The following is a 144,179-nucleotide window of genomic DNA, read 5'->3' as shown; positions in this document are numbered from 1 at the left end:
GCCCCCGGACAGACTTCTGTCACAAGCCTGGCAGCCGAAGTGTCACTTGAAAATCGCTGGGAGGAACAGACCTTTGCCACAGGCCAGACTCTGGACCTCTGCCACAGGCCTAGCGATTAAGGGTGCAATAATTGGATTGAGCGAATCCTCCCAGTAAAGTTTAGTCAGGGTCACCAGTTGACACCTGCAACATACCTGTCAGTATCGTGGTGACCAGATCCCCGGTGGTTCGTTCAGGCCTCCTGGATAACCTCTCTCTGGGTTCTCCCTGAGCCGATTCCCCACCGCACAGCTCTCAGCTTAGGATCCTCTTAGCAATGGGTGGGAGCCAACCAGTTGCTGGGGTCCTTCTTATCATCAGGATGAAACTCTGCATGATGCGCAACTCCGGTCAGGTAGGCCATGGTGGCGGGGTCCATGTGCACCCTGAAGGTGGATGCCGCACCTGGAACTGGGACCCCGCGAAACGGACCCGAATCAATGGCGTCTGCCCCAGATATACCCTTCCACAGCATGCCCAGCGAGGGAAAAACTCCTCTCATTGGCTGCTGAGTAAAAGTGACTCTGCCAGAACCCCTCTAGCGCCAACTGCCTCCCAGAGGTGGAAACGCACCCCTGAGACGCAGACTGACCTACAAGACAGTTCTGAAAGGACAGCAGCCCTGCAATTTAACAAACTGTGAATGGGAGCAAATAACTCTCCCATTCCCCACTAACTTTAGCGTAGTGCCCATACTGAAAGTAAGGGGGCGCTGCCTATATATATATATATATATAGCCCTATGATTTGGTTGAAGTTTAATTTTACATTTTGTTTATTTATGGTTCATGTAGGGGCAGCGCTAAACGTTATTCTTTTTACACTCAACTAAGGCTCGTCATTTCTTGAACATAATGCAGGACAAGTTCATGACTCAACTGGTGGAAACCCAGATTAGAAACAATGCTCGGCTGAACCTTCTCATTTGAAATAACACAGAGCTGACTGCAGATGTGGAAGTAAGGGGTAATTTAGGAAACATTGATAACAGAGTAAATATGTTTGCCATAGAATATAGGAAAGTGTCACCTACCTGCTGGAAATCGAGCTGTAGAGGGGGCTTCTCTTGCACCTCTTATCAACACCCCTGGTAGTGATGACGAGAGGTGTAAGTACACAGAGTGGCACGAGGGCTGGTATAACAGGCAGCGCCAGCTGAGGTTTGCAGGGAACAGATGACTGTGAATCACCAGGCAGGAACCAGGGACTGGAACACAGTGAAGCTTGATCAGTAGGCAGGAGCATAGCTGGGACACAAGCCAAGAGGTCACCAACAGCTGAGCAGCGAAGGTACAGGAACACAAGACAAGAGAAGAGTCAGAGTACAAGCCGGGGTCACAATAGGCAGGCGGGAATCCAGAGATTAGTCAAGGGCAAGCCAGGTCAAGCATGGATAGGCAGATATGGCAGGTCAAGGCACAGGTAAACAGGAACTAGCTGAAGACCACTCAGCAATCTGTTCTTTCCAGGGTTCAGCTTTTTATAGGCCATTTGGTGACAGTGCAAGCACGTGTGTGCGTGCTAACGTGCATTCGCATATGCTCAATCCTTTTTGGGCACACACTAATACGTTTGCGAATGCGTGCTAATGCCCGTTCTGTATTGAGCCTTTGCTCATAAGTATTAGTATGAACATGTAGTGTTCTGGTTCCACACAATGAAGTTGTCTGAGAAGTGGTTCATTCTTGAACTGCCTAAGGGGTTCTATACTAAAGTGGTAAGGATGTGGTATTTCCTTACACAGGTGGTGGTGTCAGCGGGGAGTGTTGTTAAATTCAAAAAACTTTTAGATGTGTTTCTAAAAAGAAACACAATATATAGGGATATGGAAAGTGGTAGTAACATAAACACAAACATACACACAGCCAGATAACTGGGTGCTCAGAATCTGAGAATAGGGAAAAAGATCAAAGCTTTGTCAGCAACTCAATCAAAGCATGCGGAGGAGGTACACCATATGCCCTGGCTGTATAGCATGGCCACTTTCAAATTGAAAAAACAGACATGTCCTTTTAAATGGTATGGCCCAGCCACTGCTTTGTCCTGCAGGACTTGCTTGCCTTCTGATACCTCTGTCTTTCCCTAATGGTATCTATAGTGGGAATAAATATATGCTTTGGTGCACAATTCTACTCCAGCACCTGCCTTGGAAAGAATGCTGCTGAAGATGGCAGGGTGAGTGTACGAAAATTCCGACACTGATGCCTTAAGTGAATTTTCATAATTATTTATTGGAATATGTTACTATTTTACTTGTTGAGCCTCTGCCACAGATCAAAGCTCCCTACCTATTCTACCTCATTCAATCAGAGAATGCTTTGCTGTCATTGCAAAACTTCAAAGCATTTTCTGAATAGTACCCATGCACAGGAGTTGGTGAGAAGCAACCAAACCCTACTGTGCTCCATTAGAGAGTACTGTTTCTCAAGCGCCTATACCCGGGTTAAGAGGTACTTATCTCTTAGCGCTTAAACGTCTGATCTGGGTCCCAACAGGTTGGCAAGCAGGGAAAGTTTAGATACAGACAGACAGCCTGTCATTGTAACTTGTCTGTTAGGCAGGACCCTTTATATATATATATATATATATATATATATATATATATATATACACACACACACATTTGTTTCCCAACTATATACCCTATTTGTTGCTGTTTTATTAATTTTGTGAGGGGTTGATTCATTTTCCATTTCTCTGGATGCTGCATATACGGTACATGCAGTCTATTGTTATGCTGAAAATCTCTCTTTTTCAGCCTGGGTGTATCAGAGAATGTGGTGCTCAGGGCCGAACTTACCATTGGGCTTGACTGGGCTCAAGCCCATGTGCCCCGCCCAATAGGGGGCCCCCTTTAGGGGGGTTATTATTAAAGGGCCCAGAGGTCTCCAGGGCCCCCGGACGGCAACCCCCCTTTATTTATTTATTTTTTATTAAAAAAATGTTTATATATATATATATATATATATATATATATATATATTTATTATTATTATTATTATTAAAGGGCCCAGAGGTCTCTAGGGCCCCTGGATGGCAACCCCCCTTTTTTTTTTATATATATATATATATATATATATATATATATATATATATATATATATATATATATATATATATATTTTTTTTATTTAAGCGGAGTTACAACCACAATTAGCATTTTTTAAATGTATGTCCTTTCATCATGCATTTTTATAATATAAATCCGGTCACTTACTATTTTACAATCCGCATAGATATTCAAAAAAGATAGTTTATAAAACTATGTCTACACCGTTGTCATTTTGCTTGTGGGCATTGTGAAGCCTACAAGCATTTACTTCCTGGAAGTCTTGGATGGGGAGTGATAATTGGACAGCGCACTGCATCCTGGGAAATGATGACACACATTTCCCAGGAGGGAGATGATGTCAGAATCCTAGGTGATTTCAAAGGCAGATTTCGTGGGACCGCATAACAACAGGCATTTCCAGATGTGTAAAAACATTTTTTTTTTTTTACTTTTTTTAGGTCTAATGAGCACAATAATGAAAAAAAAAATTTGGGATGGAAACTCCGCTTTAAAGGGCTCAGAGGTCCCCAGGGCCCCATGTGGCAACCCCCCCCCCCCCCCCCTTTTTATTTATTTTTATAAATGTTTATTTTTTTATTTTTGTTTATATTTTTTTATTTTTGTTTATATTTTTTTATTTTTTATTAGAAGGCCCAAAGGGGCCCAGAGGCCCCAGGGCCCCAGATGGCAACCTGCCTTTTTTTATGTATTTTTTATAAATGTTTATTTATTTTTTATTTATTTTTTATTAAAGGGCCCAGGGGTTTCTTTTTTCTTTTTATTAAAGGGCCCAGAGGTTTCTTTTTTCTTTTTATTAAAGGGCCCAGAGGTACCCAGGGCCCCGGATGGCTACCCCCTTTTTTTATATACACAGTACAGACCAAAAGTTTGGACACACGTTCTCATTCAAAGAGATTTCTTTATTTTCATGACTATGAAAATTGTAGATTCACACCGAAGGCATCACAACTATGAATTAACACATGTGGAATTATACATAACAAAAAAGTGTGAAACAACTGAAAATATATTTCATATTCTAGGTTCTTCAAAGTAGCCACCTTTTGCTTTGATTACTGCTTGGCACACTCTTGGCATTCTCTTGATGAGCTTCAAGAGGTAGTCACCTGGCGCAGCACCCCATCACTCTCCTTCTTGGTCAAATAGCCCTTACACAGCCTGGAGGTGTGTTTGGGGTCATTGTCCTGTTGAAAAATAAATGATGGTCCAACTAAACGCAAACCGGATGGAATAGCATGCCGCTGCAAGATGCTGTGGTAGCCATGCTGGTTCAGTATGCCTTCAATTTTGAATAAATCCCCAACAGTGTCACCAGCAAAGCACCCCCACACCATCACACCTCCTCCTCCATGCTTCACGGTGGGAACCAGGCATGTAGAGTCCATCCGTGTACCTTTTCTGCGTCGCACAAAGACACGGGGGTTGGAACCAAAGATCTCAAGTTTGGACTCATCAGACCAAAGCACAGATTTCCACTGGTCTAATGTCCATTCCTTGTGTTCTTTAGCCCAAACAAGTCTCTTCTGCTTGTTGCCTTTCTTTAGCAGTGGTTTCCTAGCAGATATTCTACCATGAAGGTCTGATTCACACAGTCTCCTCTTAACAGTTCTAGAGATGTGTCTTCTGCAAAAGGTGGCTACTTTGAAGAACCTAGAATATGAAATATATTTTCAGTTGTTTCACACTTTTTTGTTATGTATATGTATAATTCCACATGTGTTAATTCATAGTTTTGATGCCTTCAGTGTGAATCTACAATTTTCATAGTCATGAAAATAAAGAAAACTCTTTGAATGAGAAGGTGTGTCCAAACTTTTGGTCTGTACTGTATATATATTTTTCTTTATTTTTATTTTTTTTGTAACCCCCCCCCGCTTCTCAATTTCAGGCGGCAGCACCCCCCCCCCCCAGGTTCTCTGCTCCAGGGGGCCCATGCCTTAAGCTGTGTAAGGGGTAGAGTTGTCACCTTTTCTTCAAGCCAAACCCGAACACGTTAGCGGCACAGGGCACATTTTTTTCGTAGTATACACAATAGGATTATAAAAGATCTGGGGCACCTATGGGTGCCTCAAGGAGAGTGGTAATGCAGCGCGCTGCGGCAAACAGTGGGTGTGGCCAAACTGCTCTTGCTGATATCATGGCTCCCCCTCAGTGATGCCAAACCTGCCCCCAGACAGCGGCTCGCATCTCCCGAATGGCAACAGATTTTTGTGTGACTACCTCAGTTACTTGAGGAGCCACAGCCCAGTCTAAATAATGTGTCCGGGTTTCAGGCAGACTGAAACCCGGACAAAAGATCCCAAACCCGAACTGTCCGGGTGATTCCTGGACAGGTAGCAACCCTAGTAAGGGGCCCCAAAATTCCTGATGGCAGCCCTGCGCATACCTCCCAACACGCACGGATTCTGCGGGACTTTCCCTGCACAGACAGCTTCTTCCCGCAGTCCCGCAAAAGGGTTAATTTTCCCACACTGCAAGAGGAGGTAGCACGGAAGCAGGAGGAACCGGAGCGGTGTGTGGAGGACTGTGGCTGCTGAAGGGAAGAAAGCCGACAGTCGGGCTAATGACAGTCTGTGGCCCCGACTGTCGGCACAGGTAAGAGGCACTCCCCCCCCCCCCGCTCAACAACTGCAAAACCCCCCCAGGAGGAACCGGAGCGATGTGTGGATGTCTGCTTAAGGGAAGAGAGCCGACACATTACGTGCACAGGTGAGAGGCACCCCCCCGCTCAACAACTTTAATGCACCCCCCCGCTCAACAACTTCAATTGGCCCCCCCCCGCTCAACAACTATGATCCAATTCTCGGCTCAAGGGGGCCCCTTCAACACTCAAGCCCAGGGGCCCCACCACCCTAAGTCCTGCCCTGGTGGTGCTGCTTACAAAGTCATGGACTTTGGGAACAGGGGACCCATCCTTTGAGGCCAAGAGATACACTCAGCTTATGTCTACTGGTGGCCTGCTGGAAGAGTGAACTGAGCAGGAAAATGTTTCTCTGGAAGAGCATTTTAAAAATAAATCTTCTGTGCTGTGAAAGGTAAAGCTAGGTAGAAGCTGCTGCTGCTGGATACTGCACGTTATCACTGCTCACAAGTTAAGGCACCTCTGGCTGCTGTCAAAGGGTCAAGGACATAAATTGTCTAGACAGAGAAAAAGACTTCTCTTTCAGATTCATCTAAATCATGACTTATATTAAAGAGTCATTGGATTGATCTGACTACTAATAAAGGGCCAACAACATCTACTATCAGCCAGGGGCTACAATAAATTGGGATTTGGAAATTGACATTCACCCCACAACTTGTGAGATCTGCTGGTATGTTTTGTGGATATCCTACATCCATAAGCCTCTCTCTCAAAGTGTTTTCCAGCAATACAATTATAAACAGACAAGGATGCAACCCTGGGAGCTAAAGAACTGAGTAAAGGAGGGTTATAACTCCTTTTATATATTTTTTTCAATCTGTGACACTTTGGGAATATTTCCCTTCATAATCTGTACCATAGCCACAACAGAAAGTGAGAGAAAATACTACCAAAGTGAGAGATATCACTGGTCACTGGAACTGGTGTCCCCATTGGAAGATTTTCCATTCACTCCTGTTCTGGCGACCACCCAAACTTGTGATTTTCTTTCACTTTCAGTGATATCGGTCACTAAAGATTTAAAATGTCAAGGATAGTGTCTTATCTTATCTCCCTGATAGTCTCTCCTTTCTGTCAACAGTGATATGAACTTTAGCTGTAAAGCTTCTGTCAGCCTGCCCATCTAGCTGAGCCAAGCATACTTATTAATGTGGAAAGTATGCCCTTTTATTACAGAACATTAATTGTTATCAAACTGGGTAAAGTTACGCTTTAATCCCCTTACATAAAGGGTATGCAATATTTTTTACTTGTTCATCTTCTGTTCTATAATGATTGCATACAAATAGGTAGGCACTATGCACATTTTCCTATGGAGAGCTCATATAAACTGCACTGAAAAGCAGGAGGTTGTTGAGTGGAAAAGTGATGCTCGCAAGTTCTAAATGATAATAAACAACCTGGCTCCCTAATATACTGTTTGACTAATCTTTATAACTAAACTACCACTGTGCTAAGTCTCAAGACACATTACACTTTACTGTGATCTACTGTGATGTTTCCTACTTTACAGATGCCACAATAGTCACTATCCCTGCATTTATTGTCTATCCTCAGCAGCTCAGCTTCTTTCACCAATATGCTCTTTATAACAATTAGATATATAGCTAGATTCAAGTAGACCGCCGCATCTTTAAGGCGGCGTAGCGTATCGTATTTACGCTACGCCGCCTTAAGTTAGATAGGCAAGTACTGTATTCACAAAGTACTTGCCTCCTAACTTACGGCGGCGTAGCGTAAATGTGGCCGGCGTAAGCGTGCCTAATTCAAATTAGGCTGAGGGGGCGTGTTTTATGTTAATGGGGAGTGACCTGACGTGATTGACGTTTTTTACGAACGGCGCATGCGCCGTCCGTGTACATATCCCAGTGTGCATTGCGGCAAAGTACGCCACAAGGAGGTATTGGTTTCGACGTGGACGTAAATTACGTCCAGCCCTATTCACGGACGACTTACGCAAACGACGTAAAATTTTCAAATTTCGACGCGGGAACGACGGCCATACTTAACATTACTAGTCCAGCTATTTGATGGAATAACTTTACGCCTGAAAATGCCTTACGTAAACGGCGTATCTTTACTGCGACGGGCGCACGTACATTCGTGAATAGGCTTATCTAGTGATTTACATATTCTACGCCGACCTCAATGGAAGCGCCACCTAGCGGCCAGCCTAAATATTGCACCCTAAGATACGACAGCGCAGGCTGTTGTATCTTAGCTAGGTTTAAGTGTATCTCAGTTTGAGAATACACTTAAACTTAGGACGGCGCAGATTCCAAGTTAGGTCGGCGTATCAACTGATACGCCGGCCTAACTCTTTCTGAATCTAGCTAATATTCTATAAATATCTAGGAAAATGAATTTTAATCAGATTAGCTGTTTTTTTGACCTAGCTATATTTGAACTAGTTCTAAAAAATATTCATTACTAAAGTATGGGTAGAAGATGTGTTTTTTTTTCCTCATTGTATTTCACAGCATTTTCATATATTCTAATTGAGCTCATTTTATCAAATGTATATTACATTTTAATAGAATGTAGCATGCTAAAAAAAAAAAAAGAAAGGCAAACACCTTCACAAGATAAATCTAAGTTTCAGAAAATTGGATGTAGTGGCCTGCATAAGATATGTTTCTCTGGAACGGCTATCTGTTTTATTACATAAATATACAAATTCATTTTGCCATAATGATGAATAGAAAAGAAGCAATGCTAAATGTCATTTGCACACAAATTCCGAAAAAGGTTTGTTAGGTTATAGGCCAATCTGTTGATAGCTTCCAATTGTAGCATAAGATATGTTTTACACTACTGACCCCTAGTGTTGACATTTCATAACACACATGTAATGTAATGCTTAAAAACTGTCATGTAAAGCTAATGCTTTAAGCACACCTGTAATGCTTTAAACTATCATGGGGCTGGCATTGTTGACCTTTTTCTTAAAAATGCCAGTTTCCTGGCTGCTATGCTGACTTATTAGCTTCAATAATTTTTACGCATTAAGGTCAAGGAAATCCATGAAAAGTTGGAAATTCTATTTAGCATGCATGCCCTTTGTCAGCGACTCAATGCATTGAAGCAAGAGGATCAGTATGACATCCACGCTGCTTAATTTTGTAGGAGTGGTCGGTTATGTCAGCAATTATGTTAATCTTATAATCAGTTTCCATTTAGAGCTTTATAACGTCTGTTTTGTTGACACCCAGTCAGCTTTACACATTATAAGGGGTCAAATAAATCTCTTGTAGATATGTATATACCTCTGTTCTATAGAAATCAATGTAGGTCTTACAACAACAAAGATAAATTCCCAGCTCAACTCACCAGTCATACTCCAACAATCCTAATTGTCCCATCTAGCAGTTCACATAAAAAAAAAAGAGGTTTAGTTTGCACACATTTGCAAATATATGGATGAACTGCAGAGACCACGGCACAGCACTCCAGTATTATCTGCAGTCCTAACTCTATAATTGAGATCATCCATAGTAGGAACCCATACACTATATTACTAAAAGTATTGGGACACCTGCCTTTACACGCACATGAACTTTATTGGCATCCCAGTCTTAGTCCGTAGGGTTCAATATTGAGTTGGCCCACCCTTTACAGCTATAACAGCTTCAACTCTTCTGGGAAGGCTGTTCACAAGGTTTAGGAGTGTGTCTATGGGAATGTTTGACCATTCTTCCAGAAGTGCATTTGTGAGGTCAGTCACTGATGTGCAAGGTCCATAAAGACATGGATGAGTGAGTTTGGGGTGGAGGAACTTGACTGGCCAGCACAGAGTCCTGACCTCAACCCGACAGAACACCGTTGGGATGAATTAGAGCGGTGACTGCGGGCCAGGCTGTCACGTCACCTGTGGCCAGGTGACAATTGCACCCCGTAGGGGTCAGGGATGCACCTCAGGGTAGTGAACCCTATAGCCGACTGCTGCTATCCGAGAAGAAGCGTGAACCCAAGATCGCCCAGGGCGCGGAGTCTAAGACCCAGCTTTGTGTTCACCAGAGCCTCTAGTGGTGAGGATGGCCTTCGCCGTAGCTGGGCCCAGGTTGCGACCCCTGGGATCCCCGTGGACTCGCTCCACAGGGAGAGAGGGGAAGCAGCAAGCAAGACAAACGAAAGTGATGGGTAAGCCGAGGTCAAGGCAACAGGCGGACAGGGTAACCGGGAGACAGGCAAAGGTCAAGGGCACAGGCAAACGGGAGAAGTCAGGGACTAGCCAAAAACAGTACACAGAGAGATAAACGTAGCACACTGCAGACAGGAACTTAAGCAAAGCAACACTGTTGAACAGCACTGCAGGCCTGTAGTGCAACAGTTAATATAGACTTCCTGGGATGGCCTGGTTGAGGCCATACAGGAAGGAGAGGAGATAAGAAGGTAACCAGAACAGAGTCAGGCCTCTTAATGGACAGATGGACAGAGGTAAGCTGCCAGACTATTGCATATCCATGACACAGGCCTTCTTGTTCAGCATCAGTGCCTGACCTCACAAATGCACTTCTGGAAGAATGGTCAAACATTCCCATAGACACACTCCTAAACCTTGTGGACAGTCTTCCCAGAAGAGTTGAAGCTATTATAGTTGCAAAGGTTGGGCCAACTCAATATTGAACCCTACGGACTAATACTGGGTCGCCATTAAAGTTCATGTGCGTGTAAAGGCAGGTGTCCTCATACTTTGCCCACCCTTCGATTTGGGGTTTACTGTTTAAAACAGTTTTCTTTTTGCTAGAAAATGACTTTGAACCTCCAAACATTTTATATATATATATATATATATATATATATATATATATATATATATATATATATATATATAAAAACAAAAACAAATATAAGGAAGAGAGGAATTCTCCTCCAAATATAGGGATTTTTTAGGTGACGTGCTGTTCGTGATATTTAAGGTAAGCACACAAAACACAGTGGTTTTAGAAAAGTATCAAAAAGATTTAATTATCATATAAAATATATCCATATAAAACAAATTAATTTGTTTTATATGGATATATTTTTATATGATAATTAAATCTTTTTGATACTTTTCTAAAACCACTGTGTTTTGTGTGCTTACCTTAAATATCACGAACAGCACATCACCTAAAAAATCCCTATATTTGGAGGAGAATTCCTCTCTTCCTTATATTTGTTTTTGTTTTTATGTATCTTATGATGGGATTGTGAGTAATTGCTGTTCGACCTAGGAAACCATTCACCTACCCCCTTCTTTTTCTATACATATATATATATATATATATATATATATATATATATATATATATATATATAAAAAAAATTCTAACACCTTAGAGAATAAAATAGAAGTCGTTGCAATACTTTCTGTCACACCGTATTTGCGCAGCGGCCTTACAAGCGCACTTTTTTGGAAAAAATACACATTTTTGAATGAAAAAATAAGACAACGGTAAAGTTAGCCCAATTTTTTTTTTCGATTGTGAAAGATAATGTTAGGCCGAGTAAATTGATATCCAACATGTCACGCTTCAAAATTGCGCCCGCTCTCGGAATGGCGACAAACTTCTATCCTTAAAAATCTCCATAGGCGATGTTTAAAAAATTCTATAGGTTGCATCTCATGTTTTGAGTTACAGACAAGGTCTATGGCTAGAATTATTGCTCTCGCTCTAACGATCGCGGCAATACCTCACATGTGTGGTTTGAATACCGTTTAAATATGCGGGCGCTACTCACGTATGTGTTTGCTTCTGTGTACGAGCTCGTTGGGACGGGGCGCATTACATTACATTCTTTTTTTTAAAGTGTCACTTTTATTCCTATTACAAGGAATGTAAACATCCCTTGTAATAGAAAAAGCATGACAGGACCTCCTAAATATGAGATCTGGGGTCAAAAATACCTCAGATCTCATATTTACACTAAAATGCAGTAAAAAAATTAAATAAAATAAGTCATAAAAAAAAGTGCTATGGGCGGAAGTGACATTTTGGCGTCGCTTCCGCCCTGCAATGGTATGGAGTTGGGTGGGGGCCATTTTTCCCTCACTCTGCTCCATACCACAGAGGAGAGTGGACCCGATCATATCAGCCACTGCCGGCAGCTCCGGTAAGCGGCAGAGGGCACCGGAATGCGGCGGTAGAGACCACTTTTATCTGAAAGCAGACCGCTCGCTCTTGAAGAGGATACTGGGGTTATGGTAGCTAGCTGCTGCGCCATAACAACGATATTCCTCTTCAAACAGCCAACGTATAACGGCGGCGGGAGGTCGACAAGTGGTTGTTATTTACATATACAATATATTTATAATATAATGTATATATCTCCACTTTATACATCCAAAGTGGATCAGAGAGTCTTCATTCTAAATCTGAGTGTAGAAGATATGGTGAAGGGGGGAACACAAGAAAAGGAGACCCTGTCTTATTCATTTTACCATGACATACCAATATTTATTTCTTAGTCAATATGCCATGCATCTGAATTATTGATGTATTCATATCTAGTATTACATTGTCTTGATGGTGCTAAATATGTTTTTACTGTTTTTTGCTCATTTGAATTGTGATGAAAACCGCAGTTTTTCCGGTACCTCTGGAAAAGTAAAAAAAAAAAATCTTATGTCTCATTAATTCATTCAAAACAAACAATCTTTTCGGAAGGTTTCCTTTTCAATTTGACTGCTAGGCCTCGTACACACGACCGAGGAACTCGTCGTAAATGAAATGTTTTCCTCGACAAGTTCCTTGTCAGGCTTAAAGTAAATAAAATTATTCAAGCCAGAAAACTAAAACTATGCAAGCCAGCACTAAAGGTAAATTCAAGAAAAACACCTCAATAGAACATAATACAGATGGTAGTGCAGCGCAAATAATTAATAATAAAATAAACTAAACAATAAATCATAGAATAATAATGTCCAAAAGTGCTCATGTGCAAAAATCCAGCAATGAAGAAATGTGCAAAATCCAAAGGGTGATGTCCAAAGGATAGACAGAACCTCCACCAGACAATAGGAATGGCCTCTCACCTCAATGCTTCGACCTACAATAGGTCACAAAGCATAGTAGATATAAAACTTCCTGTTCTCAGACACACAGCAGCAGCCAGGCTTAATAAGGCAACCAGGAATAGCAAACATCGAGTAGTAAAATCAGCACACTCAAGCAGATGTCAGGGCAATCCAGGCATGTAAAAAAGAGGAGAAGATCTAGTGCTCTCTGAAGCCAATGGCGTATTTAATACATAAAACGAAGGTAAAAAACTCACATTTAGGCGCACTCTCCAGTGAGTGCAACATACAGGCATATAGATAAACAGCAGAGTGTCTGACAGCTCAGACCACTCGAAGGTCGACGATCGCGGGTGACGTCACGTAGCCCCTCCCCCTCGTACGTCATTACGTCCCAATGGGCGGGACTTCTTCAGCGCGGGTAGAGAATCTTGACAAGCTTTCTTTGCATACACACTGTCAAGACAAAATCTCGTTGTTCTCAAACGCGGTGACGTACAACTCGTACAACGGCACTATAAAGGGGAAGTTCGATTCCACTGGCGCCACCCTTGGGGCTGCTTTTGCTAATCGCATGTTACTGCGTGTTAGTAAAAGTTTGGTGTGAGATGATTCGCGCTTTTCAGTCTGTTACAGCGTGACGAATGTGCTATCTCCATTACAAACCCTACTTTTACCGAAGGTGCGCTCCCGTCTCATACTTTATTCTGAGCATGCGCAGGTTTTTAAGCATACACATAAACGTGTTTCTCGTTGTAAACCAGCCCGACAAGAAACACGGTGAGGAAATTGAGACTTTTTTTTTCTCGTCGAGTTCCATGACAGTTTTCTCGACGAAAAACATACACACAACCGTTTCCTCTTCAAAAAAGCTCTGCCACCAAGTTTCTTGATGGATTCTGTTGAGGAAAACGGTCGTGTGTACGAGGCCTAAGGCCCCTTTCACGTGTTCGGACAAAACTGACAGGCGGACCTGAATGGCTGCTCCATGTAAGCCTATGGAGCTTCGGATGTCAGCGGTGACATGTCCGCTGACATCCCACCCGATCCGATCCGCCAAAATCAGACGTATGGCGATACGTCGCCACCCGTCCAATGGCCGATCGGATTGGGTGAGATCTGATGAAAACGGACATGCTGTCCGATTTCATCAGATCTCTCCATAGGAGACAGTGATGCTGCACAAGCCCCTCCCGCTCAGTGAGCAGAGAGGGACTTGTCATCCGCCGGCTCAGCGGAGATCTGTGGAGAGATCTCCCGCTGAGTTGGTGGATTCCGTAGCGATGGAGTCCGCCTCGTGTAAATGAGGGCTAAAAGAAATTGACCAAAAGTAATCAAAATAAATCCACTCTTACTCATGGTTCAGTTTGTCGTAGATCTAATTATGATTGGAATTTAAGTCTATTATGCATTGGTATAAATAGAAGACTTTAAGGGGTTGTAAAGGATTTTTTTTTTTTTAATAACAAACATGTCATACTTACCTCCACTGTGCAGCTCGTTTTGCACAGTGGCCCCAATCCTCGTCTTCTGGGGTCCCGCATACTCCTGTTCTGGGAAGCGTTCTCCCAAGGAGTTTATCTTGCAGGCACACTCCCGTGATACAGTTGCCGACTATAGCCGCCAAGTGTATGACGCGGCCCCGCCCCCTGGCGCGCCGCATCATTGATTAGATTGACAGCAGCGGAAGCCAATGGTTATGCTACTATCAATCTCCAATGAAGAACCAAGAACAGCCCAGAAGACAGGGGCGAGTAGCCAGCGCGTTCACAACGCAGGACTTTCGAGGGCCCAGGTAAGTAAACGGGGGGACTGGGGGGCTTGTAAGCATTGGATGTTTTTTCACCTTTATGCATAGGATGCATTAAAGAGGTTGTAAAGGTTTGTTTTTTATTTTCTAAATAGGTTCCTTTAAGCTAGTGCATTGTTGGTTCACTTACCTTTTCCTTCCATTTCTCTTCTAAATGTTTTTTTCTTTGTCTGAATTTCTCACTTCCTGTTTCTCCTCAGTAAGCTTGACCCCATCATCTGAGCCGTTCTGGCTGGGGGTTAGTCAGCCAGAACAGCTTACTGAGGAGGAACAGGAAGTGAGAAATTCAGAAAACGAAAACAAAGAAAGAAAAACACTTAGAAGGGAAATCGAAGGAAAAGGTAAGTGAACCAACAATGCACTAGCTTAACCACTTCCATACAGGGCACTTATACACCTTCCCGCCCAGACCAATTTTTAGCTTTCAGCATTGTTGCACTTTGAATGACAATTGCGCGGTCATGCTACACTGTACCCAAACTAAATTTTTACCATTTTGTTCCCACAAATAGAGCTTTCTTTTGGTGGTATTTGATCACCTCTGGGATTTTTATTTTCTGCAAAAATAAAATAAAAAATTACTGAAAATTTAGAAAAAAATTAGTATTTTTTTGTTTCAGTTAAAAAAAAATTGTAAATAAGTAAGTTTTCTCCTTCACGGATGGGCACTGATGGTACTGCACTGACGGGCACTGATAAGGCAGCACTGATGGGCACCGATGAGATGGCACTGATGTGGTGGCATTGATGGGCACTAATATGCAGCACTGATAGGCGGCACGGATGGGCACTGACAGGCAGCACGGATGGGCACAGATAGGCGACACGGATAGGTGGCATGGATGGGCACCGTTTGGTGGCATGGATGGGCACGGATAGGCGTCATGGATGGGCACGGATAGGCGGCATGGATGGGCACGGATAGGCGTCATGGATGGGCACTGATAGGTGGCATGGATGGTCACTGATAGGTGGCACGGATAGGCATAGATGGGCACTGATAGGTGGCACTAACGTACTAATGGATGCCAATCAGTGCCAAACAATAATGCCTGCCAATCAGTGATGCCCATTGTGGGCACTGATTGGCATCTATTGTGGGCACTGATTGGCATACATTATTTGTGATTGTCTAGGGTGGCATCCCTGGTGGTGGCATCCCTGGTGGTCTAGTGGCATCCCTGGTAGTCTAGTGGCATCCCTGGTGGTCCAGTGTGGGCATCCTCGGGGGGGCTGTGCTGATAATCGATCAGCACAAACCCCCCCTGTCAGAGGAGCAGCCGATCGGCTCTCCTCTACTCGCGTCTGACAGGCGATTACCGGCTTTTCCTGTTTACATCGTGATTGAACACGGCTGATCACGTGGTAAAGAGTCTCCGTCGGAGACTCTTTACCTAGATCGGTGTTGCGGGGTGTCAGACTGACACCCTGCAACAACGATCGCAGATGCGTCTTTTTGCATAAGGCAGGCGGCAAGTGGTTAAAGGAACCTATTTAGAAAATAAAAAAACAAACCTTTACAACCCCTTTAACCACTTCCTTACTGGGCACATATACCCCTTCCTGAGCAGGCGAAATTTTAGCTTGTGGCACTGCGTCACTTTAACTGACAATTGCGCGGTCGTGCGATGTGGCTCCCAAACAAAATTGACGTCCTTTTTTTCCCACAAATAGAGCTTTCTTTTGGTGGTATTTGATCGCCTCTGCGGTTTTTATTTTTTGCGCTATAAACAAAAATAGAGCGACAATTTTGAAAAAAAAAACAATATTTTTTACTTGTTGCTGTAATAAATAGCCCAATTTTTTTTAAAAAACATTTTTTTTCTCAGTCTAGGCGATACGTATTCTTCTACATATTTTTGGTAAAAAAAAAAAAATCGCAAGAAGCGTCTGGTTTGCACAAAAGTTATTGCGCTTACAAAATAGGGGACAGAATTATTATTATTTTTTTATTATTTTTTTTACTACTAATGGCGGCGATCAGCATTTTTTTCGTGACTGCGACATTATGGCGGAGACATCGGACACTTTTGACACATTTTTGGCACCATTAACATTTATACAGCGATCAGTGCTATAAATATGCACTAATTACTGTATAAATGTGACTGGCATTGAAGGGGTTAACACTAGGGGGTGAGGAAGGGGTTAAATGTGTACCTGTATTGTGTTCTAACTGTGGGGGAAGGGGGGTGACTGGGGGAGGTGACCGATCTATGTCCCTATGTACAAGGGACACAGATCGGTCTCCTCTCTCCCCTGACAGGACATGGATCTCTGTGTTTACACACAGAGCTCCACGTCTTGTCCCTGTAGCCGCCGATCCCGAGTGCCTGGCGGGCATCACGGCCAACAGGCACTCGCATCGGCATCTCAGCAATGCGGCTAGCACGCGCGGGCCGCCGCCGGACGCGCGCCCGCGCCGCTGACTGCGCGCGCAGGCCGTATAAACACGGCCAGTCAGAGAAGTAGAACCACCCTGTGGCCGTATAAAGTCGTACGACCGATGGGTAGTGTTTAAGGTGAAAAAATGCAAAGCTTTACAACCCCTTTTAGCATCCCTCCTCTTTCCTACATTTTGTTTGCTGTGGTTTGTCTAACTTGGCCTTGTGCTAAGCATCTTAAGCAGTCATTTTCTTCTGTCTGTGACGTGACTTAATGCCCACCTTGATGTGTTGTGGTCAAGGTGATGGGTAGAGTTAAAGTACATTCACACAGGGGCAACACGACTTGAGTATGAATCATCAGGCAACTTACAAAGCAACTTCAAGTCGCCTCCAGGACAGGAGGCTTTCCAGTGGCCAATCAAACAACAATCAGCTCTGTGGGAGGGAGGGGGAGGGGTTTGCCTGAGAAATGTATGTTATCTTCCTGTATTGTTGGTTCAGTTAAGACAGTGATCAGACTTCTGAGGCAACTTCCATTGAAATCAATGGGTACAAGTTGCCTAGAAGTCAGATTGAAGTAGTACAGGAACCTTTTCTGAAGTCAGAGCGACTTCAGTAGTGTACATTAAGACGGCTCCATTCACTTCCATTGATTTTCTCGACCGCGCGACTTGGGGCAACTTATGGCGACTTGAAGTCGGATCCCAGGTCGCCCCAGTGTGAACCGGCTCTAAGGGTTCTTGGGAGAGATGTGGTCTGGTTCTAAGAACAGCTGGTTCTATTTGTATCTACTGAAACCCAAGAACATCTTTAGCTAATGTTCATGCAAACATATATGTGCTGTATATTTAGTAAACTATAGAGAATGTAAAAATATCTGTACCAAAGAATTTGAATGCAATGCTTAGCATGGACTGAAAACATTGCTCTCGATTGGCACTTTATTTATATTGCTTATTTGGTCTAGATTTATTTGAAACAATTCAAACTTGAGGAAAATTGTAGACTAACTGAACACAGCTGCTTCATAGCATCTCTACAGCGGGTGTTAAGTAGTTAAATGCAGCTGTTCACAGGAAATTAGACTTTACTGCACACCTCTTGTAATGGATTAGTTCAAACGATTCTCATTAAAACTATTCCCAAGGCTGAATGTTGTGTAGGAACAGGTGCCTAATGCCTGTGTACCCCATGCAACGGAACACAAAACTGCACTAAAAGGCCTTGAGATTATGGTAATCTTATCTAAGCATAATATACAACCATCATATACATCGTTACCAAGTAGTAGACAAGATTTTAGTTACTTTAGAGGACTAGTCAAATCAAAACTAAAAGTTATATTATGTGCAAAACATAATTGTTCATAAATGTAGGTCAAAGCATCCACACCTAAATAAAAATAAAAAAAACATTTATTTTCTATGTTTATATTGAGATTTTTTTTTTGGTAGCATTAACAGCAACTTATTTTTATTTAAACAAAAAACAAGCAAAAAATTACTTAAAGCGGGAGTTCACCCATAAAATTTGTTTTACCCTTAGATTGATGCTCATTTTGTCTAGGGGAATCGGCTAGTTGTTTTAAAATCGAAGCTGTACTTACCGTTTTAGAGAACGATCTTCTCCGCCGCTTCTGGGTATGGGCTGCGGGACTGGGCGTTCCTATTTTGATTGACAGTCTTCCGACAGGCTTCCGACGGTCGCATCCATCGCGTCACGAGTAGCCGAAAGAAGCCGAACGTCGGTGCGGCTCTATACTGCGCCTGCGCACCAACGTTCGGCTACTTTCGGAAAATCGTGACGCGATGGATGCGACCGTCGGAAGCCTGTCGGAAGCCTGTCAATCAAAATAGGATTGCCCAGTCCCGCAGCCCATCCCTGGAAGCGGCGGAGAAGATCGCTCTCTACAACGGTAAGTACAGCTTCGATTTTAAAACAACTAGCCGATTCCCCTAGACAAAATGAGCAGGAATCTAAGGTTAAAAAATGTTATTTCCGGGTGAACCTCCACTTTAATCTTAAAACAAAAAAAGTTAATAACATTTTTCTTTAAGAATATATAAATCAACTCTTTTTGTAGGGCTATAGCCTAACCCTATATTGCACTTTGTGTTACATACAGTATTTTCTACTTTTAAAGGTGGATTGTCGACCCAAATTACTCTCATAAAATAAGGAGACCTATATAGCCATCCTAAATTTTCTGCTATATCATTGGAGGTCTGCAGGTACTACTGGGGTCATTACAATACTTTAGACTCTTCCTTTAATCTGTCAAGATGAAGGTATCTGGCTTATACAACTTCAAGGTCTTTAATCAGTTCTGTCCTGATCTATTATTACAGCATTAGAATAGCCCAGCACAATGGTGTAGTGGTTAGCACTTTCACCTAGCAGCAAAAGGGTCACTGGTTAGAATCCTGACCACGACACCATCTGCTTGGAGTTTGCATGTTCTCCCTGTGTCTGCGTGGGTTTCCTCCCACACTCCAAAGACATGCTGGTAGGTTAATTGGATCCTGGCCAAATTGGCACAGGATATATGTGTGTCCCAAGCGTGTCAAGATCCTACGGGGTAAATGACCGCACCAGCCAGGAAGACACTGGCTGCAAAAAGCGATTCAGTTCGCATGTGTATCGCTATACAAGTCATTCATTCAAAAATGCCCCATGTCAATTCCTGCTATTTTTCAAGGACTAGAGTTTCCAAACAATGTTCTTTAACCACCCCCCAAAACAAGGAAAGCATTGCAGCTTGTTTAAACTTGGGTGATGTATATCTTAAGTTGTTCTCCATGCAGCCAACCATGCTGTGAATTCATGAGGCCACCCCTTTAAGACCAAAGGATCCTGGGGGGACCCTTTGAGAATTCTGAGAGGTCAATGAGAAGCATTCACATCGCCAGGAGGCAACCTGAGCACTGTAGGAAGGACTGTGCCACTCTACAAAACCAGAAAAAAAAATACAACCTGGCCTGGCCTGAGACTTATTTACAAAATGTTATAACCGAAACCAAAAAGAAAACTTTTGTTTTTTCAAAATTTTCTTTCTCTATTTATTTGTTTAGCAAAAAATAAAAACCGCAGAGGTGATCAAATACCACCAAAAGAAAGCTCTATTTGTGGTAGCATGACCGCGCAATTGTCATTTAAACAGCGACAGCACTGGAAGCTGAAAATTGGCTTGGGCAGGAAGGTGTTTAAGTGCCCTGTATAGAAGCACTAAGGTGAGTTGTAGTGGATTAGGCCCCAAACCTCTAGAGGTTAATCTCCAAAACTCTACTTTAATGCATATCCAAACCCAATAACAAAATGTATTATGCTGAAGCTTACTAGTCTTTAGATGTGGTTACTGCATTTATTTTATCTCATCATGTTTTTTATGTTTTACGTTCACCTGGTGACCCTGCCAAGAACAGAGTTCCTGTCTTAGGGTGATAATGTTTGTGACGGTATCGGTATGATATCCCCGTCAACGTTCCCTTCTTCCCATAACGAAAATCACCCCAATATTCCACGAGGAGGGATATCCCTGGAATCGCCCAGAAAGCCACACATGCCAAGCTTACTGCTAGAACAAGACACTTTAATGACACAAAAACTCAGCTTATATGTGGTTACAGCCTGTTAGGAACGCCCCCCTCACACAGTGGGGTTTCCCATACAGATTATAGGAGACAAGTCGGAGCCGACCATGCAGACACATTTCTTTAGATAAAGACATCACTGGAGTTAATTACTACACTGAAGCAATCAGAATAATTAACATACTACTTCTCTAATCATTTAGCCTGATGATACAATACACATCTTTTAAGGGTAAACACAGATCTTCTTTACACAACACAATAGATCAATTAACCTTTAGAATAGTGAGGGGACATTAGCACGTCAATAACCTGTCAGAGGAATGAATCACACATTAAATTCCTTTCTACATCTACCCATGGCTAGCAGGGAGCAGTACACTGAGACATATAGGCAAATGTATCACAATGGCCCCCCTTTTGCTCCCTGCTCCGGCAAACCCGGTTGGACCTTTCCTGGTCCAGTAGGGTTGACGGGTTTAGAGCTTTTAGTCCGAGGTTAACTCCGTTTGGCATGACTGACCTCCCTTGGCAACTGCTTCAGACTCAGGTATGTCACCGGGTCGTCAGATCACACGCCGGTCAGTCCCCAAGTCTTTGTGCGATCTGCAAAGTCACCAGAAGTCAGTGTGAAGACAGCGAATGGGTCTGTGCGCCGCCATCTAGGTGTCCCGCTATGGGAGGGGGCAGGTTATGGCTCTGAAGTGACAATCACAGGAGATTCATAAAAAGAAAAAGTTATATTTGTTGAAATGCTGTAGCACTGGTGCTCAGAGTCCGGGGGGGAGAGGGGAATCAGAGCCCCATAAGATCAGCCACCCCCTGCTCCCTCCGCAGCCGCCGGTTCTCCTCTTGGAGCTTCTCCAGCTCCATCTCCAGTTCATGGAGCCTGGGGGGGTCAGCCTGCTGTGACCTCAGGTGGTTGTTCTCCTCCTCCATGCGGCTTATCCACTCCTCCAGCTCTATGTACTCACGGATCAGATCCTGCTTGCTCATGTCCTGCAGGCTTTCCACGTGGTCCTTCATCATCAGGAACTGGGTGGTGGTGTAAGGGGCCACCGGTGGGCCCTTGGCGAACATCTCGGCCCGCATCTGGGGCGCCCGCTGCGATTCCATCTCCTCCAGTCGCTTCTTCTCCTCCCAGGTCCGCTGGTTATATGACTTCCAGGACCTCTTCTTCTTGGAGGGTAGCTGGCGGTGCCTCTTTCTGCCCAGCTCCCTCCAAGGCCCCTCCGGCTCATGGCTGTCGCCCATGACCAGCTGACAATGGTGTTCCCTGTTGTCCGTAATAACAGATTGTACCATGAGGGCTTCGTAAGGGGTGCCCAATTGTTCTTCCTGACCCAGCTCCTGGGGATCCCAAGCCGAGTCTACACAATGGGCTGCTGCTGGTGAGCGGTACCCAGGTTGAGACCAATTTGACCTGGTGTTGTCATTCATGGGGCAATTCTGCTTGAAGTGACCCAACTGTTTGCACCGGAAGCAGCGTTGTTCGTTGTCCTCCTGGCGTGGGTAGCGAGGGCTATATGTCATCGGTCTGTTAGGCGGTTGGTATCTAGCGGCTGGTGGGTGTGAGGGCGCCGTTGGTTGTGGGGGTTGTACCCGTGGTGTGACCTGGTTTGTCTTGCGAGTATCCGCATATTCATCTGCCAACTTCGCGGCCTCTGGTAGAGTCATGGGCCTGCGATCTCTCACCCAATCCTTGACGTCCGTCTGGATGTGATTGTAAAATTGCTCCAGGAGCATTAGTTGCAAAATGTCCTCTGCGGTGGTGGCCTGGCTGCTGTTAACCCAGTTAGAGGCCGACAGGGACAACTGGCATGCCCATTCTGCGTAAGAGTCTTTCGTGGTTTTGCGTGAGTCCCTGAACTTCTGTCGGTGGGACTCTGGAGTTACCGCATAACGAGCCAGGAGCACTTCTTTAACCCTGGCGTAGCTATGGATATCCTGATCTGGCACGGTCCGGAAAGCATCAGAAGCTTTGCCTGACAGTTTGCCTGACAATATTGCAACCCACTCTCTTCTAGCTATTCGGTGCAGGTTACATTGTCGCTCAAAATCCGCCAGGTAGTTATCAATTTCACAGTCCTTTTCATCAAAAGCTTTAAAAGCGCTAAACGGAATCTTCCTTGCGTCTGCTGTGCTGTACTCACTGTTCGGAGAAGGTGCGGCTGCTTGTTGGACTGCTGCCAGTTTTAACTGTAGCTCTGCGTCCCTTATTTCTTTAGCCTCCTGTAGCTCTGCGTCTCTTATTTGTTTGTCTCTTATTTGTTTAGCCTCCTGTAGCTCCATCACTCTCAGCACCACATCCGGTGTTGGGTTCGGGCCGAACCACGCTAGCTTCTCTCTCATTAGCTTGTTGGTTGGTGATTCCTCCTCCTGAATCACTGGTGTCTCCATCTCTTGTACTGCTGGCGTTGCTGCAATCCCGTCCTCCTGGTCTAGCTCCATTAATTCTGCTATGATGACCCGCTTGGTTTTGTTGCTAGCAATCCTTCCACGAACTTCCAGTAGTTCTTCCAGTGTCTGCTTGGAATCCAGGTGTAAAGGGGAATAGAAGGGAAGATCCCGCTGCTACCAACCAATTGTGACGGTATCGGTATGATATCCCCGTCAACGTTCCCTTCTTCCCATAACGAAAATCACCCCAATATTCCACGAGGAGGGATATCCCTGGAATCGCCCAGAAAGCCACACATGCCAAGCTTACTGCTAGAACAAGACACTTTAATGACACAAAAACTCAGCTTATATGTGGTTACAGCCTGTTAGGAACGCCCCCCTCACACAGTGGGGTTTCCCATACAGATTATAGGAGACAAGTCGGAGCCGACCATGCAGACACATTTCTTTAGATAAAGACATCACTGGAGTTAATTACTACACTGAAGCAATCAGAATAATTAACATACTACCAGGGGCGTAACTAGAAATCACAGGGCCCCATAGCAAAATGTTGTATGGGGCCCCCCCTCCAAAAAAAAAAAATGAACTAATGCCATTGAACAACACATTACTACACTCACGTGGCACAGTACCCAAGCAACAGCTTATATTAATTTTGAACAGCAAAACAAAAATTTAAATAACCATATAATAAATAAAATGCAAAATTCAAAGTATTGTGTGCACTACTTTTACTCTTTTATACTCACGATTTGTAAAGGGCAAACTGCGGCGGTTTAAGAGGAAGATTAACAAGATGACAACCTTGTAAGGGAAGGAATAAATTAGGTCTTACATTCTAATCTATGCACTTTAACTTGGCATTAAAATCTTCATTTTTGAGTTTACACCTACTTGATTTAGACCTTGATGCTTAACGTGCATATTTTCAACATGTCTTTAAAAATAACCAAAGGAAAAGAAGCCATGGTTTCAACATCCAACAGCCAAAAACAAGCCAAATGTAAGGCAACAGAACATTAGAAAAAGTTAACCTGAAAAAGAGTGAATCTTGATCTAAAATATGTAGATAAGATGATAAATTAACAATATCTTACTACATTTCTTTTATTTCATTTTATCCATTTCTCTCCAAAGCTGTTTTCCAGCCAAACAGGCAGAAGCCAAAAACCTGCCATCCTCTGATTTAATTGACTAGAAAGGTGTAATTTGTCATCAGACAGGAAGATTTAGATGGGTAAATGGGCAAGGTCTACACACACTGTACAAAAGAGTGTATGCAGAAAAGTAATTTTGACTGGATAAAAAAAAAAAATGATTCACATAGGATGAAATTCTGCCCGATTTGCAATGCTCAAACAGGGCACATGGGCAGCTGTGGACAGGTATGTAAAAAGAAATGTATTGGTTAACCAGCCAATTCAACGACTGAGGCTAGTTAAACCAGTAAAGTGGAACTCTAGCCAACACAACAAAGTAAATAGCTGACACACATATAAGCATTCAGACAAAATATTTGCCAAATACTTATAATTCAGTTCAGCCAGTTTTCTGTTTCACACTTTAAAGCCATCTTAGAAAGTCAGTCAGGTTTGCACCATTGTACCTTTCCCCCTTCTATGTCTGCTCATTCAAACATAAGCTGCCAATTCTAACATGTATTTATTCAAATATTTGCCTAAAGTTCCACTTTATGGTTTCGCCAAACTGTAACCAAAGTGTTCTATTTATAGCATATTTCCTATGCTCAGCTCCATCTAGTAGTCAAAATACAATATTACATTGCAGTGGCAAAGAAGAAATGTTTTGAAATTTTCAGAGGGTGAATGGCTCTGCGAATACGTTATAAATAGACCCCATGGTTTAACCAAAATAAGAAAGGCTATGGCAACAAAACCAAGCATGAACTTTTAAAACTCTTCCAACTTGCATACTCACAAAACACCACATCTTAGAAAACACGTCTGCGTGCCTTCAATTCTGCAAAAGTGTCCACAATGCTGTTTAGGTCCAGCCGTTTTGCTCTAGCATTTTCAATGCTTAGGATAGCAAGCCCAGAAAGCCTTTGCTCAGACATAGTGCTTCTGAGATAACTCTTTATTAGTTTTAGTTTTGAGAAGGATCTTTCTGCTGAGGCCACAGTCACAGGTAGTGTTAGGAATAAAAGCAACGCTATGCACACATCTGGCAGATTTGAAGAAAGAGCACTATTCTCAACTAAGAGCAAATGTGCAAGATCCTTCACAGAGGACAATTTCTGAATGTCCTCTTTAAGTGCTGATCTAAAACTTAGAAGCTGACCAGGGAAAGTTGATGAGAGGTCTTTTTCATACTTCTGTTGCAGATTTGATGCAGCTTTAAACAAATCATCATCCAATGCTGATGCTAGAACTGCAGGTTGAATTATTTCAAACCGTTGAACAACCTTATTAAGTCCCTGGAACCTGTTTGACAACTGGCTTACTATTATGTCTAAACACCCATAGAAAATGTTGATTTTGAAACGTTCTTCAAGGTCCTCTAACCTCTCATCAACACACAATTCATCAAAATGCTTTCTGACAGTGCGAATTCGTTTTGCTTCAAATCTGGGTGTAATATTCCATTTTTGTGCAAGCAATACTGCATTATTTCTGGCTTCCCCAAAATTGCTTCTGAAATTAGATAGCTCATCCACGGCTTTCTTAATGAAATGAGTAGCTTTGGACAAGTCCATGCTCTCTGACTGGAGGAGTTTAGACAGAGAATTTATGCTTGTGAATATTTTAGTTTGAAGTACTATTAGAAAAATAAATTGGAAGGACTCTAATTTTTTTTTCAGCCCCATTGCCTCTTCTCTTTCATTTTTTTTGGTAGCTACAAGGCTTATTTTTGATAGCGCTTTAAGTACATCTACATAACGAAAACGCAAGGCAAGCAGTGACTCATAGCGAGATGACCAGCGTGTGGGACACAATTTCTTCAGTGTAACAGAGGATTCACTGGTAAATGAAGACAGGATCTCCCACCGCTTTCCACTGTCCCCAAAAAATGTGTATAAATGTTGAACCACACCCATGAAGTTTGAGACCTCTGTAATCTCTGCCACGGCATCTTGGAGGACCAAATTAAGATTGTGTGCTGCACAGTGAACATAAAGTGCATTTTCCTCTCTCTGCAAAATTCGAGTCTGCACACCAGAATAGATTCCACTCATTGTGGCAGCACCATCATAGCCCTGACCACGGCACTTATCCAGCGAAATTCCTTTATCATCGATAAATGCAAGTATTTCTTTTTCTATACCTGCAGCACTTTGGTCATGAATAGTGTTAAATCCAAGAAATGCCTCATGTATGTTAATTTGTTTTACTCTCGTATTTGGATCTCTTTCAATAGAAACATATCGGAGCACCTGGCTCATTTGATCACATTTAGAGATATCCTGAGTAGTATCTATAATCAATGAGTAAAACTGTGCGTTTTGCACTTCAGATAAAATGTCATTCAGAACTTGCTTTGACAAAATGTCTATTACTTCATTTTGAATTTTTGGACTAAGGTATTTGATTTTGCCCTGTGGTAACTGTAGCAATTGCTTTAATATGGGATCATATTCAGCCAGCAGCTCAATAATTGCCAGGAAATTTCCACTGTTGACTTCTCCTATTTTTTCTCTGTGGCCACGGAAGGCCATGTTATTCATAGCCATAGTCAAGGTGACATTCACTATTCTATTTAAAACATCTCTCCAAAAGTTTTTTTCTTTTCTCAATTGTTGTTTGTTTTCCTCATCAATTGTTCCCTTTTTACGCCACTGATCATATATTAGGCAAGAATCTATATGAGTTTGAGATGTTTCATGAACTTGTATTTTTGTTGACAAGCCTTTCCATTTTTGTATCCCCTTTGCCCATGCTGGTTCAGAGCCTAGTTTTTTACGGTCACCAAATAACCAGCATGGTTCACAGTATGCAACATTTAATTTAGGAGAATAACAGAGCCAGGTAATTGGTAGTTTAAGCCCTGTTTTTGTTGTTTTTTCATAATATCTTACTGAAAAACACCTCTGTTCCTCATCATTGTCTCTAGGAAAGGGCCCTGTAGGTCTGCAAGGACCATTTGTGATAATAAATCTTTTCATATGTGCATCCGTAATTGTAATTGGGAAGTTTGCCCTGTCTGTGGCATATTTTGTAGATGCAATGTCAGTTGACTGGTAGTGACATAGCTGTGCTAAGTGAACATCAGCTGATGCAAATGGCTCACTTTCAGGACAATCTTTTTCAATGTTTTCCTCAGTAACACCACCTAACTCCTGGCTTGTACTTTTTTCATTCAGGGGAAACGGGCAAAGTGGCAATGGCTCCTGTTCTGGCATGTCAGTAATTGTGGGGCCAAGGCTTTCTGGGCTTGCCTCATCAACTTTTTCTGCATTATGGTCTGCTGTAGAGCTCTGACCAACATTGGGCACATTAAAAAAATTTGTGATTTTTGGAAGTTTCTCAGTTTTGCTGGTGTCTTCCCTTTTCTTTTTATGCTTGTGAGCGCCACTTTGATGATGGTAACTGGACATTATGGTTGAAACTGAAAAATACAGTACGGGGAAAGACCGTTACTTCTCAATTACATAGTTAACAAAAAAAAAAAAAACACTGGCAAAATCTACAGGTTATATTCCGAACATTATAGTTTAAAGCGGTTGTAAACCGCATAAACTTTTTTTTTTTTTTAAACCTGCAAGGCAAAAGGCATAATCAGCTAGTATGTACCGCATACTAGCTGATTATGAAATACTTACCCCGGAACGAGGTGAAGAACACTTTCCTGGTCCATGCCGAGCGAGATGTCATCTTGCTCCGGCGTGTCTTCCGGGTATCTCCGCTCCAGCGCTGTGATTGGCTGGAGCGGCGATGACGTCACTCCCGCGCGTGACGTCAGTGGGCAGTGTTTTGTTTTTAAAATGAATCTGATTGGTTCTGAGGAGTTTTAGACACACAGCTTGGACCACAGTGAAAAGCTGCCATGAGATTTTTCATAAGGAGCCAGACAAGCAGGAAGTGTGGAGATCACAGCAGAATTACAGCAACTTCAAAGCAAAAACCAACAATGAGGACATGAAACCAGTACTGCAGTAAGGTAAAGGAAGCTATTTAGCTAAAAAATTCCTTTAGTGATCCTTTAACTTACTTAGAGTGAGAAAAGAAAAAGAACTATATAACGGTATGTACAGCGAAAAAAAAAAAAAAAAACAGCATACTGTAGCTGACGAAAGTATGCTGCATGTAATGGTATATACCGTATTTATCGCCCTATAGTGCGCACTAACACCCTAGAGAATAAAATGTCAGTCATTGCAATACTTTTTGTCACACCGTATTTTCGCAGCGGTCTTACAAGCGCACTGTTTTGGAAAAAAAATTTACTTTTTTAAATTAAAAAATAAGACAACAATAAATTTGGCCCAATTTTTTTACATATTGTGAAAGATAATGTTACGCCGAGTAAAATGATACCCAACATGTCACGCTTAAAAATTGCGCCCGCTTGTGGCATGGCTTTTACCCTTAAAAATCTCGATAGGCAACGTTTAAAAAATTCTACAGGTTGCATTTTTTGAGTTACAGAGTAGGTCTAGGGCGAGAATTATTGCTCTCGCTCTAACGATCGCGGCGATACCTCACTTGTGTGGTTTGAACACCATTTTCATACGCGGACGCTACTCGCGTATGCGTTCGGTTCTGTGCGCGAGCTCATCGGGACAGGGTGCTTTAAAAAAAAAAAAAAATTTTGTTTTCATATTTATTTTACAATTTTTAACACTGAAATAAAAAATAAAAATTGATCACTTTTATTCCTATTACAAGGAATGTAAACCCTTGTAATAGAAAAAAGCATGACAGGTCCTCTTAAATATGAGATCTGGGGTCAAAAAGACCTCACATCTCATATTTGGGCTTAAATGCAAAAAAATTTTTTTTTCAAATGACAAAAATAAATAAATGTTTCTTTAAGACACTGGGCGGGACTGACGTTTTGACTTCACTTCCGTCCAGCAGAGCTATGGGGATGGGTGAAGGACATTTTTCCCTCAGTGTCATCCCCAGTCAGCAGCCGAGCGGACCCGATTGCCTCCGCCGCTACCGACGGCTCCGGTAAGCGGCGGAGGGTGCGGGAGAGCGGCGGGAGGCCCTCTCCCGCCACCGATATTGGTTGACAGGACCGCCCACTGAAGAGATGGATATCTCGGTTGTGGCAGCAGCTGCTGCCGTTACCGAGATAACCATCTTTAAAGTGCCGACATATAACGACGGTGGGCGGTCGGAAACTAGTTAAGAACATGTTATGGCATAATGGCAAGTGGGTCGGGTGATACAACATACATACACATGATGATTGATATACATGATACCGATTATCTTCTACATCAGACCCAGTAACTGCCACCAATGCCCAGATCATTAAATTAATGAAGCATATGCAGCTAATTGAAATTCAATGAGCAAAGAAGCTTTGCAAAGTTTGGTCACCTACTAGTAAGCCTGGGTAGGTCACACTTTGCAAAGCTTCTTTGCTCTTTGAATTTAAATTAGCTGCTGCATATGCTTCATTCATTAATTTAATGAGCTGGGCATTGGTGGCAGTTACTGGGTGGTAGTATATAAGGCAATTAGCTCTCTCAGTTGTGAGCGACACTGACATTTGTACTGTGTACACGTAGGTACTGGTACCTGGTCCTGGCTGGCCGCCTCAGTCACGAGTCACCTGCTGCTGCAGTATGTGTATGCTGCTGCCGCCTGCCTGCAGTGCTGCCTGGCTTTGGGGTTCCCCGTTCCCGGATGGTTTAATAAAGTCTCCTCTGACCTGGCACCGGGCGGCTGTCCTCCGACCGGCTCCAGAAACTTCACCCCACGTCACTCACCGACCCGCTGGGGGAAGACGAAAAGGATGAAGGCGCACAGAGGAGGGTAGGGGGAGCAAGCTGTTCTGGCCGAGTGGCCGGTCACACTTTTCATCAAGCATGGGGGGTGCCTGTCACACTTGGCTCCTCCATCATTACCATCATTACAAAATCATCATCCCCCTCATCATCAGCCCCCCCACAATCATCATTACAAAATCATCAGCCCCACCATCACCATCATTACAAAATCATCATCCCCCTCATCATCAGCCCCCCCACAATCATCATTACAAAATCATCAGCCCCACCATCACCATCATTACAAAATCATCATCCCCCTCATCATCAGCCCCCCCACAATCATCATTACAAAATCATCAGCCCCACCATCACCATCATTAATTACATCACCATCAGCCCCCCTCCCCCACCTTCATCATCATCATCATTAATTACATCACCATACGCCCCCCCACCTTCATCATCACAAAATCATCATCCCCACCGTCATTAATTACATCACCATCAGCCCCCCCCCACCATCATTAATTACATCACCATCAGCCCCCCCCCACCATCATTAATTACATCACCATCAGCCCCCCCCCACCATCATTAATTACATCACCATCAGCCCCCCCCCACCATCATTAATTACATCACCATCAGCCCCCCCCCCACCATCATTAATTACATCACCATCAGCCCCCCCCCCCCATCATTAATTACATCACCATCAGCCCCCCCCCCACCATCATTAATTACATCACCATCAGCCCCCCCCCCCACCATCATTAATTACATCACCATCAGCCCCCCCCCCCACCATCATTAATTACATCACCATCAGCCCCCCCCCACCATCATTAATTACATCACCATCAGCCCCCCCCCACCATCATTAATTACATCACCATCAGCCCCCCCCCACCATCATCATCATTAATTACATCACCATCAGCCCCCCCCCCCCCCATCATCATCATCATTAATTACATCACCATCAGCCCCCCCCCACCATCATTAATTACATCACCATCAGCCCCCCCCCCCCCTCATCATCATTAATTACATCACCATCAGCCCCCCCCCCCACCATCATCATCATCATTAATTACATCACCATCAGCCCCCCCCCCCACCATCATCATTAATTACATCACCATCAGCCCCCCCCCCACCATCATCATCATTAATTACATCACCATCAGCCCCCCCCCCCCACCATCATCATCATTAATTACATCACCATCAGCCCCCCCCACCATCATCATCATTAATTACATCACCATCAGCCCCCCCCCCACCATCATCATCATCAATTACATCACCATCAGCCCCCCCCCCCCCACCATTACAAAATCCTCATCCCCCTCACCGTCATCAGCCCCCCCCCCACCATCATCATCATTAATTACATCACCATCAGCCCCCCCCCCCCCACCATCATCAATTACATCACCATCAGCCCCCCCCCCCCCCCACCATTACAAAATCCTCATCCCCCTCACCGTCATCAGCCCCCCCCCACCATCATCATTAAAAAAAATAGCAGGTCCCCTCACCATTGCAAGCCAGACACCCCCCCCCCCCCCAATCATTAAAAAAATAGCAGGTTCCTCTGCACCATCGCAAGCCAGACACCCCCCCCCAATCATTAAAGCGGTGGTTCCCCCTAAAACACATTTCTAACAATAGATTCGTAAGACCCGTTACACTGCGGGTAGGCTGGCTTTTTTTTTTTTTTTTTCGTACATACCGAGATCTCGGCGTCTCGTCCCTTGGCGGTGGGCGTTCCTATTTGATTGACGTTCCTCGGACGGGCGCATACGTGACGTCACGACTTTCCGACAGAAGCCGAACGTCATTGCGCAGGTGCCGTATAGAGTCGGCTCTATACGGCACCTGCGCAGCGACGTTCGGCTTCTTTCGGAAAGTCGTGACGTCACGTACGCGCCCGTCCGAGGAACGTCAATCAACTAGGAACGCCCACTGACAAGGGACGAAACGCCGAGATCTCGGTATGTACTTAAAAAAAAAAAAAAAAGCCAGCCTACCCGCAGTGTAACGGGTCTTACGAATCTATTGTTAGAAATGTGTTTTAGGGGGAACCACCGCTTTAAAAAAATAGCAGGTCCCCTCACCATTGCAAGCCAGACACCCCCCCCCCCCAATCATTAAAAAAATAGCAGGTTCCTCTGCACCATCGCAAGCCAGACACCCCCCCCAATCATTAAAAAAATAGCAACTTCCTCTGCACCATCGCAAGCCAGACACCCCCCCCCCCCCCAATCATTAAAAAAATAGCAACTTCCTCTGCACCATCGCAAGCCAGACACCCCCCCCCCCCAATCATTAAAAAAATAGCAACTTCCTCTGCACCATCGCAAGCCAGACACCCCCCCCCCCCCAATCATTAAAAAAATAGCAACTTCCTCTGCACCATCGCAAGCCAGACACCCCCCCCCCCCCCCAATCATTAAAAAAATAGCAACTTCCTCTGCACCATCGCAAGCCAGACACCCCCCCCCCCCCAATCATTAAAAAAATAGCAACTTCCTCTGCACCATCGCAAGCCAGACACCCCCCCCCCCAATCATTAAAAAAATAGCAACTTCCTCTGCACCATCGCAAGCCAGACACCCCCCCCCCCCCCCCCAATCATTAAAAAAATAGCAACTTCCTCTGCACCATCGCAAGCCAGACACCCCCCCCCCCCCAATCATTAAAAAAATAGCAACTTCCTCTGCACCATCGCAAGCCAGACACCCCCCCCCCCCCAATCATTAAAAAAATAGCAACTTCCTCTGCACCATCGCAAGCCAGACACCCCCCCCCCCCCCAATCATTAAAAAAATAGCAACTTCCTCTGCACCATCGCAAGCCAGACACCCCCCCCCCCCAATCATTAAAAAAATAGCAACTTCCTCTGCACCATCGCAAGCCAGACACCCCCCCCCCCCAATCATTAAAAAAATAGCAACTTCCTCTGCACCATCGCAAGCCAGACACCCCCCCCCCCCCCCCAATCATTAAAAAAATAGCAACTTCCTCTGCACCATCGCAAGCCAGACACCCCCCCCCCCAATCATTAAAAAAATAGCAACTTCCTCTGCACCATCGCAAGCCAGACACCCCCCCCCCCCCCCCAATCATTAAAAAAATAGCAACTTCCTCTGCACCATCGCAAGCCAGACACCCCCCCCCCCCCAATCATTAAAAAAATAGCAACTTCCTCTGCACCATCGCAAGCCAGACACCCCCCCCCCCCCCCAATCATTAAAAAAATAGCAACTTCCTCTGCACCATCGCAAGCCAGACACCCCCCCCCCCCCCATCCATCATAAAAACATCAGGTCCCCCCTCATTCAGCCTGTGCTGTGACTCACGCTTACGGCGGTCATCAGTCACGATGCTCCCCCACTGGGTTCTGGCGCGCTGATACATGTCCCGCCCTCCTCCTCTAGACCAGCTAGTGTGACAGACAGCGCACTGGCTCTATCACACGAGCTTGTCTTCTCTAGGAGGAGGAGGGCGGGACATGTATCACAGCGCGGCGGCGGCGCGCTCTTTTTTAAATCCCCCGCGGCCCGAAGCCGCAGCAAAGTTACAAAAGAGCCGCATGCAGGCTCCGGAGCCGCGGGTTGCCGATACCCGCACTAGACACTCGGCGGCGGCGAAAAAAAAAAAAAAAAAAAAAAACGCTCGCTCATTGCCTTGCCCTGCTCACCGGGCCCCACTCGGCTGCGGGCCCCATAGCGCCCGCGTGGGTCGCTATGGCGGTAGTTCCGCCACTGCATACTACTTCTCTAATCATTTAGCCTGATGATACAATACACATCTTTTAAGGGTAAACACAGATCTTCTTTACACAACACAATAGATCAATTAACCTTTAGAATAGTGAGGGGACATTAGCACGTCAATAACCTGTCAGAGGAATGAATCACACATTAAATTCCTTTCTACATCTACCCATGGCTAGCAGGGAGCAGTACACTGAGACATATAGGCAAATGTATCACAATGTTCACTCACTGTACTGTACTGAATTTATAGAGGGGTAATATTTTCACCCTAGAACAGGAGTTTAGAACTTCTCCCCTTACCTCCATAACATGGAGGGAAGGTGACAACTGAGAACATTTCTTTTTTTTTTTAATAACGTTTTTAATTATTCTGTAGAAAAATAAAACAGCAGAACATTGGTACAAATATGGCAAGCAGACATTGGCAGAAATAAAATAAGAGCGTTGTCTAGCAAGCAAATGTTAGAACCCCGAGGGGGGGGGGTCCTTCCGTGAACTACGGCATCACATATACTAAGAGTAGTAGTAACAGTAGGACATGTAGCTTACAGTACCTTGAGACTGATGCCTCATTTAACTTTCCATAAAACACTTTAAACATACTCGGAAAAGTGGGAGGGGAACAGAGTGGGAAAGGGGGAAAGGAGAAGAGAACAGAAGGAGAAGGGAAAGGGGAAGACCAGGGAGACAAAATGAGCAATAAGGTAAGGAAGAGAAGTACCTCTTAGTTTCGACCACCGGATCAAGGCGGGTCCTCCCGAGAGCGCCACCGCTTCCAGACACTGTCGTGGTCGTCTAGCCTGTCTCGCAGTCTGGCCGTCATTTTTTCCATTATCTCAACGTCCTTAACCCTGGCATAAAGGGCTTCCTGTGATGGGGGCGCAGTCCTCTTCCAGTGGAGGACTATTAAGCACCTTGCCGCTGTGAGAACATGTCTAAGAGGTTTTTTATAGGGTTTAGCTAGCTTCGGCTGGGATAGACCTAGGAGGAAGAACTTTGGGGTCCAGGGTATGGGTGTCTCGAAGAGTCGGGTCAATAATTGTTGCGTTGAGGTCCAGAGCGGGACTATCAAGGGGCATGTCCAATAAATGTGGAAGAGCGTGCATCTGGCTCGCTGGCACTGCCAGCAGCGATCAGAGGTGGAGGGATAGACTTTATGGAGTACGGTACCAAAAGAAGTCAGAGTCAGGTACCAAAAGAAGAGAATCTTGTAGGAATTTTCCTTATAGAGGGTACACATGGAGCTCTTAGCCGCCTGACTCCAGACCGCCCTCCACTCCTCCTCCGGGATCTCCTCTCCCAGCTCCTTCTCCCAATGGAGCATATAGGGATGTTTACCCTGGACCTGCATGGAGTGCCCGTTCAGGATCTGGTATATGTCAAAGATCAGTCCTCTACGTGAGCGGCCCTCTAGTATAATGCGTTCAAATGGGGAAGGGGCGGAGAATTGCAGCCACGGGGCTATAGCTTGGGCATAATGGCGAATCTGCAGGTAGCTGTAAAACACTTGTCTAGGGAGGTCATGTTGGGATTGGAGCTTAGAGAACGGGAGCAGCGTACGGGACCTGGGGTCCACCAGGTGTCCAAAGTGGAACAGGCTCCGCGAGGCCCAGGGCCACGACATCTGGTGGGTAAGACTGGCCGGCACTTCGGGGTTGCACAGGAACGAGGTCATCAGGGAGTGTTCTGATTTAAGGTCGTGTTCACGGGAGAGTTTTAGCCATAGTCGTCGAAGCTGGGACATAGACCCCAACAGTCGACCAGGCTCTAGCTTCATATTTGCGTTCCAGGAGACTGTTGGGGTGTATGGGTGCTAACCAGATTTTCTCTATCTCCGTCCACCTGTTGTATAACCTCTGTGGGAACCAGGAAACTATCGCTCGCAATTGAGCAGCCTGGTAATATCTAACCAGGTCAGGGAACTACAGGCCCCCATCTGTGCGGGCCGCGGTCATGACCGAGCGCGAGACCCTGTCTCCCGTAGATCCATACATAGCGCATTAGGTTGGCCTGGAGTTTACGTAGGTGAGTGTAGGGAATGGGGATCGGCAGGGTCTGGAAAAGATATAAGAGTTTAGGTAGGATGACCATTTTAACGGATGCGATGCGCCCCTAGAGAGAGATTTGGTGGGTCTTCCATTTCTGTAGTAGTTCCCTAATGGATTTGTACAGAGGGGGGAAATTGGATTGGTATAGGGAGATAAAGGACAGGGTGATGTTCACCCCCAGATATTTCAGGCTCTGACGCTCCCAGGTGTATGGGAACTCCGACCGCAAATGGAGCAGTTCGGTGAGAACATTTCTAACTGATAACAATCGGCACATGCTTTCATCCATAGAGCAGACAGGACATGAATTTTATCAGATCACAAGATGTCTGCCAAGATCAACAGGTATGTTTGCACCAGGGGCGGACTGACCATAGGGCACTTCGGGCACGGACCGAGGGCCTGTGACCAGTAGGGGGCCCCATGTCAGCTTCCCCTTCGATCTACCCGTCAATCACAACTAGCTGACGGGTAGATCGGGTCTCGAATCACTGCTTCCTAAGACTGCAGTGTAAACAGACCTCTTGTGATGCGCTCCTCTGGCCGGCCCCTCCTCCCCTTCCGTCCACCCCAGGTGCTTGTATTTGTCATCACCTCGGACGGACGAGAAGAGAAGGGGGGCCGGCGGGGAGGAACGCATCACAAGAGGTATGTTTACAGCCGCTTCCCGCACTCTTCTGCATCTAGAGGAAAGCTTGTATGCTGTCCTGTGTCCCTGTACATGTGCCTAGCATCCTGAACTCTGCCCCATACCCTGCACTCTCTCTGCCCCATACCCTGCACTCACTCTGCCCCATACCCTGCACTCTCTCTGCCCCATACCCTGCAATCTCTCTGCCCCATACCCTGCAATCTCTCTGCCCCATACCCTGCACTCTCTCTGCCCCATACCCTGCACTCTCTCTGCCCCATACCCTGCACTCTCTCTGCCCCATACCCTGCACTCTCTCTGCCCCATACCCTGCACTCACTCTGCCCCATACCCTGCACTCACTCTGCCCCATACCCTGCACTCTCTCTGCCACATACCCTGCACTCTCTCTCTGCCCCATACCCTGCTCTCTCTCTCTGCCCCATACCCTGCTCTCTCTCTCTGCCCCATACCCTGCTCTCTCTCTCTGCCCCATACCCTTCACTCTCTCTCTGCCCCATACCCTGCTCTCTCTCTCTGCCCCATACCTTGCTCTCTCTGCCCCATACCCTGCTCTCTCTCTCTCTCTGCCCCATACCCTGCTCTCTCTCTCTCTGCCCCATACCCTGCTCTCTGTCTGTCCCATGCCCTGCTATCCGCCCATACCCTGTTTTCTGCCTTATGCCCTGATATATGCCAATACTTTGCTCTCTGCCACATGCCCTGATATATGCCCCATGCTCTGATGTCTGCCCATGCCCTGCTCCCACATGCCCTGCTCTTTGCCTAATATTCTGTGTGCCCCCATGCCCTGCTCTGTGCCCCCTTGCCCTGATGTGTGCCCCATGCCCCGATGTGTGCCCCCATGCTCTGCTGCCTGCCCCCATGCCCTTCTATGTGTCCCCATGATGTGCCCCATGACCTACTGTGTGCCCCATGATGTGCTCTACGGTGTGCACCATGATGTGTCCTACTGTGTGCCCAATGCCCTACTATATGTCCCACTGTGTGCCCAATTCCCTCCTTTTGGCCCTGTGATGTGTCCTGAGCCCCCATGCCCTGCTGTCTGCTCTGTGCCCCCATGCCCTTAAGTCTGCCCCATGCCCTGCTCTTTGCACCATGCCCTGCTCTTTGCCCCCATGCCCTGCTGTCGACCCCATGCCCTGCTCTGTGACCCCATGCCCTGATCTCTGCCCCATGCCCTGATGTCTGCCCCATGCCCTTCTCTGTGCCCCCCATGTCATGATGTCTGCCCCACATCCTGCTCTGTGCCCCATGCCCAGCTATCTGCCCCCATGGCCCTAGGCCCTGCTCCATGCCCCTAGGCCCCGCTGTGTGCCCCCATGATGTGTGTGGGTGTAGCTTGAGTGTGGGCAGGGATACAGGGGGCCCCATGATCTCCTGTTGCCCGGGGGCCCCAGGAGTTGTCAGTCCGCCCCTGTTTGCACTTATCAAAGAAATATTGCAAAATGCTCTCATTGGTATATAAGTAAAATGAACAAAGTTCATTGATGGAAGTCTATATACATTTTAACACAATGCAGAGAAAAACACATGCAAATGCAAAACTATCAGTAATTTTACAAGAAATTTATTATGATATACAGTATCAGCATAATAAAAAAATGCACATTTTATCAAAAAGGGATTTATCTATCAATGTTTCCACCCAAGATTAACACAACTTTCACCCAAGATATATACATTTCTATAAATGACCAGATAAATATGTGAATCTTGGGTGAAAACACTAACAAAATTGCCCCTAAAAAACAGTCACTGAGCTCCAGGCTAGTGACTGTGCTGAGGGGTGTATTGTGGGAGAATAATAGCAGTCTGTTGCAGGCAGGAAGAAGCATTTCCTATGTCTCCTCTCCCCCAGTCACCACTCAACTTTATAGCTGGCCATTAGGTGAAAGACATCATCAAGGAATTGATTTACATGAGACAACATGTGTAAACCCAGCCAATGTAAAGTGCTCTATGAATGGAAGTTCCACCTCCACCTTTCATAGATAGTTTTTCATTGTGGGAAGTGATAGTACAGCTTTTATCAGTGGAGCAGGGGATAGGAAATGGACAGGTACAACTGGCACTTTGACGAATGCCTGTGACAGCTTTAGTGACTTGTATTAACTGTATACCCTGCAGCTGTAGAAGATCCCAGCTGGGGGTATCAGGGGGTGACAGAGGAATGAACAGAGCAGTCACCAGCACAAGGGACACTTTTTACTCAAAATATGTACTGGGGGCAGATTACAAAAAAAAAAAAAAAAAAAATCACCTTAAAAGATAAGTACACCTTTGGGAACATATTACACGTTCCACCCATTTTTAGGGTGGGACATGTAACATGTTCCCACTCCTGCAGCCACTCCCTGATCCCCCGGTGACAGCGGGCTGGGGATCTTCTCCCTGCACCCACTGTCACTATTTGAAAAGAGCGTGGTCGTTCGGGGCTTTGCTCACTACAAGTACCGAAAGCCTTTGCGGGTGACGGCTTGTAGTTCTCAATGAACTACCAGGGTGCTGTTAAGTGCTTCAGGTAGTTAATTATTTCTTCCTATCATTGTCTAACTGCCTGAGGTACAAGCAGACACCTTATACTGACAGGAGCCCTGCATTGCATCTGCTGATCACGGGTGTGACGCTTCCCAGGCTGCAAAAAAACTTGCATTTATTCTTTTTTTAAAAGGTGAACTTATCCTTTAAGCTTTAACATTACCAAATCAGATAAGTTTAGGAACCCTGGAAATAGTGTTACGTATGCCATGTCATTAATATAGTACAAATAATCAACTTTGTACATTTATCTATAATTAGAATTAGAATAATAATGATTTTGTTCACTGCACGTTTTACACTTTTAACACAGCTATGCTATTAAATGGTTGCTGATGCAAATAAATTTCATTGTATTTCTCTAGACATTTATTCCTTAAGATATTGGTAATTTACAAACAAGTAGGAATGGGAAATCATCAGGCTGTTCCATTTGTGAGAACGATTCTTTTGCAGGGTGAATAGTCCATAAAGCAGGTATATAGTAAGCTAAAGGAAACAAAAAGAATAACAGAAATTTTAATAGAACTCCTAAATTACTTTTTAAACACTTATCTTCTACTTATATGACTTTAGTGGGCTGATTACATTATCATTTTTTTGAAAAATTGTTGCTCTATTTTTTGTTTATAGCACAAAAACAAAAAACCGCAGAGGTGATCAAATACCACCAAAAGAAAGCTCTATTTGTGGGAAGAAAAGGACACCAATTTTGTTTGGGAGCCATGTCGCACGACCGCACAATTGTCAGTTAAAGCGACGCAGTGCCGAATCACAAAAAGTGCTCTGGTCATTGACCAGCAATATGGTCCGGGGGTTAAGTGGTTAAAACGTACATTTGATCGGATTTCAGGTTGTATTCCTCTCTACAACAGCACTTGACAGGCTGGAGCAGCACCTGGAGCACATGAGGTGTCCTGCATGCACAAGTGCTTCTGTCAAGGATTATGCTGCCAGAAGGAGCCAAAGGGATGAGCACATTATTCAGCAGCTCCTTCACTGTCAAATTACGGGCTGGCCTCTATTGTGGGCACATGGTGCCATACATTGTCTATGCATAAGAGATTTGACATAACAAGTCTCTTAAGAGTCGTTTAAAGCTCCCCTGTACACAGAAACACTGTGATATGATGTCACTGCAGCCATTGTGATAATGACATAACTAAACAAATGCCACAAATATCATCATTAGAGATGGAGCCCATGAGATCAAATATATATTATTCCTCATTTGTTTAGTAGGCATTTCAATTCATGGTGCATCAATATATTCTTAAACATTAACCTACCTATGCTTTCATGTTGTTTAGTGGAATCTCTGAATCTTCAGGATGTTTGTTGTAGTTCAAAGAATAACTCATTTTCTAAAAAAAAAAAAAAATGGAATTTAAATAGAACACATTTTAATAGTTTTTAATAGATCTTTATGACCTATTTGGTTTGGCAAACTGCATTACGATTAAAGGAGTTGTAAAGACAGAAGGTTTTTTATCTTAATGCATTCTATGCATTAAGATTCAAAACCTTCAGTATGCAGCAGCCTCCCCAGCACCCCTAATATTTACCTGAGCCCCATCTCTATCCAGTGATGTCCACGAGTCCCTTGGCCTCTCCCTTCTGATTGGCTGAGACACAGCAACAGCACCATTGGCTCCCGCAGCTGTCAATAACAGTCAGTTAGCCAATTGGGATAGAGAGGAGGTGGGGTTGAACAGTAGCTCTGTGTCTGAATGAACACACAGAGCTGCAGCTCGGCTTGGGTGCCCCCATAGTAAGCTGCTTGCTGTGGGGGCACTCGATAGAAGGGAATGGCCAAGAGGAGTGAAGATGGACCTGAGAAGAGGAGGCTCCAGGCTGCCCTGTGCAAAACCACTGCACATAGGAGGTAAGTATAACATGTTTGTTATTTTTTTTTATTATTTGACTTTACAATCACTTTTAATATTGTGGATTCAGAAAGTTGATTTCCCTTTCTTGCATTTGAAGGTACAATTATTCAAGCAGTAGGACACCTGAGTTATAGTTGGTTGGGTATAAGAACCAGCATTCACTGTGCAGATTTAACACAAATGTACAATGTACTTAAAAAAAGTAAAAAAAAACAGTATATCTTCAGATTTTTGTTTTGAACTATGTGAAGGACGGAATATCTATGTCTTCTGGAGCCATGTATTTCCAATAGGGCCCAAATATATAAGAAGAGAGGACACACAGAGGGCCCCTTAGTGTGGAAGTCATAAGCCGTATAAGCCGGTTGAAGTAAACAGTAAAAATGCTAGATGGAGGGATTGTGCCTTTTTATAAAAATCAACCTCACCTTACTTCTAATGTGGCCCCAGGTCCTCCAATTGTTTTGCAGATAATCATCAGTTTACTCAAAACTCACACATGTCTGCAACTATAAAACACAGCTTGTATTCCATTGGACAAAAAATATGACGGGATACCGAATTGATCAATAGTTAGGTGCAGGGGGTGAACGTGGTACAGAGTCCTGAGCTCAACCATTATGCGATAGTCAGTACTTGCATAATAGAGCACCCCAGGCTTGAGAGATCCTACAGAACACTGAAGATAATTCAAAGATATGAGGAGGTGCACCTGGAGGTGCTGCCATATGGGCTCTATAGAGCTGGGGCTACATTAGAAGGTAAGGTGAAAACAAAGGTTTGCATGATACCTCTTACTTCTCTGTTATGTTAGTCAAAGAAGACACAAAGGGGGTTGATTTACTAAAAATCTGGTGCAGCTTTGCATAGAAACCAATCAGCTTCCATTTTTTTTTTGTCAAAGCTTAACTGAACAAGCTGAAATTAGAAGCTGATTGGCTACCATGCACAGCTGCACCAGATTTTGCACTCTCCACTTTTGGTAAATCACCCCCCTCCCCCCCCAAAAAAAGTTCAACTATAATGACCCCCCTTTTTATATTTAATATTTACTTAGATGGGGAAGGGTTAGACCTTCTGTTATGCCACGTACACACGATCGGAAATTCCCACAAAAAAAACGTGGGTTTTTTTCAAGGAATTTGGGCTCAAACTTGTGTTGCATACACACGGTCACACAAAATTCTGACCGTTAAAGAACGCAGTGACGTACAACACTATGACGAGCTGAGAAAAATGAAGTTTAATGATTAGGAGCATCTGTCAAATTGATTCAGAGCATGCGTATTTTTATTGCACGTCGGAATTGCATACAGATGATCGGAATTTCCGACAAGAACCTTTCTTGTCTGAAAATTTGACTAGCTCTCAAAGTTTGCCGTCGGACAGAAAAAGTCCGATGGGGCTTACACATGGTCAGAATTTACGACCAAAAGCTCACCTTGAACTTTTCTTGTCTGAAATTCCTATCGTGTGTATGTGGCATTAAACTTTTATTGCTGTCTGTGTCCCCATTGGGGAACTTCACTTCTCTATTTGTATTGGTGACCTCTGGCACCAAGAAACAATGTAAGGGGAAATAAAACATTTAGAGTTGCGCACAGGTCAAAAGGTAAGAGGAAATCTTCCAATGGTTACACTGGTTCCATGGACAGCTGTCTAATGCAAGGTATACACGTCGCTTATTTTTGTTCAATTGCGGGCTGAACAAAAATACCCAAACAGATTCCCCCATCCATGCTACACAGTGCAAATTGAGATTCTCCCGCTGTGGCTATTGTTTTTGACGGCTGCAACCTGTCAGAATACCAGAGTGTCATGGACCTTGCAGTGCTGGAATGTTTCTACTTGAAATCCTAATTCATGTATTTCAGAAGATGGGACATTACTGACAGTTCATTGCAGGAGATACTGTACACATTACAAGTGGTTTAGTTGTCCTGACTAGGTCAATTGACAATGACCCTTCAATGCTTAGCTCAGGCTATTGAAATGCTAAGTGGAACCGGCTTGTGAAATACCTTTTATTGTGTTCTGCAGGTTACAAGCGGTTGTCAGAGACGGGACGTCTCTAGGACATAATTACCTCCACTAAATGACTTAGAATGTGTGTTTGAAGATGTATGTGTTTACGCTAAAATACTTTGTATTGTTCTAAAGGTCAGAAGTCTCCTGTCAGGAGTATTGAATTAGCATGTTATTATCTAAAGAAATGTAACCTCTCAGAGGTAGTAATTAAGTTCTGCTAAATAGACCGGGCTATTGTGTACATTGATTACCCCCTGGGGCTTCTGTCTCAATACACATAATAGTCTTTCTATCCAAGCTATTGGACCAATCCCTGTTGACTATTTCAAGTCCTCATTTGCATGATTAAGGAGGACCTGAGTGAGGACTGCATATACTTTACAATTGACCAATAGGAAAGCGGTTGTTGGGAGTGGGATGTTCCAAATTCTGTATAAAAGTGTGCTGTGTACTTGAAAATAAAGAGTCCTGCTTGAACATACATACAGCCTGCCTGGTATGTGTTCTTAATGGGTCTGCAGGGCCGGCGCAACCACCAGGCGGACCAAGCGGCCGCTTGGGGCGGGCAGGTCCGCAGCCTGGGATGGGGCGGAAAAATTACTTTTTCTTTTTTTAATACTTTATGATCCGGAGTTGCCGCCGCCCTCCGGCGCCCCGCTCCGGTGTGCTAATGCGCCGCAGCGCCTGTCAGCTGCTGACTGGATGTGGCCCGGGCCGGGCGCATCCAGTCCCGACTCCCATCCTTACGTTACTGCCTGGTGAGGTGATGGATGACGCCGGTTCCTGGCCTGTACGGCACGGCACTTCAGTGACGACGTCCTCCTCCGCGCAGGAGGACGTCTGACGTCACTGAAGGGGCGGCCCTTCGCTGCTGGCGCCACAGAGGCTGCAGCAGTAGTACAGAAGAGTGACACAGTACCCAGTCCCGCGCCGGAAGATTGGAGAAAATCGCACAGGAGGTGAGGGTGGGGAAGAAGAATTGATGGATGATGGAAGAAGGAGCAAGGGGGGTTAATGGAGACTGGGTCGGGTGGATAATTAATAAAGCAGGAGGGCTTAATGGAACTGGAAGAAGGAGTGGGGCCCCCACTCCTTCTTACAGTTCCATTATGCCCTCCTGCTTTATTAATTATCCACCCGACCCAGTCTCCATTAACCCCCCTTGCTCCTTCTTCCATCATCCATCATCCATCCCCCCTGGGCCCTGCTCTGCTTCTGCCATTCCTCCCCCCCACAGTGGGGGGGAGGAATGGCGGAAGCAGAGCAGGGCCCAGGGGGGATGGATGATGGAAGAAGGAGCAGGGGGGGTTAATGGAGACTGGGTTGAGACTGGCTGCACCCCCCTCTGCTGTCCACCTGGCTGCACCCCCCTCTGCTGTACACCTGGCTGCACCCCCCTCTGCTGTCCACCTGGCTGCACCCCCCTCTGCTGTCCACCTGGCTGCACCCCCCTCTTCTGTCCACCTGGCTGCACCCCCCTCTGCTGTCCACCTGGCTGCACCCCCCTCTGCTGTCCACCTGGCTGCACCCCCCTCTGCTGTCCACCTGGCTGCACCCCCCTCTGCTGTCCACCTGGCTGCACCCCCTCTCCTGTCCACCTGGCTGCACCCCCCTCTGCTGTCCACCTGGCTGCACCCCCCTCTTCTGTCCACCTGGCTGCACCCCCCTCTCCTGTCCACCTGACTCCATCCCTTCACCTGGCTGCACTTCCCCTCTCCTGTCCACCTGGCTGCACCCCCCTCTCCTGTCCACCTGGCTGCACCCCCCTCTCCTGTCCACCTGGCTGCACCCCCCTCTTCTGTCCACCTGGCTGCACCCCCTCTTCTGTCCACCTGGCTGCACCCCCCTCTTCTGTCCACCTGGCTGCACCCCCCTCTTCTGTCCACCTGGCTGCACCCCCCTCTTCTGTCCACCTGACTCCATCCCTTCACCTGGCTGCACTTCCCCTCTCCTGTCCACCTGGCTGCACCCCCCTCTCCTGTCCACCTGGCTGCACCCCCCTCTGCTGTCCACCTGGCTGCACCCCCCTCTCCTGTCCACCTGGCTGCACCCCCCTCTTCTGTCCACCTGGCTGCACCCCCCTCTTCTGTCCACCTGGCTGCACCCCCCTCTTCTGTCCACCTGGCTGCACCCCCCTCTCCTGTCCACCTGACTCCATCCCTTCACCTGGCTGCACTTCCCCTCTCCTGTCCACCTGGCTGCACCCCCCTCTCCTGTCCACCTGGCTGCACCCCCTCTCCTGTCCACCTGGCTGCACCCCCCTCTTCTGTCCACCTGGCTGCACCCCCCTCTTCTGTCCACCTGGCTGCACCCCCCTCTTCTGTCCACCTGGCTGCACCCCCCTCTTCTGTCCACCTGACTCCATCCCTTCACCTGGCTGCACTTCCCCTCTCCTGTCCACCTGGCTGCACCCCCCTCTGCTGTCCACCTGGCTGCTCTCCCCTCTCCTGTCCACCTGGCTGCTCTCCCCTCTCCTGTCCACCTGGCTGCTCTCCCCTCTCCTGTCCACCTGGCTATATCCTCCCTCCACCTGGCTGCACCCCCCTCCTGTCCACCTGGCTCCATCCCTCCAACTGGCTGCACCCCCTCCTGTCCACCTGGCTATATCCTCCCTCCGCCTGGCTGCACCCCCTCTCTTGTCCGCCTGGCCATATCCTCCTTTCACCTGGTTGCACCCTCCACCTGGCTGTACCTCCCCTCTCCTCTCCACCTGGCTGTACCTCCCCTCTCCTCTCCACCTGGCTGTACCTCACCTCTCCTCTCCACCTGGCTGCACCTCCCCTCTCCACCTGGCTGCATCCTCCTCCTGTCCACCTGGCTCCATCCCTCCACCTACCTGCACCCCCCACCTGTCCACCTGGCTTTATCCCTCCACCTACCTGCACACCCCTCCTGTCCACCTGGCTCTATCCCTCCATGTGGCTGCACCCCACCTCCTGTCCACCTGGCTGCACCCCCCTCTTCTGTCCACCTGGCTCCATCCCTCCACCTGCCTGCACCCCCTCCTGTCCACCTGGCTCCATTCCTTCACCTGCCTGCACCCCCCTTCTGTCCACCTGGCTCCATCCCTCCACCTGCCTGCACCCCCCTCCTGTCCACCTGGCTTTATCCCTTCACCTGGCTGAACCCCCTCTCCACCTGGACCAGTTCTGGTGCTAAAATTATTGAGTTTGTTTAGATTTTTTTTTTCGGGGGGGGGGGGGGGGGCAAGTAGCTGGTCTCGCCTAGGGCGCAAAATAGTCTAGCACCGGCCCTGTGGGTCTGAACGGCATATAGCTGTAGTTTGCATCCCGGAACCTTGGATGACTGGACCATCAGATGTTGCAATCGGCAATCTGATCCAATAGAAGCAGAGGAGTGTCGGGAGAGCAGAACCGGGCGAGCAAGGGTCTCGTCACACAGAGCAATTGCTGCATCTGATTGGATGCAACCACTCTTTGGACAACAATTTTTTAATTGAAGGATGTCTGGCAAGGAGATTTCCCCAACCTTTTTGTTGTGTTTTTGGGACAGAAAGTGAAAGGAAATTTCCCTGATAGTACGCAGCAAAAAAATAAACTAGCAAGGGTTTAATAGTTCCATACTCTATCCTAAATAAAGAAAAAAAGGTTTGGCAATACATACACCTAAATGTAGTGATGTAGATATGCATTAACAGCCAGTGTTAAGTGTGGCAAGACACGTGAGAAAAACAAGCACTTTCTTTGAATCATGTGTAAATAAAGCCCTAGATCTGAATTCAATTAAGTTGTTGCATAATGCTCAGGGGAAACCAATACTTCAACTTACGGTAACTTAGAAGCTGTGAGAAGTGAGCAAAAGCACAACGTACATCATAAATATATACTTTTATTTTTTTGCCAAGCTTCTGCTATGTGAAAGTTTGGGTAGTTTGATGGTCATGAAGCATCAAGACTGCAGAAACGGCTACTTGAAGTGACAGTTTTAGCTGGTTTGGTCACCATACATAGATACCCGTTTTGGGGGTTGCTAATACTGAAACTATTCTAGCCACGTGTATATGACAGGCTGTGATCATTATTTTAGGATATTAAATACTTACTCTTTTATTTATTATATGGTATGCTAAACAGCTGATGATGATAATAAAGAACAAACCCACCAGACAGCCAATGAGAGCACCTTGAGGAAAAAATAAAGGTATTTAGTAAAAGTATCACTGACATAAATGGAAAACATTTGCTAAGAACAGTTTCTATTTATTGTACAATCATCTGCTTGTCTTCTACGACTAACATATTCCCCAATCCCTAGCAAAAATAATTGAATTTGACTTCCCGAACTGCAGTACCACAGTTGAAATCTGAAATGTTAAAGAAGAACAATATTTAGGCAAAAGGCCTATAGGCTATATCTACGGTATATCTATAGTGTTTAGATATATATATCTATACAGTATATATATATATATATATATATATATATATATATATATATATACAGTGAGGAAAATAAGTATTTGAACACCCTGCTATTTTGCAAGTTCTCCCACTTGGAAATCATGGAGGGGTCTGAAATTGTCATCGTAGGTGCATGTCCACTGTGAGAGACATAATCAAAAAAAAAAATTCCAGAAATCACAATTTATGATTTTTTAACTATTTATTTGTTTGATACAGCGGCAAATAAGTATTTGAACACCTGTCTATCAGCTAGAATTCTGACCCTCAAAGACCTGTTAGTCTGCCTTTAAAATGTCCACCTACACTCCATTTATTATCCTAAATTAGATGCACCTGTTTGAGGTCATTAGCTGCATAAAGACACCTGTCCACCCCATACAATCAGTAAGAATCCAACTACTAACATGGCCAAGACCAAAGAGCTGTCCAAAGACACTAGAGACAAAATTGTACACCTCCACAAGGCTGGAAAGGGCTACGGGGAGATTGCCAAGCAGCTTGGTGAAAAAAGGTCCACTGTTGGAGCAATCATTAGAAAATGGAAGAAGCTAAACATGACTGTCAATCTCCCTCGGACTGGGGCTCCATGCAAAATCTCACCTCGTGGGGTCTCAATGATCCTAAGAAAGGTGAGAAATCAGCCCAGGACTACACGAGAGGAGCTGGTCAATGACCTGAAAAGAGCTGGGACCACCGTTTCCAAGGTTACTGTTGGTAATACACTAAGACGTCATGGTTTGAAATCATGCATGGCACGGAAGGTTCCCCTGCTTAAACCAGCACATGTCAAGGCCCGTCTTAAGTTTGCCAATGACCATTTGGATGATCCAGAGGAGTCATGGGAGAAAGTCATGTGGTCAGATGAGACCAAAATAGAACTTTTCGGTCATAATTCCACTAACCGTGTTTGGAGGAAGAAGAATGATGAGTACCATCCCAAGAACACCATCCCTACTGTGAAGCATGGGGGTGGTAGCATCATGCTTTGGGGGTGTTTTTCTGCACATGGGACAGGGCGACTGCACTGTATTAAGGAGAGGATGACCGGGGCCATGTATTGCGAGATTTTGGGCAACAACCTCCTTCCCTCAGTTAGAGCTTTGAAGATGGGTCGAGGCTGGGTCTTCCAACATGACAATGACCCGAAGCACACAGCCAGGATAACCAAGGAGTGGCTCTGTAAGAAGCATATCAAGGTTCTGGCGTGGCCTAGCCAGTCTCCAGACCTAAACCCAATAGAGAATCTTTGGAGGGAGCTCAAACTCCGTGTTTCTTAGCGACAGCCCAGAAACCTGACTGATCTAGAGAAGATCTGTGTGGAGGAGTGGGCCAAAATCCCTCCTCCAGTGTGTGCAAACCTGGTGAAAAACTACAAGAAACGTTTGACCTCTGTAATTGCAAACAAAGGCTACTGTACCAAATATTAATATTGTTTTTCTCAGGTGTTCAAATACTTATTTGCAGCTGTATCATACAAATAAATAGTTAAAAAAAATCATACATTGGGATTTCTGGATTTTTTTTTTTGATTATGTCTCTCACAGTGGACATGCACCTACGATAACAATTTCAGACCCCTCCATGATTTCCAAGTGGGAGAACTTTCAAAATAGCAGGGTGTTCAAATACTTATTTTCCTCACTGTATATGTATATATATTTGTGCTGTCAAACGATTAAAATTTTTAATCGCGATTAATCGCATTAATGTCATAGTTAACTCACGATTAATCTAATTTATGACGAATTTCCCCACAAATATCACACAATTCTGCAAGTGATTATAATTTATGATCGCTGTTTTCTAGCTGATCTAAAACCATTTTTTACATAAAGGGACACTTTTGGACAATCTACAGTTTTCAGGCAGAAAGAATAGTTTTTATTTTATAAAAGTACATGTAGGACACTGGGCAGACCACTAGGGACAAGGGGGGTGTGTATTTTTTACATACAGTACTGTAATCTATAAGATTACAGTATACTGTGTGTATTGTGTTTGTTTACTTTTTTGAATTTGGCGCCGTTCTCCGCTCCCGTGCGTCGTAACGTCGCAGGGAACGGAGATCGGCGGCACACAGACACTGTGAATCGAGCGAGGAGGACCCGCCGAGCGAGGAGGACCCGCCAAGCAAGGAGGACCCGCTCGATCACACAGCGGGGTGGCATCGCCGATCACACAGCGGGGTGGCATCGCTGGATCCAGGGACAAGGTGAGTAACTTGCCTGTGAATCCAGCGAGAAGGTAAGCCGTGCCGCGCCGCTGCACACTCTGCACGTCCACCCCGAGCCCCCCCGCGTTAATCGCGCGACAAAAATATTGACGGCGTTAACATGGGTTTGCGTTAACGCCGTTAATATCGCGTTTAACGCACAGCCCTAATATATATATATATATATATATATATATATATATATATATACACAGTCATGGCCGAAATTGTTGGCACCCCTTTGTGTCTATTGGAACAAAACAAAAAAGGGAGGAAAAAAAGCAAATTTGACATAATGTCACACAAAACTCAAAAAATAGGCTGGTCAAAATTCTTGGCACCCTTAACTTAATATTTGGTTGCACACCCTTTGGAAAAAATAACTGAAATCAGTCGCTTCCTATAACCATCAATAGGCTTCTTACACCTCTCACCCGGAATTTTGGACCACTCTTCTTTTGCAAACTGCTCCAGGTCTCTTTTATTGGAACAGAAATTTTAAGATCTCTCCACAGGTGTTCAATGAGAATTCGATCTGGACTCATTGCTGGCCACTTTAGAACTCTCCAGCGCTTTGTTGCCATCCATTTCTGGGTGCTTTTTGACGTATGTTTGGGGTCATTGTCCTGCTGGAAGACCCAAGATCTCAGACGCAAAACCCAGCTTTCTGACACTGGGCTCTACATTGCGACCCAAAATCCTTTGGTAATCCTCAGATTTCATGATGCCTTGCACACATTCAAGGCACCCAGTGCCAGAGGCAGCAAAACAACCCCAAACTATCATTGAATCTCCACCATATTTCACTGTAGGTACTGTTTTTTTTTGTAGGCCTCATTCCGTTTTCAGTAAACAGTAGAATGATGTGCTTTTCCAAAAAGCTCTATCTTGGTCTCATCTGTCCACAAGACGTTTTCCCAGAAGGAGTTTGGCTTACTTAAGTACATTTTCGCAAACTGTAGTCTTGCTTTTTTAGGTCTGTGTCCTCCTTGGTTTCCTATACAAGAACAAGTCTCCTGCGCTCTGATATTTTTAGGAAGTACTATGAAGTAGTGCAGTTCAATTAAAAGTTATCATCTAGAGTCTTGCAGCCCTCCTCAGAATCGTGGGAATTCATGAAACTATAAAAGAGAAGAAAAAGAGCGGAGGGCGCACCGACCTCGTGTGATACTGATAAAATGTATTTATTCCAATAGTAAAATCAATGGGTATACTCACAAAATTGGAGTTAAAATCAGGCTTTAAAAATGAGTACAGCTTGACACTGACCTATCAGCACAGGTCTGTCTGTCCACATGTGTGGGCGTGTGTGTATGTGCATGTGTGTGTGTATATATATTCCCACAATCACCACGGCGAGGGAGCACTGCAGACCACGTTAGCTCTGAGGAAAGGGGTACGCCCCCGAAACGCGTCAGCTATTACATCGACTGATTGGTTCAAACGATTATTCGTGTTCCACTGACGATGCTGGACATCTGCTGTACTCATTTTTAAAGCCTGATTTTAACTCCAATTTTGTGAGTATAACCATTGATTTTACTATTGGAATAAATACATTTTATCAGTATCACACGAGGTCGGTGCGCCCTCCGCTCTTTTTCTTCTCTTTTACTCCTTGGTTTCCTGCCATATCGTTTCATTTCATTTGAATGTTGACGGATAGATTGCGCTGACACTGATGCTCCCTAAACCTGCAGGACAGCTTAAATTTCTTTGAAACTTGTTTGGAGATGCTTATCCACCATCCGGACTATCCTGCGTTGCAACCTTTCATCAATTTTTCTCTTCCGTCCATGCCCGGAGAGATTTGCTACAGTGCCATGGGTTACAAACTTCTTGATAATGTTGCGCACTGCTGACAAAGGCAAATCTAGATCTCTGGAGATGGACTTGTAACCTTGAGATTGTTGATATTTTTTCCACAATTTTGGTTCTCAAGTCCTCAGACAGTTCTCTTCTCCTCTTTCTGTTGTCCATGCTTAGTAGTGATGGACGAACATCCGACGGGAGGGTTCGCGAACGCTAACCGCGAACGATCGCAAATGTCCGCGAACCGCAAGTTCGCGGCGAGGCCCCATTGACTTTAATGGCAGGCGAATATTAAAAACCTTCAGGTCATATTTGCAGCCACAAAATACTTACACAAATAGTCCCAAGACATGGACACTGACCTACCAGAAGTATTAAGTGAAAAACCGTATACATAAGTGCCGGCCATTACAAGCCCTAAAAATTAGCCGACAGGCGTTCACCTGACAGCAAACAACCTTGTATTCTGTGGCTTGTGGTACATTAGGCATTCACCGGATACAGAAGTAATTGTCGGCCATTACAGGCCACAAAAATTAGCGCACGGCCACAGGCGTTCACCGGACAGCAAACAACTTGTGGCTGGTGGTACATTAGGCATTCAACGGATAAAATTAAGAGAAACTTATTTAGCGCTGGAAAATAGATCATGAAAAAATAAAATATGTAAAATATGCTAGCCAGCACTAAGGATAAATTCAAATAAAAATTCCCAAAATAGCATAAATGGTGAAACAGTGCAGCGCAAACAAACAATAAAGTACAATAACACACAAGTCCATAAGTGATCATGGAAAGTAAATACATTTTTTTAAATATTAATAATCAAGAGTCCATCAGTGATCGTGTGAAAAAGAAATCCAGGTGAATTTCATAAAACGGTGCAGATTCCGATCAAGTGACCAAAGAAAGATCCTCCACCAAGAAAAAACAGATGGCCTCTCACCTCAATCATTCGACCCTTAGTGCCCATTCACACCTGAGCGTTTTGTCGCCTGAAGCGCGACGCCCCAAAACGCTAGAGGGGAAAAAATACATTATTCTCTATGGAGATGGTTCACATCTCCACTACAAAACGCCTGACGCCAAACGCCTGAAGCCCAAACAAGTTCTGGACCCTTTTTTGTCGCTCAAATTGAGCGTATTTGGGCGTTTTACATTGGTGACCCTAGACCTGTACAAAATCGCGGTAAAAAACACAACGTTTTGTCGCGGCAAATCGCGGTAAAAAACGCTGTGTTTTGTCTGGGCAAATTGCGGTAAAAAACGCTGCAAAAAGCTACGCTCAGGTGTGAATACAGTCTCAAGGAGTCACATAGCGTGGTATACAATCAAGAATCCTGAATCTGGCAATCAGCAGATCAATAGACTCCTCCCCCTCCTCCACGAGGAGTTACGTGCTGACGTCACCCGCGATCACCGCTTCTATCGTATGCTGCACACGCTTGTTAGCGTTACTTGCCTGTGTACCTGCACTTGGTTCTGAGTGCCACACCATGTGAGTGTTTTTTATTGCTTTTTAATAAACACCCCTTTGTTGCTACTGAGAGCATTAGATCTCTCTTTTTTTCTTATATGTCCACATTTGCTGATATCTTTCTGAGCCTGTGATTGACATCCAGAGCTGTTTATTGATCTGTTGATTGCCAGATTCAGGATTCTTGATTGTATACCACGCTATGTGACTCCTTGAGGGTCGAATGATTGAGGTGAGAGGCCATCTGTTTTTTCTTGGTGGAGGATCTTTCTTTGGTCACTTGATTGGAATCTGCACCGTTTTATGAAATTCATCTGGATTTCTTTTTCACACAATCACTGATGGACTCTTGATCATTAATATTTAAAAAATGTTATTTACTTTCCATGATCACTTATGGACTTGTGACATTATTATTCTTACTGTTAGGCCTAGTACACACGAGAGGATTATCCGCTGGAAACGGTCATCCGGACCGTTCCCGCGGATAAATCCTCTGGCGGATTTTGATCTGATGGTTGTACTAACCATCAGATCGAAATCCGCACGGAATCCATCCGCGGTGACGTGTCGCGCCGTCGCCGCGATGATGATGCGGCGACGTGCGCGACGCTGGAAGGTAAAGACTTCCAACGCATGCGTCAAATCATTACGACGCATGCGAGGGAGGGGATCGGACAGATTGATCCGGTGAGTCTGTACAGACCACCGGATCAATCCGCTGGACAGGATTCCAGCGGATAGATTTCTTAGCATGCTAAGAAATTTTTATCCGCTGGAAATCCATCGGCCCGAAAAATATCTGCGGATAAATATCCGCTGGGCCATACACACCACAGGATCTATCCGCTGGAACTGAGCCTATCGTGTGTACGGGGCCTTATTGTACTTTATTGTTTGTTTGCGCTGCACTGTTTCACCATTTATTCAACGGATACAGAAGTAAGTGTCGGCCATTACAGGCCCCAAAAATTAGCCCACGGCCACAGGCATTCACCGGAGAGCAAACAACTTTGTATTCTGTGGCTGGTGGTACATTAGGCATTTAACGGATACAGAAGTAAGTGTCGGCCATTACAGGCCCCAAAAATGTGCCCACGGCCACAGGTGTTCACCGGACAGCAAACAACTTTTTATTCTCCAGCTGGTGGTACATTAGGCATTCACTGGATACAGAATAAAGTGTCGGCCACAGGCGTTCACCAGAATTTAAATGAAACATGGTCTACTGGTCACATGTGTTGAATTCCTCCGAGATCCATGCTTCAATCATTTTTATAAATGTGAGGTAGTCAATACTGTTGTGAGCTAGGCGAGTGCGCTTATCGGTCACGACCCCCCCTGCTGCGCTGAACGTTGGACAGGACACTGGATGAGGGGCAAGCCAACAGTTCCATTGCAAATTGTGCAAGCTCTTCTCAGTGCGTCCACATCAGCCGTTAACCCGATGTAGTCGGACACCTGTCGGTCTAGGCGTTCCCTGATGCTGGATCCGGAGGACAGCTGTCGATAGGTCGGCTGAAAGAATGATCTCATATCATTAGTGACTAAGACATCTTCAAACTGCCCTCTTCTTGCAGGTGCTGTTGGATTGGAACCCGAAACTATTTCTCTGAGAGTGGAAATTCCTCTGCCAGCGGACGCAAAAGCAGAATGCAGCATTTCTCGAAGCAAGGCCTAGAAGTGCTGCATTCTGATAGCCCTCTGTGATGGTGGTAACATTTCCACTATGTTTTGTACTGGGGGTCTAAGTACGTTGCCACCCAGTACTGGTCCTTGCCTTTTATGCTTTTTATATGGGGGTCCCAATTAAAACACTGGAGCATGAAGGCCCCCATTTGCACAAAACTGGAAGCGCTGTACTGTACTGGCCTGGCTCCTGCTCATCATCCAGGATAATGTCATCCTTGTTCTCCTCCCCCATCCACAAACAACACCAGGGATCTCAGAAAGGTTTAAAGCATGCTCTTCTTGCTCCTCCTCCTCCACCCCGGCACCATCCTCCTCTGACTCCTCTTCAGACTCCCGTTGTTGACTTTTCTCAGGTGAAATAGCCCCCCCCCTGGGAATTCATCCAGCATTGCGACTTCCTCATCTTCCTGCTCCTGCTCCTTGACGGCTTGATCAATGACACGACGCAATGCACGCTCCAGAAAGAAGGCGTAAGGTATGATGTCACTAATGGCGCCCTGGCTGCGACTGACCAGTTTGGTGATCTCATCAAATGGCCGCAGAAGTCTGCATGAGTCGCGCATGAGCAGCCACTGGCACAGTGAAAAAAAAACAAGCTCCCCAGAACCTGTCCTGCTGCAGAGTTCGTACAGGTAGTCCTTAACTGCACGTTTCTGCTGGAGCAGCCTATCAAGCATATACAATGTTGAGTTCCATCTCATCGGGCAGTCACAAATAAGATGTCTGGCGGGCAGGTTGTGTCGCCGCTGAATGTCAGCAAGCTGAGCGATGGCCGTGTAAGATCTTCTGAAATGGGCCGAGATTTCTGGGGTGCCAACAATTTCGGCCATGACTGTATATATATATATATATATATATATATATATATATATATATATATATATATAAATATATATATATAAACATACATACACAGTATCTACAGTAACTGCTAGCAACAAAAGAGTGTACACCCCTAAGTAAAAATGTCCAAATTGGGCCCAATATGTCAATATTTTGTGTGGCCACCATTATTTTCCAGCACTGCCTTAACCCTCTTGCAAATGGCGTTCACCAGAGCTTCACAGGTTGCCAATGGAGTCCTCTTCCACTCCTCCTTGACGACATCACGGAGCTGTTGGATGTTAGAGCTCACCTTCCGTTTGAGGATGCTCCATAGATGCTCAATATGGCTTAGGTCTGGAGACATGCTTGGCCAGTCCATCACCTTTACCCTCAGCTTCTTTAGCAAGGCAGTGATTGTCTTGGAGGTGTGTTGGGGTTGTTATCATGTTGGAATACTGCCCAGTGGCCCAGTCTCCGAAGGGAAGGGATCATGCTCTGCTTCAGTATGTCACAGTACATGTTGGCATTCATGGTTCCCTCAATGAATTGTAGCTCCCCAGTGCCGGTAGACCCAGACCATGACACTCCCACCACCATGCTTGACTGTAGGCAAGACACACTTGTCGTTGTACTCCTCACCTGGTTGCAGCCACACACGCTTGACACCATCTGAACCAAATAAGTTTATCTTGGTCTCATCAGACCACAGGACATGGTTCCAGTAATCCATGTCCTTAATCCTTGTGCAATCCTTTAGAAGAGGCTTCCTTCTGGGACAACAGCCATGCAGACCAATTTGATGCAGTGTGCGGCATATGGTCTAAGCACTGACAGGCTGACCCCCCATCACTTAAAACTCTGCAGCAATGCTGGCAGCACTCATTCATCATTTCCCAAAGACAACCTCTGGATATGATGCTGAGCACGTGGACTCAACTTCTTTGTTCCACCATGGCGAGGCCTGTTCTGAATGCAACCTGTCCTGTTAAACCACTGTATAGTCTTGGCCACCGTGTCGCAGCTCAGTTTCAGGGTATTGGCAATCTTGCTATAGCCTAGGCCATCTTTATGTAGAGCAAAGATTCTTTTTTTCAGATCCTAAGAGAGTTCTTTGCCATGAGGTGCCATGTTGAACTTCCAGTGACAAGTTTGAGAGCAATAAAACCAAATTTAACACACCTGCTCCCCATTTACACCTGAGACCTTGTAACACTAATGAGTCACATAACACGGGGAGGGGAAAGGGCTAATTGGGCCCAGTTTGGACATTTTCACTTAGGGGAGTACTCACTTTTGTTGTCAGCGGTTTAGACATTAATGGTTGTGTGTGGAGTTATTTTGAGGTGCAAAGTGTAATTTCTTCAGTGCTGTCACATGAAAAGATCTAATTAAAGCGGAGGTTCACCCTTAATAGAGAATGTATCTGATTAAGACCGCCACACTAAGTACATTTACAATCTGCTATTAATTTATTTTTTAACGATTACAGTACCTTTATTCTGCTTGGAATACCAGGCTCTTCCGGGTATCCCTCCCGCGGGAGTGGGCGTGTCATTAACTTCGTAAGCGCCCCAGTGTTTTCTGGGACTCGATCGCAAAGTCTCCTGGGAGCACAGCGTCATGCTTCCCAGGAGATGAGTCATTAGGCACATTCAGTCAACACTCGCTGTCAACACTGCCCATCCCGGAAGTATTTGCTTGTGGGCTTCACAGTGCCCACAATCAAGATGGATCACTACAGGACAGATTTTTATAAATACTTCTTTACGGCCGAATCTCGATGCTTAGGGCTAGAAAAATAAGACACATGAGTACAATGCTAATTGTATTAAGAGCGGTAGACGCAACAAAAAAAAAAGTTTTCCCGCGGAACCCCCGCTTTAAAAAATTTACAAAAATGTGGGGGTGTACCCAAATTTGTGAGATACTGTAGATTATATATATATTATTTATATATATATATATATATATATATATATATATATATATATATATATATATATATATATATATATATATATATATATATATATATATATAATGTATATAAACATATATAAATATATATATATATATCCCTGGGACCAGCTTACAATGCTTTATTCCACGCTGTGTCTTTGTGTGGTAGTGGCTATCTTGGTAGATGATCAAGGCTTAGCTTTCTCATGTAAAAGCCGTCCTGATGGGTGGATCTAATAAACTGATAAATGGTAAAATGCTAACTTTGTAAAACTGCACATGGATGGATCTAAATTTAGCAGGTTCAGCAGGGACTTTCTAGAGACAATCATGTATCATCGCTTAAAGCAGCCAACCAGCAAGGGAATGGGTGACTTGGCATTAGGTATTGGCTACTCTCGTGGTGAAGGGGTGTTATGCTTGTCCCCTTCACTAGCAGCCGACTCCCTGTCTTTTGGAACCAGACCTGTGGCACAGAGTACCTAGGGAATCTAGCCTGGGAGTCACGGGGGAGATGTAGAGGGGCCCCTGAGAGGCAGAGAGAGAGCAACCAAATGCCAAGGCAATAAGATGAGGTTGTCCCATCTAGGGAGACCTCAATTAGCAGTCCAAAAACAACTGATCACTGACTCGCTATATAAATTAATGGGGTTCCTCTTATGCTAAAGACACAATCCTAATAACACCAGGGAGGCCAAAGAAAGACAGCCCACCAAAGCAGCTTCACCAGAGGACCAACAGCAGTGTAAGCAGTAGAAATACTTTATTGAGATCACTTCTCAAAAAACGACATTTAGCCAAAAGGCATAAAAACAGTCACTGTTAAAATCAAGGATTGACAATGTTGTCACCTTAAAACCACTTGAGCCCGGGCCACCATTATATACAATCACACTGAGATTCGTGCATATTCAGTATAAGGTTAGTGCTATGCAGAAATGTTAGAACAGTCAATCCAGGACATAGCCAACCACAAGGTATGCCTGGAATCAACCTAAATGTGCATAGTGGTATTATCACCAGATTTCACACTGGTGCGAATCAAGCTATCTGGAAATGAGTAAATCAAGCATGGGAATCCGAACCTAATCTACATTGGTGCCTTACCAATAGAGGAAGGTTCAAATCAGCAATATTGGGCATTATCGTTCAAAGCCTCCTAGGTAGGCACACTAATATGCTTGTATCATGTCCAAATTTAATAATAGTCCCTGGCTGCAGTTGACACTTGAGGTGTAGCCACCTAATTGGTATGCCACAAAATTGCAGTAAGGTAAATATACATCAGTCTTGGTGTCCGATAGATGAACCGTATCCATTTGACAGAAGTCTATATAGTTGCAGCAATTAGTCATAGATTCTGGCAATAAAGTGGTTAGTGGAACCAGTCACCATATCAGCCAGCCCTTTCAGTTAATCCATATGGAGACACAGCGTCGGCAGAGAGGATAGTAACAGGAGATTAGAAAGTGGCTTATGCAGTTCCAAAAGCGCAAAGCCTAACTAACCGCCAATGCATAAGTTCAGCAGCCAACAATCCATCCAACCTGACTAACCGGCTCTCTAGAATAACATATAGAAGTCCTAAGGATTTGCTCAGAGGCTCTCACCACTCCAATGCTGTATGTTCTGTCACATTTGACTGTTCTCACTTTGATCGAGATCTTGCTGTCTCTCTTAGTGCTGCCAGCAGCTAGCAATTTCAGTCATCACATGCTTTGGCTTGGACAAGGTAGACCTGCCATGCAGTATGTGGTAGATGGGGAGGCATTCAATGCTCTTCCTGTATGGACAGAGCCTGCAGCTCATTGACACTGCGAATGTCAATGCGTTTCACCCACATGAGCTTTGTATGCCTTTTGGCTAAATGTTGTTTTTTGATAAGTGATCTCAATAAAGTATTTCTACTGGTTACACTGCTATTGGCCCTCTGGTGAAGCTGCTTATGTGAGTTTTCTTTATTTGGCCTCCCTGGTGTTATTAGGATTGCCTCATGATTTTGCATGCTGTTAAAGGATGCCATGACTAAAGTAAGGTTGAGAAACGCTGGCCCAATATGTTGTACATTGGATTTTCATGGCAGCCACTTAGAGATGCAGGGAACTAGCATCCCCTGTTCACTCCTGCACTACTCATTCATGACTTCTGGTACAGAAGTGCGCCATGTGAATAGGGAGTGCTGGTTCCTTGCATCTAAGCCACATCACACAACATGACCAAAGTAAGTTAAAGTAGAATGAGAGAGTAAGGCTTACCTGCAGTTTCTGAATGTTCTAAACAGAATAGAATGAAAAACAAAACAGCGTAAGAAAGAATTTTTAAAGGTGTTGGGTATACAGTTATATATGGTTACCAGCCTTATGTTTACAATATATTTCTATGGAGCATACCATTTTGTTGTGCCTGCCAGTGTATACTACATATGCATGTACCCTAAAAGCAGAGTCTGTTAATGGCATGAAGATCCACAAACTGTCTTGATTCTGATGGAGTTGGAAAGATCTGACTACGATGGAATAAGGCAGGCTTGACATTATGTGCAAAGCAGTTATTGTGATTTTGCATTTGCAGAAGCCCTTGCTGCCCCTTGCTGAAATTCATGCAAATGTTTCACTATTTCCTACTGAATGTGACAAGGGGTATACTTTTTGTTGCAGCCATGGCATGTGTACAACCCCCTCTAGCTGTTGTATTAAGTTTAGGGGGACAGTAAAACTGCAGCTCACTGGCCTTTTTTTTATGCCTCTGGTCGCAAGTGTAAATGAGCCCTTGCAGTATGAACCAAGTATTTCACATACGTCCTAGAGGAGTTGTCGTGCCTTTTGTAGCTGTTGTTGAGTTGTTGGTGAAGAGTTCATCTGAAGTAGTTTCTGAAATGCCTATAAAAAATTCAAATAAAAAAAATATCAAAAACTTGTATTTCATAATTTAACATTAGCTTGGATGCATGACGATTCACTAATAAGTACAGCGTGCTAAAAACGCCATTGCAATCATCGCTGATAGTAAAGCATTCTATACGCTATACGTTTCGGGTCTGTGTATCACTGGCACTTTTTTTGCCAGTGACATACTGTATTTTTAAGGGGTTTAACACCTGATTCATATTTTTTTTCTATATAAAAAAAGCTTATTTTGGAAGGGAATCTAAAAAAGTGTATGAGTACACAGTACATACAGCGCTCCATTGGGAAGTACAGAATAACTTAGTTCTTTAAAACCTTTTTCTATGAAGCATCAACAAGGTAAAGGGAGAGATGGGACGCATGGATGGATGAATGAGAAGATGGATGGCTGAGCAGGAGGAAAGATGGACTGAAGCTAGAACAAGCAGGAATAACCATGCAGCTCCCGCAAATTATTATCATCCCCAAAGGACTGTTTAATAGACCCTAAAAGAACTGTACACGTGGCTCAACCCGGACTTCTTTTCCCAAGGTCAGATCCTCAAAGAATGATTTTTGGAAAAAGGTTTTGACCCCCACCTTAGTTGAACAATCCTTCAAAACATATGCCATCACTCATACTAGGGCAGTTAAAATAGAGACCACCTCTGGGTCTGATATTATATTCATAGTTCCTCTCCTGTTTTAAATGGAGAAGGTCATTGATAGACATTGGGAGATGCTTTTGAAGGCCCCAAGTTGGGGGCCGGTCCTTCCAAACAGACCCAAATTTGTGTACCAAAGGATTCCTAATGTCAAAATCAGAATTGTCCTCAGCAAACTACCACCCAGTAATAAGCCCTATTCCCATCCTATAGCTTCTTTGTTCAACATAATAGGGATGTTTAAATGTAGGAAATGTAAACTGTATAAATTTGTTGACTATTGCAAAACGAGTTTAACCAACAACAAGGGTAAAACTTTTTCCATCAGCTCCTTTTTCATCTGTTCTACTAACTTTGTCATATACTACCTCTCATGTCCCTGCAGTCTCCTTTACATAGGCAGGACAATTTGCACAGTCCAGGCACATTTCAGCAAACACCGGAGACTCATTGAGGAAGGTAGTACTGATCATAGTGTTCTCTGTCAGTTTAAATACACTCATAATTGCTCCACCAATGGCCTTCAGGTCTGGGTTTTGGAGCAAATTCCCCCTTGCGACTTTCATACCCTCTGCCGCGGAGAAACCTTTTGGATCTATCATCTTAATACTCTGTCGCCAGGAGGTCTAAATGAGGACAATGTAAAAAGGAAAATATGTGCACTACCCAAAAACAAAAATAAATGTGTCAAAAAAGAACCCTGAATGGGAGTGAAGCAGCTACACAGGAATATGACAAAATTCAGACAAGTGTGGATGAGGCCATACAAGTGTCATCAGAGACCATACACCCGATGGAAGCCAGACCAGTAGCAGACCTGGGAGCAGTATTATTATTATTATTGTTGTACCATAAACCATCTGGCCATTTCTTGATAATGATTCTATTATTACTCTTTTAGCGCCAGTATAGTTGCGTATCTATTGGCTCCATTTCCCCATCTGCCTGAAGCCCTATACTCATATATGGAAATCATTCATGTGGGATCACAGTTATTAAAATAGCAGGTACTTTGACTTTGACATCTAATATATTGAGCTTCTCTACGTTAGATTATGTCAATTTATACAATATCATATAAATTATTATATTGAATCTTTGTAGATTCTGACCCCACATGCTCTATGAGCTCTAGCAAGGTCCAACAGCCCCACAGCAACCTGATGGGTCTTGCTTCCACCGGGTGTATGGCCTCTGATGACTGATCAGCGCTGTTTGGTGCTCACGCAGTGATATATGCAGTCTCTTCAAAGTCCCACAGACTAGGTGAGCACAATGTATGAAATCGATTACTAACAATGTAATGACTTAAAAATGATGTTATATAAAATACTTGAATGTAGATCTATACTAATGACATGTATTTTGTTTTATGTATGATCAGATGCAAAGATAGATGGATGCGGCGCCCTGACGACGCTTAATTGCGAAACATGTTGGTGTCCAGCATCAGTACTTTGTAACCAGCATTCAATAAGGGTCTAAAATTATTTTATGATTATGTCCTTTTATTTCTATTTAATACATTTTGTATTTTTCATAAACCTTTGTGTTATATATGCTCACCTACCAATAAACACACTATCTCCATAAGGTCCTAATTATTCTGAGTAGGCACATTTAGTTTGCCCCTTCTTTATTTTAACACTTTAAGGACTGGAATACCGTGTCTATTCTGGAAACTGTCCAACTACATCCTTTCAAATAGACTGTATATACCTAATAAGGTGTAACCATGTAGTGTGAACCAAAAAATGTAGTGGCAATAATTGCCCAACAACAAAATGTGAAATACAAATGATTGAAGTGAACAATATAAACAAAAATGTGAAATAGTGCCCAATGAAAATCAAATAAAGGTGAAATACATATGCGCTTACCGCAACCGTTGGACCCAAATGTCGTACGACAGTGGATCGATCGAGCTTGGGATGTCCCAAGTCCAAAAGAAAATGGAGTCTACCTCATAGGCAATCAGATGTCATCGACCCAAGAAGGGGAAGGAAGACCAGATCACCAGATTCATCGGCAATCGGTGGCAGATGAACATCTGATCTTCCTTCCCCTTATTGGGTCGATGACATCCGGTGACATCTTTGTGGGACATCCCAAGCTCGATTGATCCACTGTCGTACGACATTTGGGTCCAACGGTTGCGGTATATGTATTTCACCTTTATTTGAAGATTTTCAATGGGAAGTTCCTTCGCATCTCATGACATCTTCATTGTTTCTTTTTTTTTCCATGGACACTATTTCACATTTTTTTTTATATTGTTCACTTCAATTATTTATATTTCACATTTTGTTGTTGGGCAATTATTGCCACTACATTTTTTGTGTCACACTACATGGTTACACCTTATTAGGTATATACAGTGTATTACCATTGGGCTCATACGTATCGCTACATAATCATCCACACTGGTCTAAATGAGGAACTTAAGGCGCATATTTTGTAGTTGCCACCTTTTTCCCTCTTTGGCCTTACATAAAAAAAATATATATTTATATTCTATTTTTTATTAATCTTTGATAATCATTTTAGTGTCTGGCATTCTAAAATTTCTGTATAATATTATGCACTTATATATATACTTTATACATATGCAGGGACTGGGGAGAAGCGAAGGGCCACTGAAAGGTGATTCTATGCTGACAATGTCACTTTAGGAATGTATGCCAAATTTCTCCTCTACTTCCTTAATACTCCTAATTTGACATTTTCTGAAAGAAATATTCATTTATATTAAAAACACATTTTAAGACTATTATATCGTAAATTGTAATACAAATACTCAATGACATATCAGCTCGACGCAGGGATATGCAATTAGCGGACCTCCAGCTGTTGCAAAACTACAAGTCCCATCATGCCTCTGACTCTGGGTGTCATGCTTATGGCTGTCAGAGTCTTGCTATGCCTCATGGGAATTGTAGTTCTGCAACAGCTGGAGGTCCGCTAATTGCATATCCCCGAGCTAGAGGAACAATAGCAGTTTTGCAGTTTATTGCTACTGTGATTTATATTTGTAGATTGTGCACTTACCACTGTCAGGTGCTTTGGTATCTGCAGGCGAGGTGGAAAATACAGGCTGTGTTATTGTTTCACCTGTTGAATGTTATGATGAGATATAAAAATATGTAATTGTCTGTGTTCCCACTTCTCAGCTTTTAGGGCTCATTCAGATGGGCGTTTTGTCCTGTCCTATGTGCAAAGCCGCTGACAGATTCATGCATGTCCACCCCAAAGCTGCCAGTAGGCAGCCCATAGAAGTGGATGCACATGCAGCGGCATTTCAAAGTTTGACATGTGGGTAAGAGTGGGTGCAGGCCAGGATATGCGTTCAGATCCATGCACCTTGCACCTACTCCTGTCTGATTTCAATCTAGCGCTATAGAGCTGCTAGAATTTAACTAGTTCTTTCCCAAAACAATGAATGAGCCCTATGCTGAATTCCAAACAGAAATAAAAGGCACACATTAATGTAGCTCTAAATCCTATAATACATAATTAAAAGTGTGTCAACACTAAATCAATTATCAGTATGTTTGGCATCAATCCAAATCTGTTGAAAAAATGTCTTATCTGTAGATCCTGCCAGTATTAGCACTTCCTGATTCAGGCTGACAGTACTAGGCCACTGCCTCACTATCAGCAGCAGCGTTATCAGTCAGCAGTGTGTGCTCCTTCAGTAGGCTGCTGGGCCAATTATGAGATCTGTACATACCTCCTACAGACCTTATAGCTTGCCCAATGGCCAACAGAAGCAGCACATATGGCAGGCTGTCAATGATGCCACTAGTTAGCAGCAGCTTAGTGTTGCAGGCCTGCAACAAATAATTATGTTACTGGGATGATCTCCAATTAAGAAACTTTGCAACAGAATCACAAAAAATATACTGCTTAACCACTTCAGCCCCGGAAAGGATTTATCCCCTTCCTGACCAGAGCATTTTTTGCGATACGGCACTATGTCGCTTTAACTGACAATTGCGCGGTCGTGTGACCTTGCACCCAAACAAAATTGACATACTTTTTTTTCCCAAAAACAGAGCTTTCTTTTGATGGTCTTTGATTATCTTTGCGGTTTTTATTTTTTGGTGCTTTAAAAAAAAAAAAATAGCAACAATTTTGAAAACAAAGCAATATTTTTTACATTTCGCTATAATAAATATCCCCAAAAATATATAAAAAAATAATTTCTTCCTCAGTTTAGGCCAATATGTATTCTTCTACATATTTTTGGTAAATAAAAAAAAAAAACGCAATAATCGTATATTGATTGGTTTGCGCTAAAGTTATAGCGTCTACAAAATAGGCGATAGATTTGGGGCATATTTATTATTCATTTTTTTTTATTAGTAATGGCGGTGATCTGCGATTTTTATTGTGACTGCGACATTGCGGTGGACAGATCGGACACTTTTGACATTATTTTGGGACCATTGACACTTATACAGCGACCAGTGCTATAAAAATGCACTGATTACTGTGTAAATGTCACTGGCAGGAAAGGGGGTTAAACACGAGGAGGCGATCAAGGGGTTAAATGTGTTCCCTCAGTGTGTTTTAACTGTAGGGGGGATGGGCTTCCTGGAACACCACAGATATCACTGCTCACGATCACTGGGAGCAGTAGATCCCTGTCATGTTGCTAGGCAGAACTGGGAAATGCCTTGTTTACATCTCCCCGTTCTGCCTCTCCTTCCGTGTCACAATTGCGGGCCTCTGGCGGACATCGAGTCTGCGGGTCCCACGGGCACACTTTCACAGTGCGCGGAGGGTGAGCACATGGACCTGATAGCCCATGATTTAAAGGGAACATACGGGTCCGCCCATTTGCGCAGCCATGCTATTATGCCAACATATATCGTCATGGCATCCCATGAAAAAGGAAATGTAGTGGGGAGGGCTCTATAGCTCTAAGTGTTAACTTTTTTATCCAAGGTGTTATCTCATCCCAAAATTTCTTGATCTTGGGACAGTGCCACCATAGATGTAAAAATGACCCCTTCTGGTTGCATCCCCTCCAGCAGTTAATATCTGCGGACGGGTACATCTGCACCAGGCGAGTCGGAGTCCGGTACCATCTAGTGAGAAATTTATATGACATCTCTTGTATCAATCTATCCACTTGTTCTGTCGTAAAATTATGGCCCAGTTCCTTTTCCCACTCACGAATGTAATAGGGAGTTGTGTGACCGTGAGCACTCAGCACCAACTTATACATTCGTCGGCTCTGATAAATTAACACACCACTCCTCAAAAGTGTTCAGGGGATTTGCGGGTCTAATCTGATGTTTCCATTTATTAAACAAATCCCTCAACTGACCATATTTCCATTCCGTCATTACCCCCCCCCCCATATTCTTTACTAAAACCCCCAATGGAAGAAGTTTCCCTTGTGGTGCCACTCCTGCACAGTTTCCTTTCCCCTCCCTACCCCAACGCCCTAAACTACCTCTTTCCTCCCCCTGGGGAAACCAGGGAAAACCCTCCATGGGTGTCAAGGGTGATATCGGGGGGGGGGGGGGCAAATCTTCCTGTCTTATTCATTCTGTCCCATATTGTAAGTGTTGTTTTGGTCAAGGGTGATACATATTCTGACAGTCCCCTATAAGCGGCTGGAATCCTTGGTGCCCCTGCCAAGTGTCTTCCTGCCAACGTTTTCTCCACTGATACCCATCCTTTACTGTCTGAGTCATGGCACCAGTTTATAATACGAACCAGGGCCATGGCTCTGTAGTAAGTCCCTATATCTGGGAAACCTACCCCTCCCTCCCCCTTTGATCTCCTCAACATCTCATATGCCAGTCTGTGGTGTTTATCTCCCCATACAAAAGTCGTGAGGGCACTCCTTATTTGCTTAAAAAAAATCTGTGGCAGAGTTATCGGAATGGCGTGTAGGATGTAAATAAGCCTGAGGATTATGTTCATTTTCAGCGCATTTACCCTCCCAAACCACGTCAGTGCGTGGCCTCTCCATTTCTTCAAATCTTGTATTATCGAGACAACCAGTGGACCATAATTTATATCGTATAACCGTTTTACATCTGGAGTTATATAGGTCCCAAGATACGATAGGGCGTCCGTACTCCATTCAAAGGGGAAAGCTCCCTGTAACTTTCTTCTCAACCTCAGGGATACATGAATTGGCATAACTACAGACTTTTCAATATTTATTTTGAAATTTGATAAAAAAACAAATTTCTCTATCTCCTTCATTAATTCCATCATGGATTCCTGAGGTGAAGAAAGGTAACACAATAAATCATCTGCGTACGCTGATATCTTATGTTCCATGGATCCAATCTCTATCCCCTTGATCTTCCAATTCTCCCGAATTGTACATAGAAAGGGCTCCAGCACCAGAGCAAATAACAGTGGAGACAGGGGGCACCCCTGCCTGGTCCCATTCCATATCTCAAAATAATCTGAGAGTCTTCCATTTACTTTTAGCCTTGCTCTGGGATTTGCATAAAGTGCCAATACCCATCCCATCATCCTTTCTTTCAGGCCCTCAGAACTCCGACCATGAATCCCCAACCCACTCTATCGAAAGCTTTTTCCGCATCCATTGAGATTACTACACTCGGGGCCTGATTCCCAAAAGAGATACGCAGACTTAACTGCTGTTCAGTCTGTGCCTAACTTTGGAAACGATTCTCAAAAGGCTTTTTCCAAAGTTAGGCAGAAAATCTGACATGTGTAAGACACTTACACGGTCAGATCTTAGGATGCAGTACCGCATCCGCCGCTGGGGGCATTTCTCATGGAAATGCAGCTTTGAGTATGCAAATGAGGACTTAAGCAGATTCTCAAGGCATTTCAGCATTGTGATTTCTGCGTAAGTTCCGATTTTGCTTGCGCAAAACTAGGGCTGGTTTTACAATGTGTAAAGTTAGTCACACCTTGTAAAGGCCCATTCAAGCGACGGCATTTGGTATGCATTCCTGAGGGAGAACTCCACGGCAATTTTTAAATTCAAAACCGGCATGGGTTCCCCCCCCAGGAGCATACCAGGCCCTTAGGTCTGGTATGGGTTGTAAGGAGACCCCCCCTACGCCGAAAAATCGACGTAGGGGGTCCCCCTACAATCCATACCAGACCCGTATCCAAAGCACGCTACCCGGCCGGTCAGGAAGGGAGTGGGGACGAGCGAGCGCCCCCCCTCCTGAGCCGTGCCAGGCCGCATGCCCTCAACATGGGGGGGTTGGGTGCTCTGGGGCAGGGGGGCGCACTGCGGGCCCCCCCACCCCAGAGCACCCTGTCCCCATGTTGATGAGGACAGGACCTCTTCCCGACAACCCTTGCCGTTGGTTGTCGGGGTCTGCGGGCAGGGGCTTATCGGAATCTGGGAGTCCCCTCAAATAAGGGGGCCCCCCACCCTAAGTGAATGGATATGGGGTACATCGTACCCCTACCCATTTACCTGGAGGCAAAAAGTAAAAGTTAGTAAACACACAACACAAGGGTTTTTAAAATAATTTATTATTCTGCTCCGGAGGCCCCCCCTGTCTTCTTTATTAGCTCTATTACCAGGGGGGGCTTCTTCTTCCGCTCTCCGGGGGTCTTCTTCCACTCTCCGGGGGTCTTCTTCCACTCTCCGGGGGGGGGTTTCTTCTTCCGCTCTCCGGGGGGGGCTTCTCCGCTCTCCGGGGGGCTTCTTCTATCTTCGCCGCTCTCCGATGTTGACTCGGCGAACCCCGGTTCTTCTGCAGATGTCCGGTGCCTTCTTATTCAGCGCTGGCTGCCTGCTATCTTTGTGTGTTAGCTCAATTAGTAACAGGCAGCCAGCGCGGTCTTCTGTGACGTCAGGTTCTTCTCTTCTGTTCTTCTCCCCTCTTCCGATGTTGACTCGTCGCATCTTGTCACTGCAATGATGGAAGCGCGCCTTGCATCCCATTTATATAGGCATCACCGTCCCATCATGCTCCGGCAGGTACCCACGTGGTGGGTGCCTACCCACGTGCACCCACCACGTGGGTACCTACCGGAGCATGATGGGACGGTGATGCCTATATAAATGGGATGCAAGGCGCGCTTCCATCATTGCAGTGACAAGATGCGACGAGTCAACATCGGAAGAGGGGAGAAGAACAGAAGAGAAGAACCTGACGTCACAGAAGACCGCGCTGGCTGCCTGTTACTAATTGAGCTAACACACAAAGATAGCAGGCAGCCAGCGCTGAAGAAGAAGGCACCGGACATCTGCAGAAGAACCGGGGTTCACCGAGTCAACAGCGGAGAGTGGCGAAGATAGAAGAAGACCCCCGGAGAGCGGAGAAGCCCCCCCCCGGAGAGCGGAAGAAGAAACCCCCCCCGGAGAGTGGAAGAAGACCCCCGGAGAGTGGAAGAAGACCCCCGGAGAGCGGAAGAAGAAGCCCCCCCTGGTAATAGAGCTAATAAAGAAGACAGGGGGGCCTCCGGAGCAGAATAATAAATTATTTTAAAAACCCTTGTGTTGTGTGTTTACTAACTTTTACTTTTTGCCTCCAGGTGAATGGGTAGGGGTACGATGTACCCCATATCCATTCACTTAGGGTGGGGGGCCGGTATCTGGGGGCCCCCTTATTTGAGGGGACTCCCAGATTCCGATAAGCCCCCGCCCGCAGACCCCGACAACCAACGGCAAGGGTTGTCGGGAAGAGGTCCTGTCCTCATCAACATGGGGACAGGGTGCTCTGGGGTGGGGGGGCCCGCAGTGCGCCCCCCTGCCCCAGAGCACCCAACCCCCCCATGTTGAGGGCATGCGGCCTGGCACGGCTCAGGAGGGGGGGGGCGCTCGCTCGTCCCCACTCCCTTTCCTGACCGGCCGGGTAGCGTGCTTTGGATACGGGTCTGGTATGGATTGTAGGGGGACCCCCTACGTCGATTTTTCGTCGTAGGGGGGTCTCCTTACAACCCATACCAGACCTAAGGGCCTGGTATGCTCCTGGGGGGGGGGAACCCATGGCGGTTTTTTCTTTGAAAATTGGCATGGAGTTCTCCCTCTCAGGAATGCATGCTGAGCGACGCTGTCATTTTTTTTTATAATTATTTGTTTTCCCGGCGCGTATATTTTTTTTCACCCGTCGCAACTTTAGTGTCCCGTCGCAATCTTCAAAGCCGCCCGGCGTCAATTACGTTCGCGCGCTGCACGTCGGGAAAATTACGTCACACGCATGCGCAGTACGGCCGGCGCGGGAGCGCGCCTCATTTAAATTTTAAACGCCCCCCGGAGAGGAGGACCGCCTTGCGACGGCGGCACTTAAGTTACACGGCCTGAAATTTCTAGGTAAGTGCTTTGAAGATCGGGCACTTAGGTAGAGATTTTAAGTCAGTGTAACTTAACTGCTGAAAGTTAAGTTAGGCAGCTTTTTTGGGAATCAGGCCCTCGGTTTCTGCTTTGGTCCTTTATGCATCCAGTGCATAACATGGAGGGCACGAATGGTATTATCCCTCGCATCTCGGCCCTTCATGAACCTTGCTTGATCTAAATGTATTAACTTTACTATGTGTGCCTGTAGCCTCAGAGCCAATATTTTGGACAGGAGCTTCACGTCGGAGTTCAAAAAGGAAGATGGGCCTGTAGCTGGAACAACTCTGGGGATCTTTCCCCTCTTTTGGGAGAACTGTCACATATGCCAGCAGAGCCTCTGCCGGCAAAGGTTTAGAATTTGAGACTTCATTGAAGTATCTACCAAGCGGGGCTAACAGGGTTGGGGCAAACTTCCTATAATACATATTTGTGAGACCATCAGGTCCTGGACTTTTGCCCAAGCTTAAGGCCCCTTTTACACGGGCGGATCAGTAATGATCTGCCCCGTGAACCTCCGCTTGCTCAGCGGGGATCACTCCGTTGATCCCCGCTGAGCCGGCGGATGACATGGCGGTCCCCGCACACTGTGCAGGGACCGCCTTGTCTTTTCTCCGCTCTCCCCTATGGGGGAATCAGATGAACACGGACCATCTGTCCGTGTTCACCCGATCCGCCAGACGGATGGAAAAGTAGGTTTTTCCTCCGTCACACTTTGGCGGATCGGATGTCAGCGGGCATGTCACCGCTGACATCCGCGGCTCCATAGAGGAGCACTGAGCGCCTGTTCAGGTCCGCCTAAAAAACTGGCAGGCGGGCCTGAACGGGCTGCCCTTGTAAAAGAGCCCCAACGCTGAAATCACTTTCTCCAGTTCTTCAATAGAGATTTCTTTTTCCAAATCCTCCAGGGCTTCTGGCGGTATACCCTGTAGTCCTGAGGCCACTATATATTCCCGGAACTTATCCTCCTGCCCTCCGTCTGTTGCCCCCCTAGATGCCTGCTCTATATTATACAATGACGAATATAAGCAGTGAAATTCAGCTGCTATTGCTTGGGAGTCTGTTATTTGCTTATTTCCCGCTTTAATATTATGAACATGCCGTTGTTCCTGTTGTTTATTGTCTAGCTAATAATCTCCCACTGTTTCCCTGTTCGTAAAAACGATGGGCAAAGTATCTCTGCTTGTTTTGAATTTTTTGATCCAGTAGTTGTTTTAGGTCTATCTTTAAATTTTCCAATTTCTGCACCTCTTCTAACTTCCGATGGACCTTATGTTTAATTTCCGTTTTATGTATCTCATCCAGTATCGTGACAGGCCGATCTGACAGCTTCAAAGTGGAATTAAACCCACCTATCCTTTACAGACAAGGAAGCTGCTTCTGTTTCATCTGCAACTACCATAGTGCTTCACATGTGATCAGTTATGACTAGAGTTGAGCGGACACCTGGATGTTCGGGTTCGGGTCCGAACCCGAACTTTAAAAAAAAAGTTCGGGTTCGGGAACCCGAACACGAACCCCATTGTAGTCAATGGGACACGGACTTTTAGAAAAAAAAATGTGCAGAGGTCCCCGCAAATTCAATAACCAGACCCTTTAGGTCTGGTATGGATATTCAGGGGAACCCCGCCGTCAAATTAAAACAAAAATGACGTGCGGTTCCCCCTAAATATCCATAACCAGACCCTTCAGGTCTGGTATGGATATTCAGGGGAACCCCGCCGTCAATTTAAAACAAAAATGACGTGCGGTTCCCCCTAAATATCCATAACCAGACCCGTTATCCGAGCACGTTGACCTGGCCGGCCGCATAAAAAAGGGGGGGACAGAGTGCGGCCCCCCCTCTCCTGAACCGCACCAGGCCACATGCCCTCAACATGGGGAGGATGTCCCCATGTTGATGGGGACAAGGGTCTCATCCCCACAACCCTTGCCCGGTGGTTGTGGGGGTATGCGGGTGGGAGGTTTATCAGAATCTGGAAGACCCCTTTAACAAAGGGGACCCCCAGATCCTGACCCCCCCCCCCTGTGTGAAATGGTAATGGGGTACACTGTACCTCTACCATTTCACGAAGGAAGTGTAAAGTCTTGTAAAAAAACACACTGACACCAAAGAATAAAGTCCTTTATTAAAAAAAAAAAACATCCAGCGGTGAGAAATCCACTCGTTCCAGGCTTCCTGCGTTGTTCTGATCCTGCGACGGCTGCGGGTGATCTCCCGCGATGAGAAGATCCTGCATCGGGTGATCTCCGCTCCGGCGATGAGAACATCCATTCATCCAGCGCAGCAGCATCCCGGACCTCCTCTCACCGCTGGGCACAGCCCAGCGAATGAGCAGCTGAAGCTGTGACATTTCTTATATAGAGGAGGCAGAGCCACCCGTCACGTGACCCCGCCCCCTCTTCTGACGTACCCTCTGCTACGTCACTGGGTAAGCCCAAGAAGAGGAAAGACCTTTCCTCTTCTCGGGCTTACCCAGTGACGGCTTGCCCAGTGACATCCAGCGGTGAGAAATCCACTCGTTCCCGGCTTCCTGCGTTGTCCTGATCCTGCGACAGCTGCGGGTGATCTCCCGCGATGAGAAGATCCTGCGTCGGGTGATCTCCGCTCCGGCGATGAGAAGATCCATCCATCCAGCGCAGCAGCATCCCGGACCTCCTCTCACCGCTGGGCACAGCCCAGCGAATGAGCGGCTGAAGCTGTGACATTTCTTATATAGAGGAGGCAGAGCCACCCGTCACGTGACCCCGCCCCCTCTGACGTACCCTCTGCTACGTCACTGGGTAAGCCCAAGAAGAGGAAAGACCTGGGTCTTGAATTTGCGGGGACCTCCGCACATTTTTTTTTCCCCGAACTCCGATCCCGCACCCAAACTTTTTTCAATTATTCGGGTTCGGGTCTGGTTATGGATATTTAGGGGGAACCGCACATCATTTTTGTTTTAAATTGACGGCGGGGTTCCCCTGAATATCCATACCAGACCTAAAGGGTCTGGTTATTAAATTTGCGGGGACCTCCGCACATTTTTTTTTCCCAAACTCCGATCCCGGACCCAAACTTTTTTCAATTATTCGGGTTCGGGTCCGGGTTCGGGAAAAACCCAAAGTCCGTACCGAACCCGAACTTTACAGTTCGGGTTCGCTCAACCCTAGTTATGACCAGAGGCGTAGCTTGAAGCTTGTGGGCCCCAATGCAAAAGTTGACCTAACCCCCCCGCCACATTACCACCCACCACTTTCACTGTGCGTGCAGATACATCCACCGCACGCCAAGATACTCAAAGTGTTTTAGGAGTTTTGAGTTCCCAGAGTTCATCTTTACATCAGAGGACAGGGATTACCACTGGAGAATCAGAGGACAGGGATCACCGCTGGAGAATTAGGGACCCCTGGCAGGTCACTTGGCAGGGCTCCTTTCCCATCCCAGCACTGTATACAGCTCCTTCCCCCCACACTACACAGGGCTGAAATCACATTCCTATACACACAGTCTGTTAGTCTTCACAGGCTGTTTCTGTCTTTTATGTTGCCCTTCTGACCTGTGAATATCTCTGGACAGAGTGGCAGTGTAGTTGCAGTAGGCAGATACACCCCGTGCAGATCATGGCTGACTGCCTCTGTTGTAAAGGAATGTGATTTCAGCCCTGCAGAGGAGGAAAAGTGTAGAGTGATGTAATGGGAAAGGAGCTCAGCAGCCGGGCATTTTATCCAGGGCAGAGGGGGTGGTCAGGGGGCTTTATGGGGGTGCAACTTAGATCTGGGAGGGCAAAGCCATGTGACATAAAATCTGGAGCCTGCAGCCCTTCAGGGACCCCCTGAGGAGGTGTTAAGGGATTTGTTTTAGCAATTTCTGAAGGTTTCTCTGTCAGTGTTGTCAGGTGTTGGGAGAAGGTCACCTCCTGGAGGTGTTTGTCTTTTCCCCAGTTGTCAGGGAAGTGGGGTAAGCGGACATCCCTGGGTGGGGGGGGGGTACAGAGAATTCCAGCTGGTGATTAGGAGACACTAAGCGGTGTCTTACTTCACCAGTGACATCAGTCCCATTGTGGCTATAGGACGGCACTCTCCTCCTCTTGATTTGCTAAGCACGGTTACCATTCCATGTTGCCAGCACACAGCACAGACACTTCCCCATCCTGGGCTGTTCTCACCTTGTGCTCCTCTACATTCAGGAAATGGCTCACAGCTTCACCCCAGCCAATGAGAATGGAGGGATGTGGACTGTGGAAAGTAGAAGCCCAGTACTGGAGCGTGGCTGTGGGGCCCTAGGGAAAATCGGAGCTGGACTTTGTGGAGGATATGATAATATGACAGGGAGGCTGCTGGGGCCCCCTGGAGCTAGGGGCGTGGTTGTGATTGTGACCCCTGCAACCCTTTATGCTACGCCCATGGTTATGAAACAAGCCATTTGTTGGTTTGACAGTTTGGTTGAGGACACAAGCAAATGTGACAGTTAGCAATCCCAGCATTCCAGGAATGTAACTGTTTTTTGAAGCTCTGGGCTTCACCAAAATGGCAGCCTCCAACAAGACGAAACAGGAGCCATGCTTGAGGCAATTTATAGCACACACTTATTTTGGTAGCATAATTATTAATGTGGACTGTATGTTCCATGCTAAAGAACATTATCTTTATCAAGTTGTTATGGGTAAAATTCTGCTTTATGAAAACTGGAGTATGATTGCAAACATAGTGAAAAATCGATTTTGTGTTGAAAAGGGCAACTGAAACCACAAGGTAATGCCACCAGCTTATGCCAACCACAAGAAAATGTTAAAGGATGACTACATAGGTCCAGTCCCAGCCTTCTTTTCTTAGCCTCTTAAAGTCATCTAATCTTGAATATCCCCACCCTAGAGCATAGGTACCTAAATGTGGTCTCCTCTGGCAGACGGACCCGAACGGCCGTAGTGTGAATGAGGCCTAAGTGTGTAAAATCATTCTAAAGGCCCCTTTCACATGTACGCATCCTGTGAGGATCCGTACATGTCTCATCCGCTTGCTCAGCGGGGATCGCTCCGTTGATCCCCGCTGAGCTGGCAGATGACAGTGCGGTCCCTGCACAGTGTGCAGGGACCGTCCTGTCAGATCTCCGCCCTCCACTATGGGGGGATCGGATGAACATGCTCTGCAGACGGACGGAAAAATAGGATTTTCCTCCAGCTGCAGAATCAGACCATAGCGGGGACCGATGAGATCGGGTGTTAGTGGATGTTCATCCGCTGACACCCGCTATCCCATTGGGATACATGTATGTCTGTATTTCATCCAAAAATAGATGGACGTACGTGTGAAAGGGCCCTTACTCCCATTTGTAAGCATATTTTTTGTCCAAATTTTTTTTCATTTCATGTATACATTTATTTTTTAATTAAATGCAATAAATTCAACATTGGAAAGATTATAGAAATTATATAAATAAAGGGGAATAAAAAAGGCAATTTCATATGGGAATAGCATTTTAGTAGTAATTGCATTACTTCAAGTTACTCTTTGGTGTAAAAAGCTATTTCCCCAAAATAAAGAAGCCTGCTGTTGCTAACATTTCCTAGACATAGTACATTCCCTTTTCCTGGTCTAATACTAATTCCTTATACAATGTTACCATATTTACCGTAACCAATCTGGCATTAAAGTAAACTCAAACCTGACAATCTCAGACAAACTTTAACATTTTGATGTAGTTTCAAAATTGATTTGCAGTACTTTTAAAGCAGCAGCTTTCATTAAAATAACAATGCACAATGCACAGGGGTCAAATTAAATGTCAGTCCATTTTAAATTATTAGAAAAGCAGTGATTAGCACTATATTAGTAATTTTAATGACAATTCTAATTGGTGTTTCCTAAAAGAAAAAAGCAGAAAGGAAAGTCAATGTTATTATATAAATGTATAAAATACAAACTTACTATTGTCAGGTGCTTTACTAACTGTGTGAAAGACTGGAAACACAGATCCATTTGTAGCTTCAGATGTTGCTTGGTCTGTGTTAGTAATGTAAGAAATAAGATAATAGTTAAGACAACCAACCCTGCTGGCAGTGTTGTTCATCTTCCTTTAAAAAAGTAATTAGTTACAATTACAAGTTACTTGTCCGAAAAAGTAATTGAGTTAGTGACTCAGTTACTTTATTGGCAAAGTAACTAGTTACTCGGAAAAGTAACTGAGATTTTTTTTTCATATTCTACAATGCAATTACGTTCTATAACATCTTTAATGTCAAAGATGTTTATATTAACTGATTGAAGAATAAAAACACTAAGTGTGTAAAATCATTCTAAAGGCCCCTTTCACATGTACGCATCCTGTGAGGATCCGTACATGTCTCATCCGCTTGCTCAGCGGGGATCGCTCCGTTGATCCCCGCTGAGCTGGCAGATGACAGTGCGGTCCCTGCACAGTGTGCAGGGACCGTCCTGTCAGATCTCCGCCCTCCACTATGGGGGGATCGGATGAACATGCTCTGCAGACGGACGGAAAAATAGGATTTTCCTCCAGCTGCAGAATCAGACCATAGCGGGGACCGATGAGATCGGGTGTTAGTGGATGTTCATCCGCTGACACCCGCTATCCCATTGGGATACATGTATGTCTGTATTTCATCCAAAAATAGATGGACGTACGTGTGAAAGGGCCCTTACTCCCATTTGTAAGCATATTTTTTGTCCAAATTTTTTTTCATTTCATGTATACATTTATTTTTTAATTAAATGCAATAAATTCAACATTGGAAAGATTATAGAAATTATATAAATAAAGGGGAATAAAAAAGGCAATTTCATATGGGAATAGCATTTTAGTAGTAATTGCATTACTTCAAGTTACTCTTTGGTGTAAAAAGCTATTTCCCCAAAATAAAGAAGCCTGCTGTTGCTAACATTTCCTAGACATAGTACATTCCCTTTGCCTGGTCTAATACTAATTCCTTATACAATGTTACCATATTTACCGTAACCAATCTGGCATTAAAGTAAACTCAAACCTGACAATCTCAGACAAACTTTAACATTTTGATGTAGTTTCAAAATTGATTTGCAGTACTTTTAAAGCAGCAGCTTTCATTAAAATAACAATGCACAATGCACAGGGGTCAAATTAAATGTCAGTCCATTTTAAATTATTAGAAAAGCAGTGATTAGCACTATATTAGTAATTTTAATGACAATTCTAATTGGTGTTTCCTAAAAGAAAAAAGCAGAAAGGAAAGTCAATGTTATTATATAAATGTATAAAATACAAACTTACTATTGTCAGGTGCTTTACTAACTGTGTGAAAGACTGGAAACACAGATCCATTTGTAGCTTCAGATGTTGCTTGGTCTGTGTTAGTAATGTAAGAAATAAGATAATAGTTAAGACAACCAACCCTGCTGGCAGTGTTGTTCATCTTCCTTTAAAAAAGTAATTAGTTACAATTACAAGTTACTTGTCCGAAAAAGTAATTGAGTTAGTGACTCAGTTACTTTATTGGCAAAGTAACTAGTTACTCGGAAAAGTAACTGAGATTTTTTTTTCATATTCTACAATGCAATTACGTTCTATAACATCTTTAATGTCAAAGATGTTTATATTAACTGATTGAAGAATAAAAACACTAAGTGTGTAAAATCATTCTAAAGGCCCCTTTCACATGTACGCATCCTGTGAGGATCCGTACATGTCTCATCCGCTTGCTCAGCGGGGATTGCTCCGTTGATCCCCGCTGAGCTGGCAGATGACAGTGCGGTCCCTGCACAGTGTGCAGGGACCGTCCTGTCAGATCTCCGCCCTCCACTATGGGGGGATCGGATGAACATGCTCTGCAGACGGACGGAAAAATAGGATTTTCCTCCAGCTGCAGAATCAGACCATAGCGGGGACCGATGAGATCGGGTGTTAGTGGATGTTCATCCGCTGACACCCGCTATCCCATTGGGATACATGTATGTCTGTATTTCATCCAAAAATAGATGGACGTACGTGTGAAAGGGCCCTTACTCCCATTTGTAAGCATATTTTTTGTCCAAATTTTTTTTCATTTCATGTATACATTTATTTTTTAATTAAATGCAATAAATTCAACATTGGAAAGATTATAGAAATTATATAAATAAAGGGGAATAAAAAAGGCAATTTCATATGGGAATAGCATTTTAGTAGTAATTGCATTACTTCAAGTTACTCTTTGGTGTAAAAAGCTATTTCCCCAAAATAAAGAAGCCTGCTGTTGCTAACATTTCCTAGACATAGTACATTCCCTTTGCCTGGTCTAATACTAATTCCTTATACAATGTTACCATATTTACCGTAACCAATCTGGCATTAAAGTAAACTCAAACCTGACAATCTCAGACAAACTTTAACATTTTGATGTAGTTTCAAAATTGATTTGCAGTACTTTTAAAGCAGCAGCTTTCATTAAAATAACAATGCACAATGCACAGGGGTCAAATTAAATGTCAGTCCATTTTAAATTATTAGAAAAGCAGTGATTAGCACTATATTAGTAATTTTAATGACAATTCTAATTGGTGTTTCCTAAAAGAAAAAAGCAGAAAGGAAAGTCAATGTTATTATATAAATGTATAAAATACAAACTTACTATTGTCAGGTGCTTTACTAACTGTGTGAAAGACTGGAAACACAGATCCATTTGTAGCTTCAGATGTTGCTTGGTCTGTGTTAGTAATGTAAGAAATAAGATAATAGTTAAGACAACCAACCCTGCTGGCAGTGTTGTTCATCTTCCTTTAAAAAAGTAATTAGTTACAATTACAAGTTACTTGTCCGAAAAAGTAATTGAGTTAGTGACTCAGTTACTTTATTGGCAAAGTAACTAGTTACTCGGAAAAGTAACTGAGATTTTTTTTTCATATTCTACAATGCAATTACGTTCTATAACATCTTTAATGTCAAAGATGTTTATATTAACTGATTGAAGAATAAAAACACTAAGTGTGTAAAATCATTCTAAAGGCCCCTTTCACATGTACGCATCCTGTGAGGATCCGTACATGTCTCATCCGCTTGCTCAGCGGGGATCGCTCCGTTGATCCCCGCTGAGCTGGCAGATGACAGTGCGGTCCCTGCACAGTGTGCAGGGACCGTCCTGTCAGATCTCCGCCCTCCACTATGGGGGGATCGGATGAACATGCTCTGCAGACGGACGGAAAAATAGGATTTTCCTCCAGCTGCAGAATCAGACCATAGCGGGGACCGATGAGATCGGGTGTTAGTGGATGTTCATCCGCTGACACCCGCTATCCCATTGGGATACATGTATGTCTGTATTTCATCCAAAAATAGATGGACGTACGTGTGAAAGGGCCCTTACTCCCATTTGTAAGCATATTTTTTGTCCAAATTTTTTTTCATTTCATGTATACATTTATTTTTTAATTAAATGCAATAAATTCAACATTGGAAAGATTATAGAAATTATATAAATAAAGGGGAATAAAAAAGGCAATTTCATATGGGAATAGCATTTTAGTAGTAATTGCATTACTTCAAGTTACTCTTTGGTGTAAAAAGCTATTTCCCCAAAATAAAGAAGCCTGCTGTTGCTAACATTTCCTAGACATAGTACATTCCCTTTTCCTGGTCTAATACTAATTCCTTATACAATGTTACCATATTTACCGTAACCAATCTGGCATTAAAGTAAACTCAAACCTGACAATCTCAGACAAACTTTAACATTTTGATGTAGTTTCAAAATTGATTTGCAGTACTTTTAAAGCAGCAGCTTTCATTAAAATAACAATGCACAATGCACAGGGGTCAAATTAAATGTCAGTCCATTTTAAATTATTAGAAAAGCAGTGATTAGCACTATATTAGTAATTTTAATGACAATTCTAATTGGTGTTTCCTAAAAGAAAAAAGCAGAAAGGAAAGTCAATGTTATTATATAAATGTATAAAATACAAACTTACTATTGTCAGGTGCTTCACTAACTGTGTGAAAGACTGGAAACACAGATCCATTTGTAGCTTCAGATGTTGCTTGGTCTGTGTTAGTAATGTAAGAAATAAGATAATAGTTAAGACAACCAACCCTGCTGGCAGTGTTGTTCATCTTCCTTTAAAAAAGTAATTAGTTACAATTACAAGTTACTTGTCCGAAAAAGTAATTGAGTTAGTGACTCAGTTACTTTATTGGCAAAGTAACTAGTTACTCGGAAAAGTAACTGAGATTTTTTTTTTTCATATTCTACAATGCAATTACGTTCTATAACATCTTTAATGTCAAAGATGTTTATATTAACTGATTGAAGAATAAAAACACTATATACAGTATTTTAAAACATTTCATACTGTGTACAATTATTAATATCATCATCACACTCCACCTGCCCAGCAATACTGTACAATATAGATTCAGTGTGCAGTGTGAGTGACACTGCTGCAGTGCACACTGAATCTATATTGTACAGTATTGCAGGGCAGGTGGAGTGTGATGATAATATTAATATATGTACACAGTATTGCATTTGCTGGGCCTGCCATATACTGTACTGTACTATACTGTATAACTGCACTACAAAATTCCTTTACAAATAATGCATATTTTAAAATGTTATTACTAATAAGTTATTAGTAATAACATTTTAAAATATGCATTATTTGTAAAGGAATTTTGTAGTGCAGTTATACAGTATAGTACAGTACAGTACATGGCAGGCCCAGCAAATGCAATACTGTGTACAACTATTAATATCATCATCATCATCATCATCACACTCCACCTGCCCAGGCAGCAATACTGTACAATATAGATTCAGTGTGCACTGCAGCAGTGTCACTCACACTGCACACTGAATCTATATTGTACAGTATTGCTGCCAGTGCCTGGGCAGGTGAAGTGTGATGAATCATCAGAAAACAGAGAATAGTTGAGTTCCTTACCCTTTGGGAGATTTACCCACATTTCCTATGATATCACCGGAGCAGGAAGTGAGGAATACCTCTACAAGGAGCCCACAGACAGCAAAAAAAGAACTGGTTAAGGAAGAGTAAGAACATGTTTACTGCTGCCTGCCTGTATGCTCAACACAACTAATGCCGCCCCCCGGGAAGGGGGGGGGCGTGCTGCCTAAGATGAAAAACACGTTGGTGCTGTGTAAGCCTTACCGGGACCAGGGGGAGCGAAGATCCAGCAAGAGGAGATGGACGATCCGACCGGAGCTAACAATAGCTCAATGGTATCACGGATGGATCAGCGCTGCACTGTACTCTCGGCGCTCTCACTCACTCACTGACATGTGCTAGTGACCAGCGGCAGCCAACTCAGCAATTACTCTGCTGCCATCTAGTGGCGGGCGGCCTGGACTGCCCCCACCCGCGCCGCACGCTCAAAGTAACGTGGTAACGCCGCCAATGTAATGGCAACGGCGTTCCCGCTGGGGTAAAATCAGGTAGATTACTAGTTACCCCTTGGCGGGCAATCATTACGTAACAGCGTTTATTTAAACGCCATTACTTACAACACTGCCTGCTGGGACCCTAGTGAGGATGTATATATAGTGGATATACAAAAGTCTACACACCCCTGCTAAAATGTCATTTTTTTGGGTGTAAAAAATGAGACAAAGACAAATCATTTCAGAACCTTTCCCACCCTTATTGTGACCTATAAAACTGTACAACTTAGTTGAACAACAAACTGAAATCTTTTAAGTGGAGGGAAGTAAAAAAAAAAAGTGTTCACCCCCTTAATTTAAAGCGTTGTTGAAACACCTTTTGATTTTATTACAGCACTTAGGTCTTTTTGGGTATGAGTCTATCCGCTTTGCCCATCTTGACTTGGCAATATTTTCCCACTCTTTTTCGCAAAAACACTCCAAAGCTGTCATCTCCTGTGCACAGCCCTCTTCAGATTTTCACTCAGATTCAGGTCTGAACTCTGGCTGGGTCATTCCAAAACTATAATCTTCTACTGTTAAAGCCATTTCTTTGTTCGATGTATGCTTTTTGGCTGAAGAAAAACAGCCCCAAAGTATGATGCTGCCACCAACATGCTTCACGTGGGTATTGTGTTCTTTTGATGATGTGCAGTTTTTGGCCCAAACCTATCTTTTGGAATTATGGCCAAAAAGTTCAACCATGGTTTCATCAGACCATAACACATTTTCCCACATGCTTTTGTGAGACTTCAGATGTGTTTTTGCAAAAATTTAGCCAGGCTTGGATGTTTTTCTTCATAAGAAAAGGCTTCCGTCTTGCCACCCTACCCCATAGCCCAGACATATGAAGACTACGGGAGATTGTTGTCACATGTACCACACAGCCAGTACTTGCCAGATATTCTTGCAGCTCCTTTAACCACTGGGCGCTTAAACCCCCTTCCTAACCAGACCAATTTTCAGTGCTCTCACATTTTTAATGAAAATTACTCAGTTATGCAACACTGTACCCATATGAAATTTTGTATTTTTTTCCCACAAATGGAGCTTTCTTTTGGTGGTATTTAATCACCTCTGGGGTTTTTTTTTTTTTTTTTTTTGCGCTATAAAAGAAAAAAGACTTCTGTAAAAAAAAAATGCATTTTTCTTTCTGTTATAACATTTTTCAAATTGTAATTTTTTTTCATACATTTTGGCCAAAATTTATACTGCTTCATATCTTTGGTAAAAAATAACCCAAATTGGTGTATATTATTTGGTCATTGTGAAAGTTATAGAGTCCACAAGCTATGGTGCCAATCTCTGAAAATTTATCACACCTGAAGTACTGACGGCATATCTCATTTCTTGAGACCCTAACATGCCAGGAAAGTAGAAATACCCACCAAATGACCCCTTGTCATTTGTTCCCACAATTCCTTGCAAAATCAAGATTTTTTTCCACAAAATTGTCATATTAGCAGGTTATTTCTCACACACAGCATATGTGTACCACAAATTACACCCCAAAAAATATTCTGCTATTCCTCCCTAGAATGGTGATATCACGTGTGAGACTTTTAAACAGCGTGGCCACATACAGAGGTCCAACATGCAGGGAACACCTTCAGGTGTTCTGGAGCATAAATTAAACATCTAATTTCCTGACTACCTCTTACACTTTTAAAGGCCCTGGAGCACCAGGACAATGGAAACGCCCCAAAAATTACCTCTATTAATCTATGAGGCATAATGAGTCTTTTAAATATGTAATTTTTTTCTAAAACTTTTTGGAAAATGTGGAAAGAAATGAAAACGGATTTTTTTTTTAAACAAAGTTGTCCATTTATACAATATTTCTAACACACAGCATGTACATACAAAAAATTACACCTCAAAACAGATTTTCCTACTCAACCTGAGTATGGCGATACCACATGTGGGAGACTTTTCCACAGCCGGGCCACATACAGAGGACGAGTACAGCTGGGTATGGCTCAGCATGGCTGGGTATGGCTTAGCATGGCTGGGTACGGCTAAGTATGGCTGGATATGGCTGAGCATGGCTGGGTACAGCTGTGTATGGCTGGGGGTGGGTGGGATGGCTGAGCATGGATGGATGGATGAGTATTGCTGAGTATGGAAGGCTGAGCATGGATGGGTGGATAAGTATGACAGAGGGATGGTTGAGCATTGATGGATGAGTATGGATGGATGAGCGTGGATGGCGGGATGGCTGAGCGTGGATGGCGGGATGGCTAAGCGTGGATGGCAGGGTGGCTAATGGTGGATGGCAAGATGGCTGAGCGTGGATGATGGGATGGCTGAGCGTGGATGGCGGGATGGCTGAGCGTGAATAGTGGGATGGATGAGTGTGGCTGGTGGGATGGCTGAGCGTGGCTGGTGGGATGGCTGAGTGTGGATGGCGTGATGGCTGAGCGTGGATGGCTAATGCAGAGGGATGGATGGGTGAGTGCTGGATTTGTCACTGAGCAGCGCTGTGGGCACTGCACATCCAGCCCACAGTGCTGCTGCATCCGATCTCTCCCCTCACCTATCACACTTTACGCAGAGGGGTGAGAGAAACCGGACATGACGCTGGTTTGTTTACATGTGATCGCTCCATCAATTGACGGAGCGATCACGTAGTAAAAGGCCGCTATCAGTGGCCATTTACTGTGATCCGTGATGCGGTCACGGATACTCCCGTGTGCGCGTTCCAGGGGAGGATGTCAATGTACGCCCTCCCAGAATTATCGCGCTTCACTGTAGCCGTCATTCAGCTATAGTGGTTAAAGTTGCTGTGGACCTCTTGGCAGCCTCCCTGACCAGTTTTCTTCTTGTCTTTTCACTAACTCTGGAGAGACGACCAGTTCTTGGTAATGTCACTGTTGTGCCATATTTTCTGCACTTGATGATGTCTGTCTTTACTTTGCCTTGGAAATTTTTTTGTACCCTTCTCCTGACTGATACCCTTTAACAATGAGATCCCTCTGATGCTTTGTAAGCCCTCTGCAGGCCATGGCTTTTGCTGTAGGATGCAACTAAGAAAATGTCAGGAAAGACCTACTAGAACAGCTGAACTTTAGTTGGGGTTAATCAGAGGCACCCTAAATTATGGCAGGTGTGTACTGACTCCTATTTAACATGAGTTTGAATGTGATTGCTTGATTCTGAACACAGCTACATCCCCAGTTATAAGAGGGTGTGCACACTTATGCAACCACATTATTATTTTTTTCAGTTTGTTTTTCAATTGAGATGTACAGTTTATAGGTCACATTAAAGGTGGAAAAGGTTCTGAAATTATTTATCTTTGCCTAATTTTTTACATCACAGAAACCTGACATTTTAACAGGGGGGTGTAGACTTTTTATATCCACTGTATCACATATGTACATATTTGATTTTCCTGTTTATTTTACAGGACCTGTTCACACTGCTGCACCTCAAACTGAATGCACCTTCAGTGCAGTTTGAAGAGGTTATTGAATATGCATTATAGTACCTTTCACTTTTACCTTTCCTTGTGCATTGTGCTGAGGCTAACAGCATACCACAGAAGACCAACAATAGGACAAGCACTAAGCTGGATTGGAAAGCTACATTGGTGCACTATTCACAATCAATGATACAAAATACACCAATGCACATAACATTACCACAATGCCCCAGTGCATCTCCACAATGTCCAAGTGTTAAAGTGGAGTTCCACCCCAAAATGGAACTTCCACTTTTTGGAACCCCCCTCTCCGGTGTCACATTTGGCACCTTTCATGGGGGAGGAAGGGGCAGATACCTGTCTAATACAGGTATTTGCTCCCACTTCCTGGCATAGATCACCTCAGTGATCTACGCCACTTCCGCGCCTACTCTGTACCCCTGCTGTCTTCAGCTCCCAGAACACAGCAGGGACCAGTGAAGACGTGCAACGCGACTCATGCATGTGCAGTAAAGAACCTTGAAGTGAAGCCACAATGCTTCACTTCCTGATTCCCTTACCGAGTATGGCGGCAGCAGCAGCTGATCCTTGAGCGACAGATTGGCTTTGGCTGCCGACACCGTGGGCGCCCTGGACAGGTAAGTGTCCATGTATTAAAAGTCTGCAGCTGCTGTATTTGTAGCTACTGGCTTTTAATTTTTTTTTTTTTTTTTTTAGTGGGACCTCCGCTTTAATTATGTATTACAGGTATTTATATAACACCATCAATTTACGGCTCCTCACTGACTGGTAAGTGGGAAGGAGTGGGGTTAATCCAACTATTCCCAATGCCTGTAAAGGTGTAGGGGGAATTTTCTTTCCACTGATCAACAGTTCTTCGGGAGGGGAATTATTCCTGCTACTGAGGCAGATGCTGGAAGGGCCGATTCTTTTTTTTTAAATTCGATTTTATTTAGAAAGGTTTTTACATTTACTTTTCAACAAAGAGATATACAGCTGCACAAGGCTGCACAGAAACACATAAAATAAAATAAATAAATAAAAAAACTAAAGTGGCATTCTTGCTTCAACTGACGTTGACAAAGGAGAATTATTTCACTACTAACCCCAGTCACGTTTTCCTCCAACTGACTGCCGACTCTAAGGCCGCGTACACACGATCGGTCAAAACCGATGAAAACGGACTGAAGGACCGTTTCATCGGTCCAAACCGATCGTGTGTGGGCCACATCGGTCAGTTATCCTTTGGTCAAAAAATAGAGAACTTGCTTTAAAATTGAACCGATGGACGCCTAACCGGTCAAAACCGATCGTTAGTATGCAAAAACATCGGTCAAAAATCCACGCATGCTCAGAATCAAGACGACGCATGCTTGGAAGCATTGAACTTCGTTTTTTTCAGCACGTCGTGTGTTTTACGTCACCACGTTCTGACACAATCTTTTTTTTAACCGGTGGTGTGTAGGCACATCAGACCATCAGTCAGCTTCATCGCTTAACCGATGAAAGGGTCCTCCAGTCCATTTTCATCGGTTTTGACCGATCGTGTGTACGCGGCCTAAAGCCCTGTACACACGATCGGACCTTTGTCTGACCAAATTCACATCGGAATTCCATCTGAGGAAAAGAGAACATGTTCTCTATGTATCAATGAATAAATAATGATGTCTGCGCTGTGTGACTCAAAGGGTGAGGGAACGGTGCGACTGATGAGCGCACTAATTATGTGAAACATAATTAAACTGTGAAATACACAATATAAAGCAATACTAAATCCAAGAACATCAAAAATCTTCAAAATACATACAATGGCCCAGATTCTCGTAGATGGGCGTAAAACTCCGTGGGCGTAACGTATCTCATTTACGTTACGCCGCCGCAAGTTTTACAGGCAAGTGCTTTATTCACAAAGAACTTGCCTGTAAAGTTGCGGCGGCGTAGTGTAAATCACCCGGCGCAAGCCCGCCTAATTCAAATTTGCCGGGTAGGGGGCGTGGAGCATTTAAATTAAGCGCGTTCCCGCACCAAACATACTGCGCATGCGCCATCCAGAAAATATCCCAGGGTGCATTGCTCCAAATGACGTCGCAAGGATGTCATTGGTTTCGACATTAACGTAAATGGCGTCCAGCCCCATTCACGGACGACTTACGCAAACAACGTACATTTTTAAATTTCGATGCGGGAACGACGGCCATACTTAACATTGGTTGCCCCTCATATAGCAGGGGCAACTTTACGCCGCGCAAACCTAACGTAAACGTCGTAACTTCACTGTGTCGACCACGCGTACGTTCGGGAATTTGCGTATTTAGCTAATTTGCATACTCAACGGGGAAAGCGACGGAGGCGACACCTAGCGGCGAAAAAAAAAATTGCATTTAAGATCCGACAGCGTAAGAGCCTTACGCATGTCGGATCTAATGGATATCTATGCGTAACTGATTCTAAGAATCAGTTGCATAGATACGACGGCCCAGATTAGGACTTACGACGGCGTACATTGCGTTGCGCCGTCGTAAGCCCTTTGAGAATCTGGGCCAATGTGAATAAAAGCAACATACGTGAAGAAAAATAAATAAAACACACGTGACTCATAAAATAGCAGATGTGATAAAATAAATAAGAGCCAAAAATATGGCAAAAAACTAAATGAAATAAGCAGAAAGTCTCTGTATGGTGATCCCAAAGCCAGGTACAAGTGTTGAAAGGAGAGAAACTTCAGTGCAACTTCAGTGCAAACACCTCTTGTGCTTCCTAGCAGCTCACCTCACAGCTGTGGCACGGACAGCCCAAAAATCCTCAAATGTACACTCAGTGGATGGTGCGGTAAGCTAATTTAGCTAGAGGACTCAAAGCCAGACGTCACATGTGGGAAACGTGACCCACAAATGATATCACGCACCTCATCTTGCACATGTGCAGTAATGGAATCTTTTTATTTTTTAAAGAAGGGAGCAGGTGTGTACTGTAATCTGTAATGTATTTAGATAGTCAGGCTTATTAGATGGGGGGGCAGCTTTAATGGTTGCTCTGTAGGGCCCCACTATTTAATGAAGTTCTTCCTAAAGGTAGGATCATAGGTGTGCGCTGCATATGGCATTAGGGTGTGCACCCTAAACCTCAAACACACATGCATGTGTGTGTGTCTACATATCTATGACCCTGGAACATTGATTTCCCTGCCAGCACAGTGAAACAGAAGAGCATAAACACTTCTTTTGCCAGAGCCAGTAAGAGGGAGATCTTTCCCATGTTTCTGCTGCTGCACGAATAATACTAATGCACATGGGATGATTAGGGTGTGCCTGGACACATCCGGCACACCCTGTGCTCACGCCTATGGGTAGGATCAAAGTGTTAGTTGTCTTTCTATATTCTGTGCACAGAAAGGCATGTGTGGTGAAAGAGTTTCAGTTTAAAAAAAATATCCTTTGTACTGATGTTTATGCATATATGTAAGACTCTCATTAGTGCCACTGTAATTGAGGAGTATTTTGTGAGCACAAGGACTGTGGCTTAACAGAGTCTGAGTGGGCAAAGCCTTGACCAATATTCAGCGTAATTTAACCATGTCCACTTTTTGTCAAGGAGTGCCGCATACACCGCAGCCCTTATCTCCCTGGGGTGTCCTTCTTTCTCAAGTTCTAAAGTTAGAAGGTATGAATTATGTAGAACCAACATTCTGTAACATAGATGAATAGCAAAGTGTAAGAATTTACAATATTACTTTTGCAAAATAAATGCCACATTTTCCTTAAAACATATTTTAATTTATACAGTTTACCTATAGGTTTTTCTGTAGATGTATTCTGACTCTGAAAGTCATATATAGATGTACTATTTGTGACTGTTATGGTTGTACTCTTTAGGTCAGCGCGTGTTGAGGAACCTGCAACAGAACCCTCCACCAGCAAGATTTGTGAAACTCCTAAAAATAGCCCTATAATTGAAACAGAGAGAAGCAAACTTCAGAAAGTTAAGAATCTTTGATCATTGTTCGTACAATAAGAGTTTTTCAGCTTTATAAACTGTCTGCAAATAAAAGAGTATAGAATGTCAAAGATATCAACAAACCATGTCCAATCCATGGATATGTTCCAAATGATAGATATTTTATTTAAGAAGTAATGTCATTACTAAGGATAGGAAGCAGTATATTATTAAATTAATGCTGTAAACATTATTTGGTCATTTTTATTACATACAGTAGGTGATAGTCAGCACTTTAACCGCTTGCCGACCGCCGCAAAACTATTTACGTTGGCAGAATGACACGGGCAGGCAAATTGGTTCACAGGTTCGTCCCTTTATATCTGCAGCCCAGCGGGTGCATGCGCCCTCGCCACGTGCCTCGCGAGTTCGGCCGCAGGTCCCGGTAACTTGATGTTCCCGGGAGTCCTGTGATTGCGGTCGGCAAGGGCAGAACAGGGGAATGCTTTTGTAAACAAGGCATTCTCCAATTCTGCCTAGTGACAAGATCACTGATGACGTGATCGGGAACGGTCATCAGTGACGTGTCACGTGTAGCCATGCCCCCTAACAGTAAGAATCACTTCCTAGGGAAGACTTAACCCCTGCACTGCCACCTATTTGTTAACCCCTTCAATGCCAGTGTAATTTTTACAGTAATCAGTGCATTTTTATAGCACTGATCGCTGTAAAAATGACAATGGTCCCAAAATGGTGTCAAAAGTTTCCGATGTGTCCACCATAATGTAGCAGTCCCGATAAAAATCGCCGCCATAACTAGTAAAAAAAAATTATTAATAAAAATGCCATAAAACAGTCCCCTATTTTGTAGACGCTATAACTTTTGCGCAAACCAATCAATAAACGCTTATTGCAATTTTTTTTACCAAAAATATGTAGAAGAATACATATCGGCCTAAACTGTGGAAAAAATATGTTTTTTTATATATTTTTGGGGGATATTTATTATAGCAAAAAGTAAAAAAATATTGAATTTTTTTCAAAATTGTCGCTCTTCTTTGTTTATAGCGCAAAAAAAAAAAAAATCGCAGAGGTGATCAAATACCACCAAAAGAAATCTCTATTTGTGGGAAAAAAAGTACGTCAATTTTGTTTGGGAGCCAAGTCGCACGACCACGCAATTGTCAGTTAAAGCGAAGCAGTGCCGAATCACAAAAAAGTGGCCTGGTCTTTGACCACCAAAATGGTCCGGGCTGAAGCGGTTAACCATAACTCTGGGCATTACAGTGGCTAAGTGGTTAACACTTCTGCCTGGCAACACAAGGGTCACTGATTTGAATTCCAAATCTGGCACTACCTGCCTGGAGTTTGCATGTTCTCCCTGTACCTGTGTGGGTTTCCTCCGGGTACACTGATTCCTTCCACACTCCAAAAAGACATGCTGGTAGATTAATTGACTTCTGTTTAAACTGGCCCTAGTATATGTATGAATATGAGTAAGGGACCTTGGATTGTAAGCTGCTTGGAGGGCAGGGACTGATGAAAATGTACAATATACAGTGCCTTAAAAAAGTATTCATACTCTGAAATTTTCCACATTTTGTCATGTTACAACCAAAAATGTAAATGTATTTTATTGGGATTTTATGTGATCGAATAACACAAAGTTGCACATAATTGTGAAGTGGAAGGAAAATAAAAAATGGTTTTCATTTTTTTTTTTTACAAAAAAATATCTGAAAAGTGTGGCGTGCATTTGTATTCAGCCCCCTGAGTCAATACTTTGTAGAACCCTCTTTTGCTGCAATTACAGCTGCAAGTCTTTTTGGGGATTTCTCTACCAGCTTTGTACATCTACAGAGTGAATTTCGTGCCCATTCCTCTTTGCAAAATAGCTCAAGCATCTGTGAACAGCAATTTTTAAGTCTTGCCACAGTGGATAAACCCAAGAAAGTCATCAACAGGGGCATCTGTTGACGACTTTCTTAGTTAAAACGCGTTGGGTTTTTGCATCATTGCATCCTATACTGCTTTTATTTTACTCATGTGATTACTTTTAATTACCATTTTTGTGTAATTTTCTGTATGACCATTTTTCTTTAATAAACCTTCCGTGTTTTTTTATGACCTGCACCATTTGGAGCACTTTTTGTTTTCTTTTGTTATCTTTTGGATTCCACACAGATTTTTCCCACATTTACTCTTCAGCAGAGGGACCCCTGGTTCTCTATCCCAGCCTTCGGGACCTACCTTATAGAAGCCATCAAGACCATTTGGTTTATCTGCGAGATCCTGCCGCATTGATCTAGGTCTTCGAGACCACAAGCCCATCTGACCCACTGTTATATAACAGATGAGTCCACCTTACATGGTAAGAGTACCTCATATTCTCTTTGTATGAAGTAACCTTGATTTCTTCAGTCAACTGGCCATCGAGCATCCAGTTTTTGCACTTGGAAGAATCTTCTTTCACATTGTATGTTCATCATATATGGACTTTCACATTATTGTATTCAGTTGTGTGTTTCACAATTTTTACACTTATATTGAGTATATTGATATTTTGTGCTCCTAAATTTTTATATTCACATTGATTATTTCCTAATTTTGTGGTCACTTTCACTAGTTTATCACTTATGATTATTTAGCGCTGCACTATTTATCTTGTGTGCTTGGCCTTCCTGGTGCCGTTTGTTCACTACGGTTCTCTAACAAACCTCTGAGGGCTGCACAGAACAGCTGTTTTATACAGAGATTAAATTACACACAGGTGGACTCTATTTACTATTTAGGTGACTTATGAAGGCAATTGGTTGCTCTAGATTTTAGTTAGGGGTATCAGAGTACAGGGGGCCGAATATAAATGCACGCCACACTTTTCATATATTTATTTAAAAAAAAATTAAAGAGCATTTATCATTTTCCTTCCACTTCACAATTATGTGCCACTCTGTGTTGGTCTATCACATAAAATCACAATAAAATAAATTTACATTTTCAGTTTTAAAGTGGAGGTTCACCCAAAAACCTTTTTTTTTAACATTAGATTGAGGCTCGTTTTGTCAAGGGGAATCGGGTGTTTTTTTTTACAATCGAAGCAGTACTTACCGTTTTAGAGATGCATTTTCTCCGCCGCTTCTGGGTATGGGCTGCGGGACTGGGCGTTCCTACTTGATTGACAGGCTTCCGACGGTCGCATACATCGCGTCACGATTTTCCGAAAGTAGCCGAATGTCGGTGCGCAGACGCCGTATAGAGCCGCACCAACGTTCGGCTTCTTTCGGCTACTCGTGACGCGCAGTATGCGACCATCGGAAGCCTGTCGGAAGCCTGTCAATCAAATAGGAACGCCCAGTCCCGAAGACCATACCCGGAAGCGGCGGAGAAGATCGCTCTCTAAAACGGTAAGTACTGCTTCGATGTTAAAAAAAAAATTCCGGGTGAACTCCCGCTTTAACACAGCAAAATGTGGAAAATTTCAAGGAGTATGAATACTTTTTGAAGGTATTGTATATGTATAGCGCTGCGCAAATTGACAGCGCTATATAAATACCTGTAATAAAAATTAAAAACAACTCTAAAGCTGTGCCTAAAAAAGGCAAGGAAAGGGCTAGTCTAGTTTTGCTGGTGATCTTTTCCCCTTTACAATGCCAAAATCAGCACTGTGTTTCTGGGTGGAGGTGGCCATCTTTGCAGAGGCAGGGCTATGCTTCCTCAAGCCAGAGCCTCTATCAACAAGAACAGTGAGTAGTACAGTGGTGACATCACCAAATCTCACATTGAATATCCTAACAATAATGCCCTAGATTTGTGGCTGTAGGCCCAGCAGTGTAAAGCACACTCGCATATATGCCTAGGCACACTCACATATATTTTTCAGGGTAATGCCTAAACACAACTAACATTTCTCAATGTTCACTATAACAGAAAATCTTATTTTTTGTAGGTCAGTTCCACTAGAGAAGACCTAAACTCTGGAAACTAATCAGAAAAGACAGATAGTGGACAAAGGGACTAGTCACCGGTATTGCCTGGGGTCTCTCTGCAGCTGATCTATTCCCCATTATTGATTTAACATGTAAAAATCTGCACTGCGTGTGTCTGTGTGTTTCTGAGAACAACCATATGTGAATGTGTGACTCAGAAACAGTCTGATATCAATCTCTGTGCTCAACCCCAGTGCTCACCAACCACATTCAGCTACAGCACAGTACAATGACGCTAGTTCCATGAACTTATAACAAGCTTAACAGTGTTTACTCATATAAACAAATATGGACTGTTGCTCAACATGCCAGCACTCATCCTGACACTAGACGAGGTCTGTTGAATAATATCTCTTATGCCTCGTACACACGACCGGTTTTCCCATCGGGAAAACTGCCATGACAGCTTTTGGCTGGGAAAACCGCACATGTGTATGCTCTATCACAGTTTTCCCGACAGAAAAGCCGCCGGGAAAAATGAGAACATTTTTTTTTTATTCTGCCGGGATTCCCGGCGGTTTTTAGGCCGGCAGTTTTCCTATGGGAAACACTGCGGTGGAGCATACACACGGCCGAGTTTCCCAACCAAAGCTCTCATGGCAGTTTTCCTGTCGGGAAAAAAGGCTGTGTGTAGGGGGAAAAGCTACCGAGCAGGTTCTCGGTTTTCCCCTCGGTTTTCCCAGCAGGCTTTTTACCGCCGGGAAAACCAATTGTGTGTATGAGGTATTACACTTATATCACTACTTTTCATTAGCATGCTAAGGGAACTTGCCTATGGGTATGTAAAATATTTAGTTGGTGCTAAGTCTTAATATATACACTCACAGGCCACTTTATCAGGTACAACTTGCTAGTACCGGGTTAGACCCCAATTTTCCTCAGAACTGCCTTAATTATTCATGAAATATGTGTTAGAAACATTCCTCAGAGATTTTGGAACATATTGACATGATAGCATCACACAGTTGCTGTAGATTTGTCGGCTGCACATCCATGATGCGCATCTCCTGTTCCACCACTTCCCAAAGGTGCTCTAGTGGATCTGGTAACTGTGGAAGCCATTGGAGTACAGAAAACTCATTTGTCATGTTCAAGAAACCAGTTTGAGATGATTTGAGCTTTGTGACATGGTGCATTGTCCTGCTGGAAGTAACACTGTATAAATATGTCATAAAGGGATAGGCATGGTCAGCAACAATACTCAGGTAGGCTGTGGTGTTTAAACAATGCTTAGTTTGTACTAAGGGGCCCAAAGTGTGCCAATAAAATATCCCCCACACCATTACACCACCACCAGCAGCCTGAACCGTTGCTACAAGGCAGGATGGATCCATGCTTATGTCATTTACACCAAATTCTGACCCTACCACCTAAATGTCACAGCTGAAATCGAGACTCATGAGACCAGGCAGCATTTTCCAATCTTCTATTGTCCAATTTTGGTGAATCCTGTGCAAATTGTAGCCTTAGGCCCCATACACACGAGAGGATTTATCCGCGGATACGGTCCACCGGACCGTTTCCGCGGATAAATCCTCTCGAGGATTTTGATCCGATGGAGTGTACTCACCATCGGATCGAAATCCGCGCCGAAATCCCATCGCGATGACGTGTCGCGCCGTCGCCGGGATGATGACGCGGCGACGTGCGCGACGCTGTCATATAAGGAATTCCTCGCATGCGTCGAATCATTACGACGCATGCGGGGGATTGATTCGGACTGATTGATCCGGTGAGTCTGTACAGACCAGCGGATCAATCCGTTGGGATGGATTCAAGCGGATAGATTTGAAAGCATGTCTTCAAATTTTTATCCGCTGGAAATCCATCCCAGGGGATAAAAATCAGCGGAAACAGATCCGCTGGATCGTACACACCAGGGGATCTATCCGCTGGAGCCGGTCCGCGGATCAATTGCAGCGGATGGATCCTCTCGTGTGTATGGGGCCTTAGGCCTCGTACACACGATAGGATCGCCAGAGGACAATGGTCTGAAGGACCGTTTTCATCAGTCCAAACCGATCGTGTGTAGGCCCCATAGGTTATTTAACCTTCGGTCAAAAAAATGGGAACTTGCTTTAAAATTGAACCGATGGACGCCTAACCGATCGTTAGTATGCAAAAGCATCGGTTAAAAACCTGCGCATGCTCAGAATCAAGTCGACGCATGCTTGGAAACATTTAACTTTGTTTCTTTCAGCACGTCGTTGTGTTTTACGTCACCGCGTTCTGACACGATCAGTTAACCCCTTAACGCCCGCCGCACGACTATTTTCGTGACAATGGCACGGACAGGCAGAAGGACGTATATATACGTCCTTGTCTTTCCGCAGGGTCGGGGGTCCGATCCCCGCTGCGGGAGCCACGTCGCACGAGCGCGCAATTGTTTGTTTGTGAATGTGTGACTCAGAAACAGTCTGATATCAATCTCTGTGCTCAACCCCAGTGCTCACCAACCACATTCAGCTACAGCACAGTACAATGACGCTAGTTCCATGAACTTATAACAAGCTTAACAGTGTTTACTCATATAAACAAATATGGCCTGTTGCTCAACATGCCAGCACTCATCCTGACACTAGACGAGGTCTGTTGAATAATATCTCTTATGCCTCGTACACACGACCGGTTTTCCCATCGGGAAAACTGCCATGACAGCTTTTGGCTGGGAAAACCGCACATGTGTATGCTCTATCACAGTTTTCCCGACAGAAAAGCCGCCGGGAAAAATGAGAACATTTTTTTTTTATTCTGCCGGGATTCCCGGCGGTTTTTAGGCCGGCAGTTTTCCTATGGGAAACACTGCGGTGGAGCATACACACGGCCGAGTTTCCCAACCAAAGCTCTCATGGCAGTTTTCCTGTCGGGAAAAAAGGCTGTGTGTAGGGGGAAAAGCTACCGAGCAGGTTCTCGGTTTTCCCCTCGGTTTTCCCAGCAGGCTTTTTTTCACACGTCGTTGTGTTTTACGTCACCGCGTTCTGACACGATCAGTTAACCCCTTAACGCCCGCCGCACGACTATTTTCGTGACAATGGCACGGACAGGCAGAAGGACGTATATATACGTCCTTGTCTTTCCGCAGGGTCGGGGGTCCGATCCCCGCTGCGGGAGCCACGTCGCACGAGCGCGCAATTGTTTGTTAAAGCGACGCAGTGCCGAATTGTAAAAACGCCTTTGGGCATTTAGCAGCATATTGGTCCGGGGCTTAAGTGTTTAATTAACTGATGGTGTGTAGGCGCGATGGACCATCAGTCAGCTTCATCGGTTAACAGTTCTCATCGGATGGACTGATCGTGTGTACGAGGCTTTAGTTTCCTGTTCTTAGCTGACAGGCGTGGCACACGGTGTGTGATCTTCTGCTGCTGTAGTTCATCTGCTTTAAGGTTCGATGTTTTATGCCTTCATAAATGGTATTCTGTATACCTTGGTTGTATCAAGTGGTTATTTGAGTTGCTGTTGCCTTTCTATATTCTAATACCAGTCTGCCCATTCTCCTCTGACTTCTGACATCAACAAGGTATTTCGCCCACACAACTGTCACTCGCTGGATATTTTCTCTTTTTAGGACCATTCTCTGTAAACCCTAGAGATGGTTGTGTGTGGAAATCCCAGTAGATCAGTTTTTAAAATAATCAGACCAGCCCTCCTGGCACCAACAACCATGCTACATTCAAAGTCAATTAAACCACCTTTCTTCCCCATTCTGATGCTCGGTTTGAACTTGAGCAACTCATCTTCACCACGTCTAGATGCCTATATGCATTGAGTTGCTGCCATGTGATTGACTGATTAGCAAGTTGTCTTACCAAACAATTGAACATGTGTACCTAATAAGGTGGCTGGTGAGTGTATCTCTTTGTGCACACATATCAATAGCATATTTTAAAACCATTAACATATCAGGATTGTTTTACTAAAGGAATAAGGACTGTTCACTTTGCAAAGTTATTTTCACATTGAGAAGAAGTGAATGTTAATTTAGCATAGCGAATAAGGAAATGCTGTCTCCGCTTTAATTATCCAATCATGTACAAGAAAAAAACCCTGACTGGGCATTTAAAAGAAACATATAGTTATTTTATTTATTAACCACTTCAGCCCTGAACCATATTGCTGGTTAAAGACCAGGCCACTTTTTGCGATTCGGCACTGCGTCGCTTTAACTGACAATTGCGCGATCGTGCGATGTGGCTCCCAAACAAAATTGGCGTCCTTTTTTTTCCACAAATAGAGCTTTCTTTTGGTGGTATTTGATCACCGCTGCGGTTTTTAGTTTTTGCGCTATAAACAAAAATAGAGCGACAATTTTGAAAAAAAATAATATTTTTTACTTTTTGCTGTAATAAATATCCCCCAAAAATATATAAAAAAAACATTTTTTCCTCAGTTTAGGCTGATACATATTCTTCTACATATTTTCTGTTAAAAAAAATCGCAATAAGCATTTATTGATTGGTTTGCGCAAAAGTTATAGCGTTTACAAAATAGGGGATCGTTTCATGGCATTTTTATTAATATTTTTTTTTTACTAGTAATGACGGCGATCAGCGATTTTTATCGGTACTGCGACATTATGGCGGACACTTCGGACACTTTTGACGCATTTTTGGAACCATTGGCATTTTTATAGCGATCAGTGCTATAAAAATGCATTAATTACTATAAAAATGCCACTGGCAGGGAAGGGGTTAACACTAGGGGGCGAGGAAGGGGTTAAGTTTGTTCCCCGGGTGTGTTCTAACTGAAGGGGGGGTGGACTGATTTGGGTAAATGACTGATCACTGTTCATACATTGTATGAACAGACAATCAGGCATTTCTCCCCCTGACAGGACCAGGAGCTGTGTGTCTACACACACAGCTCCCGGTTCTCGCTCTGTAACGAGCGATCGTGGGTGCCTGGGGCTGATCGCCCGCCGGGCACGCTCGTCGGCATTAGGGGCGAGCGGGGGGCGCGCGTGCGCACCTCGGGCGGCGAGCGCGCGCCCCTATTGGCTGTTCGACGAGATGACGTAGATATACGTGATCTCGCCGAGGAGAGCCGACCTGCCGCCGTAAAACTGGCGGCTGGTCGGCAAGCGGTTATGTTATATAAACATATCTATTTCAAAGTGAATATTTACATTGTTAAATGAATACTGGTGGTCTTTTAGTAAGTCACCCACAAATGATCAAGAAACTGACTGTAATGTTATCTGGATGCTTCAGTAATGTACACACCCTAAGCTACTGCAGTACTGATAACACATTGGAGGAAAGTAGTAAGGTATATTTATATATATATATATATATATATATATATATATATATATATATATATATATATATATATATATAATTTGTGTAGTACTGTAATTTACAATGAATAAATACAATATAGTGCTGGAAATGCCAGTGTTTGCTGCATTCAGGAACAGAACGTCGATGGGAATAAAGTGAAGAAAAGGAACATTTTACAACAGATTGCTAATCACTCATTGTAGCATGCTTATTAATTACTATTTAACCTGCTCATCCACTAAACACATCTTACTGAATCAGGAATCTGAGTGAGCAGTTTTTCATCTTTTGGCACCTATGTCAGGATAATCATCCATATCTCATGGTGTACAGTAAACCAGAATGGTGACAGAACATTTGCTGTTGTTTATAAAATAAGACTTTGACAATTCTACATACTGTATGGTATATATTCCCTGTGAGCAACTATATTACTAACATAGCAAGGTAGGGGGGGGGGGGGGGGGTATTAGGGACAGCCATTGGAACAATTTTTTTTAAACTGTTAAATAAAAAAAAAATCTTATGTCCAAAATCTGCTGCATGGCTGGTAGTTGGCACCAATACACCTTAGAAAAGAGAAGATGTTTTGTTGGAGTGCCAGTTACTGGCTGTATTTATCCCCAACATCATCTAGATTAAGGCTAAGCATTTTCTGACCCTTTTCTGCTCTAAGGCTCAGCTCTAAAAACGCCCATCAAGACAAATCCCATTCACTTCACTGGCCCCTGCCACAGATTCTCAATAAGATTTAGGTCTGGACTTTGACTGGGCCATTCTAACACATTACTATGCTTTGATCTAAACCATTCCATTGTAGATTCTGGCTGTATGTTCAGGGTCATTATCCTGCTGGAAGGTGAACCTCTGCCCCAGTCTCAAGTCTTTTGGAGACTCTAACAGGTTTTCTTCTAAGATTGCCCTGTATTTGGCTCCATCCATCGTCCCATCAACACTTTCCCTGTCCCTGCTGAGGAAGCATTCCCACAACATGATGCCATGACCACCATGGTATGTTCAGGGTGATGTGCAGTGTTAGTTTTCTGCCACACATAACGTTTTGCTTTTAGGCCAAAAAGTAACATTTTGGTCTCATCTGACCAGAGCACCTTCTTCAACATGTTTGTTGTGTTCCCCACATGGCATCTCGCAAACTGCAAACGGGACTTATTATGGCTTTTGTCAACAATGGCTTTCTTCTTGCCACTCTTCCATAAAGGCCAGATTTGTGCTTGACTAATAGTTGTCCTTATGTGTCACTTGGTGTTGATCTATCACATAAAATACCAATAAAATAAATTTTCATTTTTGGTTGTAACATGACAACATTTTTCAAGGTACTGTATATTCCATTGATGGCAGTCTTGAAGGGCACTTATGTTGATTGGGGAACACTGATAATTAGAAGCTATGGATGGGGTTTTTCTCCTGCTTTTTTTTTTGATTAGACTCCAGCTGAAGAATGGAAGGCACTATATATGGTAAAGCTGAACTCCAGCCTTACCTTCAGTTGTACAAGCTCTTCTGTACTGAAAATGCTTGCTCTAATTTCATTGCAAGCTTCTAGCCATTTCCTTACCAGCTTGTCTCTGGTCAGCCCCTTTCATTCATTAGATTTTAGTTCATTCAATCATAGCGACTCAGCATAATATGTAGGCATTACCCAAGGTGGTCTGCATGCAAATGCAGCTGACCTAGGAATAGCCACACCTCTACTCAGGGTGGTCTGCATGCAAATGCAACCTGCCTAGGAATAGCCACACCTCTACTTAGGGTGTTTTGCATGCAAATGCATCCTTCCTAGGAAAAGTCACACCTCTACCCAGGGTGGTCTGCATGCAAATGCAACCTGCCTAGGAATAGCCACACCTCTACCCAGGGTGGTCTGCATGCAAATGCAGCCTGCCAAAGCATAGCCACTCCTCTAGATAGACATCAAGCTATCAAGGCATTTTGATGTTGGCATAACTCCTTCCAATAGCCAGCCTGCTGCTTGCAGTAGGACCGTGGGCTTTTGAGAGAAGTACACAGGTGGGGTGCTGTGATGTTTTCAGAAAGAAATCTATGTATAGCACTCTGCCGGCCTCTTCCACCAGCCATGATCTGTCTGCATTGCATAGAGAAGCAAAGAGACTTAAGGATGATATCCCTGGGTCTAAAAACAAGGTATGAAATTAAAATGGAACCAAGAAGGGCATAATATAAGCAGATTAAACTTCAGCTTTAGGCCTCATGCACACTGGACATTAAAATGACATTATAAAAACGCCAGTAGCCTTGCAATGAGTTTTGCAACATTTTTCAACGTTTTTTGCAATAGGGTTTTTAGCGTTTATTAGCGTTTTTTAGCGTTTTTTCGCGTTAAGAAAAAAAAAACGTTTTCAATGGATCAAAAAGGTTAAAAAACACGGATGAGTGATGTTTTTGAGCGTTTATCAGCATTAGAGCATTTTTTCAGCTGAAAAACATCTCTCAGAACCCACTAGTTTTTGGATTTTATTTTACTGCTCAAAAATGCCACTGCCCAAAACTGCTGATAACAGCCTATGTGTGCATGGACACATAGGATAACATGATGGAGAGTTTTATGACTGTAGAAAAAAAAATCTAAAGCCAAAAACAGCTGCTGTAAAAACATCGAAAAACGCCCAGTGTGCATGAGGCCATGTTACGGACTCAAGACTAACCTACTGTCCCTTTCCATTTCAATAAATACTTATATAAAGTTGAGTCATAATATACAGAGTATGGAATATTTTATTTAGGACGATGTGCTGGAGAATATTTCAGCTTGTTTGGAAAGCACAGAACATGAACATATTGTATTCTAATATCGAGGCATTATCGTTACTTTAACTGCATGCTAAAGAAAGATGATAAAAAACCAACTCACAGTGTATTTTTATGCAGTTCAATATAAAGCTTTCACATATCAAAAATGTGAGACAAAAAATCTGATTTACTAAATGAGTTGAGAATCTTCACTGTAAAGTGTGTGATTATTTACTTGAGTTATCCATTCCTATGAAAAGTAAGTTCCTGCACATTTTGAATATCTAATCATAGTCAGCTGAAGAAAGAAAACTAGAATTTGCTTTTCACATGATTGAATAATTTGAATCATCATCAATCATTTGAAGAAAATTCACACAGTTTATTGGCTCTAGATTTTCAACTGCTTTAGTAAATCAGCCTGATTATCAGCAAACAAATAGTACCAAGCTAAGTAAGTAGTCACAACAATACTGGTTTTGATGATAATAATATCGGTCCAGGAATAAACATTACAATACTATCTTGGGACTGTTAACATACATTTATTTTTATTTTATTTTTAAATTACAAATATATTAGTGCTTACCTGAGATAAAAAGAAGAATATGTTTAGTCTGACACACCCTGTACTGGAGAATCATCTTTGTATGTTCAAAAAAATTAAAAGAGTAAAGCCACTTCCTTTACCAACTGATGACAGGAAAATACTGAGTGTTATTCAAACCTAAAGCTCATTTTTGACATACATAGTGCTGAGAGCTGCTAGCCAATTGTAAGGAGTTATGTGAGCAACCACAGAACTGGGTGTGCAGAGTAGAAGCCAGTATTATAGGAAAGATGCAGACGATGATATACTTGTTGAAATGTCATAATGGCAGAGTTTAAACATCAGAACCAAAAAGCATAAAATAAACAAAAAGAAAATAGCAGACATAAATATATGAACTACTGAAATTTAAAAGTATGTGAGATACAACTCAAAGATATATCATTTAAACGAATGAGACCTCGCTTGTATAACTAAAACAGGGCAAATATATGTTTTACACAAAGCAAAAAAGTCATAATGTGACTTGGCTTCTACCCAAATCTCTGCTATCTGCAAAAGCATAGTGTTTTCAGAATTACTTTTACAAAAATTGAAGTGGATTTACAGTGGATGTAGAAAAGAATCACCTCCCTTTAAAATAATCACATTTTGTTGGTTTATAGCCAGAAATAAAGACAGACACAGTTTTTGTTTTATTCAGCTGTATTTACTCAGTGCATCTTATAACATTAAAGTGAAAGATATAACTCCAACATGTCAGGAAAAAAAAAAATCAGTTGGAAAAAGGATCACTCCCATTATGTCACTGAAAGGTTGCTTCTTTGGTTGCTATCACTTTACTAAGTGGAATGTTAGAGTTGGCGGCTCTTTCCTGCAAGGAGACGTTTTTGGTCTTGCATCATATTAAGGCAGTGTTTCTCAATTCCAGTCCTCAGGCCCCCCCAACAGGTCAGGTTTTCAGGATTTCCATTATTTTGCACAGGTGATTTGATCAGTTTCACTGCCTTAGTAATCACCACAGCCTTTTCATCTGAGGGAAATCCTGAAAACCTGACCTGTTGGGGGGGCCTGAGGACTGGAATTGAGAAACACTGTATTAAGGTGATGTTGCGTCCTCTTCCATTTTTTGCCTAGTATGGTGTCTCGTTTTCACTTGAAACAATGTCTTGGCTTATTTTCTGATCCTCAGTTGACAGGAGTCGGATCACTGCATACTCTGGAGGTAGTTCTGGTGGTCAGAATTACTTGATTTGTCGGTACAGGTAAGGAATCCTGGTTTGTGTTGCCAATAGAGCCCAGGATGGGCAGGAGGCATCCAAATTAACTATTTTCTGATGCCAGTTTCTCTGTTTTGGTTTGAGGGTGGCTACAGTTCAGTGGACTTGGTCTCCAAATGAGAGTATACTGCCCATAAATATCTTGGAGCTTTTGGCCTGTACGCCTTGCTCTGTAGCCACCCTCAAACCAAAACAGAGAAACTGGCATCAGTGGTTATTATCTTCCAATACCTGAAAGGAAGAATTCAACCTTTCTAGATTCCAAACCATCAACCACCAATCTTTAGCTATGCAACACCCCGGGAACAGAGCCCTTCGGCAATCCAATGCCTAGATCTTCAAGTTCCAGACAGACAGAATGATCCTCTCCAAAACCTGGAGTAGGACTGTACATAAGGAATGTGCTTTGACCTAGATACAGCTTCTTACTGCAAAATGTTTCAAAAAGGAAAATCTGGACCAACTGCTTCCTGAGCAAAGGTTATTGCAGTATACTGAGATTGACACACCCCTGCGTCTTCAGCAAGTCCAGCACCGGAGCTATGAGCTTTGTGAACCTCAGAAGCTATGCCAGCCCAAAGGATGGTCACAAAAAAGAAAACAGATGACTTTCCACTGCCATGATAGAAATCTTTGATGAGGCTGGAAGCAACCCAGCCCATGAAGCTGTGTGTTTCCTGATGATTATGGGCCCCGCAATCTACCTCTTGCAGAGAGGTCATCACTGAACAGACCAAGCCTAGATAGACCTCATGCCTCTATTCAGTTTTGAAGCTGCTACCATTTAATTGTTTTACAATAATGAGACCATAAATTTTGCTCCAAGACCCAACGCAAGGCAAAGACTGACCCGGCTAAGGAAGGAGCAACCACCTCAGAGGACAGGAGTCGGATCACTGCATACTCTGGAGGTAGTTCTGGTGGTCAGAATTACTTGATTTGTCGGTACAGGTAAGGAATCCTGGTTTGTGTTGCCAATAGAGCCCAGGATGGGCAGGAGGCATCCAAATTAACTATTTTCTGATGCCAATTTCTCTGTTTTGGTTTGAGGGTGGCTACAGTTCAGTGGACTTGGTCTCCAAATGAGAGTATACTGCCCATAAATATCTTGGAGCTTTTGGCCTGTACGCCTTGCTCTGTAGCCACCCTCAAACCAAAACAGAGAAACTGGCATCAGTGGTTATTATCTTCCAATACCTGAAAGGAAGAATTCAACCTTTCTAGATTCCAAACCATCAACCACCAATCTTTAGCTATGCAACACCCCGGGAACAGAGCCCTTCGGCAATCCAATGCCTAGATCTTCAAGTTCCAGACAGACAGAATGATCCTCTCCAAAACCTGGAGTAGGACTGTACATAAGGAATGTGCTTTGACCTAGATACAGCTTCTTACTGCAAAATGTTTCAAAAAGGAAAATCTGGACCAACTGCTTCCTGAGCAAAGGTTATTGCAGTATACTGAGATTGACACACCCCTGCGTCTTCAGCAAGTCCAGCACCGGAGCTATGAGCTTTGTGAACCTCAGAAGCTATGCCAGCCCAAAGGATGGTCACAAAAAAGAAAACAGATGACTTTCCACTGCCATGATAGAAATCTTTGATGAGGCTGGAAGCAACCCAGCCCATGAAGCTGTGTGTTTCCTGATGATTATGGGCCCCGCAATCTACCTCTTGCAGAGAGGTCATCACTGAACAGACCAAGCCTAGATAGACCTCATGCCTCTATTCAGTTTTGAAGCTGCTACCATTTAATTGTTTTACAATAATGAGACCATAAATTTTGCTCCAAGACCCAACGCAAGGCAAAGACTGACCCGGCTAAGGAAGGAGCAACCACCTCAGAGACTGCTCTAAAATATATGATGTGAGATACTCTCAAACACAGCAACATCAGATGCCTGCTTCACTTAGGAGGGAAACCATGGCAGTCTCCCATCCAAGTACTAACCAGGCTTGATCCGAGATCAGGCGCCACAGTGACTCAGATCATCCTGATGCCATTGGTCCAGGAGACGTGAACATTGCCAGATCACTGAACCTGAGGGCGGTGGCACCCTACTAAGTCATTTAGCTAGTCTAACAGATACATAATAAAGTGACTGTATTAGACAAATACATAAATAATATGCAGCTCCTCAAGGATGCATGCCTATACAATGTTAATCCACCGTTATACAACCCCGTAAGTATGCAGGTACCCAGGTATGCAAACATGCAGGTATACAAGTATTCTTGCCATTCGTGCAACTGTGTATGCAGCTCAAGCCAATAAGCACATTTGTATGTATTCTTAGGCAAAAAAACAGATATGTATGTAGTCCTAGGCAAGGCACATATGTATACAGTTTAATGCAACTAAGCACATATGTATACAGTTTAATGTAAATAAGAACATTTGTATATGGTTTATTGCAACTGAGCACATATGTAAACTAAGTATATACATATTCAGTACAAAAGAAAACATGCCAGCATGCGTTTAAGCAATATGCATTTATAGAGGCATGCGCTTATGAAAGCATGTAGGTATGTGCTTAAGCAAATATGCGTTTAGGCAAAACACAAAAGCATGTCCATGAAAACACGCACTTTCATAATATGTGCCCATGAAGACATGCATTTTTGAAATAAGCAAGCATGCGTTTATGAAACGTGTTTATGCAACATATATTACGCAACACACATCTATGCAAACATGTGTCTATGCACCATGTGTTTATGCAAACATGCATCCACGCAAACACGTATATCTATGATTACACACATGTCTATAAAAACATATGCTTATAAAAACCCGCATTTACGCAACATGAGTCCACGGAGACGCGCCGTTTCGGCCAGCCTTAGGGGGAGCTACATGCTAGGTGCCGCCCATTTGTCGAGCGTGGGGCCACCTGCGGGGCCTCTGGTTGCCTGACAAGTCGCACCCCATGATTTCCAATGAGTACTCTTCACATTCGTGCATCTTTAAGTTACAGCGACCTCAAAGCAACCCCTGCACCACTCCAGTCCGACCTTGGCCCATAGACCTCAAGATTACACAGGCAGTGCTTCACATCACTGCAAAATCGTATTAAAGTTGTGGAAAAAATGCGCAACTTTCAAATCGCACAAGTGTGAAAAGGGAGCCCAAAACGAAGCTACTGCAGACCCAATGCATGCTTTTTTGGAGACAACTCCTTCAAGTGGACCGATGCTCATGGTCTTCCAAACATGTGCTTATGCCACATGTATGTTTGCAACATCTATGCAAAACATGTGTTTATTCAAGCATGCGTTTAGGCAACAAGCTTGCAAGCATGTATACTATACTGCACCTGCCCAACTGCACTTGGCCCCATACTAATGTTTACTATTTTAGCAAATATGCATGCCACGCAGCCTTCTCCTGCTTCAGCCTAAAAGTAAGCTCCTGCAGACCAAATGCACATTATTTTGAAGTTTGCAAGTATGCATCTGTTCAACTGCAACAGGCCCCATACTATTTTTGTGCCAAATACACAGTATTCTGGAGACCCAGTACTTTACAGTGCACTGCTAGGAGTGTATCGACCTACAGTTGTACAGGCTCCCCCGAATTAAGTAGTAAGTATGCAGTATATAATCATGACTTGTCTGACCACACAGTTCTCCCATAGCAAGTACACTTTGTTAGTATCCATGGGCTGCTGCTATGTCTCCAGAGGTCTGCTGAACCTGTTGCCACATGGCATTGCTGCCCTTCCACTTCCTGCCTATATAAAAATGAGCCCTCTAGTGGCAGGAGGAGAAACAGTAGCCCACACGACAAAGAAGAACACAGCATGATTAAATGGCACACTGCCCCCAGTGCCCCACTGGAAGAACAGACAGTCAGATCTCTCTCTCTTTTGAAAAAAAAAAGAGAAACTGCAAAAAATTCTGACACCTTTGCCACTGCAGGACTCTGAACATAACAGAAGTCCAATCTTCACCCATCATGGCGATCTTTGTCATAAAATACTTTCAGGGACTGGGTCCCCCTCGATGTGGGGTCCACTCCCCTGGACCTGTACAGCACCATGCAGGAAAGCACCTTGGTCAGAACAAACATTGCACAGGGTTCCATTATGCAGGGTCCAGCGTCATAAGGCTGTACTACAGGCAAACCTAGAGGAATCTTCTCTCCTTCCAATGAGGCTCGGGTACCATCCATTTTGGCTGATAGCTTTTTTTCTAATGGATCCAAATGAAGTCCATGATTCTAAATAGAACCATCAAGACCTCCACGTATGCTCCAAGAGCACATGTATCACATCAGTGACCATTCCACCTTACAAACACTGGAAAAAAATGGAGGTCCTTCCTGTGTAGGAGGGGTTATATAGGGATGGACTTCCTGTTTGACTATCTGCCAGTGTCCATCCACTAGTAGGTGGCATATAACCCAGTCATTATTATGGTTGCTCTGTGTCCCGTGATGTATGATAAAGAAAGGGTATTTACAGTATAGACATCTTTTTTTTTTAAAACATGGAGAGTCAGTTATTGCCAGATAAAGTAGAGGGGCTGCCAGCAATAGCCGTTTTTGGGGTTACAAAGACTTTAAGTCTGGGCTCTGATGAAACCATGCAAGGACATTCACCTTTTTTCTTTTTTTTTTACAAGAATGGCAAATGTCATAAAAGTAAAATACTATGGGTGGGGCTTTCCAACTGTGGAAATATTTCAGACAGTCACTTTCTTACTGATGTTCCTAGCAGAAACTAGAAAAAAATTCTATTATCTTGCATAAAACCTTCTGTGAGCCAACCAGATGTGTCAGTTATATCATAAGAAAACGTTATTACAAAAAGGTGGTTTCCCAAAAGAGCTGTCAAATTCAGTGCAGTCAATTAGGACGTAATTTTGAAGGAGTATTGCAGCTAATGCATAGTTTTTTAACTCTTTAACACAAACAGTGCTTTCCCTTATATCTATTCAGTTTAGGTCCCTCCTCCCAGAATTCCCAAATGCACTTATTTTGTACTGTTGCTGTTTCCTGCACTGAAGACTTCCTTTTAGAGTCTGCAAGTCTGATATAAGATTTTATTTATTGACGTAGGCTTCTGTCCACCTGCATGAGCATGGCAAGGAAGGTCTATGGGTCAGATTCACAAAAGAGATACAACAGCATTTCTCCTGATACGCCGTCGTATCTCTGTTTCTATCTATGCGACTGATTCATAGAATCAGTTACGCAGAGATATCCCTAAGATCCGACAGGTGTAATTGTTTTACACTGTCGGATCTTAGGATGCAGTACCGCGGCCGCCGCTGGCGGAGTTCGCGTCGTAAACCAGCGTCGGGTATGCAAATTAGGAGTTACGGCGGATCCACGACGGATTTTCGCGTTCGCTACGTCGCCTCTAGTCTAGTTTCCCGTCGCAAAGTTAGTCGTTTTTTTTTGGTGCCCTAACTTTAGTCAGCAAGCGTATTGCTGTCTAAAGTATGGCTGTCGTTCCCACGTCGAAATTCAAAATTTAACGTCGTAAGCCGTCCGGGAATACGGAAGTACGCTACGCGCGTCGCCGTTCGAAAAAATGACGTCACGTCGCGCAAAGCACGGCGGCCTAATTAAAATGTTAGCCGCCCATTCGATTTAGCCCGCCTTGCGCCAGACGCATTTACGATACACCGCCGCAAGTTTCCAGGTAAGTGCTTTGTGGATCGAGCACTAAACCTGAAAACTTACGGCAGTGTAACTTAAATGGCTTAAGTTTCCAAAGGCGCAATTGTACATGAATCTGGCCCTATGTGCCTGCAAGCAGCATCATGAGTATTAATTATACTTAAAGGAGTTGTAAAGTAAAAAAAATGTTCACCTTAATGCAATCTATGCATTAAGGTGAAAAAACATCTGATTCTGCCGCCCCTCCCCCCCCCGAGCCCCCGTTTCACTTACCTCACCCCTCGAAAGTCCCGCGCGGTCCCGAGATCCTCTTCGCCGCTTAGCCTGGCCACTGATTGGCTAGAGCGGATGGATTGAGAGCAGCGCAGCCATTGGCTGGCGCTGCTGTCAATTACATCCAGTGACGCGGAGCGCCGAGGGGCGGGGCCGAGTGAAACAGTGAGCGGCTATGGCCGCTCACTGTATCACGGGAGCAAGCCCGCAATTACTCACCACCATGCGAGCTCTCGCCTGACTGTGGTCAGTACTTGGGGGGAGGACCAGAGACAGCCACCGAGGGACCCCAGAAGATGTGGATCGGGGCCACTCTGTGCAAAACGAACTGCACAGTGGAGGTAAGTAAAACATGTTTGTAATTTTAAAGGAACATTTTTTTTTCCTTTAATAACCCTTTAAAGTGGAGGTTCACCCATAATAAACACATTCTGTTAACAGGATCTATGGAGCAGATACTTATAAATATGGCTGTTGTTTTTTTTTTCGTTTGATTGTATTTACCGTGATTCAGATGTATTATTTGTTATTTCCGGTTAGTCCTCCAGCGGGAGTGGGCGTATCTCTCCCTTTCCCCGGTGCCCCAGTGTGTGCTGGGAGGTGTCCGCAATGTCTCCTTGGACAATGTCTCACTATTTTTAGCGGCGATATACCGCCACCGCGGCTCCCGGTCCAATGTGAAACGGGTCTTAGAGCCTTGTGATATGAAAACTATTGCACTAGCACTGTAATCAGTCAAGTCAATCAAGTCTGAAATACTTTGCTAATTGCTAATAAAGGATTTTAGGGACCACCAATGCATTCAGAGGGGATGCTAGGAATTATAGTTTGGCCGTTGACACAGCAAACGTAGTCATTTACTATTCTGACACATCTTAACTCCTTTTTTTCAACTTTGGGACTCAAGGGCCGAACGTGGTTTACTTAACAAACTACTCAGTCACGTCTAGATAGTTTCATGCATTTCCTAAATCATGAACAGGGTAATTAGGAGCTGCTGCTTAGACTTGAATACTGTATGTACCTATTTTGTAATTCATTCTACCCTTTAAATCTGATGACTGGGTTGTTTCTGATAATTTTTATATCCTTTATTTTTGCTATAGCTTGCAAAAGAGATGCACTGGGCAAAAATCTCAGTATCTGCATTGTATGGCCTCACAGTATGTGATGCTATATATATCCTCAAGCATGCACACATATACCTCTTAAAAAATCTAGCATTGTGGTGATTAGCCACTTCTCTGAAATTGTAACCATTTTCTGTTCATCTATGGCACATCCTGCCATGCATCATGCCATCTAGTTTTTACCCAAGAGATGTGACTCATTTGGAAAAGAGTACAGTTTCTTTTATCGCATGACATTTCAGTATGATATATATATTTTTTTTACACACAGATATTACCCTCCTTTTATTTTTCATCATAATATAATGGAGATGATAATAACATACATATCAAATGCGATTTTTTTACACAACTACTAGCAAGTAGACACTTGAAAAATTTACTCAGGACAAAGAACCAAGAGTGGATATTGAACTCAGAATGACAGTCTGAACAGCTATGAAACATTTAAAAATTAGCAATATTCTGCAAAGAAAGAAAAGTCTAACCAATAAAACCATGTTGTGGAAACTGTTCTTGCACATATGTAGTCGCCATGAGTTCCTCCTTAGATCTAATTTGATCAAAATTGATCTTCACTTCCCCCACCCCCTTTTTTTTTTAAATCCCTGCTTACTTTGTTGTGGGATACTCCACAAATTAGATACTCACCCACACAGCGGATCTCAGCAGCTGCTACCCGGGTCCCATGATGCCATATTTTTGTGTGACAGCATTACTTAGAAGGCCATAGGCTTAGTGGAGGGGGGGGGGTAAGTTTATCCCGCTATATCGTTTTATATAGAAGGATACACATTTTGTGTATCTATGGGCAGGGGTGTCAGGTGTCAAGGGTGGAAGTGGAAACAAAAAAGTGTAGTTAACCAAAATATATAAATAAATAAATATGTGAAAAATGAATAAATACGTAAAAACTTGATAAATAAAGTGCTCAAATATTGATAGTGAATAGGGATGAGCCGAACACCCCCCTGTTCGGTTCGCACCAGAACCTGCGAACACACCAAACGTTCGTGTGAACTTTAGAACCCCATTAAAGTCTATGGGACTCGAACGTTTGAAATCTAAAGTGCTAATTTTAAAGGCTAATATGCAAGTTATTGTCCTAAAAAGTGTTTGGGGACCTGGGTCCTGCCCCAGGGGACATGTATCAATGCAAAAAAAAGTTTTAAAAACAACCGTTTATTCAGGAGCAGTGAATTTAAAGTGTAATTTCTGAAGGAAAAAAAGTCATTTAAAACTGACTTCCGGCTATAATGAATTGTCGGCTCTAGCAATTCAGAGAGAATTCATTCATAAAAAAAAAAAAAAATGCGTGGAGGTCCCCCTAAATTCAATTACCAGGCCCTTCAGGTCTGGTATGGATATTAAGGGGAACCCCGCTGTCAATTAAAAAAAAAATGACGTGGGGTTCCCCCCAAATATCCATTCCAGACCCTTTAGGTCTGGTGTGGATTTTAAGGGGAACTACACCCCAAATTTAAAAAAAAATGGAGTGGAGTTCCCCCAAAAATCCACACCAGACCCCTTATCCGAGCACGTAACCTGGCCGGCTGCAGAAAAGAGGGGGGATGAGAGAGCGCCCCTCCCCTCCTGAACCATACCACGCACATGCCCTCAACATGGGGACAGGGGCCTCATCCCCACAACCCTTGCCGGTGGTTGTGGGGGTCTGCGGGCGGGGGGGCTTATCAGAATCTGGAAGACCCCTTTAACAAAGGGGACCCCCAGATCCTGCCCCCCTATGTGAATTGGTAATGGGGTACATTGTACCCCTACCATTTCACGAAGGAAGTGTAAATAATTGTAAAAAAACACACACATACACCGTGGAAAAAAGTCAATAATTAAAAAGAAAAAAAAATCCAGCGGTGGTAATCCACTCTCAACCCCCGCTCCAACGTTGTCAGTATCCAGCGACGGGTGATCTCCTTCTCCGCCGGGGTCCAGCGATGAGAAGATCCATCCAGGTAAGGGATCCAGAGAGCAGCATCCCCGGCCACCTGTCTCCTCCGGAGACAGCCCGGCAAATGACGTGGCTGGAGCTAGTGACATTTCTTATATAGGTGAGGCGGGGTCACCCATCAGGTGACCCTGCCCCCTCTGACACAAGGGGGAGGTCTGGGCTTCCCCAGTGACGTAGCAGAGGGTGCGTGAGGGGGCGGTCGGGTCACGTGATGGGTGGCCCCTGCCTCACCCTTAAGAAATGTCACTAGCTCCAGCCACGTCATTCGCCGGGCTGTCTCCAGTGGAGAGAGGTGGCCGGCAATGCTGCGCTCTGGATCCCTTACCTGGATGGATCTTCTCATCGCTGGACCCCGGTGGAGAGGAGATCACCCGTCGCTGGATACCGACAACGTTGGAGCGGGGATCGAGAGTGGATTACCACCGCTGTTTTTTTTCTTTTTTTTTTTTAAATTTGGGGTGGAGTTCCCCTTAAAATCCACACCAGACCTGAAAGGTCTGGAATGGAAATTTGGGGGGAACCCCACGCCATTTATTTTTTAATTGACGGCAGGGTTCCCCTTAATATTCATACCAGACCTGAAGGGCCTGGTAATTGAATTTGGGGGGACCCCCACGCTTTTTTTTTTTTTTTATGAATGAATTCTCTCTGAATTGCCAGGAGCCGACAATTCATCATAGCCGCGAGTCATTTTTAAATGAATTTTTTTCTTTCAGAAATGACACTTTGTGCAGAGACAGTTCTAAGTACGGGAAACATGCGCTATTTCACAGGCATACTTTACACCCCCCCCCAGGTACGAAATTTAAAGGAATATTTCACTTTTATTGTTTCACTTTAAGCGTCCATTTTTAAAACTTTTTTTTGTATTGATACATGTCCCCTGGGGCAGGACCTAGGTTTTTTAGGACAATAACTTGCATATAAGCCTTTAAAATTAGCACTTTAGATTTCTCCTATAGACTTTAACAGGGTGTTCCGCAGCTTTTCGAATTTGCCGCGAACACCCCAAATTGTTCATTGTTCGGCGAACAGGCAATGTTCGAGTCGAACATGAGTTTGACTCGAACTCAAAGCTCATACCTAATAGTGAACAATGTATATAGAAATGTCCCCATAAGCACACTATGAAAGTCTATATACAGGTAATTCAAAACAGGTGCAAAAATGCAAAGTCTATCTGCTTCAACTTCATCAACTTCAGAGTTGACAAAGTTCAAAATATGGTGACGACTACAAACCATGCAGATCTGTGCAAGTGAAGAAGTGATGAAGTGAAGGGAACCACCCCACATACCCCTCCTGAGGACTCTGACAACAGGCCCTCAGAAACAGACTTCTCTCTCCCTGTGGAAAGCGCTAAGTGGCAATTGTAACTAAAGGCAAAGTAATCCATCTCCTCTTACTTCCTGGTTCTTTGGGTGTGCCTCCTGGAACAAGTGACAGGAATTTCCCAGGATGCAGTGGTGAGCAATAGAAAAAAGTACCGCTCCAAGCCCTACAAAACTCTGCTGTGCTCCCGCCCTGTTGCACTGACAGGTGCAGACTCTGCGCTGATCCGTAGAAAGAAGAAATTATCCTGGACTGCCGCAATCTGATAGGGGATTTATTTAAACAAAATAAACAAAGGATAAAATCTAAAACTGTATGACATCCAAAAATGTGTGCAACACTGCAATCAATGATGGGAAGTGGACTCAGGGGACAAAAAGGCTAACATGTTTTGCATCATAAATAGATGCTTACTCATAGCTGGGTTGTGTGAGGATCTGAAAGGATTTAAATAGAAAACTGTGAACGCATCCAAACCAATTAAAACTGGTCGGGACAGCATTAGAAAATTAGATACCTGATTGAAACTGACACAACCCATGATCAGAACAGCATCTGCACAATCAAAACCACCCACATGTATGTGACATTCTAACCTAAAACACATCTTATGATATAGACTTTATAAATATATGTGTAAAACATACAAAAAATGCAATGAATAAATGAATATCCTGCAAAAATAAAGTGATATTGAATAAATGTGAATAAAATGAAATGTCCCCTGTGTGCACTTCCCATCATTGATTGCAGTGTTGCACTAATTTTTGGATGTCATACAGTTTTGGATTTTATCCTTTGTTTATTTAGTTTAAATAAATCGCCTATCAGAGTGCGGCAGTCCAGGATTTCTTCTTTCTACGATGCAGTGGTGAGGCCAGGGTTACATCATCAGTGCCTCACTCAACCAGGAAGTGGAAAAAATTGTTGACACAACCCTTCTACGTCTATTTGGGATTCCCTGGACCATCATTTCTATGAGACAACCCACTAGGAAGTAACCTTTCCCTGAGATTCTATCCTGCTGGTGTTTTGTCATCTCTGGCACAGCATCCTGAAGTCCATAGGATCGCCCAAATTACATTGTGGTTCTTTTTGACCTATTGAACATAAGTTCGGTTCTCTAGGGTCCATACATTCTGGTAAGCCTTTTACCTGTGGGGTAGTTCCCTTCACTTCATTACTTCTTCACTTGCACAGATCTGCATGGTTTGAAGTCGTCACCATATTTTGAACTTTGTTAACACCAAAGTTTGATCACTCCAAGGACAGATGGTCTTTGCATTTTTGCACCTGTTTTGAATTAACTGTATATAGACTTTGATAGTGGGCTTATGGGGACATTTCTATTTATATTGTTCACTATCAATATTTGAGCACTTTATTTATCAAGTTTTTACGTATTTATTCATTTTTCACGTATTTATTTATTTATTTATATATTTTGATTAGCGCTACACTTTTTTTGTTTCCACATTGTTGCAATTTGTCTACTTGGTGTGTCAGCAGCGTGGAATTATTCTGTATACCAGTCAAGTGTAGAAGGAATGCTGTTCTAATGTCTTCATCTAATTCCAGTAACCCTGTATAATCGGGCAGGACCAGATCTGTAAAGGCAAGCTTTAGGCTAAGGCATACATGGTTACTAGTGTAGTCTTGTGCTTGGCTAAGAAGAGAGTGAAAGAAACACTGGCTGCATCTGCCTTCTGTAGCTGCTGCCCTATGGTGCTGAACTGGTTAATAGCTATTTCAGCTAAAGGAGGATGCTGCTGAGCAGGATTAATTCAATAGACTGAGTTAGGTAGCACTGCACCATGAGAACTGTAGTCCAAAGGAAGGAGCTTTTTAACTGCATTTCCCAGAGGGTGATTGCCAGGAGGCAGCAAAGAGATGTATTTTCTCAATTTGTACAGGACACAGCCTCCTCTTGCCATGAGGGAGACCAGAGAGTACTATTGCTGCATATTGGTGGCCTGAGAGTAGGGAATCTTTATGTTTGAGTCGAACATGAGTTTGACCCGAACAGCGAACAATTTGGGGTGTTTGCAGCAAATTCGAAAAGCCGTGGAACACCCTTTAAAAGTCTATGGGAGAAATCTAAAGTGCTAATTTTAAAGGTTAATATGCAAGTAATTGTCATAAAAAGTGTTTGGGGACCCAGGTCCTGCCCCAGGGGACATGTATCAATGCAAAAAAAGTTTTAAAAACTGCAGTTTTTTGGGAGCATTTTAATAATGCTTAAAGTAAAACAATACAAGTGAAATATTCCTTTAAATTTACCTGGGGTGTGTGTATAGTATGCCTGTAAAGTAGCGCATGTTTCCCGTGTTTAGAACTGTCCCTGCATAAAATGTAATTTCTAATGGAAAAAAAGTAATTTAAAACTACTGGTACTTGCGGCTATTCATGAATTGTCGAGTCCCGGCAATACAGATCAAAGTGGAAAGAAAAAAAGTTGCGCTAAACCTTATAAACAATTTTGATGTGAACAAATATAAAACAAACGTGAACTATAATGATCAGCTGAAAAATAGCATATGACAATCTTATGTGTCTGTGTATCTGTATGTGTTAATAATGAAAAAAAACATGTGAGACATTACATAAAACCTTCAGCAAAAGTCCATAAAAATAATTAAAAAATTGGATCACATCTGTGACCGCATAAGGAAATTAAGATAGGATGCTCCTTCACCAGTGAAGAAAAAAGAGTCATTAGACTGTGTAATCAGAGGAATCACCAATACAGAGTGACAACCAATCAGCTGAAATCCTCCACCGACAAAGCATATGAATCTGCTTACCAGATCCCGGCGGTCCCTTGATTATAGGGGACCCCAGGTAGCATGAAGATGTAAAGGATTGCGGAGCCAAAAGCTGGATGGAAGCACCCTCACTGGTCAGGTCTGTGTTTTATTAAAGCCCCACTTCAGGACCCCCACACTCTGTAGGTTAAAGGCTTGCAATAAGGAATTCTGATATCAGTACATAAAATACAGGATCAACAGTTCTGCCTTGGTTGTCAGGATGCAAAAGGTCTGCCCACATCTTCACTGGTGAAGGAGCATCCTGTCTTAATTTCCTATTGCGGTCACAGATGTGATCCAATTTTAATATTATTTTCATGGACTTTTGCTGAAGGTTTTATGTAATGTCTCACATGTTTTTTTCATTATTAACACATGAAGATTGTCATATGCTATTTTTCAGCTGATCATTATAGTTCACGTTTGTTTTATATTTGTTCACATCAAAATTGTTTATAAGGTTTAGCGCAACTTTTTTTCTTTCCACATTCTTACCACTGTTTAATGTTACACAGTAAGGGCTGGATTCACGTAGATCCGCTCATTTTTACGGTGGCGTATCGTATTTACGCTACGCCGCCGTAAGTTAGAGAGGCAAGTGCTGTATTCACAAAGCACTTGCCTCCTAACTTACGGCAGCGTAGCGTAAATGGGGCCGGCGTAAGCGCGCCTAATTAAAATGAGGATGAGGGGGCGTGTTTTATGTTAATGATTGGTGACCCGACGTGATTGACGTTTTTTACGAATGGCGCATGCGCCGTCCGTGTACATATCCCAGTGTGCATTGCTCCAAAGTACGCCGCAAGGACGTATTGGTTTCGACGTGAATGTAAATTACGTCCAGCCCCATTCACGGACGACTTACGCAAACGACGTAAAATTTTCAAATTTCGACGCGGGAACGCCGGCCATACTTAACATTGGCTACGCAACCTAGGGGGCAGCTTTATCTTTACGCGGTGTATCTCTTACGGAAATGGCGTATCCTTACTGTGACGGCCAAGCGTACGTTCGCAAATCGGCGTATCTAGTTTACATATTCTACACCGAAATCAACGGAAGCGCCACCTAGCGGCCAGCGGAAAAATTGCACCCTAAGATACGAAGGTGCAACCCGAAAAAACAGCAGTTTTTAAAACTTTTTTGCATTGATACATGTCCCCTGGGGCAGGACCCAGGTCCCCAAACACTTTTTATGACAAAAACTTGCACATTAACCTTTAAAATGAGCACTTTTGATTTTTCATGTTCATGTCCCATAGACTTTAACGGTGTTCATGTGTTTGAACAATTTTTTGGCTGTTCGCATGTTCTGGTGCGAACTGAACAGGGGGGGTGTTCGGCTCATCCCTACCTGAGAGGGATCCAGAGTGCTACATTTGGGGGGTGCTGACAGCCAGAGTAATTTGGTTTCAGAACAGAGAGTGGACTAATTGCTGTGTGTGGCCAGATAGTGAGCTATAATATCACTAGGACTGATGAACTGCTGTTGTGGTAATTCCCTATCTGCTGCCAGAGAAACTGAGCTCTTTAGGAACTGACCAGACAGCCATCTAGTAACCATATTGCTGCCTGCAGGCTTAACTGGAACCATTCTCATGTGCATCAATGGTACCATTTGGCCAGAATGCTAGCTGGCTGAAGTGTTAGGACTGCTCCTTTACAGCTGTTACACAGAAACCTTTACCTATTGCTTAAAGTGGTTCTAAAGGCTGAAGGTAAATAACCTTCTTTGTGCAGTGCCCCCAGCTCCCCACCCCCCAACCCTTATCTGAGTTCACTCTGATCCAGCGATGTTCACGATAGCTTCAGCTGTATGGGAACTCTTCCTCCTCATTGGCTGAGACAGCAGCAGAAGCCCATTGTCTCCGACTGCTGTCAATCACAGCCAGTGAGCAAATAATGGAGACAGCGGGGGGGGGGGGGACACATAGAGCAGTGGCTCAGGAGCAAGTGCGCAGTGGTGCTCCCAGGAAAAAAGTTTTTCTCCAGGGGTACTGCTCAAGGCGGAGGAGTCGGAAGTGCCAGTGGGGGTCCAGTCAAAAGGATCGGAGCTGCTCTGTGTAAAAGAAGATGGAACAAGTAAACTACAGCTTTTATGCCTTTTTGGAAATGCCACTATCTCTAAAGGACAGAGCAGGCAGATTTAATTTCAAATAATTAAAGTAGACTGTATATCTGTGAAGATAGTATATAAATATTGTACAGATTTCAGACAGAGAATCTCATCATTATAAATGGGAGGTCAGTTTGGAGATAGTCAGCTCATTTTAGCTTGAAATTGTGAAGGAAATTGTACTTAGATGCACACTGATAAAGGAAATTGTACACATTTTTAGAATATAATCTAATCCTTTTTGAGATATGGAGGCAGAGAGTCCTTTTATTTTAGCCAGCAAAAAAATCATGTATTTTTTAGGACACATTAAATAACTATTTCACAGATTCATTATACTATTTCTTATTTAAAAGAATGCAATTTAGGACACAGGTAGATGTTATAATTCAGCCAGCAAATAATTCTTAGCAAAATGTATTTGATAGGGAAATTCCATGGGACAAAGAAGAAAAATGTTTTAAGGAATTCTCTGCACATATTTTAAAGGACATTTTATAGGCCAGAATTTCAGAGGTAAAGCCTGGATGTTTTTTGTAAAAAATCACTGTTAGGCCCCATACTCACGACCAAACATGTCTGCTGAAACTGGTCCGCGGACCAGTTTCAGCGGACATGTTCGTTCGTGTGTAGGCAGTAACGGACAGGATTCCAGCAAACATTCGTCGGCCAGACCGTTTTCCAACGAACAACTGTTTCCTGGTCTTGCTTTAAAACAGTCTGCTGGAATCGTGTCCGTCAGACATGTTCGGTCGTCTGTACACAAAAGCAGCGTACAAAAACCCCGCGCATGCTCAGTCCAAATGAGGAGACGGGAGCGCTCGTTCAGGTAAAACTCGCGTTTGTTTGGGATATGGCACATTCGTCATTAGAAACCTTTTATTCTAGCAAGAGAACAATGTCTTAAAAAGGCGCACTAAACCACATTTTCTTGCCTCGTTTTATTAATTCTTCTCTTGCTAGAATAACCCCGTTCTCTTGCTGATGCAATTTCAATAGAGTTGTCCCATACTGAAATGTCACATTTCTTGCTTGTGATGTAATCCTTTAATAATGTTTTCTATGCCAGACGTGTGTTTTGGTTGGTGGTCCTCCATAATTTATAGTAGTCATTTTTGTAAAGGAATGTGCATCTTTTTTTGTTTTTTGTTGTTTCTAGTTATGTCACCATTTAGTTTAATATTTTTTAACATGTTTTTTTATTTGTAATTTTTTTTTTTTGGTGTTTCATTTGAGAATATTAAACCATGTTGGCACACCAAATGTCCCCCCCCCCCCACCAAGGAGTGTGTCCTTTGTAAATGACCCATTGTATATTTATTAAAGGTTTGCTGCCTAATAATCCCCACAGTATAACAAACAATAGACATGTTTTCAAATGAAAGCAAAAAGCCTTTTATTTAGGCAAATGTCATCACAAAAAAAAAACAGAACGGCAGCACTAGAATAGATAGCAAACTATATGCAAACTTGCATTTCCAACATGGTGAAGGATAAACTTCCAAGCCTCAGGAGCCAAACCCAAAAATATGAAGCAGCAGCACAGAAACAAAGGAACCCAAACTGTGGTAGTCCAAACAATATGTCCTTTATGTGGAAGGAAATGGAAGGCAGAGAATCAACGTTTCCTCCTCTTTCCAGCCTTCCCTCCAGGCAGCCTTCCAGCGGATCTAACACGGGGTCTTGCAGGTGGGGTCGATGTGGCAGCAGGAGGATGGTGTTCCGCAAGCCGGGCCGGGTCACATAGCCCAGTGTCTGGGGTCAGCAGGCCCTTCTGCATCCACCAAAGGACCTGGTTCATCAGGGCCTTTGCCAGTCTTCTCTGGTCCTCCTCCCCTTCATTCAAATCGTGGGCCAATGAGGCACTGAAGGCCTCTGTGGGGTTGAGGGGGGCCCTCATGATGGCGCTTGCCTCCTGTATCATGCGGAGGCTTGCCTCCTCCACAGGCCTCAACTGCCTCCTTCGGCCTGATGGCCTCACCTGGGGGGGAGAAGACTGGCTGGTGGTGGTTCTCCTGGCCGGGGGGACCTGCTGCAGGCCACTGGGCCCAGCCTCCTCCTGGCTGCCACTGACCCCGGCCTCCTCCTGGCTGCCACTGACCCCGGCCTCCTCCTGGCTGCCACTGACCCCGGCCTCCTCCTGGCTGACAGACACGTGAGGATCTGCCACCTCCTGGCTGATCTCTTCTTCCTGTGTGCAAAAAAAAGGACATTTTTTACAATTTCGCAAAATAAAACCACACTCATTTTCATGCTTTTCGTTTAGTATTTTCTGTTCATTATTACTTGAATACACTCTACTTCTGACCCCTGCAGTTGTCATCCCTGACACCTATTTGTCTGTACACCTTTTTTTTTTGCTTTTTCCCAGCTTGACTTTTCTTTTACAATATCAAATCATTAATCCACCAAGAATTATTTACGCCAGAAATATAGAGGAAACTACTATACCTCCTCATCGAAGGGTGGCAGATCTGCATCTCTGTCAGCCAGGCCCTCTTCCTCCGACTCTGCAGGGCTGTGGTCATCTGGGGAATGTCCGCTGGAAGGTAGCATGGAGGAAAGGTTGGAAGAAAGACTCGACATCGTTTTCCTGCCTTCCATTTCGTCCCGCAAAAAAGCCATCTGTTTATAATACCACAGTTTGGGTTCCTTTGCTTGTGTTGCTGCTGCTCCCGATTTTTTGCTTTTATTAGCTTTGTATGCTCTCCTGTATGTGCTTCTGAGGTTGGCAAGTTTATCCTTCACCATGTTGGCAGTGCATCCTGGCACCCATGTTTGCATATAGTTTGCTAGCTCTTCTAGTGCTGCCGCTCGTACATCTTTATTACAATATAACGAGTGCTTGGAATTCCACAGGATGGGCGTCTCCTGATATTTTTGGAGTAAGGCCTCTATAGCTTCCTTTGTTTGTAGGAGGTCCATTTCACTTTTTGAAAAATGATATTTCTTTTGGAGTCTAGATTTGCAAAACATAAACCAAAGAAAAATAAATATTCAAAAGGATCAGCGTTGACCTTGATATAATATGTGTCTTCAAATTTATAACCTATATCTAATTACAAACACAGTCTATCTTGTTTAAACAATGATTGGCAGCTCGGCCGCATTGGTTGTACCAAACATTGATTTGCTAGATGCAGAGCCATTGTTAACATTGCAGTAAATATTTTGAATATACAAAAATAAACAATGCTTACAAATGACAGTATTCATCTAGGCACTCTTTCATGTGTAAATCTCATGCCCCTGACAATGGATGACATAAAAGACACTTCCTAATGACCTCTGTACAACCAACACTTGAACAATACTTTGCCTGATCTGAATACACCATTCAAAAACTTGTCAATGTGGTACAGCATTGTTCACATCTCTATTTTGTGAGTTGTCCAAAAGCATTTGGATACCAAAATAACATTGTGGTACCCCATAGACAGAATAGCTTAAAAAGGGTGCAACCAACAGCCCAAACCCCCATCCCATGTGTCTACATTTTCCAGGCCTCTGCTGATCCCATTTTTAATTTCCTTACCTTCCTGTCTCTCGCTCCTCGTTTCTCACGCTCGCCTAATTACCGCGTAAGATGCGTAATCACGGCGTGCACCTTTTAAACACTCCGCGTATTTATTAAACCCCGCCCTCGTCACCTTTGCTAGGCCCCTAATCAATTAGTTTAGGAAATATGGCGTTAACTGTGTATGTTCAGGATGCGATCGAAGATTCTCCGCGTAACCTACGTAAACACGTTGTTTGCATTCTCTACACTCCGCGTATGTATTAAACGCCGCCCTCTTCTCCGCCCATGGCGTAAGAATTCATCTTTTCCACGCCCATAATCTCTGTGGGAAAGGAAAGATGGCGATGTCACACGAGCGGGCACGATGCTCTCATGCCACAAGTGAAGGGACAGAGGCAGGGACGTCCCGATCAAGGCCAAGAAGATACAAAGCCACTAATATGCGGTTCCAGGAAATGGTGGAGTTAGTTTACATCATGCGAAAGAAGGACTATGATGGTGAATTAGGGCCATACAAGACCCCTAACCGCCGAAAGGCACATATTATGGACAAGGTGGCCAGGAGAATGCAGAGGATGTTTGGGATCACCAGGTCCAAGGAACAGCTGAGGAAACGCTGGTCAGACTTAAAATTGAGGGAGCCACATCAGATGAAGAAAATACTTAAAATTCTGCGTAAAAGTAAGTAAATATATATTGGGGTTGGGGGGGGTGGGTGATTGTCTGCAATAATGTGTTGCCATGTATATTTCACCATCTGCCACCTTGGCCTGCTTGTAATTTTAAAGACATGTTGTCATTTATTTTTTATGACATAAATAACTACATATTTACAAATAGTGTTCTTAGTAAACCACGTAACATCACATAGTTTCTCAGAAAGGCTCGGTTATTCCAGGAACAACACACCTGGACATGGCTCACTGGCCAAAAACTTTGTTTGTAAACATTGTGTAAAAGCTAGTTCTAAAAAAAAAAATTAGGAGAATGGGAAAGGCAAACAGGATTCATTCTAAAAACAGTGGTAATAAAGCAGATGTTTTCACATCTGCAATGCAGAGCACCTGTGTCTCCCCAAATCAAAAATGTGTTTTGGTAGGGTCTCCCAGAAATACTGTTTAGGGGGGACATCCATGTGTGTCACTTTGCTAAAAAGGGGCAGGATCAGAGCTTGCCATAGAAGTAATTCCAAAATGTAGGTTTGGTGAAAGATAAAAGTAACTAAATGAAAGCCTCTTCTAAGCAATGTGTGCGATTTATGCTCTCCAATATCTGTGTGCTGATGAGTCTACAATTTTTTATTTTTATTTCAGGGGAAAGAAGTCGCCAGCATTTGGAGGAGGCAGAGAGGGCCAGACAAGGCCAAAATCTTCCATCTCGCCATGTGGAAGGAGAAGAGGATGTGGAAGGAGAAGAGGATGTGGAAGGAGAAGAGGATGTGGAAGGAGAAGAGGATGTGGAAGGAGAAGAGGATGTGGAAGGAGAGGAGGATGTGGAAGGAGAGGAGGAAGGAAGAAAGGAGGAAGGAAGAGAGGAGGAAGAAGTAATTTTGGACTTAGAATTTATAGCAGATGAAGGGCAAGTGGCGGAAGAACAATTTGGCGAATTGAAAGAAGGTGGATTGATGGATGAAGGAGGAGTCCAAGATGATGGGGAAGTGGTGGAAGAAGGAGGAGTGATAGAAGATGATGGGGAGGTGGTGGAAGAAGGAGGAGTGATAGAAGATGTCGAAGAGGTGGAAAGGAGAAGCCCATCAGGTCAGTGTCACCCTAGCTTGATTCAAAAAAACATATGTAGATAGGCCTCCTCGAAAACTAATTTTGGAAATGACCATTTTTTTTTTTTTTAGGGGAGGAGGATGGTGTGTCAATATTTTCACGTGCAAGTGCTGCTATAATTATTCAGCAGGTAATGGAGTGCAGCACTGAAATGCACAATATGCGTGTGAAAGGATGTTTCTCATGGAACAGAATGTAACAAATGTCCTTTTGGAATGCAGCACGGAAATGGACAATATGCGGCAAAGAATGATGGTCATCGAATCTAATTTTAAAAATATTATTGACATGATGGGCCGTGTCAAAGACTGAAACACCCCCCGCCCATCCCCCGCCCCCACAAACATTTTTACTGTTTTAATAATGAATACGCCAAAATTTGAAGATACACACACAGTGTGCCAACATGTGCTATCTGCCATCACAGAATATCTAGTGTCTGTGCTTTGTGGGTCCAACCCCCTCCTCCATCCTCAAGTAGTTGAGAGGAAGGGTTTGCTCCCACAAAACACAGACATTGATCACCCATGATGTCAGATAGCACATGTGGCCATTTGTCTGTTGAACCAATGACATTTGGCGAGTTTGCACTGAATGTGTGTATCTTCAAATTTTGGCGTGTTCCAGTGTGAAAGCACACCATGACTGACTGCTGTTGTGAGTTTTTATATTTTCTAAATTTTATTTTTTTACTTTTTGACCATGTTGTACATTTTTGGATACTATAAAGTTTAGACCATAAAGAATAAACACCAAAAAAAAAAAAAAAAAATTCTAAAAAAAAAAATGTAAGAAATATTGGTTTTGGTGCATAAAAAATATGCCGAGAAAAAAAAATACTAAGGCGGTAAACACCCCACCAAAAATATTCTAGATATATATATATATATATGTAAACAATAAATCGAACTATATTTGATAAACAAAACTGTGAAATTGTTAAAAAATGTATAATCTTCATAATATTTTTTGTTGAATTACCTGAAAAAAATAAAAAAAAAAAAAAATTTTTGTAGACTCCTAAGTACAAAAGCAGGGAGTAATGAAAAAAATATAAAATAATTTTTGGGGTCATGAACAAGCAAAAATTAAAAAAATTGACCTCAAAATTAAAAAATGGAGTTGCTTCTTATTTCTAGACTCAATACCCTGTTTGTAGATGAGTGAATACTGTGCTAAATGTGGTTATTTACTAAAAGTGGAGAAATCAATTATGCAGTAAAATTGAAGAAGTTAGTTAGAGAACCAGGAAGACAGATAAAAAGAGAAAAAGCATTAATGACAAACAACTGTATAAAGTCCAATGGTCTAATTATTTATTATTTGTGAGAATATTCCTTTCTTTGGGGGCCAAATTAGAAAGAAATATGATCTGGCATAGCAATGGCCCCCCGACCCATGAAGTACTCAACATATTTGTCGCGTACCTCACGAGCTGATTGGGGGGCCAAGCCAGCGCGACCAGTGTCCAGCCCGGGAAGGGGATCTGAGGGTAGTCTTGCCTCAGAACCGATGTCGGGTAGGTACGTCTGGGAGTGCCTGCGTAAAAAGTTGTGCAAAATGCAGCAGGCAAATACAACGGTGTCCAATTTATATTCCGCCAGATGTATCGATGTCCTGAACAGGCGGAACCGGTTGGTGAGTATCCCAAAGGCATTCTCGACTACCCTCCGAGCCCTGGCCAACCGAAAATTAAACACACTCCTCTCTGAGGTGAGGGTCCTCTGGGGAAAAGGCCGCATGAGGTGAGGACCAAGCCCGAAAGCCTCGTCCGCTAGGAACACAAACGGAAGTCCTTCCACATTATCTTCATCTGGTGGCAATGCCAGACCACCAGCTTGGAGACGATCATAGAAATCAGTCCGTGCGAACACTCCCCCATCAGACATCCGGCCATTCTTCCCCACGTCCACATATAGAAACTCATACTGTGCCGACACCACCGCCATCAACACAATACTATGATAACCCTTGTAATTATAATAGTAGGACCCCGAGTGGGGTGGGGGCACAATGCGGACGTGTTTCCCATCTATTGTTTCACCGCAGTTCGGAAAATCCCACCGCTGGGCAAATTGGGAAGCCACAGACTGCCATTCCTGTGGTGTGGAGGGTAGCTGTGGGGACAAACAAAAAAAGAGATTTAGTACTTTGGAACAAAAACATCCTACAAGCATCCTTGTGACACTTCAAAGTATTAAAATTGCATTAGAAAAATGTGCATGGAGAATTTGGGAAATGAAATATATAGGGCCACTTCATTAAGAGACTCCACAGCCCTCTGATGGGGACAATAAAAGTTTGAAGGGGGGGGGGGACACAAAAACCAAAAAGTCCTGTTTTAAAAAATGGCAAGGTGGGTTTGTCCCTAGGATAGCATGCTGGACAGGTTAATATTGGGTAAGGGACAAATATGCAGGTAGGCCAAGAATAAAACATGTAAAGCTTATATCAACATGCATAGGGAGAAAAGGGAACGTTAGTTAAACACACAGCATATCTGGGAAATTAAAAATAAAGTTAGTTGGCAACATTATTACAGCCAGGAAACTTACCTTAATATACTCCTCATGCAGAACTTTAATGATGGCAGCACACGTGTCCGGTATGATGACCCCAAGCGCCTGCGGAGAGATGCCTGTCGAGAACTTGAGGTCCTGCAGGCTCCTCCCAGTCGCCAGGTACCGCAACGTGGCAATAAGCCTCTGCTCGGCCGTGATGGCTTGGCGCATCACAGTGTCCTGCCTCGTGATATAGGGGGACAGAAGTTCCAGCAGACTGTTGAATACGGGGTCCGTCATGCGGAGAAAATTCCTAAAGTCATTAGGATTATTCTCCTGGAGTTCCCTAAGCAGAGGCATATGTGAGAACTGGTCACGCTGGCGCAACCAATTCTTGGTCCAGAAACGCCTCTGCCCCCTGTTTCTGGCCAAAGTACTGGAAAAATGAACATATCCAGCAGCCATCCCATAAACAGCACCAACTCGCGAAAATTGACGCTGCTGCTCCATCATGGCTTCAAACCGGCCGGCTGGTCAGTCAAGAACACACTCAAACAGAAAGCACTCGCAAATCCAGCACTACCTGCGACGAACGTGTGACAAACAGATACGAGCGCACAGGATGCAACTGCTAAAGCAGAAACAACCTGCTAGCCTATAGCCGAATGACAACTACGTTACCGCAAGCACACGCACTGAACCCGTGAATACACGCTGTCAAAGCCTGGAGACCGAGAAGCGCGAATCAGCTCTAACCAAACCTTCACTAACACGAGCAAACCTGTAACTAGCAAAAGAGGAACAGAGGGCGGCGCCATTAAGTTTGGTCTTCCCCTTTATAGTGACGTCGTACGTAGTTTACGTGCACGCGTTCCGGTACGACGGTAATTTGGTCCGCTGGTGTGTACAAGCCAGCGGAACCAAACAAAAATCAGCCTTGTACGCCGGAAACTGTCCGGCAGACAGTTTCCAGCGCACAGATCCGGTCGTGAGTACAAGGCCTGAGGCCACAATATATTGAACACTGGGCATTCCAAATTTCACATCTGAGGAGCAGCAATAAAAACATAATTTGTTGTCCATTTTTAATGATGGTGAACAGCAATTCAACCAACATTTGATAGGCACTGTTTACCCAGCTTAAAGATGGAATACATGAAGCTTTGTAAATTAAATTTTGAGTATTAATAGGGACCAAGCATCCTAACTCAACATACATATTATTACAGAGTAAAGTAAGAACAGTCTATTTTGTGCTACCGCCACAAAGCCTCAGAAAAATAGGTTTTGGGAGTTGGTGGTGCCCAAACACCGAAACCCCATAGAAAAATACCTGCACAGCACAGGATGGATCTTGCTTTAACAAACATTGACCAAATCTGCAACTGTCACACAGCTGCAAAAACAAATTGACGCTTGGGTGTTTGTGGTTGCTAAAAACTTGAACCCAAGTTCTGGTTTTGGCTCTTTGACGTTATCGGCAGCCAGGAAAGTAGCCAACCAGTAATGATCCCTATTAACATTGCTGCCACAAATCCTAGGGTTCTTTTGCAAGTTCTGAAGCATGAGGCAGCCCAATTACCGTATTTGCCGGTGTATAAGGTGACCAGGCGTATAAGACGACCCCCTAATTTTACAGTTTTTTTAAAAAAAATCCCTGTACTCACCATATAAGCCTTCCGAGGCTTCCGACGCTTCATATTTCTTCCTTATGGAGCCATATTCTTCTTCATTCTTGCTGGAGCCAATCACGGCGAGCGATGTATTATATTAATGAATACAAAGCCTGCTTGGATTGGCAGAGGCTGTAACATCATCAGTCCACGCCTCTCTGACTCAAAGCCAATCCGAGCAGGCTACTGTATGTATGGTAGATGGTTGTTACTCCAATCTGAGCAGGCTCTGTATTTATTTGAATACATCGCTCATCGGGATTGGCTAAGCGGTATATACTGTATGTAGCCAAAGCTACATACAGTATTACTGCACATCCAGCAGGCATCCGAGCAGCTGACCTGGCGTATAAGATGACCCCTGCTTTTTGTACAGTTTTTTTTTAGTGTAAAAGGTAGTCTTATACGCCAGAAAATACAGTACTGTAAGCAGAGGAACCCACGTCTTTGCATTAGCTGAGGATGGCATAGTGCTGAGATACCTCCTCCCAGCCACTTACTACTCCCAGGGTTTGGGATTTCTGGATTTTGTAGATTTTCAAAGTTTCATACTACCGTTTTTCGAATAGTTAGTAATAGTCAACTTATTATTAGTTAGTTATTATTTCAGATTTTCAGGTTTTTGAATTTTCAGATTTTCATTCTTTAAAATTTTCAGATTTTCATTTTTATTTCCAGATTTTAAAATTTTCGAATTTTCGAATTTCCTAATTCTTGAGTTTCCTAATTTTGAATTTTCGAATTTGCAGTCTCTGGCCATCTCCTCCTGTAGTATGTCCACAGTCTCTGACCATCTTCTGTACGTGATATAGAGTAAGCCACTGTGTTTCAACGCGTTTTGCTGTTAAGCTTCGTCAGGACACATTCAGGGTTCGTTGGTAGCAAGAAAGAAACAGGTCTCACTTATCGGAGGATAGCAGCCTTATCCACAAGAAGTTATATCCAGTGATGTATCAAAGGATGATCATGAGAGCCAGTGGCTCATCTATTCCATATGGGAAGTATTCTGTCTGAATTCATTCCAACAGATTTTAGAGAAAAATCAAGTCAAAATTAAGGGGGAAGGAGATGTTTTCGGACGAACGGCCAAAAGAAAGGTTATTATATCCCTTAAATCCAGATCATATTTGCACATATGTAGCCTTAAAACAAAAAAAGACTAAGCTGTATATAAACAGGATGGCAAACTAGAGTCCAAACAATCAAATTCCCTTGGGACCATTAGAGATGATAGATGGTCAGCATAACCCTCTGGAGAGAAGCCGTATGCTAATCACTGATTCGTGATGTCACAAGTGGGACGGTTCCACCAGGTGACATCGCCAGGTGGCTCCCCCCTTACCTATACGTATAAGGACTGTCAAACAGAGGAGCCTGTTTTCTTATTTCAGGTCCGGAAGTGGCATTGCGCATTAAAGGGTTAGTAAAGGAATTTTTTTTTTTGCTTTAAAATAACAAACATGTGATACTTACCTCCACTGTGCAGTTCGTTTTGCACAGAGTGGCTCCGATCTACGTCTTCTGGGTCCCTCGGTGGATGTCTCTGTCCTATCCGCAATTACTGACCGCAGTCATGCGAGAGCTCACAGTCATTACTCATGGTGAGTAATTGCAGGCGCGCTCCCGTGATACAGCGAGCGGCCATCACTGTATCACTCGGCCCCACCCCTCGGCGCGCCGCGTCACTGGATGTGATTGACAGCAGCGCCAGCCAATGGCGCATCCGATGTTTTTTTCACCTTAATACATAAATTGCATTAAGGTGAAAAAAAAAATTCTTTACAACTCCTTTAAATCTGCGTCGGGACATTGAGGACATGTGGCTTGGTATAGGAACTTTTGCTCGTCCAACACTAATTATTGGGTTGAATAAAGCTTTGTGAACACATGTCAGGCAGACAGGCACAAAGACGAGTGTATCCTGCCACTACAATACACAGAATAGAAGAACAGTTCAATAAATCACCTGTATTAATGTCTCCCTATTGTATAATTTCTCCTTGTCTTCTGCCTTCTCTGTTACCAATTCCAACACACTGATACTGTGTCTGCTTTCAGGTACCCCTCTCTTATAGTAAAGGGCTATATTATCCAGTCTTCACATCCTATTGGCTGACGTGAGGCTCTAACTAGGGGTAAAGATTGTGCAGGGCATTATGGTTCAGTGCCAAAATTCATGGATATTCGAAAATTAGAATTGTGGAAATTCTCTATGAAGTACAACCTGGATCAAAATCTTAGCCCTATTAAAGGCACAGAGACAAACTTACTTTTGACCTGTTTCTTAATAAAAAGGAGGTTGATCCAAGCATACAGTCTCCTGAACTTTTTGGTACATACCAGAACATCATTCAAAGGTCCTCTCACTTAAGTAATGACTGAGGACTCTGTTTCTTTGTAGCTGTTTCCCGATAAGATCAAAGTCAGCTGTGTGTCTCTTGCACCGATGACAGCCCATTCAAAAAGTTTTAATACTGAACTTGTTGACTGCACTAGTGTCAGTAATAGATTATCCTCACAGGAATGTTAAACAGAAGTGAAAAGTAGAATTTCTCTTGTCAGCAGCAGCCTTTGTATTCACTCTTCTGTAGCCAATATACCAAAAATGGTTAAAAATAATTAGCTACTCATGCTTTCACTAAAATATGGAAATAGGCTAGGTTAATCCCTACGTTGGGATGGGCCCATGGTCTCGGAAATTTCAGTTATTCCGGGATAGGGGGTCCATTCTTACCCTAGTTAGGCACACATTGCGAGCTGAACGCATTCACTGGTTCTTAGGCACAGTATGAACCCATTGGGGGTGCCGGGAATGCAGTCAGTACCAGGTGCCATTTTATTCCTTTTTTTTGATCGCATTCTTATTCTCGTTTTCTCCCTTTTGAAGACTTTAGTCTCAAAGTGGTGAAATTATCCTATTACATGTATATGTGATGTCCTTGCTCTAAACTCCTTCTGACAATATTGTTACCTTGGTCTCTGTACTGTATGTATACCTTTTAGCCCCAGGTTGTGCTGGAGGCTCATGCTATGTACTGTACTGCCTTTCAATAAACTGATTTGAAATTAAAAAAAAAAAAAAAAAAAAAAAAATAATAATTAGCTACTATGTTTGAGGTTTGCATTTACACAGTTTGTATCAAGGCCTGGATATCAATTACCTATCTTAAACAAGCCACTTTACCATTCACCTGCCCATGAAAAAAACCTTCAAATCAGTTTATACAAAATTAATATTATGTTCAACATATAATAGAAAAAAAGAAAATATTTTATGCTTCCAGTAGTCTTGCAAAATTGTCAAATGTATTAGGATAGTAAAGAAAAAGAGGCTACTACCTCCTAGAACTTTGACGCTCTAGACAGGAGCCCATTTTGCCTTTCTGTAAACCTAGGCCTGCTAATGTCTCAGTTTTGGAATCCAAACTCACTCCAAAATTCAATACTCTATAATGTGACTACCTCCCAATTTTCTGAGATGAGATGACCCCTGCTATGCAATGCTACTTAAAGGAGAATTGTAAAAAAATATAATTGTAAAACCCATAAGTGCTTTTTTAATAATACTATTCCTTTATATTGACTTTTGATATTTACAAATGCATCAATTTAATTAAATTGGATGAAAGGTTTAGCACTGGGAAACACTTTTTGAAAAAAAAAAAAGTGCATTATATATACACAACTATATAGATCAGACCAAAATGAGGAGGAAAGAAGAACAGAGGGACTTTGTTCCAAATCGGGGACAGTCCCTGTAATTATGGACGGTAGGATGCTATGGGCTTGGATAAGGGTGAAGGTTTGAAACCTAAACATCAGACTACGGACAATATCAAAAATGACATGTGATGCAGTTTGTTGATAGCATTAAGACAGCAGTCCTCTCTGTGACATCATTTTACTACCTAACACAGACTGCAATAAAACACAACAGGCAGTCCAACTACTCTATCAAGGCCTAAAAATCAAAAACAAGTTTTGGTTTTAGATACTTTTACTTACCAGATATTAAACCCTAACCCCACTCTACCCTTAACACCCAAACTTTGGCCACACTGCACTGTACCCTTAAGGCCCCATACACACGGATGGACAATCCGGTGAAAACGGTCCGCCGGACCGTTTTCAGCGGACATGTCCGCCCGGAGATTTCTGTCTGATGGTTGTACACACCATCAGACAGAAATCCGCGCGTAAACAATACGCGGGGACGTGGCCGCGCCGTCGCCGCGACGATGACGCAGCGACGTGGGCGGCCCTGGAAGTTCAAAGCTTCCACGCATGCGTCGAATCAGTACGACGCATGCGAGGGATGGCAGTCGGTCGGACGTGTCCGGTGAGTCTGTACAGTAGACCGAACACGTCCGATGGACAGGTTTCCAGCGGACAGATTTCTTAGCAGGCTAAGAAATTTTTGTCCGCTGGAAACTGTCCGATCCGCCAGACAATTGTCCAGTCGGGCCTACACACGACCGGATCTGTCCGCTGAAACTGGTCCGTCGGACCAGTTTCAGCGGATAGATCCAGTCGTGTGTACGGGGCCTTAGACTTAAAAAGAACATGTCATCACACGCCGAGCCACGCTCCCCCCCACAGTAAGAATTACTCCCTTAGGACACACTTAACCCCTACAGCGCCCCCTCCTGGTTAACCCCTTCACTGCCAGTGTCATTTTTACAGTAACCAGTGCATTTTTATAGCACTGTTCGCTGTAAAAATGACAATGGTCCCAAAATAGTGTCAAAAGTGTCCGATGTGTCCGCCATAATGTCGCAGTCACGATAAAAATCGCTGATTGACGATATTACTAGAAAAAAATTATTAATAAAAATGCAATAAAACTATCACCTATTTGGTAGACGCTATACATTTTGCAAAAACCAATCAATAAACGCTTATTGCAATTTTTTTTACCAAAAATATGTAGAAGTATACGTATCGGCCTAAACTGAGAAAAAAATAAATTATATCTTTTTTGGGGATATTTATTATAGCAAAAAGTAAAAAATATAGAATTTTTTTCAAAATTGTCGCTCTATTTCTGTTTATAGCGCAAAAAATAGAAACCGCAGAGGTGATCAAATACCATAAAAAGAAAGCTCTATTTTTCTATCGTGCCTTGCTAACCCCACTGTTTTTTTTTTCCATCCCTCAACACCTGTTGGAAGCAGGGTGCATACCCTGTGAGCTCTGATTTGTTCCACCCATCCAGGACACCATCCATCCAGGGTCTTCAGTCGAGGACTGTCGGGTCCTAACGGCCAAGTTCGTGGTTCCAACTACTCAAGAGTCGCCAGACAAGTTGAGCTGATCCGTTTTGGGATTTCAAATGCCTTCATGATCTGCTGTTGTTGACAGATAAATCCACTGGTTCTGGTAAGCGTATTCCATCTATTTCACATAGTCGGAAGGAATGTTTTCCCCATGATGATCTAAGTGGCTATATGTTTATTATCTTCACCGTCAACCCACATGTTTTATTGATGGACATTCATTTGTTTTTAATTTTTCTTCTTTTTTGTGGACTTATTAGCACATTCACTCATATTCATTTTTTGATTGTTTTGTATATATCTGTTTCACTGTTTCACATCCAGTGACTATATGTACCTAGTGAGACACTCTCCACAATCATTAGCCTGAGCATTGCTCCCGCAGGAGGAATACTCTGACTCACCACATTTCTTGTCCTCCGGAGCGGTGAAGATGGACAGCTGTCCCATCTGAAGTTTGTAAGAGAAGACAAAATGCACACATCCTATCTTTACAAACTAACTGTACACTTTACATAACTACTGGAAGGGGATTATAATCATCCCAGCAGAGAAATATCAGATCCACATTCTCACATATTTACCCGCTTGTCATTATTCTGTCAGAAGGTAACTATTTAACCCCAAACAGAACAATAACCAAACATATATGTGAAACCTGTAACAGTTCTTTTTTTGCTCCTGAGTGAAGGGGCCCCTTCTTGAATAGCAGGTAGTAAAGAGGTAGCCAGAAACAGTACACCCTAGTGTCCATGATCTACAGTCCTTCTGTCAGGCACCCTGGCACAGTCTCTCCCTCTGGCTCTAGATCCAGCTTCCCTGGCATGCCTCTTCCAGATCTCTCCACTGTGCTCCGACACCCGCCTCTGATGGGAAAAGTTCTTGTCGGAAATTCCGATTGTGTATGCAATTCCGACGCGCAAAAAAACACACAATGATCGGAAACAATTTGACGCATGCTCGGAATCATTGAACTTCATTTTTCTCGGCTCGTTGTAGTGTTGTACGTCACCGCATTCTTGACTGACGGAAATTTGTGTGACCGTGTGTATGCAACACAAGTTTGAGCCAAAATTCCGTTGGAAAAAAATCCACGGTTTTCTTGTCGGAATTTTCGATCATGTGTACGCGCCATTAGGCTGTGTTGGCTGGCCAGTCAAGGTCACTCTTTCGCATGCACATATGAGTTCATTCCAGTGCTGAGGTGTGCCGCGAATGTAAACTGAGCTGCAACCTTCGTTTCTCATTGCTTCTGCAGCCCATCCAAATGATTGAACTGTGTATTAAAAATGATTTCAACAATAACTGTCTGAGAATGGTTCTAATACTCAGGTGTACCGTAAGTTCTTCTTACTGTGTTTATTGAAGTGTACAAATCTGGACCTTTTTTTATAATTTTTTTAGTAAATATTCATTCCACACCTACAATAATCTTTTTTTGGTGTTTTTTTTTTGTTTTTTTTTTGTGACAGAGAGCTACAGATTGCACTGATAAATGTATTCTTGTGCTTTCCTATATAACCTACTGTTTCCTGAAAAAACCCTATACTGGTTTCCTGCCTTTTGAAATAAAGACCACTCATCTTAAAACCTCATAAACATCTGCTAATTTTTTCTGTCAGTATTGTTTCACTATTTGCACATGTATCCTCTGTAGAAGGGCACTGCATTTCATACTTATATTATTTTATATTATTTTATGCTATTGTATGTTTTTCCTCTATCCTGTATTATGTCATATTTTAGTATTTTAAAGGCCAAATTCACCTTTTACATGAACTAGTCCATATAGTTAAGGGGCCTGTAACATTAGATAAAAAAAAAAGGCTATAAAATTAAAGCTATTCTCTCATTTCAGTGGTATTACAGACATTTTATTTATTCAATAATCAACAGGTTAGACAAATTTCAAAATTGAAAGGACAGCCAAAGCCTTGGATTGAAGGAACTCAAGCCTCTGAGCTTGTGTGCAGCTGAACGTAGACAATTTTAGACTCGTTGGCTGCAAAGCCAGCAGCAGAAAATAAATCTCTACACGCTGGCATCCCAATTCTCTACAAAACATTTTTTATTTTTTTAGTATAGGGAAATTATTTTTCATCTCTAAGGCCTCGTACACACGGCCGAGGAACTCGACGTGCCAAACACATCGAGTTCCTCGGCGAGTTCAGCCCTGAAGCCGCCGAGGAGCTCGGCGGGCCGAGTTCTCCCATAGAACAACGAGAAAATAGAGAACATGTTCTCTATTTTCTCGACGAGTTCCTCGGCGGCTCCATCGGGCCGAAAGTGTACACACGACAGAGTTTCTCGGCAGAATCCGGCTCTGACCGAGTTTCTCGCTGAATTCTGCCGAGAAACTCTGTCGTGTGTACGAGGCCTAATAACATTCAAAATATAGGGAAATTGAACTAGCTAGTGATATGTATTACCATACATACATGTACAGTTGCAATAAAAAGTATGTGAACCCTTTTGGAATGATATGGATTTCTGCACAAATTGGTCATAAAATGTGATCTGATATTCATCTAAATCACAACAATAAACAATCACAGTCTGCTTAAAATAATAACACACAAACAATTAAATGTTACCATGTTTTTAATGAAAACACACCATGTAAACATTCACAGTGCAGGTGGAAAAAGTATGTGAACCCCTAGACTAATGACATCTCCAAGAGCTAATTGGAGTGAGGTGTCAGCCAACTGGAGTCCAATCAGTGAGATGAGATTGGAGGTGTTGGTTAGAGCTGCTCTGCCCTATAAAAAACACACCAGTTTTGGGTTTGCTTTTCACAAGAAGCATTGCCTAATGTGAATGAGGCCTCAAACAAAAGAGCTCTCAGAAGAACTACGATTAAGAATTGTTGACTTGCATAAAGCTGGAAAGGGTTCTCCAAAAGCCTTGCTGTTCATCAGTCCACGGTAAGACAAATTGTCTATAAATGGAGAGAGTTCAGCACTGCTGCTACTCTCCCTAGGAGTGGCTGTCCTGTAAAGATGACTGCAAGAGCACAGTGCAGACTGCTCAATGAGGTGAAGAAAAATCCTAGAGTGTCAGCTAAAGACTTACAAAAGCCTCTGGCGTATGCTAACATCCCTGTTAGCAAATCTACGACACGTAAAACACTAAACAAGAATAGATTTCATGGGAGGATACCACAGAGGAAGCCACTGCTGTCCAAAAAAAACATTTCTGCATGTTTACAGTTTGCACAAGAGCACCTGGATGTTCCACAGCAGTACTGGCAAAATATTCTGTGAACAGATGAAACCAAAGTTGAGTTTGTAAGAAACACACAACACTGTGTGTGGAGAAAAAGAGGCACAGCACACCAACATCAAAACCTCATCCCAACTGTGAAGTATGGTGGTGGGGGCATCATGGTTTGGGGCTGCTTTGCTGCGTCAGGGCCTGGATGGATTGCTATCATCGAAGGAAAAATTAATTCCCAAGTTTATCAAGACATTTTGCAGGAGAACTTAAAGCGGGAGTTCACCCGCAAAAAAAATTTAAGATTAGATTCATGCTCATTTTGTCTAGGGGAATCGGCTAGTTTTTTTAAAAATTAAGCAGTACTTACTGTTTTAGAGAGCGATCTTCTCCGCCACTTCCGGGTATGGTCTTTGGGTCTAGGTGTTCCTTCTTGATTGACAGGCTTCCGACAGGCTTCCGACGGTCGCATCTATCGCGTCATGAGTAGCCGAAAGAAGCCGAACGTCGGTGCGGCTCTGTACGGCGCCTCTGCACCGACGTTCGGCTACTTTCAGAAAATCGTGACGTGATAGATGCGACCGTCGGAAGCCTGTCGGAAGCCTGTTAATCAAGAAGGAACGCCCAGACCCGAAGACTATACCCGGAAGCGGCAGAGAAGATCGCTTTCTAAAACGGTAAGTACTGCTTCGTTTTAAAAAAAACTAGCCGATTCCCCTAGACAATTTTTTTTCCGGGTAAACCTCCACTTTAAGATGCGAAAGGCGATGACACCACCATATCGAATTTTAGTGATGCAACCACGTGTTATTTTAAATAGAGCAAAGGGAGCTGGTAATGTGCAAAATGTGAAAACAAACTTTGTTTTTATTTCGACAAAATTTGGTTGCCATTTCTAAGTAGTGCATACTGCGCTAACCAAAAGCAACCCATGTGCATTCCAATTCAGGCAAACTGATTATTATTGGTTGCTATATGTTGCACATCACTGCTGCCCTTTATACCGCCTGCTTACATAAGCCTGATGCACACCTCTCAACATTTTGAAATGGGAATGAGGAACACCTACCAGCAAATGTATGTAGGCATAGGACATGCCCCCTGTCACACCCCCTTAAAGGGGAATTAACGTCTTGCTGACCGCGCTATAGACAAATGACGTCTACAGCGCGGTTGAGTTATTCTGGGAGGACGTCTATGGACGTCCTCCCAGAATCTTGCGCCCAGAATCATTCATGACCCACGGATCACGGTATATCGCCGCTGATAGCTGCGGTTTACCACGTGATCGCTCCATCCAATGACGGAGCGATCACTTGTAAACAAACTGGCGCCATGTGATGACGCCGGTTCCTTTCTCCCCTCTCTGTACCGATCGGTACAGTGTGAGAGGAGAGGGGGGAGAGTGAAGGCAGCAGTAGCGCTGTGGGCTGGATCTGTGACAACTGCAGTCACAGATCCAGCCATCCATCCCTGCGCAATACTCTGCAATACCGTGTGCAATACCCTGCGCAATACCCTGCACAATATCCTGCATAATACCCTGCACAATACTCTGCAATACCCTGCAATACTCCGCAATACTGCAATACCCTGCAATACTCCGCAATACTCAAATACCCTGCAATACTCCAATACCCCGCAATACTCCAATACCCTGAAATACTCCAATACTCCGCAATACTCCAATACCCTGCAATACTCCAATACCCTGCAACACCCCGCAATACTCACCACTCACCACTACGATCGAAGCCAGGATCATTTTTTTTTCTGGCTTTCCAGCCTAGAGGTGAGATGTGGGGTCTTATTGACCCCACATCTTACTGTAAAGAGGACCTGTCATGCCATATTCCTATTACAAGGGATGTTTACATTCCTTATAATAGGAATAAAAGTGATCAAAAAATGTATGTTTTGGGAAAAAAGTGTCAAACTAAAATAAATAAAGTAAAATGAACAATAAATTATTATTGAAAACGGTGTTCAAGCTACACATGTGATGTATCGCTGCGAACGTTAGAGCAGGAGCAATCATTTTGGCCCTAGACCTTCTCTGTAACTAAAAACATGTAAATAATAAAAATAATTAAAGCGTCGCCTATGGGGATTTTTAAGTAGCAAAGTTTGGCGCCATTCCACGAGCGTGTGCAATTTTGAAGGGTGACATGTTTGGTATCTATTTACTCGGCGTAACTTCATCTTTCATATTATGCAAAAACATTGGGCTAACTTTACTGTTTTGTGTTTTTTTATAAGCACAAAACTGTTTTTTTTTTAAAAAACATGCGTTCAAAAAATTTCTGCGAAAATACTGTGCGAGATAAAAAGTTGTAATGGCCGCCATTGTATTCTCTAGGGTCTTTGCAAAAGAAGCATATATAATGTTTTGGGGTTCTATGTAATTTTCTAGCGGGGGAAAAAAAAGTCCCCGCATCTTTTTCTGTGCGAATGCAATGCGAGTTCAACCATACAACTGTATGGCTGAACTCACATTGCTCAGACATTGCATGCGATCGGCACCGCAGTGCGGGTGCGAATCACATGCGCACTAGTCTGAACCTAGGTTGAAACAGCAGCTGATTGGCTACAATGCAGGGCTGCTCCAGATTTTGCCCTCTCCAGTTTCAGTAAATCAACTCCATAGGAGTTCTACCCCTATGGGTATGGGTTCCCCCAAGGGAAATTAATCCCTATAGGTATATGTCTATCTTATGCTTGAACTATGGAAAGGCCAATGGAAGAATAAATAGAAAATTGAACATCCACAGGGCTTTCAGACACTTGTGCATGAAGTAATTTCATAGGGCAGTAGTACCTGGTACATCTGATTAGCTGATCCAAGCTTACCCCTTTATCTAACCCCTTACTTGAACCTGTTATGGATCCTAAAGCTGGCCATACACAAATAAAAATCTATTGATTCCTCTCCCCGTCCATCATAAAAAGCCCCTCCTGTGATTGTATACCCAATACAGTTGGTTGGCTGCAGTTTCTGTTCATCTGACTTTGAGATTTGTCAAACGGGGTGATTTCAGCAGGGTGACTTGTTGCTTGAATTTCAGCCAATTCCCAGGAATTGGGCAAAATCTGAGCCACGTATGACCAGATTAACCCCATTCAAGGGACCCAATCAGTTTTGTAACAAAAGCCAACAGGTCGTCCCAATGCGATAGAAGAGGCATTATTCTCCCCATTTCAGTGGCCTGTGTCTTCTACCGCTCTCCTATTCTAGTGCCACAGCCACCCTAAGACCTTTCATCATCTAACACCTCCAGAAGAGTGAGATGCCCAAGTTTCCAGCCACATGCTGGTGCCTTCCTCCAACCCTTACAACATTGCAGAGTCCTGTAGTGATGTAGGGGGTTGGAGCATGGAACCACAGCAGCCAGCAGGGAATATGCTATATGGCACACCCAGGAGGGTTGGATGGCTGCAGCCCCCCAGAGAGTGACATTTCTTTGGAGAGTATAGTAGAAAGCTTCTACTATTAAAAGAAAATGACTGTTTGTTTTTCCCCCCTGATGAAAATCAACAAAAAGAGTATCAGATTAAGATTCCATAATCATTTATTGCTAATAAAATTAAAACATCAAGAGTATGAAAGGCAGCCAACGTGTTTTGGGGGCTGAAAACAAGACAAAATAAACTCTCATGGATTTCTAAGATCACTGGCGCTCTTTGTACATTTCATAGTGAAGGTTACGATACTTTTTGGGGGGACCCAACTTTTTGACAGAGTTTCTGAAGTTCAGGAAACAAACCTAAGCAATGCTCCACTACTTAGGAATATAAGATCCACATCGACCTTTACGTGTTTCCCTGAAAATAAGACCTAGCGTTATTTTCCCGGAGCCCTACCCCGAAAATAAGCCCCAGATTAAAATGCTAGTAAAATCCTATAATCCACTCTATTACAGTAGTATATAATGTACAATGTGTGTGTTTCTGTAGTATAATTGCAGGGAAGAGAGCTCTGGCGGGTCAAAGAAGCACAGAGCGGCGCTATAACAAAGGTATTATTATATTACAGAAACACACACCTTGTACATTATATAATACTGTAATAGAGAGGATTATAGAATTTTACAAGAATTTCACCGCTGTTCACACTGGGGATTCCTGTCAGGCAGGGAGAGAAGACAGCACATTACATGATAAGACCTACCCCAAAAAAAAGGCCTACTGTGTCAACAGGCTGCATGAAAAAAAAGATTACAATACAATGTCCAACAAGAACCATCAACGTACTGGTATGTTGCTGGACTTTGAATGGTTATACCAGAATGATGCCTGCAGGTTTTGGTATCATCTTGGTATCATTCTTTTCAGCCAGCGGTCGGCTTTCATGTAAAAGCAGTCCTAGTGGCTAATTAGCCTCTAGACTGCTTTTACATTCAGTTGGAGGGAATGTCCCCCCCCCCCGGATATAAACAGCGCCATTGGGAAATTGGGAAAGCATTTTATCACACCGATCTTGGTGTGGTCAAATGCTTTGAGGGCAGAGGAAAGATCTAGAGTCTAATAGACCCCATTTAAAAAAAAAGAGTACCTGTCACTAACTATTGCTATCATAAGGGGTATTTGCATTCCCTGAGATAACAATAAAAATGGTAAAAAATTAATAAAATGGAAGGAATAGTTTACAAATAAAATAAAAAAAGCTAAATAAATATATATAAAAAAAAAAAGCATCCCTGTCCCCCCCTGCTCTTGCGCAAGCGTCGGTCTGGAGTCATATGTAAACAGCAATTGTACCATGCATGTGAGGTATCACTGCAAAGGGCAGATCAAGGGCAGTAATTTAAGCAGTAGACCTCCTCTGTAAATCTAATGTAGTAACCTGTAAAGGCTTTTAAAGGCTTTTAAAAATGTATGTAGTTTGTCACCACTGCGCGTTTGTGCGCAATTTTAAAGTATGTCGTGTTTGGTATCCATGTACTCGGCCTAAGATCATCTTTTTTATTTCATCAATAATTTGGGCAATATAGTGTGTTTTAGTGCTTTAAAATAAAAAAAGTGTATTTTTCCCCAAAAAATGCTTTTGAAAAATCGCTGCGCAAATACTGTGTTGAAAAAAAAATGCAACACCCACCATTTTAATCTGTAGGGCCTTTGCTTTAAAAAAATATATAATGTTTGGGGGTTCAACTTAACTTTCTTGCAAAAAAAAAAATGTTTTTATGTAAACAAACAGTGTCAGAAAGGGCTTTGTCTTCAAGTGGTTAGAAGAGTGGGTGATGTGTGACATAAGCTTTCTAAATGTTGTGCATAAAATGCCAGGACAATTCAAAACCCCCCAAATGACCCCATTTTGGAAAGTAGACACCCCAAGCTATTTGCTGAAAGGCATGTCGAGTCCATGGAATATTTTATATTTTGACACAAGATGCGGGAAAAATAAATATATATTTTTTTTTTCCCCGCAAAGTTGTCACTAAATTATATATTGATCAAACATGCCATGGGCATATGTGGAATTACACCCCAAAATACATTCTGCTGCTTCTCCTGAGTACGGGGATACCACATATGTGAGACTTTTTGGGAGCCTAGCCGCGTACGGGGCCCAAAAACCAATCACCGACTTCAGGCTTTCTAAGGGTGTAAATTTTTGATTTTACTCCTCACTACCTATCACAGTTCCGGAGGCCATGGAATGCCCAGATGGCACAAAACCCCCCAAAATGACCCCATTTTGGAAAGAAGACACCTCAAGCTGTAGTGATAGGTATTGATAGGTAGTGAGGAGTGAAATCAAAAATGTATACCCTCAGGCCTCGTACACACGACAGAGATTCTCGGCAGAATTCGCCGAGAAACTCGGTCAAAACCCGGATTCTGCCGAGAATCTCTGTCGTCTGTACAGTTTTGGCTCGATGGAGCCGCCGAGGAACTCGACGAGAAAATAGAGAACATGTTCTCTATTTTCTCGTTGTCCTCGCTCTTCTATGGGAGAAGCCGGCCCGCCGAGCTCCTCGGCGGCTTCATCCCAAAACTCGACGAGGAACTCGACGTGCCAAGCACGTCGAGTTCCTCTGTCGTGTGTACGGGGCCTTAGAAATCTTGAAGGCGGTGCTTGGTTTTCGGGGTCCCGTACGCAGCTAGGCTCCCAAAAAGTCCCACACATGTGGTATCCCCGTACTCAGGAGAAGCAGCAGAATGTATTTTGGGGTGCAATTCCACATATAACCATGGCATGTGTGAGTAATATATCATTTAGTGACAACTTTTTTTTTGTCATTATTCAATCAATTGGGACAAAAAAAAAAAATATTCAATGGACTCAACATGTCTCTCAGCAGTTTCCTTGGGGTGTCTGGGGTCATTTGGGGGGGATTTGTACTGCCCTGCCATTTTAGCACCTCAAGAATTGAGATAGGCAGTCATAAAATAAAAGCTGTGTAAATTCCAGAAAATGTACCCTAGTTTGTAGACGCTATAACTTTTGCGAAAACCAATAAATATACGCTTATTGCAATTTTTTTTACTAAAGACATGTGGCTGAATACATTTTGGCCTAAATGTTTGACTAAAATTTAGTTTATTCGATTTTTCTTATAACAAAAAGTAGAAAATATCATTTTTTTTCCAAATTTTCAGTCTTTTTCCGTTTATAGCGCAAAAAAATTTAAATCGCAGAGGCAATCAAATACCATCAAAATAAAGCTCTATTTGTGGGAAGAAAAGGACGCAAATTTTGTTTCGATACAACATTGCATGACCGCGCAATTACCAGTTAAAACAGCGCAGTGCCAAATTGTAAAAACACCTTGGGTCCTTTAGCTGCATATTGGTCCGGTCTTAAGTGTTTAAGATGAGTACTACTTTGTGTTTAATTTTTTATTTCTTTTTTTGAAAAAGCACTGTAGATTGCTGAAGATCAAGGGAGAAGTAGCAGTATTTTTTATGTTTCTAACAAAAGACTGGGTTTATGAGCCATTTCAGGAAGCAAGAGGAAGCAATTGTTGAACTACTAATGGGATCCAGTAAACTCATCAAATGTGCTAAAATCTGAAAATGTCACTTTGTTTACCTTAAAGTGATTCTAAGCCCTTATTATTGTTGTATAAAAAAAAATAGAGGTTTATACAGTGGACCCCCAGTTTACGAGTAACGCGGTTAACGAGCATTTTGAAAGACGAGCAACTTCTTTTTTTTCAATTCTGACTCGGTTTGTGAGTGTTGTCTCGCAAAATGAGCAGAATTCAAGCTAATGGGGTGTGCAGTACAGCATTTAGCCTGAGGTGCGGGGGCGCTGGAACCAAGCAGAGCCAAGTGGAGCCGATCTGAGCTGTTCGGAAATGCTTGAAAAAGCTCAGATATAGTCCTTTCCCGGGCCGAGCTGTCCTCGGGCCTTTCCGAGTGTTTCTGAGGCTCTCCGGCGCCCCCCACCTCTGGCCACATGCGGTGTTGCATGCCATTGAAGTCAATGCGGAATTAATTATTTTAGTTTCCATTGACTTCTATGGGGAAACTCCCTTTAATATGCGACTGCTTTGGATTCGCAAGAATTCTCCTGGAACGGATTATGCTCGTAATCCAAGTTTCCACTGTACTTACCTGTATTTTAATATTAGTTCTGTGTAGTCAATCTACCTGCCAAGGTCCTTCAAAAACTGTGTTCAAGTGTACATAGAAGAATTAAAGACTCAACGCGGTTTTGAAGGCAAAGGGGTGGGGGTCCACACCAAATATTAAAGTGGAGTTTCCATCCCAATTTTTTTTTTCATTATTGTGCTCATTAGACCTAAAAAAGAAAAAAAATGGTTTACTCATCTGGAAATGCCTGTTGCTATGCAGTCCCACGAAATCTGCCTTTGGAATCACCTAGGATCCTGACATCATCTCCCTCTAATGCTCCTGGGAAATGTGTGTCATAATTTCCCAGGATGCAGTGCGCTACCCAATTATCACTCCCCATCCAAGACTTCCAGGAAGTAAGTGCTTGTGGGCTTCACAATGCCCACAAGCAAAATGACAACGTTGTGGACATAGTTTTATAAACTATCTTTTTTAAATAACTATGCGGAGCGGTGGCGGATTGTAAAATAGTAAGTGACCGGATTTATATTATAAAAACGCATGATGAAAGGACATACATTTAAAAAATGCTAATTGTGGTTGGAACCCCGCTTTAATTTGATTTTGATTTCTCTTCTTTTCATTTACTTTCCATTTTGTTAATTGATAAAAAATAAACTATTAACACTTATATTTTTTAAAGCATTCTTAATTTACAGCACTGTCTAAAACTGTTGCACATTAGTATCAATATATCAAGAGAAAGAGAGAAAGAAAGT

The 144,179-nt window shown here is 43.5% G+C and overlaps 1 protein-coding gene across 2 annotated transcripts; it reads right to left on the bottom strand.

The window, feature by feature from the left end:
• Positions 1-37,896: 37,896 nt before the first annotated feature.
• Positions 37,897-101,594, bottom strand: LOC120919385. Of its 2 annotated transcripts, XM_040331535.1 has the most exons (9): positions 101,417-101,592; positions 88,645-88,800; positions 79,968-80,042; positions 63,800-63,862; positions 60,000-60,080; positions 59,457-59,474; positions 46,864-46,943; positions 40,173-40,247; positions 37,897-39,372 (listed from the first exon to the last, which is right to left on the bottom strand). In XM_040331535.1, exons 1-8 carry the CDS (start codon positions 101,469-101,471, stop codon positions 40,173-40,175), a joined length of 603 nt encoding a protein of 200 aa, XP_040187469.1. In that variant the 5' UTR covers positions 101,472-101,592; the 3' UTR covers positions 37,897-39,372. The 2 variants fall into 2 exon arrangements, with proteins under 2 accessions (XP_040187469.1, XP_040187477.1); XM_040331543.1 differs by lacking the exon at positions 59,457-59,474 and having other exon boundaries at positions 101,417-101,594.
• Positions 101,595-144,179: the final 42,585 nt, after the last annotated feature.

Source organism: Rana temporaria, chromosome 1 (genome assembly GCF_905171775.1).
Source record: "Rana temporaria chromosome 1, aRanTem1.1, whole genome shotgun sequence".
In the NCBI taxonomy this organism is placed as follows: Eukaryota; Metazoa; Chordata; class Amphibia; order Anura; family Ranidae; genus Rana; species Rana temporaria.
The sequence above is the reverse complement of the archived record's forward strand: the minus strand, read 5'-3'. Positions and strand labels throughout refer to the sequence as shown.

Coding starts and splice junctions, on each gene's coding strand:
- LOC120919385 (XM_040331535.1), bottom strand. CDS start 101,471: ATGATTCTCCAGTACAGGGTGTGTCAGACTAAACATATTCTTCTTTTT. Junction 63,863..79,967: donor TAGTGAAGCACCTGACAATA/GTAAGTTTGTAT, acceptor AACATTCAACAG/GTGAAACAATAACACAGCCT. Junction 60,081..63,799: donor TACCAAAGCACCTGACAGTG/GTAAGTGCACAA, acceptor AATTTTTTATAG/GCATTTCAGAAACTACTTCA.